The 144,179-nt window shown below is 41.6% G+C and overlaps 1 protein-coding gene and 1 long non-coding RNA gene across 2 annotated transcripts; one reads left to right on the top strand and one right to left on the bottom strand.

Moving 5' to 3' along the window:
* Window positions 1-43,739: 43,739 nt before the first annotated feature.
* LOC142071504 (uncharacterized) lies at window positions 43,740-110,443 on the bottom strand. The gene is made up of 4 exons (XR_012667553.1): window positions 110,383-110,443; window positions 54,377-54,446; window positions 51,493-51,627; window positions 43,740-51,378 (listed from the first exon to the last, which is right to left on the bottom strand). It is a non-coding gene; the product is annotated as an uncharacterized LOC142071504 (long non-coding RNA).
* LRATD1 (LRAT domain containing 1) lies at window positions 109,422-111,532 on the top strand. The gene is made up of 2 exons (XM_048845560.2): window positions 109,422-109,602; window positions 110,316-111,532. Exon 2 carries the CDS (start codon window positions 110,353-110,355, stop codon window positions 111,205-111,207), a length of 855 nt encoding a protein of 284 aa, XP_048701517.1. The 5' UTR covers window positions 109,422-109,602; window positions 110,316-110,352; the 3' UTR covers window positions 111,208-111,532.
* Window positions 111,533-144,179: the final 32,647 nt, after the last annotated feature.

The raw sequence follows: 144,179 nt of genomic DNA, 5'->3' as shown, positions 1-144,179 counted from the left end.
GCTAATGCGGTCTTGGGATGCATCAGGTGAGGTATTTCCAGTAGAGATAAGTAGATTTTTGTACTGTTGTACAAAGCACTGGTGAGACCTCTCCTGAATACTGTGTACAGTTCTGGTCTCCCATGTTTAAGAAGGATGAATTCAAACTGGAACAGGGACAGAGAAGGGCTACTAGGATGATCCAAGGAATGGAAAACCTGTCTTACAAAAGGAGATTCAAGGAGCTTGGCTTGTTTAGGCTAACCAAAAGAAGGTTGAGGGGAGATATGATTGCTCTCTATAAATATATCAGAGGGATAAATACCGGAGAGGGAGAGGAATTATTTAAGCTCAGTACCAATGGGGACACAAGAACAAATGAATATAAACTGGCCATCAGGAAGTTTAGACTTGAAATTAGACGACGGTTTTTAACCATCAGAGGAGTGAATTTCTGGAATAGCCTTCCAAGGGAAGCAGGGGGGGCAAAAGGCCTAAACTTGATACGTTTATGGAGGAGATGGTATGATGGGATAGCATGATTTTGGCAATTAATTGATCTTTAAATATTCATGGTAAATAGGCCCAATGGCCTGTGATGGGATGTTAGATGGGGTGGATCTGAGTTACTAAAGAGAAGTATTTCCTGCGTATCTGGCTCGTGAATCTTGCCCATATGCTCAGGGTTCAGCTGATCACCATATTTGGGGTCAGGAAGGAATTTTCCTCCAGGGCAGATTGGAAGATGCCCTGGGGTGTTTTCGCCTTCCTCTGTAGCATTGGGCACGGGTCACTTGCTGGAGGATTCTCTGTTCCTTGAAGTCTTTAAACCATGATTTGAGGACTTCAATAAGCTCAGGCATAGGTGAGAGATTTATTGCAGGAGTCGGTGGGTGAGATTCTGTGGCCTGCATTGTGCAGGCGGTCAGACTAGATGATCATAATGGTCCCTTCTGACCTTAATATCTATGTAACTTGCTCCTCTTCACTGCCTGGGCATTAACAGGGGAATCACTGAGAGCACAGGAAAGCCTGTATCCTTGATATAAGTTCTGGTGACTCCTGTCCAGCCGGCAGCAACACAGAGCTTCAATTGCTCCTGCTCAGATCCGGCAGACCTGGGCTGAAGCATGCTCAGTGCAAATGGAATCTTTGAGAGATGTATCCACAAAACACTAGCGAGTCTCTACTGACTATGTGTGAACTGTAATTTTTTTCCCCAAAGGCTTATAACTTGGCCAAATTTGAGCCAATTTTTACCAGGACAGCAAAAGTCACAGCCTGACACAAAGGCCATTTCGATGCCAAACTTCAAGTACCTGCTAACAGGGAGTTAGAGCTTCTCAAAGAAAGGTAGACAATGTATTTTCCTCTAACCTCAAGCTTTGAAACAGCTGAGCTGTTTTGGCTGAAGTCTTCCGGAAAAAAATAGCCTAAAGCAGAAACCAAATATGACATTTCCAGCCCAGTTAAAGTTTGGAAAAATGATAACCCATGAAAAACAGAGTCTTATAACAGAAAGTGTCGAGCAACCCTAATACTGTAATAGTTGGTACTACCAGCTCTGCCTAAAATACCCACAGTTAGAGCAACCACTGTGGGATAGAATACAGAAGCTGTTTAGCAGACCACAGAAACACAGCAAAGGAAGTTTAGGAAAGGAAGTAAAGGAAATATGCAATTGACGCCCTAGGGCTAGATTTGGGAGTAGAGCTGAGTAAATATTAGTGAAAAATAATCTATTGAATATTTAATTCAAACAAGTTATAAAATTAGTTGACTAAATTATTCAACTGATTTTATTCAACCAGCTCTATCAGAAAGGCAGAATTTACATTACTGTCCTACACTCGATTCTTGCCACAACACTAGGGATAACAACCCTATTTTTAGGAAAGAAAAAATATCAAGAAATCTTTCTTTGACCAAAAACATTCAGGGCCTTGAGTTTCTCTCATTCAAAACCAACCAAACAAACCCCACCCACACCAGTACATTACCCCCTAATACCAAGCTCGAGCAATTGTTCAGTTGACCTAAATATGCTAATTGGTGAATCACTACCACTTCCTGATGTAACCCAAGAGAGAACTCCCAGACAAGTACAAAGCTAGCCTGTCATGGGGCAACTGGCCCTTTTAAGAGGAGTCAGGGCCCAGTCTGCCTGTGACTCCTTCTGAAGACCCACCTGGGAGTAACTGATTGCTGGTATGTGAGCGCCGGGACCTAATCAAAAGGTTACCTGCGCTCAGTTAGGGTAAGTTCCTAAGGGCATCTCTACAGCTGGCAGGCCTATAGTAAGGCCTGGCACAATTCAAGGTCTCTTGTAAACAACAGCAGGAAACCCAGCCTGTCAGGAACTATGTGCTGTCCTGGAGAACAGCTGCAGTTGGCAGATCTCTGTGGGCCTCTGGCTCTAGGGAAGGATTCTCTCCAAGAAGCAGCAAGAGGACTCATTCAAGGGAAGGGACCTGTGTCAAGAGAACCCTGCTGTCAAAGATCTTGGACTCAGGAGGGAGCAGATTAACTAAGACTGACTTGATCTCCTAGCCAAGATGCTGGAGTGAAGGTTTGCTTGTATTCTCATCGGCATTTCATTAATACCTTAGACCTCTCAGAAGGAATGTTGTTCTCTGTGTAAAGCCTGGTTGAACATATTGAGAGCATACTAGGTGAAACTGAGGCAGGGAGCTAATGCAATGCCACTCCCAGCTGTGCTGTCTAGAGATCTTGCTCCATAACATGAGCCAAATCTGAAGCTGTGCTAACAATATATGGCCAGTAGAGTGAGTGCAGCCTTTGGGCTGTCAATCAAGGTGTCTGCTGTGTGACATTCCCCAGGGTACATTCAGACTGTTGAACAGCCATGTCCTCTTAGTTCTCTAGCCTGAGGTGCCTTTTTTACACTGCTTCACTGTGAGAACAACCATGTCTGGTCTGCTCACACACAGCCTCCACATGTAAATTACTCCCAGAGTGCTCCAGCCAGCCACCCTTGAATTATACTGCAGAGTAACACCAGCAAATTCCCAGTCCCAAGATTTTCCCCCCAGAAATGTGTGTCTTGTACTGCCCAGCCCTCTCCTGGACAACACAAGCTCATATAAAGTCCGTCATTTTATTATTAGAAAATTACATGCACAAATCCTGTGGTCTCAAATGGAGTTTCCCAAACCCTTCAGACCAAACACACTGGTTTACATAAAACAATAAAGCAAGTTTATTAACAACAGAAAGATAGATTTTAAGTGATTACAAATAATGAGGCATAAAAGTCGGAACTGGCTACAAAGCAATAAAAGGTAAAACACATCTAATACCTAACTTAACAAGTGAATTCAAAGCTAAGAGTCTCTCTCACCACTTTCTGTAGCAGTCTTACTGGCTGAATCTTTCAGTCAGGATATCTCCTCAGTCTAATGATGCTTCCTTTGTCCTTCAAGTGTTGATGCCATGAGTAGAGATGATTTGGGGCATCTGTTTCCCAGTCTTTATATGTTTCCCTCTCCTTTAAGAATACTCTCCAGCAGAGGTTCAGGAGACAGAAGGTCTGGGATGGATCTCCAGCTGTTTCTTGCCAAAATGTAGATTTCTTGCTCACACCCTTTTTCTTGACAAAGAATGGCCACTTAACTAGGTGATAGTTCATTTGATTTTGTTGATCCCTGCCTGAAGCATCAGTTTGCCTTTGTCTTTGAGGAATTGGTTTGTGCCTGCTTTCCTAACCTGGGGACATGTCTCAGTGATCTTATACAATAGAATCTTATAACTTGATATACAGTGTTGCCACATGTATTTTACCAGAACAACAATGATCAGCCAACTGAGTTTTCAAATGCTACCTCACAAGGCACACTTTGCATAAAATGTATCACAGTCTTGTAAAAAGGGTGAGCACAGGGATACAGACTGTTGCAGGCTATGCATGCGCAGAAGGAACACTGGGCCTAAGGAACATGGGTCTGTCTTGTTTATGGTCGTGAGTCATGTGAAAGGCACCTGCTTACCCAAAAACAGTTCTTGATTGGTAATTCAGATTACCAGCTGCTCAAGTTCTGTGTTGATTGGTTATTTTCTATACGTAACAGTTGTTACCAGTTCTTTGGAGCGAAACACCAGGTAGAAAAGTCGAGGAGTTGCTGCAGAGAAAAAGAGCAAGAATAGGTTCCAGGTAGGAAGGCCTGAAAGCCAATGCTCAGAAGAGAGCAGGGAGTGTTTAAAGGAGCCCAGGATGGGCTGAGGGGAATGACTGAGCAGAGCCTGGGAAGGGCTGAAAAGTTATGTCCAACCTGGAAGCTTGAAGACAGACAGACCTCAGGGATGAGGGGTTGTGCTCAGTATGAGCCAGACCAGAAGAGACTTTGAGTTTATTTTACTAAGCCAGACTCACAAAAGATGCATTGTTATTGGAGAAAGCCTGTGTGGAGTTATTGTAGAGCCTAAGTGAAGGGAGAAACTGAGGTGGGGTACCTCAAAGCCACAGTTGGCCAGAAGGGGGCACTACAGAGCAGGCATTCCCTTCTTTGGGGTCAAATCCTGATGTTCATACTCTGCCTTGTTACCCAGGGTTATCTGAACCGAAAGCTATGGTAACTAGACTCTATTTCCCAAGCAGTGTCAGGAAATAAATCAGTGGGAGACAGAACACCTCTGTCTGATAAACAAGAGTGCTTCCACCCCAAAATCCTTGTTTTTATTAAGTACAAAGCCCACATAAAAAATGCAGTAGTTTAGAACAACCCAAAATGTAGTTACCCAAGATCTAATGTGGTGTCAAGTGCCTGCAGCAGGTTTCCAGTGACCCAGCCTTTCTCCTTGCTGCTGGGAAGTTTTATGTCAATGACTCCTTTCTTGTAGAAAATCCAAACCTCTCCAAAGTATACCTAACTAAACTCTTTATAAGTTTTCTTTGTGCCAAGCACATAGCTCAAAATAGCCCCTAACAGGCCAACAATCTCCCTAGGAACAGCAAACAATAATTCATTATTTTACTTATCACCAAAGCAATTTTAGCAAAGAAACTTAAGCACAGGAGCCCAGATCAAGGTCAGCTACACACACACACACACACACAAAACCTACCTCACTTTCTCATGAATCTGTCCTTTCTGCCTGCCTAAACCAAGGCCAGATTTTTGCTGACTTTTTTTTGTTTCCAGCTTATGGTGGCTAAGTGCACAAGATGGCGGCAGGTTATGTCAAATTCAGTTCTCTCATAACACCTTTACTCAACCCTCACTCCAAAAATAAATAAACAAACTCCAGAGAGTGGTTTGCCTGATTAAGGACTTCAGTATTTGGTCTATATAGATCACCTTAGGCTATCTTCTCAGACTGTCCTCAGTATTAAAGCTAGGCTAACTGACTGGTCATTTCCTGGGTCATTCTTTTATTATAAGTGATATTAATTTATACAATATCCAAAAAATTGATCTTTACAATAGACATAAAAACATGGTTTAAGTTTCTTAAAGACAAGTACTACATTTATTTTCCTCGACTCTTCTTTGTGGGTTTCTGTATGTATATAGTTATGTTTGTGTGGTGCTTCCAAAAGAACTCCATTTTAAGGGCACATCTAGACAGAAATTATGTGATAAATAAAACCCTTATTTTGAACAAACATACTTGGGAAAATCCAAGTCATTCACGCATTGTTCCTAAACAGAAAAAAGGGTAAAATCATCAAATAGATTCACACAGCTGTAGTAATGACACAACAACTTGAAATTACCTTTACTCTTTATATTAGACCTCAACTTGGCAGATAGAGACATTGATCTCTGAACAAAGAACTAGTAGTTGCTTAGGTGTAAGTGATTATGACTTGATTACATTTGATATGTGCCAGCTGAATAGAGTTGTACATATCTGATGCTTTCAAAGAGACAAATTCACAAAGTTGAGGACAATTATGAGCTGAATTAGCTGGGAGAATGAATTTGATAATTGGGGACTGCTTAATAACATTTTACTAACTGCCCAAAATGCCACAAGCCCACAGTTAAGAAAGAAGGCTATGCTAACTTTAAAAAAGACAACAACAAAACCTGGCGTAGAGAGGACGTGAAAGCAGCTATTTTAATACAATAAAGTAAATAAAGAATCCACAATACATAATAAATGGGAGAGGGAAACTTGATGACAATTAATATAAATTAGAGGCGAGGAAGTACAGAATACTGATAAGGGAAGCAAAGGGATAAAAGGAGAAATATATATGTCTAGCAGGGTTAAACAAAATAAAAATGAACTTTTTTTTCTATATCAATAAAAGGGAATCCTAACAGTGTATTGGTCCACTAGTATATGGTCATGCAATAACAATGCAGAAAAGGCAAAAGTATTCAATAAATATTTCTGTTCTGTATTTGGTAGAAAAAATTGATGATGTATTCATATGCTTGTACCAAAGGTCAGATAGTAAAAGGACAAAAGAAATGGACCCAGTTGTCCCTTCGGCCCTTGATATCTATGAATAATTCCTCCTTATACCTATGTAATTAAGTTAGTGACCATAATGTAACTAAATCAGCAACCTTAAATTTAATTAAATAGTGATCATAATGTAATTAAATTTAACAAGAAGGAAATACCACAGAAACGCACCAAAGTAGCATTTAACTTCAAAAAGAGGAACTACAAAAAATGACGAAGCTAGTTAAATGGAAATTAAAAGGAAGAGTCATAAAAATGAAATGTCTACAAGCAACATGGAAACTATTTAAAAATGCCATAATAGAGGCTCAAACTAAATGTACATTCCAAGTGAAAAACAAAAACAAAAAACAGTAATAGGACTAAAAAAATGTCACCATGGCTAAACAGCAGAGTAAAAGAGGCAGTCAGCTGCCAGAAGGCAGCCTTTAAAAATTGGAAGTAAAATCCTGCTGAGGAAAATAGAAAGGAGTGTAAACTCTGCCAAGTCAAGTGTAAAAGTATAACTAGGCAGGCCAAAAAAAGAATCGAAAGAGCAACTAGTAAAAACTAGTAGCGAATATTTTCAAGTACATGAGAAGCAGGAAGCCTACAAAACAATCTATGGGGCCACTGGAGTATCAAGGTGCTAAAGGAGCATTTAAGAAAGACAAGGTCATTGCAGAGAAGCTAAATAAATTCTTTGCATGTGTAAGCAGGGGAATAGTCCCGTATTGTGGGGAACTTTCCTGGCTTCTGCACTACACCGGTGAAGTGGGCTAGCAAAACGATCTGAGTCCTCGCTCCCACTTCCTTTACCTAGTGGCCTCCCTGCCCTTGAAAACTCCCCTTCCACTCTCCTGTCTGGCAGAGTCCTCGTAACCCCAGCAAGGCTGGGCCCAGGATTTCTGGGGGGCTTGACCCCCAACCCTGCTGTGGTCACCTAGGACAGGGGCTAGGGTGTCCCCACTCCGGGGTACTCTCTCTGCACTGGGCACTTCTCTGACCCACTGACCATTACATACAAGTTAAAGCAAATGCAAGTTATTTAATCAACAATTAATTTTAAAAAGAATAAGGAAAAATGGGAAAGGTTAAAGGAAACACATCAACCCACTTTGTGGCAGGGAACATCACAAACAGTGTCTCTGGAATATCAGGGCAGTTCACCGTCTGTTCCTTGTAAGTCCCAGGCCTTCTTCTCAGGCCCTGGCTGTGCTGCAGGGATGCTGTGGGTTGGATACTTGCTCTGGTAGTGGCCACACGCTCTCAGGCTCTAAGTGGTAGGACCTTTCTTCCCAGTCACCCCCGCCTTGTCGGGGTTATGATCCAAGCCTGGCCTGCAGAGCCTCTTGGCTGAGGCGTCTCCCTGTGCTGGGCCCGCTGTCCAGAGCCCCCTTGCTCTCCCCAGCTGCTCACCGCACCCAGCTCCGGACTGCTCCAGCCCCAGCTCCACCACTCTGTCTCAGCGCTGCTGCTGCTCTGCCTCCAGTCCCTGGGCTGCTTTTCTGGCCCCTCTGGCTCTGGTTGCTGCAGCTCTGCTCCCAGGGCAAGTCTGCTCTCTCTGGGCTGTGCCTCTGGCTTTGGGGCTGCAGCTCTGCTCCCAGACCAGGGTCTGCTCTCTCTGGGGATCTGGCATAGCTCTGCTCCCCAGCTCAGCTTGCGCCCCTGCTTTCTCCTTAGCTCTGCCCCACTCCGTCTGACCCAGGCAATTCCAGCTCACACGAAGGATGGGACCTCCCTGACCTTCTGACTCCCTGATTACCTGCCTGCCCTGTCATTCAGGCTGACCTGGAGCATTGACCTCTCCCCATTGTTCCTGGGGACTATCAGTCTCAGGGTCCTGATTTCCCATAGACCCTTCCCCTTTGAGTACTGAGAGCTAGCCAACCAAAACACCCCCACTGAATGTTAGTAAGGGGGCAACAGTCCCCTTACACATGGGTCTTCACTGAAGACAATATGAGGGAGATTCCCACCCTTGAGCAATTCTTTTTAGGTGACAAATCTGAGGTGTCAGTAGAGGAGGCTTTGGAACAAACTGAAAATTAAAGAGTAATAAGTCACCAGGATCAGACGGTTTTCACCTGAGAGTTCTGAAGGAACTCAAATACAAAATTGCACAACTACTAACTGTGGTATGTAACCAATCACTTAAATCAGTCTCCGTATCAAATGATTTCTTTTTAAATAAAAAAGGTTCCAAAAGCAGTTCTGGCAATTGCAGGCTTGTAAGGCCAACTTCAGTACAAGGCAAATTCGTTGAAACTATAGTAAAGAACAGAATTATCAGACACATAGATGAACACAATAGGTTGGGGAAAAATCAGTGCTGCTTTCCTAAAGGGAAACCATGGCTCACCAATCTATTAGAATTCTTTGAGGGTGTCAGTAAGCATGTGGGTGATCCAGTTGATTTCGTTTCAGAATAGCAGCCGTGTTTGTCTGTATTGGGAAAAAGAAAAGGAGGACTTGTGGCAAAAATCTGTATGAGTTTTTCATGAAGTTTCTCTAAGGTGCCACAAGTCCTCCTTTTCTTTTTGCGAATACAGACTAACACGGCTGCTACTCTGAAACCTGTCATTATGCAAGGCACTGAATTTATCCCTATGGAGTGGAAATCTATCAACTTCATGAAAAAGCTCATACAGATTTTAAATTTGTTAGTCTCTAAGGTGCCACAAGTACTCCTTTTCTTTTTAGTTGATTTAGTGTATTTCAACTTTCAGAAAGCCTTTAACAAGAAAGACTCATTCACCAAAGCCTCTTAAGCAAAGTTAGCAATCATGGGATAAGTAGGAAGGTCCTCTCATGGATCACTAATGGTTTAAAAGACAGGAGACAAAGGGTAGGAATAAATGGTCCGTTTTCACAATGGAAAGAAGTAAATTGCAGGGTCCTTTAAGGTTCTGTATTGGGACCTGTATTGTTCAACACATTCATAAATTATCTGGATAAGGGGGGTATGAAGAGTGAGATGGCAACATTTGCAGATGCTCCAAAATTACTCAAGGTAGTTAACTCCAAAGCTGACTGCAAAGAGTTACAAAGGGATCTCACAAAAGTGGGTGACTGGACCACAACATGGCAGATGAAATTCAACATTGATAGATGCACCATTGATCTGACCCAGTATGGCCATTCTTATGTTTTTTGTCTTCTTTCTTCCTCTTCAGAGGTTTAAGATCACTGGTCAAGTATTTGTGCACTGTCTTGTTATTTGTTTTGACGCTCCTCATTTAACTGTGAAATAATAATCCTTTTGGCACCTTAGAGACTATCCAATTTATTTGAGCATAAGCTTTCGTGAGCTACAGCTACACGAAAGCTTATGCTCAAATAAATTGGTTAGTCTCTAAGGTGCCACAAGTCCTCCTTTTCTTTTTGCGAATACAGACTAACACGGCTGTTACTCTGAAAAATAATCCTTTTATATCTTTCCTCTCAGTATTTATGATGAAATTGCATGTATTGATTTTTTAAACCTTATTTGCTGTTTTTGACACAGCCAATGTAAGCAATGTGCTACTAAAAAGAAACCTTATCTTCTTTAATGCTCATGTTTTGTTTCATTTAGTTTATTTGCCCCCCTAATTTTGTTACTATAAGTTTTCATTGCTTACCTAATGGCCTATTTTGTTCTCTTTTCCCTCTTCTATTTTCTGTATATGATTCAGTGTTGTGTTTCTGTTCTTTATCTAACCTTCCATTTATTCCCATAAGTCTCAGGTCATCACTTCCCACTATACACTCTTAGTGATTTTTTTTTTCTTTCTTCCACACAGCACAGGGGTTGCATGTCCCATTTCCCAAATCTTTTCCCCTCCATTTATGTGGCATAAATGCACTGCCAAGCAGACAGAGGGTCAAGATTAGCCCCTAATTTGTGCTGTTAAAATATAAATTATAGCAGAGCTAAATAGTCACAAGGGAGGAAATATGTGCTGCATTGAGGTTTCATTGCTTTTTTACATTTAAATTTGATATCCTGATCTTGAACTCCTACTTTGGTATATTTAGTTCTATTCATTTATGATAAATTGCTACAAGATTCCCATTAATTTGTATCCCATGGTTATTTCCTTCCAACTGGTCAATAGTAAATCCAAATGTGTCTCTGCACGGTCTCCTTCTCCACTCATTGAAACAGGAAATTATAATCAATACTTTAAAAAATGGGAAACATTTGCAATAAAGCACAGTTTATCAAAACAGAAAGCTGAGTAAAATCTCCCGAGAATAGCATCGGATACTATCACTAGTCAGCATTAATATGTTTTACCAATACTTTGTTGTTTTCTTCCTGCTGATCCAGAACCCTGGCTATGATTTCCTCGCTATTGCTCCTTTCTTTTAATCTAATCCATAGTTTCAATATTACTATTACCATCATTATATACCTGAATCTAAATCACTGTACTTTTTCAGTGTAGAGTATAACCTACTCCTTCCTAAGCTTCTCTCTCATATGTAAAATATATATTTCCCTGTATTGATATTCTTATCATGAGACTTATCTCACTATGTTTCTGTAATGTCTATGAAATCATATTTTCTTTTTATAGCCACATTTCAAGCTATTTTTCTTTATAACCATGCTCCTACTAGCATTTGCATATGGACACTTATAGATTTCTTTAGAAGCCAGTGTTTTATGAAATGTGCTTTCCACCTGCAGCCTTCATTGTAAAATGTGCACCTAGTAAATGAAGCTGTTTACAGACCACAGCTAGTATCTACATGAGAGGATGGTTCTGTAATCTGTGGAACAAGTCTGGAAAATGAGCCTCCCTAGAAGCATAGGTTCAACTGCTTACATGGTAGACTCATCCCTTCATCTCTGAGACAGATGCAGCCTCCTGTTACCAGGGAGCCTTCCTACAGTAATGGATCCTATAACTATCCTTCGCTGTTTCCAGCCAATCTACTCCATGCTCCATAGAGAGCTCCCTCACAAATGAGCTTGTGTAGTCCCCTTGCATCCATCCCTGTCCCTTGCACAATGGGGCTCCTGGGTTCTGCTGCTTGGAAGGACCTTGGAACTGGGTTTGCCCCCTGAAATTAATTGTAACACAGAAATGTGAGAATTCACATGGGAAATATGATTCTAAGAGTTAAGCTCATTCAATTATGGAACAAATATAACCTGTGGCCCACACATCTGACTGAAACTAGCCAATGCAGTTCAAATTTCAGATATTGAATATCAATAATGCACTGTTCCAAGCTGTGAACAATCTGCACACCAAGATTGGTACCAGATATTACTCAGGTGAGAATAATGTGTTGGGAATAAAGAATAAGTGCAAAAAATTGCAAAGTACTGTATGCTTTAAAAAGAGGAAAAATGTGAGTTACTCACTTTAAATAACTCAGCTTAGGTCTATTATTTTAGATATCTTGATGTGCATCCTGTTTTTGACATAACAATAGTACCCTGTGTTAAATAACCTGGAAGTATGGATTAGTGATATACAGAAGTGTTCTCATCTTGTTCTAGGTCCCTATGCTCCACCAATCTGCTGCTGTCAAGCCTCCTGTTCCTCCTTGCTCTTGAGGAAGGTTTACCTGTCCACCTCCAAAATAGCTCTTGATACAAGGAGGGTTTCCAAGATCACTTCTTCCAACTTTGGCATCTAAGTTGCAGGGTATAGATAAAAATGTATCGCGCTCCAGACAATTTGAAAAAAGCTGTCCTTTAATTGTCAATGTAAATGTTAATAGCTAAACCTCTCTGGATCTAATAGGTTTGTGTGTCACTGGCAGTGCCCATTGGCTTTCCCTTTAAACTAATTGCAGTTAATCTTAGTTATGAAGGAAACATAAGGCTGTAGAGGTTTGTACAAGTTGTTCGAATCTCCAAGAGCTCAAAATAGACATTTAGTTCTTTGATGGGCTAATTTAGGCAAAATGTTACAGGTTGAAGCAACCAAAGAATTCTTGTTTAGATAACATAATTAATAGATGAATTAGAATGAACTCTGAGAATTGCTAACCAATTAAATGAAACCACTCTGAGATCATGCTCTTAAAACGAATATGGTCCAATATTAAACCAGATTCCAGACTATTAAAATGACATAAAGACATAGCAGAGGGAGAGCTCAAACATCAGCTTTACTCCCCAACCCCACTCCCACCCAAATAAAGAATGTTGTATTTTTGGATCTTGGAGCATACATTTTACCTGCGTCCTTGGTTTTACATCATCAGCTAAAGCTATCCAATTATAGGTGCCGTAGCTGCAGTTAGGATATTTCAGCTAGAAATTCTGGGGAAGGGATATATTTTGATCTGTGTGCTTTTCAGTAAGAACTAACAACTAGCTGGAGAGTATGCATAAATATCCACTCTTGTAAATTGCTTTGTTACAACTTGGTTTATCTGTGACATTTATTTCTACCAGAGATCTAAGAAGTGTTCTTTGACCTGTCTTTGGGTCAAACTGTCACAATACCACATCTTTTTTTTTTTCCAATGAGATCATTTTTATAGTCAAAAGAAACATCATGAAAGCAAATAGGGTTATATTTACTATACTGTACATGGAAATATGTCCTTTCTATGGCGTTCAAACAGTGATGCCAGTGCTGCAAACAGATGACTCAAAGTGGGAATACTCATGCATACATGACTGCAAGATCAGGGCCCATATATGTAACTTTTAATTTAAGTAAGATTTTATAGTGGATAAAAGATATATACATATGCAGAATCAAATCTGCACTCGATTCTGTGGATGGTCATGAAGGGCGCAATCCAGCTCACAATGGCTTTTAATTAGTGTCAGCTTGATTCTAATCTCTTATTCAAAACTTGTGTACAACTCCTTAAATGCACAGAGTGTTTTGTTTGGGCAATGACTGGGAGTGAGTCTACACTTGCAACGCTAAAGCCATGGCAGTACTTTAACGTGGCTTATGTGGTCTCAGCAGAGAGCTCTCCCAGTGCTCTTAAAAAAAACCCACACCACACCACACGATCCATTGTCTACAGCCACGCTCTACCATACAACCGCATTTGCTCCAACCCCTCAAACAGAGACAAACACCTACAAGATCTCTATCAAGCGTTCTTACAACTACAATACCCACCTACTGAAGTGAAGAAACAGATTGACAGAGCCAGAAGAGTACCCAGAAGTCAGCTACTACAGGACAGGCCCAACAAAGAAAATAACAGAACGCCACTAGCCATCACCTTCAGCCCCCAACTAAAATCCCTCCAACACATCATCAAGGATCTACAACCTATCCTGAAGGACAACCCATCGCTCTCCCAGATCTTGGGAGACAGGCCAGTCCTTGCCTACAGACAGCCCCCCAACCTGAAGCAAATATTCACCAGCAACCACACAACAGAACCACTAACTCAGGAACCTATCCTTGCAACAAAGCCCATTGCCAATTGTGCCCACATATCTATTCAGGGGACACCATCATAGGGCCTAATCACATCAGCCACACTATCAGAGGCTCGTTCACCTGCACATCCACCAATGTGATATATGCCATCATGTGCCAGCAATACCCCTCTGCCATGTGCATTGGTCAAACTGGACAGTCTCCAGGTAAAAGAATAAATGGACACAAATCAGACGTCAAGAATTATAACATTAAAAAACCAGTCGGAGAACACTTCAATCTCTTTGGTCACTCGATTACAGACCTAAAAGTTGCAATTCTTCAACAACAAAAACTTCAAAAACAGACTCCAATGAGAGACTGATGAATTGGAATTAATTTGCAAACTGGATACAATTAACTTAGGCTTCAATAGAGACTGGGAGTGGATGGGTCATTGCACAAAGGAAAACTATTTCCCCATGTTTATTCCCCACCCCCCACTGTTCCTCACACGTTCTTGTCAACTGCTGGAAATGGCCCACCTTGATTATCACTACAAAAGGTCCCCCCCACTCCGCTCTCCTGCTGGTAATATCTCACCTTAAGTGATCACTCTCGTTACAGTGTGTATGGTAACACCCATTGTTTCATGTTCTTTATGAATCTATATACATCTTCCCACTGTATTTTCCACGGTATGCATCCGATGAAGTGAGCTGTAGCTCACGAAAGCTCATGCTCAAATAAATGTTAGTCTCTAAGGTGCCACAAATACTCCTTTTCTTTTTGCGAATACAGACTAACACGGCTGCTACTCTGAAACCTGTTATTTATAATTATTGGTCTAATAGTTAAATCTCCAGAATTCCCATTTCCATGACACCTTGTGGTGTAAGTTTGGACAAGTCACTCATGCCAAAACTTGCAGATGCGAGTGCCTTGAATATGAACATCCCATCTTTATGTAGGCAACTGAAGAGAGCATCACCTCTTTAAATCATACCACTTATGTAGGCACTGAAACAGGCATTTTGGTGGCTGCATTTAGGGGCACTGTCAAGGTTCTTTCCCCACTCTGAAGTCTAGGGTACAGATGTGGGGACCTGCATGAAAACCTCCTAAGCTTACTTTTACCAGCTTAGGTTAAAACTTCCCCAAGGTACAAACTATTTTCCCTTTGCCCTTGGACTTCCATTGCCACCACCAAACATTTATCTGGGTTCATTTTTATTAGGAAAGCATCGTTTGGAAAGTCTTTCCCCCCAAAATCCTCCCAACCCTTGCACCCCACTTCCTGGGGAAGCTTTGGTAAAAATCCTCACCAATTTGCATAGGTGACCACAGACCCAAACCCTTGGATCTTAGAACAATGAAAAAAGCATTCAGTTCTTGAAAAGAAACATTTTAATAGAAGAAACAGTAAAAAGAATCACCACTGTAAAATCAGGATGGTATATACCTTACAGGGTAATCAGATTCAAAACATAGAGAATCCCTCTAGGCAAAACCTTAAGTTACAAAAAAGACACACAGACAGGAATATTCATTCTATTCAACACAGCTATTTTCTCAGCCATTTAAAGAAATCATAATCTAACGCATATCTGGCCAGATTACTTACTAAATTCTAAGACTCCATTCCTGTTCTGTCCCAGGCAAAAGCATCACACGGACAGACACAGACCCTTTGTTTCTCTCCCTCCTCCCAGCTTTTGAAAGTATCTTGTCTCCTCATTGGTCATTTTGGTCAGGTGCCAGTGAGGTTACCTTCAGCTTCTTAACCCTTTACAGATGAGAGGATTTTTCCTCTGGCCAGGAGGGATTTTAAAGGTGATTACCCATCCCTTTATATTTTTGACACACACCCCAAATCACAGCTAGGGTGAAACGCTGGCTGGGATTTCTTCCTGGATCTCTAGGAAAAACAGAGTTAATAAGACACATGCACCTCTAAATATACTACCAAGTACATAAAGACTAACAATATTTTCCACATCTCAAGGACTATTGTAACCAGTTGATTCTGGGAAACTTTCATGGGAGAGTGCATCAGCCACTCTGTTAGAAGCTCCTGAGATGTGTTGGATGTCGAAATCAAAATCTTGGAGAGCTAAACTCCACTGAATAAGTTTTTTGTTGTTTCCTGTGGCAGTATGAAGCCACCGTAGCGCAGCATGGTCGGTTTGCAGGTGGAAACGCTGTCCCCAAACATATGGGCATAACTTTTCCAGAGCATAGACAATGGCGTAACATTCTTTTTCACTGACGGACCAATTGCTTTCCCTCTCAGACAGTTTTTTGCTGAGAAACACTACAGGGTGGAATTCTTGATCCGGTCCTTCCTGCATTAAAACTGCTCCCACACCACGCTCGAATGCATCTGTGATTACTAGGAATGGTTTGTCAAAGTCTGGTGCCCTTAGTACAGGTTCGCTTTAATGAGCGTCGCTTTAAGCTGGTTAAAGGCCTTCTGACACTCTTCGGTCCTGTCATAAATATAAAGGGAAGGGTAAACCCCTTTGAAATCCCTCCTGGCCAGGGGAAAGCTCCTCTCACCTGTAAAGGGTTAAGAAGCTAAAGGTAACCTCGCTGGCACCTGACCAAAATGACCAATGAGGAGACAAGATACTTTCAAAAGCTGGGAGGAGGGAGACAAACAAAGGGTCTGTGTCTGTCTGGGTGCTGCTCTTGCCAGGGACAGAACAGGAATGGAGTCTTAGAACTTTTAGTAAGTAATCTAGCTAGGTATGTGTTAGATTATGATTTCTTTAAATGGCTGAGAAAAGAATTGTGCTGAATAGAATAACTATTTCTGTCTGTGTATCTTTTTTGTAACTTAAGGTTTTGCCTAGAGGGGTTCTCTATGTTTTTGAATCTAATTACCCTGTAAGATATCTACCATCCTGATTTTACAGGGGGGATTTCTTTATTTCTATTTACTTCTATTTTTTATTAAAAGTCTTCTTGTAAAAACTGAATGCTTTTTCATTGTTCTCAGATCCAAGGGTTTGGGTCTGTGGTCACCTATGCAAATTGGTGAGGCTTTTTATCCAACATTTCCCAGGAAAGGGGGGGTGCAAGTGTTGGGAGGATTGTTCATTGTTCTTAAGATCCAAGGGTCTGGGTCTGTAGTCACCTAGGCAAATTGGTGAGGCTTTTTACCAAACCTTGTCCAGGAAGTGGGGTGCAAGGTTTTGGGAAGTATTTTGGGGGGAAAGACGCGTCCAAACAGCTCTTCCCCAGTAACCAGTATTAGTTTGGTGGTGGTAGCGGCCATTCCAAGGATAACGGGTGTAATATTTTGTACCTTGGGGAAGTTTTGACCTAAGCTGGTAAAGATAAGCTTAGGAGGTTTTTCATGCAGGTCCCCACATCTGTACCCTAGAGTTCAGAGTGGGGGAGGAACCTTGACAGGTCCACTGAACGGCATTTGGCTGTTTCTTTTTGGTTAGGTCTGTCAGTGGGGCGGCAATATGGCTGTATTGCGGTACAAATCGCCTGTAATAACTGGACAAGTCTAAGAAGGATTGAACCTGTTTCTTTGACCTTGGGACAGGCCACTTTTGGATAGCATCCAATTTGGCCTGTAGGGGTTGATAGTTCCTTGACCGACCTGGTGTCCAAGGTAAGTCACTCTGTTTAGGTCTATTTCACACTTCTGAGCCTTAATAGTTAGTCCTGCCTCCCTTATGCGCTCAAAGACTTTTTGAAGATGTTCCAGGTGTTCTGCCCAGGAATCCAAAAATATGGCCGCTCTCCACTGGGGCACTATGTTGGGGTTCAGGCTCCGGCTGAACCTCTTGTGTAGGGTTATGGGCTGCTGCTGGTTCAGGTTCGGTGAGGCCCTCTGGTGTTGGGGTTGCAAGTACTGGATTCAGTGCTGGAAATGGGTCTGGTGCTGGTTGTTCCGCTGGTTCCGGTTTTGGGACTGGCTCTGTCTGGGTCTCTGGGACTGGATCCACTACTGCTGTTGCAGACATTGGCCTGGGGTCCAGGTCCGTCACCTCTGACTGGGTCCTGGTAGAAGTTTCTGAAACAGCGCTAGGCATGACGGTTGGTTTAGTCTGGCTGAGGGTGACCATTCCCACCCTCTTGGCTGACTTCACACAATTGGCCAAGTCTTCCCCCAACAGTATGGGGATGGGATAATCATCATAGACTGCAAAAGTCCACATTCCTGACCAGCCCTTGTACTGGACAGGCAACTTGGCTGTAGGCAAATTGAAAGAGTTGGACTTGAAGGATTCAAGGATCTCTTGTCACTTGGATCTCTGGGTTGATTAAATTGGGGTCCACTAAGGAAGCATGGATAGCCGACACCTGTGCTCCGGTGTCCCTCCACGCTGTGACCTTCTTCCCACCCACACTCACAGTTTCCCTCCACTCCAAGGATATCTGGGAGGTATCTGGGCCTAAGGATCTTTGGTGTGATTCCAGTGCAATGAGCTGTAATCTGTTGGGGTTCTTGGGGCAGTTGGCCTTTACATGCCCCAGCTCATTACATTTAAAACATTGTCCAGCTGACAGGTCACTGGGGCGAGGTGGGTTGCTGGAGAATGGTGTGGTGGGATGATAAGGTGTCTGGAGGGTTCTTTGGGGGCTAAGGGAGGCTTGGATGGCCCCCGGTAATAGGGTGTGGTCTGGGGTTGTCCCTTCTGGTCTCCACTCCAACTGCAACCAGTTTTCTTCTTCTCTGCCACCTCCACCCATCTGGCTCCAGTCTCTCCTGCCTCAATTACAGTTTTGGGCTTCCCATCTAGGATGTATCTTTCTATTTCCTCAGAAACACCCTCTAAGAATTGTTCCATTTGCATTAGGAAGGGCAAATCTACTGGAGATTCAACACTTGCTCCTGATATCCAGGCATCCCAATGTTTCACAATGTGGTAGGCATATCAGGTAAATGACACGTCTGGTTTCCACCTTAGGGCTCTGAACCTCCGACGAGAATGCTCGGGTGTTATCCCCATTCTGACTCTCGCCTTGGTTTTAAACAGTTCATACTTGTTCATGTGGTCCTTAGGCATTTCAGCCGCCACCTCAGCTAAGGGTCCACTGAGCTGTGGCCTCAGCTCTACCATGTATTGGTCTGTAGAGATGCCGTACCCGAGGCAGGCCCTTTCGAAGTTTTCTAAGAAGGCCTCAGTATCATCGCCTGCCTTGAGGTGGGGAACTTTTTGGGATGGGGAGTGGTACCTGGAGAAGGATTGCTAGGGTTTGTTGGTATATTCTGCTGAGCCTTTACCTTCTCCATCTTCAGTTCATGCTTCATTTCTTTGTCCCTTGCCTCCATTACATCCTTCTCCATCCGCATGAGTTCTATCTGTCTTTCATATTCCTTTTGTTTTTCCTTAGCCTCAAATCTGGCTAATTCCAGCTTTTGTTGAACTGTGGAGTCTGTCATCCTAATCTCTCTGTTTTTAACTAACTGAATCTAACTTTAAACCCGAGAGTTAGACAGAAAACCATAACAAAAAAAAAAAAGACTTGGCTTGTAAAATTTTGCTGTGCTGAATAGGATACCTATATTCTCTGATAGTGATTGTCAGCCTACAGAAAAATCCAAAAACCCCCACAAAACTTAACACCTTTTGTCTCCAGGCAATTTGGCAGAAATCTCCTCAAGTTACTCTTAGGTAAAAAAAAACCTTTCAGGTCTGTGAAGACTGGTGAATTTCCCTGTAGGAGGTTAACTACTCTGCCTTAGGTAGAGAAAACCTGTCTCTACTCAGGCCCCAAAGCAAAGCAAAAAAGCTTCCAACTATTTCCAGTTGGAGACCTGCTTTCCAGCAGTCCAAAGGAAAACATTTCCTTTTCAAATCTGTGCTCCTTGTTCAAAAAAAAAATCAAAATCCTAAAAAACCCCAAAACTAACACTTTTGTCTTCAGGCAAATAGGTAGAAATCCCTCTAGTTGCTCTTAGGGAAAAAAAACAACTTCAGGTCTGTGAAGACTTGTGAATTCCCCTGCAGGAGGTTAACTACTCTGCCTCCAGGCAAAGAAAACCTGCAATTCACAAAAGGTAATTCCCTTTTGTCTCTGCTCTGGCCCCAAAGCAAAGAAAAAACTAGCTGCTTTCAGTTGGACCTGCTTTCCAGCAGCCCCAAAGGAAAAAAAATATTTCCTTTTTAAAATCTGTGTTTGTGGTTCAAAAAAATCTCAAATTGATCTCAAAATGATTTCAGGTTAATCCCACCACTCTGCCACCATGTCAAGGTTGCTTCCCCACTCTGAAGTCTAGGGTACAGATGTAGGGACCTGCATGAAAACCTCCTAAGCTTACTTTTACCAGCTTAGGTTAAAACTTCCCCAAGGTACAAACTATTTTCCCTTTGCCCTTGGACTTCCATTGCCACCACCAAACACTTATCTGAGTTCATTTTTATTAGGAAAGCATCGTTTGGAAACGTCTTTCCCCCCAAAATCTTCCCAACCCTTGCACCCCACTTCCTGGGGAAGGTTTGGTAAAAATCCTCACCAATTTGCATAGGTGACCACAGACCCAAACCCTTGGATCTTAGAACAATGAAAAAAGCATTCAGCTCTTGAAAAGAAACATTTTAATAGAAGAAACAGTAAAAAGAATCACCACTGTAAAATCAGGATGGTAAATACCTTACAGGGTAATTAGATTCAAAACATAGAGAATCCCTCTAGGCAAAACCTTAAGTTACAAAAAAGACACACAGACAGGAATATTCATTCTATTCAGCACAGCTATTTTCTCAGCCATTTAAAGAAATCATAATCTAACGCATATCTGGCCAGATTACTTACTAAATTCTAAGACTCCATTCCTGTTCTGTCCCAGGCAAAAGCATCACACAGACAGACACAGACCCTTTGTTTCTCTCCCTCCTCCCAGCTTTTGAAAGTATCTTGTCTCCTCATTGGTCATTTTGGTCAGGTGCCAGTGAGGTTACCTTTAGCTTCTTAACCCTTTACAGATGAGAGGATTTTTCCTCTGGCCAGGAGGGATTTTAAAGGTGATGACCCTTCCCTTTATATTTATGACAGGCCCACATATGAAAATGGAGGTCAGTGGAAGTTGCAGATGTTCGGCCCCTCTGAAAAGTAGTGCGTTAACCTCTTTGTGCCTTCCTCTGCTCATGTGTGAAATGGGATATTGTAATACTCCAACCTGTCCTTTTGAGGGTTAGGAGGTATTGGGTAATCAGTACCGTGGAGTTAATCCTGCCCCACTATACCCATGCAGGGTTTGGGATTTAAGATGAAGGAAGCCAAACAGTGGGGGGCTGGCTAGAGAGGAGCACAGAAGACTGATGAGCCAGAGGAGAGCACAAAGCAGGCACAAAGGCCTATGGTAGACTCTAAGTAGGAAGGCCTGGGAGTGGCTGCTCAGGAAAGACCAGGGAGCAACCCAAAGGAACCCAGGAAGCGCTGAGGGGAGAGACAGAAAGAACCCCAGGGAGAGCAAAAGCTGAGCTCAGTGAGTGAGCAGAACAGTACTTGAATTAGAAAAGAGAAGATAGACCTATTGGGAAGGAGGGGAAGGGCCCAGTTTCAGACTGGGACAAAGACTTTGTGTTTTGTTTCTATTGGACTTGGATATCCCAGAAATGGTTGACTTAGCCAGAGGGTCAAGTCATTGCACCCAAGTCATTGCACAGAACACTGAAGTCTGGAAGAGGATAAAGCAGAGGGGCTGCAACTCTCGGTATCACCACCAGGAGGCACTCTGGGATGCTGGTTCTATGATGGTTCATACCTAATAATAGCCTTCAAACCTGAAAGTCTAAATTAGTTCATTTCTGTAAAAAGAAAAGGAGGACTTGTGGCACCTTAGAGACTAACAAATTTATTTGAGCATAAGCTTTCGTGAGCTACAGCTCACTTCATCGGATGCATTCAGTGGAAAATACAGTGGGGAGATTTATATACATAGAGAACATGAAACAATGGGTATTACCATACACACTGTAACCAGAGTGATATTTTTTACCTTCAGTCCTTTTGGTATGATGTCCATCTGTTTGCATTTGGAAAGGAAGATGATGTCTGTCTGTATCTGTATGAGTTTTTTCATGAAGTTGATAGATTTCCACTTCATAGGGCTAAATTCAGTGCCTTGCATAATGACAGGTTTCAGAGTAGCAGCCGTGTTAGTCTGTATTCGCAAAAAGAAAAGGAGTATTTGTGACACCTTAGAGACTAACAAATTTATTTGAGCATAAGCTTTTGTGAGCTATAGCTCACTTCATCGGATGCATTCAGTGGAAAATACAGTGTGGGGATTTATATACATAGAGAACATGAAACAATGTGTATTTTCCACTGAATGCATCCAATGAAGTGAGCTATAGCTCACTATATGCTCAAATAAATTTGTTAGTCTCTAAGGTGCCACAAGTACTCCTTTTCATTTTTGTAGAGTCTCCTGAGATTCAAAGATAAAGAGGTCTCTGTGAAATGCTTTGAGATCCCTTCATAGAAATGCAAAATATTTTTAAATGCTAGATGTTATTTATAATATATTGGGACTACATAACAAAAACCAAGTTGTGAGTTCTTTTTGTTCTCAGTGTGATAAAGACAATACTGATCTCAGATATCTCAGTGTATGTCCACAATTAGTAGAGTTACTACATATTTAAACTGGTGCAAATGAAAGCAAAACTGGCCTTTTTCCAAATGTGTCCTGTTGCTTTACTCCTGTAAAATTGAAGTGCCCAGGCATATCCATCCTGAACTGTATCCCTGAGGATGGAGATTAACCAGAAAGGTTGTGCTCCATGTACTAGGTATATATGGTATTTGTATTGCATGGAAAGCCATAAATAAAACACATTCGATTGTCTGAAGGCAAAGACTAATAAAACATGTCCAATTTTATTATTTAATCCTACTTCTTGATTTCTACCTGCCTGTGTTTTTGTGAGTAACGGTGTGTGAGAGAGACTCAATCTCTGATGGATTGCACAATAATAATTGTAATCACATTTAAGACAGCAGGTTTCACAATTTATCTTCTTCTGTTTGTGATAACATCCTCTGGTTTTTACTGGCCATTCAATGGTCTTACTGTCCCACTGCCAATACCCACTTGGCCATTTCTAGAAAAAAGTTGGCATTTGCCCATTTCGGGGGGGAGGGGAAAATCCCTTAAAATTTAACATATCTCTGTAAATAACTTCATGGAGTACAAAAAAGGCAGTTCCTAGAAAGCCACATTTGTCAGTCTTCTTTTCACTGATTGTTCTGGATTTTGGAACTGCAAAGAGCAATAATTTAAAATGGAAGTAGGGATGAATACTCAGCCTCTGCATTTATGTAACATGTTGGTGCTTTTCTGCAAAGAAACTCAGAATGGTAAAAATGATACGTAGTCCTAAATCAGGGATGGTCAAAGTCCAGCCTTCAGGCCAAACGTGGGAGATAGATTTGCTGAGGAACTCACAGTGTAGACTGGTAACCACGTCAGAAGGGAGAGAGACGTGTAATAACTGAGGAACCAGGAGCCTAGAGAGGGTGCCTTTGCTGGATTGCAGAGGAGGAACATAGGTGTTGTTTCTCTGGCCTGTGACACATAGTACCTCTTAAGCTTATGCCAAAGACATGACTCATGGGACCCTAACAAGTTGCCACTGTTGCCTTTCATTAGGTTGAACTGTTGCCCTTCATTAGTTTGAGCCCTGGGTTGATTAAAGTTCAAGAAGGAATGACAAGCTAATCTTATCTTTTTGGTTACAAGTAAAGGAACTCTGCTGCCCCTTAGCCATATTCATGCACATCAAAAAACAAATACTTTGCAAGTTGAATGATGATTGCAAAATTAGCATATTAAGAACAAAGCAATATGATTTTCCTTATGGAATGAGAGTTTAAATATGGAAACACAAGATTATATTTGACAAGGATCATTATAAGCATACAGTTTAAGAATGTACTTGTGGGGCGGGAGACAGTTCAGTTATTTAAGAAATAAAAGGATATTGTGACAGGGAAAACGCATAGCAAAGCAATGGAACTGAAGAAATCAGTTTATTAACGAAGAAATTTTCAAGTGAGATTATTCAGATACTGCTGTACCCTTATATCTTAGAACCAGTTCACTCTTTAGCTAGGTGTTCACATGGGTATTAGAAAACGTCCACACATCCAAAAAGCTTTTATCCTTTCTCTGCTAGTATTTTGCAGTTATTGACATTCGAAAGGGCAGACAAGGCCGGATGAAAACTGTCACTTTCTTCTCCTGCCTCCACATCTCCTTAGTCTTAAAATGGATTTCAAATACTCAGCAGGCTTAGAATCCCTCAAGTCAAAAAGTTCAGAAAAGGAAGATATTGGTGTTTCATTTCAAGCGCCAAAGGGGGAAAAAAGTGGTGTGCATCTTCAGCATGACGCATGGGGATTTAGGCGTGTACGGTATTGCCCATTAACATGGATTGAAGTTGCACACACAAATCCCCAATCTATAGTCTCTTGCATGTCTGATAGAACAGTTGAACACAGAGAATGTGAATAGCTTTATTTTTCCATTAAAAAATCACTTGTGTTTTGAAAAAGATTCTTCTGTTACTGTTGTGGAGGACAGAATTTATAATCTACCATGAGATATAAAACCAAGATTACTAAAAATCTCATCTCATTTTTGCTAGAGTAGGGATCTTAACCCCTGTGTCCTGGCCAGATTGTAACTACCTGTCATAAATATAAAGGTAAGGGAAATACCTTTAAATCCCTCCTGGCCAGAGGAAAAACCCTTTCACCTGTAAAGAGTTAAGAAGCTAAAATAACCTCGCTGGCACCTGACCAAAATGACCAATGAGGAGACAAGATACTTTCCAAGCTGGAGGGGGGGGGGGGAAGAAAGGGTCCTCTCTGTCTGTGTGATGCTTTTGCTGGGACCAGAGCAGGACTGCAGGTCAGAACTTCTGTAAAGAGTTAGTAAGCAATCTAGTTAGATATGAGTTAGATTCTGTAATTCCTGGGGTTGTCCTTATTTCCCTTATTATAGATGGGCACTATATTTGCCCTTCTCTAGTTCTCTGTTGCCTGTCAGAAGGGCAAGTACATAGATTCCTGTTCAGAATAACTCATGAAGAATTGCTCTTTCAAAATGCCTACCATGTCCCATTGTTCACAATGAGGTTGAAGCCAAGTTCCTATCAGTGAAGATGGGGGTCTTCAATACAGTCAGGAGATGGAAAAGTGTACTCAGTCTTACTGAGAACAATGAAACATAGATGCCCCTCTCAAAATGGCCAACTAAATAAGATCATCCAGTCCCATTAAGAAAATGGGAGTTGGCAGCCATTTTAAAAGAGGGCAGTTCTTCGTGAAGTTCTCTGTAATATAACATCCTTCTTCAACATCTGCTGAAATAGAAACTTTCACTCATGAAGAATAACAGGAAAAGTGACCATTAATCCTCTAAATAAATAAATTAATTAAATTAAATAAATATCTTAAAATGAAGTGTATGCATGTTTCAATAAGTTCTTAGCTATCTCGGAAGCTAGTCAGCTTGTACGCTGAGACCACTACCTGTCATGCTGACCAATATTGTCTTATTGTTACCTTGTACTCCCCCTCTGTCTGTATCCATTTGTTATCTCTTGTAATGTATTTACATTATAAGCTCTTTGGGAAGGGACATTCATTTTTTTTTTCTGTTTGAAAAGCACAAAACACAATAGGAATCCAGGCCATGAATAGTTTTCTTAGATAAAATGATAATCCAAATAATGAATAATAATAATTAATAATAATTAGTATAACTGCAGACACACAAAGGTGCTAAATTTCTTAAAGGATTCATTGTAACATTCATTTTAACTCCAAAACTAATTTAGTAGATTTATTTGTACATTCTCAGGAAATTTATTCTATACTCGGAAAGTGCTATAACTTTTGGGAAGATTCTCTTCATTTTTCATTCATAAGAATAAGGATGAATCCCTGGATTAAGCATGGAACTGAACTCAACTTTAACTATGGAACCACAACTGTCACCTCCAACTGATGATTTCAAAAAAATATAAGGGATAAGGAACGTTTAGCCAGATGATATAGGTGTGGCAAATGTGGCATGCAGAGATTTGTTGGGGTGTCTGAAATAGAGGTGGCAACAGAATTCAGGTCTCCTCATTCCCATTTCTGTACCTAACCCACTATAGTTGAAGTATTTCATAGAATCACAGAATATCAGGGTTGGAAGGGACCTCAGGACATCATCTAGTCCAACCCCCTGCTCAAAGCAGGACCAATCCCCAGCTAAATCATCCCAGCCAGGGCTTTGTCAAGCCTGACCTTAAAAATATCTAAGGAAGGAGATTCCACCACCTCCCTAGGTAACGTATTCCAGTGTTTCACCACCCTCCTAGTGAAAAAGTTTTTCCTAATATTCAACCTAAACCTCCCCCACTGCAACTTGAGACCATTACTCCTTGTTCTGTCATCAGCTACCACTGAGAACAGTCCAGAGCCATCCTCTTTGGAACCCCCTTTCAGGTAGTTGAAAGCAGCTAACAAATCCCCCCTCATTCTTCTCTTCCGCAGACAAAACAATCCCAGTTCCCTCAGCCTCTCCTCATAAGTCATGTGTTCCAGTCCCCTAATCATTTTTGTTGCCCTCCGCTGGACTCTTTCCAATTTTTCCACATCCTTCTTGTAGTGTGGGGCCCAAAACTGGACACAGTACCCCAGATGAGACCCCACCAATGTGTAATAGAGGGGAACGATCATGTCTCTCGATCTGCTGGCAATGCCCCTACGTATACATCCCAAAATGCCATTGGCCTTCTTGGCAACAAGGGCACACTGTTGATTCATATCCAGCTTCTCGTCCACTGTAAACCCTAGGTCCTTTTCTGCAGAACTGCTGCCAAGCCTTTCAGTCCCTAGTCTGTAGCGGTGCATGGGATTCTTCTGTCCTAAGTGCAGGACTCTGCACTTGTCCTTGTTGAACCTCATCAGATTTCTTTTGGCCCAATCCTTCAATTTGTCTAGGTCCCTCTGTATCCTATCCCTCCCTCCAGCGTATCTACCTCTCCTCCCAGTTTAGTGTCATCTGCAAACTTGCTGAGGGTGCAATCCACACCATCCTCCAGATCATTTATGAAGATATTGAACAAAACCGGCCTGAGGACCGACCCTTGGGGCACTCCACTTGATACCGGCTGCCAACTAGACATGGAGCCATTGATCATTACCCATTGAACCCGACAATCTAGCCAACTTTCTATCTACCTTATAGGCCATTCACCCAGCCCATATTTCTTTAACTTGCTGGCAAGAATACTGTGGGAGACAATGTCAAAAGCTTTGCTAAAGTCAAGGAACAACATGTCCACCACTTTCCCCTCATCCACAGAGCCAGTTATTTCATCATAGAAGGCAATTAGATTAGTCAGGCATGACTTGTCCTTGGTGAATCCATGCTGCCTGTTCCTCATCACTTTCCTCTCGTTTAAGTGCTTCAGAATTGATTCCTTGAGGACCTGATTTTTCCATGATTTTTCCAGGGACTGAGGTGAGGCTGACTGGCCTGTAGTTCCCAGGATCCTCCTCCTTCCTTTTTTTAAAGATGGGCACTACATTAGCCTTTTTCCAGTCATCCGGGACTTCCCCGGATCGCCATGAGTTTTCAAAGATAATGGCCAATGGCTCTGCAATCACATCCGCCAACTTCTTTAGCACTCTTGGATGCAGCGCATCCGGCCCCATGGACTTGTGCTTGTCCAGCTTTTCTAAATAGTCCTGAACCACTTCTTTCTCCACAGAGGGCTGGTTACCTCCTCCCCATGCTGTGCTGCCCAGTGCAGCAGTCTGGGAGCTGACCTTGTTCGTGAAGACAGAGGCAGAAAAAGCACTGAGTACATTAGCTTTTTCCACATCCTCTGTCACTAGGTTGCCTCCCTCATTCAGTAAGGGGCCCACACTTTCCTTGACTTTCTTCTTGTTGCTAACATACCTGAAGAAACGCTTCTTGTTACTTTTAACATCTATTGCTAGCTGCAACTTCAGGTGTGATTTGGCCTTCCTGATTTCACTCCTGCATCCCCAAGCAATATTTTTATACTCATCCCTGGTCATTTGTCCATCCTTCCACTTCTTGTAAGCTTCTTTTTTGTGTTCAAGATCAGCAAGGATTTCACTGTGAAGCCAAGCTGGTCGCCTGCCATATTTACTATTCTTTCTACACATCGGGATGGTTTGTCCCTGTAACCTCAATAAGGATTCTTTAAAATACAGCCAGCTCTCCTGGACTCCTTTCTGCCTCATGTTATTCTCCCAGGGGATCCTGCCCATCAGTTCCCGGAGGGAGTCAAAGTCAGCTTTTCTGAAGTCCAGGGTCCGTATTCTGCTGCTCTCCTTTCTTCCCTGTGTCAGGATCCTGAACTCGACCATCTCATGGTCACTGCCTCCCAGGTTCCCATCCACTTTAGCTTCCCCTACTAATTCTTCCAAGTTTGTGAGCAGCAGGTCAAGAAAACTCTGCTCCTAGTTGGTTCCTCCAGCACTTGCACCAGGAAATTGTCCCCTACCCTTTCCAAAAACTTCCTGGATTGTCTGTGCACCGCTCTATTACTCTCCCAGCAGATATCAGAGTGATTGAAGTCTCCCATGAGAACCAGGGCCTGCGATCTAGTAACTTCTGTGAGTTGCCGGAAGAAAGCCTCGTCCACCTCATCCCCCTGGTCCGATGGTCTATAGCAGATTCCCACCACAACATCACCCTTGTTGCTCACACTTCTAAACTTAATCCAGAGACGTTCAGGTTTTTCTGCAGTTTCATACTTGAGCACTGAGCAGTCATACTGCTCCCTTACATACAATGCAACTCCCCCACTTTTTCTGCCCTGCCCGTCCTTCCTGAACAGTTTCTATCCCTCCATGACAGTACTCCAGTCATGTGAGTTATCCCACCAAGTCTCTGTTATTCCAATCACATCATAATTCCTTGACTGTGCCAGGACTTCCAGTTCTCCCTGCTTGTTTCCCACGCTTCTTACATTTGTGTATAGGCACTTGAGATAACTCACTGATCGTCCCTCTTTCTCAGTATGAGGCAGGAGCCTTGCCCTCTCGCGCACTCCTGCTCGTGCTTCCTCCCGGTATCCCACTTTCCCACTTACCTCAAGGCTTTGGTCTCCTTCCCCCGGTGAACCTAGTTTAAAGCCCTCCTCACTAGGTTAGCCAGCCTTCTTGCGAAGATGCTCTTCACTCTCTTCGTTAGGTGGAGCCTGTCTCTGCCTAGCACTCCTCCTTCTTGGAACAACATCCCATAGTCAAAGAATCCAAAGCCTTCTCTCTGACACCACCTGCGTATTTGGAAGAGTTCAGCCTCAGAAACAAACTCTACCCTCTGCTCTTTCCCCCGCCCCCTCAAAAACTAATTATTTTAGCTTTTTGAGCTATGTGCTAAGTTAAATGTGTTTTAATTATTATCTGACTCCCCCCCCCCCCAGCACAGAAGAAAGCCTTATTTCCTTGTTACAGACAAATTGAAATGGCAGTGCTAAAGGGCAAGATTAAAAGTATCACCTGCCATAGCAAGCGGAGCTACTGGAAAGCTTTTTGTGTGGCTGTGTGGTTTCTCTTTTGCTGATTTAAATAGGGACTCCCAAACTCACCTGCTTCTATTTTACCCTCCCATGATGTGCCCAATTCCTGTAACAATCTGCAGAATGGAAATCTGGAAATTCTCCATATAGTAGTACCTTTGAGGCTTTGTTATGTGCACAGAAGCTGTTAAAAAAAGATCCCCAGTAGTCAGGACAGTTAGAGTGCATTCATAGTCGGCTGCTGACTTGTGTCCTGTGTTATTTTAGGAACGTCACTGTTGCAAATATAAAACTCGTGTGTATGTACAAGTCAGGCTTGTGTGTATGAATATGGAGGTGTGAGCACTTTTTCATACAAACTCTTTGCTTCAGTTGATCAATCTTGAAAATTAGTATGAAGAAGGCTTATAACATTTAGTACATGTTTCTAAGGAACTTAAAGACTCACAGGTTAAAAATAATATTTGTAGTTCAAAATATTCGGCTAGAGCATGCTCAGAAGATCCATATGAAGAAGACCTCCTGTGCTGCGTGGTAGGGAATGGTCAGTAAATTCCACAGAACCATCCCCTTTTTCTAGAACACCAGAGAGAGTTCTCCAGAAATTCTGCTAAACACTGGTAAAGCTCTTTGTATTTTCTGACCTAGGCACCTGACATAGGTCATGGTTACAAAAGGTATATGTGTCATATGGCTGGGGGTCATAGCCACTGACTCCACTGGCCACTGTTACAAGTGAAAAAGAGCGAGCAAGCTGGAGCCAGGGTGCAGGCCAGAGGAAGCAGTGGATGCTGCTGTACCTCAGGACTACTCAGAAACTATGCTGATGAGTGCAGTAGTGTCACCATCTACAGAATCTGCGTATCACCAGACGTTACATTACAGGAAGGATCTATTAGGCAGGACCACATCTTTTGTGGAGAAAACGTCCCTCCCTCACACACATACATGGAGTGATTGGGGAGAGGGAATCCCTTTGAAGAGATTTTCACAGCGTTATTATCCCGGAGGGCCCTTGTTGTATCTCTGTAGTAAGAGGGTGTTTAGGCCATTAATTTGTGTCTTCTATAATGAAAAATGTAACCTACTTTAAATTTAATTGTTCTCCTGTGGTGGTCTTTCCAAGCAGTATTTGGCACACATTTGGGCCTCAAAAACTATTGAACCAGCCCAAGAAAACTGCTCATTTAAGCAACATATTTTCTATTACAAGTAAGTAATGCTTAAAATTGGACAGGAAGAAACAGAAAAGGCCTTAAATCTTTTTTCTTACTTTTTTTTTAAAAAATCATCTGTGCAGTAACATGAAAATGTAGCAACCACTGGGGAAAAACAAACATTTAATCATCAACGATTGCTAGTGGGAGCTGACATTTTGTATCTCTTACAATATTATTTTTGTAAAGATATCATGGTCTTCGGCCAAAATACACAAATCTGCTTTGCCCTTTGTTGAGGCTAATCAGATGCACTGAGATTAGGAGGAACAGGGATAAATGATAGCCTGCAATGGATCATGGCAACGACACGGGTACTGCCTCTATTTCAAATGTAACTGTGATATGAGGAAGAGAGATATAAAAGCTTTGCAAATGAAAACAGAGAGTTAGAGTCCTAAAAGGCTATAGAGACATGCTAGGCTTTGCAAAGGAAATAGGAAATAACAATATATGGGTAAGTAGATACAAAATAATGGCCGATGGTATCGATTAGGGCTGTCGATTAAACACAGTTAACTCTGGTGATTAAATAAAAAAATTAATCGTGATTAATCGCACTGTTAAACAATAGAATTCCAATTGAAATTTATTAAATATTTTTGATGTTTTTTCTACATTTTCAAATATATTGATTTCTATTACAACACAAAATGCAAAGTGTACTGTGCTTACTTTATATTATTTTTATTACAAATATTTGCACTGTAAAAATGATAAACAAAAGAAATAGTATTTTGCAATTCATCTCATACAAGTACCATAGTGCAATTTCTTTATCATGAAAGTGTAACTTACTAATGTAGATTTTTTTTGTTACATAACTGCACTCAAAACCAAAACAATGTAAAACTTTAGATCCTAAAGTCCACTCAGTCCTACTTATGTTCAGCCAATCACTAAGACAAACAAGTTTGTTTACATTTACGGGAGATACTACTGCCTGCTTCTTATTTACAATGTCACTGGAAAGTGAGAAAAGGTGTTCGCATGGCACTCTTGTAGCTGGTGTTGTAAGGTATTTACATGCCAGATATGCTAAACATTCATATGCCCCATCATGCTTCAGCCACCATTCCAGACAACATGCTTCCATGCTGATCATACTCATTAAAAATATAATGTTTTAATTAAATGTGTGACTGAACTCCTTGGGGGACAATTGTATGTCTCCTGCTCTGTTTTACTTGCATTCTGCCATATATTTCATGTTATAGCAGTCTCAGATGATGACCCAGCACATATTGTTTGTTTTAAGAACACTTTCACTGCAGATCTGACAAAATGCAAAGAAGGTACTGATGTGAGATTTCTAAAAATAGCTACAGCTCTTGACCCAAGGTTTAAGAATCTGAAGTTCCTTCCCAAATCTGAGAGGAATGAAGTGTAGAGCATGCTTTCAGAAGTCTTAAAGTGCAACACTCTGATGTGAAAACTACAGAACCAGAACCACTAAAAAAGAAAATTAACCTTCTGCTGGTGGCGTCTGACTCAGATGATGAAAATGGTCCACTCTGTTTTGGATCATTATTGAGCAGAATCCATCATCAGCTTGGACACATGCTCTGGAATTTTGGTTGAAGCATAAAGGGACATATGAATCTTTAGTGCATCTGGTGCATAAATATCTTGCAATGCCAGCTACAACAGTGCCATGCAAACACCTGTTCTCACTTTCAGGTGACATTGTAAACAAGAAGTGGACAGCATTAACTCCTGAAAATTGTAACCAAACCTCTTTGTCTAAGCAATTGGCTGAAGTAGGACTGAGTGGACTTGTAGGCTCTGAAGTTTGACATTGTTTATTTTTGAATGCAGTTATATTTTTGTACATAATTCTACATTTGTAAGTTCAATTTTCATGATAAAGAGATTGCACTACAGTACTTGTATTAGGTGAATTGAAAAATACTATTTATTTTGTTTTTACAGTGAAATATTTGTAATAAAAATAAATATAAAGTGAGCACTGTACATTTATATTCTGTGTTGTAATTGGAATCTATATATTTGAAAATTTAGAAAACATCCAACCATATTTAAATAAATGGTATTCTATTATTGTTTAACAGCAAGATTAATCACGATTAATTTTTTCAATCATGCAATTAATCAAGATTTATTTTTTTTAATCACTTGATAGTCCTGGTATCAATGTTAAAGTTAAATAATATCAATGTTTTGGGATACTTTTAAACTTCAGCTTTTATGCAGTTGTGCTTTGTGCTATATTTAAAGAAATGCTGAAAATAATTACAGAGAATTTTTGTTCGCTTAGGACTACTTGTATGAATAATTTATCATAATGAGTAAGGGGTTCCCAATCTGGCCCTATGTGTTTGTATCACATCCAGCACAAAAGGGTCTGTCTCAGTTGGGGCCCTTCGGTGCTACCATATTACAGATAATATATAATTCTATTAAATAATTACCTAAAAGTCCAGTCACTCTCTGTACTGTTATTGTATTCCAAAGGGAAGATTTCCAGGCATTTTATGAATCAGAGAAGTTAAAAATAGTCATACAATGCAGTACTTTCCCCTCCTCCCTTCTGTCTTTAAACACAATAACTCCTGGGTCAGAAATGTTTAACCTTGAGCATGTTACTCTCACAATATTGAGCTGTTTTTCTGCGCTCCATTAATGTGCTATAAAGTGAAGTAATGATTTAAAAGAAGAAAAGAAAAGAAACTACTTTTTGAAAAGCATCCTTCAAAGTGGCTTCTCTCCCACTGCATTCAGAAAACCTACTTTTCCAGGAGATTCTGAACAACACTGGCTGATGTCATTTGTTTTGGAGTTACTATGACCAAATGATATCCTTGACTAGAAAAATTACACCTCTTTGCTTCCCTCATCTCCTGATACTGTATAAGTAAATGAATATGTACATTTGTATCCTTCTATTTCTTCACCCATAACCCACCTTTTTGTATTTATTTATTTGTGCTGTGATTTATCTGAAACCTCCCAGTGTGCTCTTCACACACCAAATACAAATCCAATACTGACAGGCCAGCACAGTTTAAAATATTCACGCTTCAGTTTACGTGAGCAGCAGTGCAACAATCAGCCAGGCAATCATTCAATTCATTGGCCTCTTCTTAATTTATTGATAAATTGCAAGAGGAGGCAAACCAGGATGCTCTCCAACCAAATGCTAAATTCCAGGTGCAGGAGATCAACCCTTTACGCCCAAACCCACAACAGAAAACCTCAGTTTAAACAAAATAAAAATGAGACAAGTATTAAGAGAACCTGCAACAGCCAGGAGGGCATATTTTGAATATCTGGTACCATGGCATGGAACTATGTCTGAACCTAGGGGAGTCTGGATTCATCTTGTTTCTTAACAGGTCACAAGAACACCCCAGCAAGCTCATTTAATTAAATCCTGTTTAAGAGGCTGGTGAAAAAATAACTACGAATTGATCTTGACAGGGAGATTATGGTCAATTTCACTCCCAAGAAAATCTTTGCTGGCAGAAAGAATGCTTTTGAAAGTATAATTTCTCTTTCACAGCAGCTATTATTCCAGGGCCATGAAAGCAATAAGGTACAGTGTGATCTTGAAAAGACTAGCACATTTGAAGATCCTAGCTTGGTACATTTTCCTGAGCATCATTTTTAAAGGAAAACTCATAAATTCTGATCTGCCTAATTCTGCTCTCGGTTTCCATATGCACATGGAGGGCCTTCTTCAGACCAGAGGTGGCAAAAAGGGAATGTCAGAGCTGTTAAGGGAGGGAGATGTGGAGACAGGAAAGAGGAACTTTTCCAAGAGGCAAACTTGACCTTTGACATTGGATAACATCAGGACACAGTGTTAATCTAATCTGAGGAATATTTCCAACCTTCAGGCAACATTTTATTGCTGTAGAATCCTGAACCCATCAATATTTGTAAACCACTGTGGTAAAAATGGTAAAGTTATGGGGGAAGTGTCTCATCTGATGTAAATTTTTATAGCTCCATTGGAGGCTGAGGATCTGCCCCCATGAAGAGAGAGATATGAAACCAGTATGTTATTGAAATAAATATCTAAAATGGGACACATGATTATAATGCAGAGGTGGCCACTTTAGATACCTCTAATTCATTGTGTTCGTATCTCAACTTCTAAAGACACAGGGTACAATCCTGGCCCCATTTAAGTGAATGGCAAAAATTCCATTGACTTCAATATAGGCAGGATTTTACCCCTGTATATAGGTGAGGAAAAAATAGGTGAGAAATACTGATGGGCAGTTAGCTACCGACACTCAGGCTTTGTGAACTTCTTTTATATTGCAGAACATGTGGACAACACATTTGCTCCTCACCAGCAGACAAATCAAGTACAACCTCAGGTCCAGAATCAGCCACCAATACTCAGCTTCCAAGAGGCTTCGTCAGTGGAATGAGCAAGGTGCTACTCAAGGTAACCAAATCCGACTCTGAACGTGGTTGTGACCTAAACTAGCTGCTGGAAGGCGGGGGGGGGGGGTGATTTTTGATTAGCAGCCCAAACAGGAGTGAAATTGGGGATTGGTCCTGCTTTGAGCAGGGGGTTGGACTAGATGACCTCCTAAGGTCCCTTCCAACCCTGCTATTCTATGATTCTATGAAATGGGATGGGTTGTGTCTACCCTTACAATCTTTGAAATGCAAAACAAAACAAAACAAACAAAAAAAAAGGCAGTCACCCCCATCACAAGGCAAGCCCACTGCCACTCCAGTCCCCAATCACAAAGCGACTCTGCAACCCACCCCCTTCAACAGCCACTTATAGTATCTAGAGAGATAACACCTATAGTTAAGAAGAAAAGAAGGACTTGTGGCAGCTTAGAGACTAACAAATTTATTTGAGCATAAGCTTTCGTGAGCTACAGCTCACTTCATCGGATGCTGTAGCTCACGAAAGCTTATGCTCAAATACCTTTGTTAGTCTCTAAGGTGCCACAAGTTCTTTTCTTTTTTGCGGATACAGACTAACACGCTAATACTCTGAAACCTATAGGTAAGATTGATTACGTCACTTTCTTATTTAAACTGCAGAAGTGGGAACACTGCAGCATCCATATCTGGACACAGAAACTTTTGACATTACATATACCAGTGTATTGTGATAATAATGTAAATCTTTAGACCACGTAAAAAAAGGCAGATTAAATTATTTTTCTGGCAATTGGAAATCCAGGCTGGTCAAATACCGGCCATGTGGTATCCCCGTTGGATCATATTAAAGAAGTTCTGTATTAAAATCACAAATGAGTTTGATTCCCCATAGTTTAAATTCCAGGGTATTACTAATTAAGAGGTCTCTTGGTTTTTGGTACTGTTTCTCTCCCTCTATGTGTGAAACTTGCAAGCTGCTAATTGCGTTAGTACATTCTAAGACAGAGTCTGTTCTCAAAGCAATTCACAGAGAGAGAGACTCAAAGCAATACTCTGTAACAACAGAAACAACACCGAGAGACTCCCCGCCCTTTTGTTGTATTAACAATTGTGATTAAAATAGAGATAGAGGACGTATGTGGATGGATGCTTGGTGTGGATAATAACTGAATGATCAGGGAGGTGCCAGCCTAAGAACCCAGTGTCCATCGGCTGAAGAAGGCGTCAAGTGGAAATAACCAGAGGACCCCTGGAGGGCAGACTGGAATCCACCCAACAGCCTCAAGGATGGGAGAACCAAAGAACAAGATAACATCTGGCAGCACGGAGCTGTCAGGAATGTGCCATCTGCTGATTGATTCAGCAACAGCATGATGAAGCAATTCCCACAGACTGGCATAGGAAGAAATTCCTATAAAAATGGACTTTAGAAAATGAGAACTTGGGGGGTCTGATTCTGCAAACCAACTTCCAGGAGCATCAGATGAGCATCTGAGAAGGCCCTGCTCCCTCCTTATGTCCAGGCCACCTGGCCAGTGGCTTGGCATGAGCAACTCTAAGGCTGGTAACTATGATAAAAACCTTGCAGAACCTGTGTCTGTGTGTTTGTATGAATGAATGTGTGAATAAATATGAGATTGAATGGAATGTTATAGCTATAACTAACTGCTTACTATGATTCTTTCTGTAGTCACAATAAATGTGGTATTTTGCCTTATTCCTCTTTAATAAGATCCTGCTGGTTTTTATTTTATTGGTATAACATTTCTAGTTGTTTTATGGAAGACAGATCTTTTCTCTGAAGAGGTTGGTGTGCTGCAGAGCCAAGAGGATCTTTGCCTTTCAGGGGCTTGGGCAAGGAAGGCTACACCCATTTTGTGCTGTATCAGACCGTACACAGTGTGTTGTAAAACTGGAGTCTGAATGGACAAGCTTTGTAAAAGGAATCCTCCCACAGAATCAATCTTGTTAAAACACTGTATTTTTTAATTTAGCAATTTGTATGGCTGTTTCATTATTATCTTATGTGAATGACTATATCTCAACTTTACACTCTCCTCTGTTGTTTTTACTCCTTCGTTGGCAATAATGGTGCTTTGTTTTTTCCCTTACAGAATTAGCAGTGTGTTCCAGAAATACATTAACAAAAGAGGAGCTCTTTCAAAGCTCTCTGAGATACAGCTTGCAATTGAAGGTGGAGCTGCTGCTAGTGATGATCAGGAAGTAATGTGGGTTTAAATCCTTTGGACACTTTAAAAGCCAAAGTGTAATCCTTTTTTAAAACAAAAGAAACAGAAGTTTTAGTTGTTTCTTTTTATGTTCTCTTGACATCATCATTATTATTCCTATCCCTTTAAAGAAGAAAAAATAATATTTATCAGATGGGTGACTTCTTCTTTATGTTATTGTCATGACTTCTGAGTCTTCAGGAAGACGTGGGGTGAAAACCTGGCCTCTTTAATTTCAATGAATTTCATTGTTCACATCAGCCAGGATTTCACCCTTTGCCGTTCAAAAATACGTTATTCCTAAAGGTGGGTCTGAGCCCCAAACTTTGGAACTGGATCCAAACTTTTTCAAAATACATTGGTGTTTTGATCCAGGTTTCTGGTTAGGGGCAATCTCTGGTTATTTCCTTGTTATATGAGGGAAATGGCTGACGACAGACATAGCAGTCTTTATTTTCATGACAGGCATGTATAATTTTGAACTGAGATACTGGATGGTGAGTGCAGGAAATCCCCTTTCTTCCCTTGTACTTGCAGTTATAGTCAGCACATGCTTCCTTGCTCTCTGAAAGGTGGCTACATATCAGTTCCAGTGGGGCCGCTCTTATCTGCAATTACTTCGATGGAGCATCCTGTTTGTTCACCACTCCTTCCACATACTAATACCAGAGTGTCCCCCAAGTTAAATGTCATGCAACGTATTTGGCCCTAAATGATTTGTGTTGAGTTTACCAGTCACGGTTATTCCTAACTGTGCTTGATGTCAACCATAACCACCCTAAGATGGTACTGATACATTTCCTTGGGCTATGTCTGAAAAAGGGAACCATTTCTCAGCTAAGGGAGCTCTACAGGATAGCCACTGTAATTCCGTACATTTCAGAGGAGGTACATGCTATACCAACCAGGTGAGACAATGTGATATTGATTCCCAAAGTTATTCTTTCTGGCATCAACTAATATTACCAAGCTAAGATACTCTGTATGGTTTTTAACCCTTTCCAATGTAAGGTTTCATCCAACTCAAATATAAATTATAGAAACAAATCTATTTCTATATTATGCCTTTGCCATTTTGTCAGGTTATTATATGATTATTAATAATTTATGGATTGAGCTATCATCCAAAATATGTCAGGCACTTTTGAAACAAAGAGGAAGAAACTTTCCCTATCTTGAAGGGCCATATTTATTTCTGCTGAAGTCAATGACATTTAAGTTACGCCAGGGATGTATCTGGACCATTTGTATAATGACTATTACTTTTGTATCTCTTGCTGGGATTTCTAAAGTAGAAAATCTACTTGGCTGCTATGTATGTATTCTTCCATAGGGCAGGGTGGGGGGAAATTATCCTTGTATCTTAATTGGCTAAAATCCCTGGCAGACAGTGGAAGAGGTTAACTCTGATTTGGAGGTTGTGGTAGCTCAGTTATCAGGGGAAGTTAAGAGACTAAATATCTTTGGATCTGGGCCTTAGTGTAGGTTGAAAAGATGCAAAAATATGTGCAGGTACTTTTTTTTTTTTAATGAGACAAAGCAGATGTAAGGTTGTTTCAAGAGTCAAGCCAAGGATTCCCACTTTACAGCCCCTACCATCAGGAAGGAGGAAATTGTTCTGCATTCTGGCAATCCACAGCTGCAGTAATGGCTCCTGGGGGTACATACCAGAGCAGCCCTCAGGCTGCTTGCAGTTGCGCTGAGGGCTGACTGAGGACTCAGCACAGACTAGGACTGGAGACATAAAAGTGGATTCTGCCCACCTACCCCCAACAATTAGGTCTTGTGCCAAGCAGAACTCAGGCAGACGTATATTATACAGACACACAGTAAATGTCTAAGCATTTTTTTGGCATTTATTTGGCTATCACACTGGCAAATATCATTTAAAGGAGTTGAGTTTTAAATGAGTGGATTAAGTAATCCAATAATTGAAAAATAATTAAAATTTTCAGTGACTTGGAATATTCTTAGAGTGTAATTATAACTTTATTTATGAGAATGGATGAAATATGACCAAAGCCAAACCTACTGGAGATTATATTATGCTAAAATGGACTGGATTGTTATGTTCTTTTTTGTATAACTATCTGACAAAAATATGGTGAAATGTTGTGCACAGAAAAATAGATCCTGCCAGACATCTTTAAAAAAAAAAAAGACACCCTTTGATCATTTTATGGTAGTATCAATTTTATGCACTTTTTCTCATACAAATTGCTCTTTCTCAGTGCCTCATAATCTTTCTTGTTCTGTGTTGCAATATGCATAGCTTAACATGAGGCTGAGACATGAAGGATGTTGTGAAAAGCTGGATCCTATAGAATTTTTGCAAAAGTGTAACTCCCCTTTGCAGAGATGATGAATGAAAATGAACAGTGTGAGGCTTACATACCCAGCCTGTTCAGGAAATATTTCTAAAGCACTAACAGTGCTTTGAAGCAACATGGTGTTATTTCTGTAGTTATTGCTGTAGATGTTGTTATCCTGTGATTCATAGCAATTAAACCATCCAGTATCTTGTGTTAGTGGCCCATACCATGCAAGAAGGTGGAGGATATCCCATAGTGGATAATTACCTCTTCATCAGGGAACTTTCCTCCAAACCTGTGTCAATCAGATGTTGGCTTATGCTCTGAAGCTATGAGGCTTTATATGTCTTACTTTAAAAAAGTCTGACTGATGTAACTTTATATTTTCATTATTCATATATGTGTATAGAAGTATGCTAACTACACAGGATCAAATTTCATCATGAATGTGAGATATCATGTTGACCAGACCTGAAAGTTAGGGCCAAATTTTGCCTTTGGATGCTTTGGCACAGCTGATTTTATTTTCCCTGGAAGTCATACAGACATATATGAGAAGAATATCACCTTTGGTCTTTTCTTTTGGGGCATATCTAATCACCCTGAATCATATCAAGCTGTCAGTTAAAACATGGAATCCCCCATTGATTTAGATGGAAAGCGATAAGTAACTGATGGCCTTAGCATCATGGAAATAGACGAATGAGCTGAAGTGGAAAAATAGGAAAATATTGTTCATCATCTTTGTCTTCACCTCTTTGTTTCCTCTTTAGCAGAAGAACAAACTAGAATAAATCTGATGTCAAGAATTCACAAGAGGTTGGAGACACAGAGTGAAATCCTAATCCCATTGAAGTAAATAGGAATTTTGCCATAGACTTCAATGGGGCTAAAGTTTCATCTACAGTTTATAATAAAAACCAGGAAGTTTGAGATGGCCAAGGAATTGTTATAATATTTAAATAAAGCCACATGGAAAATGTTGAGTTACTAAGGGCACATTTTTGATACTTGTGTTTTTGTTGAATAGTACCTTACCTCATGAGTAGACTACTCATGAGATAATGTGCTATATAACCTGGGTGAGGATGTCAGAATTAGGCCCTGTACTTGGTAACAATAGGCAATCAAACATTTTAAAGTGAGTCTGATAAACAGATGAGTTTGTTGTACTGAAAAGGAATGCAGCCACACAGTGTTCCACTCCTCAGAATTAAGCCCAAATCTCTACTCATTACAGGCTAAATATGTATTAAGAGAATTATGGACTACAGTAATTAATGCAATATTTTTCATGATAAATCATATAAACTTTGTAACACTTTGCTCAGTGGTGTAGAAAAAGTGTTGTCATTTGTTAAGAACATACATCAGAGACAAAAACTACATTAAAAAATAAGATTGTTGTTTAGACCCATGACAACATGGACATTCAAAATTTAAGACCAAACTTCAAGCCTCCATGCACAATGCGGGGGGCATATTAAAGAATGAGGCTGGTCCCCCGGTATGCCTAGATTGTGAATTTCAGTTACATCACAGGTTTAATCTGCAACTTTAATATCCTTACAGTTGAGTTATATATTTATTTGAATTTTGTTTCTGATTAGGCTAGGATTTAACTATTTTCTGTGAAGTCTATCCTGTGATTATTGAATACAGATTATCCTGGTTTTGGATTGAAGAGGCTAGACTACAAAGGAATTAGGTTATATTAACATTCATTAAAAGAATTATTCTCTCCAGAAGTGCAACACAAACTCATAATTGAATGGAAAAGAGACAAAACAGAAACTTGAGTAGGATCTGTGGTAGAATTACAATAGTATGTCACTCATTAGCTATATGTTTTCTTTGCAACAAATTCTATTAAAATGGTTTTCATAAACAGGAAACATTAGTATGTGCATTCAAGTCTGTGTTTGTCTTTCCCTACCAACTTTCATAGCTAGCATAGGTCACCCTTACACTTAGTAATACCCTACTCTGCAAAGAAGTCCCATTAATTCAACATGAGTCAGGTAGTAGAATCTGGCCTATAATTATCAGTGTCATACATCTGGGTCCTGATCCAACTCGTTCAAGGCAATGGGAGTCTGTCTATTGACTTCAGTAGGGTTTGGATTGGACCCCAAAGTTTTGTCATGGAGTGAATTCATATTCCATCTCATTTATGAATCATGTGGGAAGGTATTGGAACTGAAGACATTGACTTGTGGGGCCTTTTGGTTTGTGAGCTTTTAGATTCACATTTTCAATGTTCAATGAAACCATAAGGGTTAGAAATTTTCTTTATTTAACAAAATCTCAGATTCTCCTATAATCACATGACTCCAGGAGCTGTCTTTTTAAAGAAAACACCAAATTTTGTAAGACTCATGCGTAGACAAAATACATTGCATGCACAGGTACTGTTGACCTAATTTCAGAGGGTGGGGACAGGGAAAGAGGGACATCTATATCCCAGCCTCAGTCTGGCAGTAGGGGGACAGCACAGTGATTCTATCCCCTTCTACCACCTCAATGGGAGGGAGATGACGTGAATGAGAGGCTGCTGCTGCTAGTCCAGCACTACTCAGTGCTGTCTTATCCAGTGATCGGCTGTTGAGCTGATCAAAGAGAACCATTGTGTGTCTCCTGCCAGGAGCATCAATGTCCATCTTTCTGCTAGGCAGGGTGGGGGTTTCTATCTGGTGCCAGCATAGTTCCTTATTGGACTGCCCTTTCCTCCAACTGGCTCTGAGTGAAGAGCAGGAGAGTCCAGCCGGTGAAGAGAGGGCTGAGTTCTAGCCCCTACACAACACAAGCTCTACCTTCTTCCCACAAGAAGTTCTAGTGTAGGAGGCAGTTTTGGGCTCACAAGGGGCAACATGGGCTCATGGGAAAGAACTGGGGGGAGGGACACAGGCTTAGGACAGAGGCATCTGGGGAAGACTTGAACAGGGTACAGCGGTGGTTTAGTGGAAGAGGGGGATGGAGTTGGTGGAGATGTGCTTGAGGGAGGAGAGCTGGAGGGAACACAAGGGGAAAATGGGGGAAACTGAGGAAAAACGGAGGGTGAGTGATTTTGGGGAAAAGGAAGAGGTTTGGGTGAGTTGGAGGAGAGTCTGAGGGGTGTTTAAGCAGAGCCACTGGTGAAGATGAGGAGTCTGAGGTTGTGGGCGGGAGGCTGAAAGAGAGGAGTTTGGGGTGAGAGGGAGGAGAAGATGAAGTCTTGAAGGAAGGAGGTTTGGGTGGGGTTTGCTGGGAGCTGAAGGGGAGGGGAAGATTTCAGAGGGGAGGCTGATGGGTCAGGATAAGTGTGAGGATGTTTGAAGAAGAAGAGAGGGAGGAGCGTTCAGGAAGGAGGGGCATTCGAGAACAGGAGAAAGATTCAGGAAATTTGGAGGGATGATGAATGAAAAGAGGCTTGGGAAAGAAGAAAATGTGAGGGCTTTGGGGAGAAGTAAGTGAAATGTGTATTTGGGGGTCTAATGAACAGTAAGGCAGTTTGAGCAGAGAAGAGGGATGGGAGAAAGGAGAATGAGGTGGTTTGGGGGAAGGGAGGAGAGACAGACAGGTGGCCTAAGAGATACAGAACACTAGCCAAAGACTGCTGCTGGAAAAGCCCAGATGAGTATAAGATGGGATCTGGCCAAAGATGGTTAGAGATTCCAAAGAACAGCCAACACCAAAGTAAATGCTGGGATCCTTCTGTGTGTGGGCCTTGTAGCAAAAAGGTGGAAGAGCTTTGTATCTTCCTGCCTACAAATTTTGGGGCAAAATTACTCTATTGACAGGTGAACTTATGTGATGTGTCTTAAGCAAGTTTTGGAGCCACACATCCACTTATTTAGATATTTAGAATGAGGCTGGCCAGAATTTGGCTTCAACCAATGCAGCTGTCTCTGTGTATGTATTTGTGCTATCTGGCTAATCTGGTCCTTGTTTATGCTGTGATTGAATTACTTGACTGTTTCTGTTAGTATTATTTTTGTGGAGATTATCCTGTGTGTGTCTTCATTTACACTAGTGGCTTCAAAAGATCTACTTCAAATGCCCCTGAGTTTAATCTAGTATTTCTAATAATTCATGATTTATGAGAAATCACCTTTTGACTAGAAATGCTTACTTGTCAGGATCCTTCAAGTAAATGGTGGATTTTCAAATCATTCTATTATCAGTGTTATTCCATATGGAGGAATGGACTAGCCCAATAAACTACATGATCTCTGCACACATATGAGAGAGAGAGAGAGAGGGAGAGAGTCCACTCTGGCAGAAGTGACATAAAAAGAACTCCTTTTTCCATTTGTCTGTTTCTCTTCTTTTAATATTTAATTGGGGTGGGGGCAGGGGTTACAGCTACACATACTTACAGGCAAATATAGTAAATAAGAAAAAAAATATCCATGAAAAGCTTTAGAATAAAAACAGATGCTTATGAAACCAGATAAATTCTAAACACTCTGCTGGAATAATTGCATTGAATCTGGAGATGCAGGAGCCCAATCTATTGGCCCCTGACAAATTCTGGGCCTGGGCCAGATTCTGCATCCATTGAAGGCAAAAGCAAAACTTCCATTGATTTCCTTGGGAGCTGGGCCTGGCCTTACATTTTCAAGGAAAGCTGAAATAGGTACAGTCACACAAAAGTTGTTTTACATGTTGTGCTCTCACACATTCTCATAAACTTTCAAATGCAAGATGAGTAGCTGTGTGCATAGCTGGGCACTTAAATATGCAAATACCAGTTTTGTATATAAAGGTGAATCCTTGTTGCTGCAGTTCTTACATCTGAATCTGAAAAGTTGGTGCTAATTCTTTATGGTGGAGTAATCACTGAACGTATTCTGTAAAGACTTGTTCATAGGGATGAGTAAGCTGTTAAAAACAGAGAGTTTTATAGGTATCCCAAAATAGACAATATTTTCTAGAGGGGCTTTCTGTGTAAGGGTGTAACTCAATCTTTATACCCATTCAGCATGTGGCCAACCTGAATCTACTTTTTTGCCAACTATGGTGATTTTTATTTGATGTGTCCTTTGGGCACCGGAGCTATTTCACTGAGAGCTGAGTTCAGGTGACCAGACTTATTTTGCATGTCCATCAAATTTTAACAACTTTTAGTCACTACCAGTCTGAGGTGAGGGTGGAGGGGATTTCAGATTGGTGCCCTACTAGTAGAAGTGAATGTATACGATGTGCATAAGGGACTGGACATTCTGAAAGTTCACACTCATGGAATTTCCATCTAGTTCTTCCACTGGGGTAGGAAGATAGAGATTGTCCAGTGTAAAAGGCTGCCTTGAACCCACAGACTCCCGTGATCTGCCTGAAGCAATGGCATCTGTACATGGGGCCCTTTGCTTCTATACTGCTTCCTATAGAAAGTACAGACCCTTCCCCCGGCCAACCACAACTAACCTTGGTTTCCACAGTGTAGAAGAAGAAGAAGCAGACATTACTGAAGTCTGCTGTCACCTACACTCCTAGGTATTTGGGAGGCAATGTGTTGCCTCTCAGACTCCCATTCCCCTTTTGTGCCCCCCTCTCCCAAATATGAGTGGACAAAGGTTCCCATCTTCTCTTAGGTAGATAATATATACATGTAATAGTTACAAATGTAAATACGGAGGACATGAGTTTTCAAAAGAGAATTCCAATGGCAGCTGGTTACCAAAAAAAAAGGTGCGTATCAAGTCACAGTGACAAGCAATATCACAGATGATATTTCTGTATAAAGATATCATATTGGATTACCTTTCCAGTGCTAGTCATGGGTGATCAGACATGCAGTTCCTATTAGCATAAATAGAAGTTGCATGTCTAAGTCATCACAAATGGTGTTGAAATTTCATTCTGCAATATAAAGCAATAGCCCCATGAATTGCAGCAGGATCCAAAATTTCACAATCAAAGATGCAGATACAGAGCACATTCACACTATGTCAAGAACCCTAGATTTTCTGCTCCAAGGGGATACAGACAATCACTATTTGCCAGGAGAATGTGTAACATTTTCAAAAATAGCCATAGCAAAATTTTCCTCTCACATGAACATCACTTACAATTCTCCCTACAAGGTCAGCAGATTGCTTTCATTAAAACAACACAAATCGACAGTAATCTCTCCCTTTCTCTGAATTTGGATCTAGGACTAGGCACTTTTAATAGTGGTTTCCAAAGGGATACTAGTTGTAAATTATCTCACTTTCTCAGATAATTATCTGCTTCTGGAGTACTGTGTCCAGTTTTGGGCCCCACGCTACAGGAAGGATGTGGACAAATTGGAAAGCATCCAGCGGAGGGCAACAAAAATGATTATGGGACTGGAACACATGATTTATGAGTAGAGGCTGAGGGAACTGGGATTGTTTAGTCTGCAGAAGAGAAGAATGAGGGGGGATTTGATAGATGCTTTCAGCTACCTGAAAGGGGGTTCCAAAGAGGATGGATCTAGACTGTTCTCAGTGGTAGCAGATGACAGAACAAGGAGTAAAAAGAAAAGGAGTACTTGTGGCACCTTAGAGACTAACCAATTAAGTACTCCTTTTCTTTTTGCAAATACAGACTAACACGGCTGTTACTCTAGAACAAGGAGTAATGGTCTCAAGTTGCAGTGGGGAGGTTTAGGTTGGATATTAGGAAAAGCTTTTCACTAGGGGGGTGGTGAAGCACTGGAATGCGTTACCTAGGGAGGTGGTAGAATCTCCTTCCTTTGAGGTTTTTAATGCCAGGCTTGAAAAAGCCCTGGCTGGGATGATTTAGTTGGAGATTGGTCCTGTTTTGAGCAGGGGGTTGGACTAGATGACCTCCTGAGGACCCTTCCAACTCTGATATTCTATGATTCTAAAACGAAGCAGTTTACTTTAAAATCCAGCTGCAAAGTTCTGCCTGGTTGGATGTTACATCTTATAGTGCTATTCCAAAACTATATGTGTGTTTCTCTATTCATCTAGATTCTTCTGCTGAACCCACCACTGAGATATCTGAGGGCCTAACAGACTTATAAAGTGCAGTATACATAAAGATGTCTTTATCTCTATATTAAGAACCAATAATAGCTCTTTTTAAAGTTGGAAGTTTTATTTCTGTTACATTAAGTCTTTTAAATTCTCTAGACCAGATGCTTACTTGGTGGAAATGGGCTTAGATCTTTGAAATAAATAGAACTGTGTGAATTTATATTGGGAATCCTCCCTCTAGCTTAAATCTCTAAACAGTACTTTCAGGTTTTCTTGCTAGTTCATATCAATTTTAGGAGTTCATATTTTGGTCTTGAAAATTGATGAAGGAAAGTATAGTATAAAAAGGCCAGTCCTGCTGTCCCTGACTCAGGTGAATAAATGCTGACTTGTGCAAGGAAAGAGTATGTGTCTGGGAGGGTTTTCGGAGTTAGGCATACAGGTTTTTTTTTTCTTTTTTCTCTTTTTTCTCTCTTTACTGTAGTACTAAGCCAGAGTCGGAGTCTGAAGCATTGCAGATTGGTGTTTTTGTAGCAGCTCCTGTTGATCAGATATTTTCTCTAAGTTTAAAAGGAGCAGAGTCTCATAGTAAACAAAAGATAACTATTGGTTGCACTGATCTATCAGGCTCTGTATTAATAATCGAAGCAGGAATATTTCTAATGGCATGCATGGTGTTCTTTTAAATCAGCAAGCTGAAGGGACCACATCTCTGGATGTAGTTGTATTTATTCTACAGCACATCAGCAAAAGTGTACAAAGGCATCTGATTTTATTATTGTAAAATGCAGAAATGACATATTTCCCAGCTACTTTTGTGAATATTTTTTTTCATTTTTACAGTAATCTGGGATTTTTCCTCTCTACAACATTTTGAGTTATGTCTACTCAGAAACCAAGAATTAAGGTAGTGATCAGCAGTCTATTATCATCTACAGTGCTTGTTAAGATTATGTTCTATAATAATTGCTTCAATAATTATATAGAAGAGTGGATTCACTACTGATTCACTAGTACCACTTCCTGCACTGTCTGAATTTTCCTGAGAAATGTTCTAGTCAGGTATTGATGTGGTCCAGTCTTGCGTTGCTTATGATATCTGATAGAGCTATATGAGAAGAATAAAGATCAGTCTTACGTACTACCCTGGTGTCATCTTCCAGCCCCAATCTCCTCCCTATGCACTTACCTGATAGGAAAGAAGGCATTGAGCAGTCTGGAAACAAGGTGATAATATTCCTTTTCACCTCTGCTTCTGGTAAAATTCCTATTCCACAGGCCTAACCAATAACCCATTTGTTAGCCATGCCTTGTCTAACTTTGTTCAACTAAATCATAATTTCCAAAACACCACTTGCAAATCCAGGCTTAAGATCCTTTTATACAGACATAAATAGCCATTCTATGGATGGCAAAATCACTGCACCTCTGTTCCAGTCATATCATGTCGAACAATAAAGCCTTAAACTCCCTGTATAACTCAAAAAATTGCCAATTTCACACTTGATTTTCCACCTGCTCCACTCTGTAGCCTTCATGCTTCTTGCCTGTCTCCATACTTTGCAAAATTAGTTTAGATCAAATTATTAATAACCCCATTTTTAAAAGGGTCTTGATATAAACCGTACCTTTCTTAAGCATGACTGTAATACTCATGAATTTTGCCTTCTTCTTGATCAGCAGCTCTTAAACTTTTCTATACTGTGACCCCCATGTCATTGCAGAAAAAACAGAACTCTTCTTCCCCCCTTCCTACTTAGCCATAAAGAAAGGAAGGTTTGATATGATAATGCCCCTCAAGATCTTGACCTCCAAATCCATTTCCTTCTAAATTGAAGTTGGCAGAGCTGAATTATATGTTATTTAGCTTTCACATATAACCCCCCCCCCATTCCCTCTGCTCCACCAAAGATGCCAGAAAAGGAAGTTACAGAAGAAAGCTTGAGCTGAATGAAAAAGGGAATGTTCTGTAATCATCAGTGAAGATGACATAATCAGTTGAGGAGTGCTTCTTGAAGTCAATATCGTGACCTGGATTTCTTGCATTAGTTCCAATTCAGAAATTATACACAATTTTGCAAAATGCTTTGCTTAAAGACATGGATGAAACTTGGACAGGGGAAAAAGTAAGATATAAGATAACATTTGAATAGTGCCTATGCATTTTAATAAAGCTGTAGTTCTATTCCTTTATTATTTATCTGTTTTAGTTAACAGGACAATGGTGAGAATCTTGTATTAGGAGGAAAATTTAAAATGTTTTTTTTTTGTTACACCTTTTCATTACTTTTTATTTTATTGTTAAAGTTTTAAGCACTGGCAACACAAAAAAGGATCAATAGATTTTAAGGCTAGAAGGAATCATAGTTATAGTCTAGGTTTCAGAATAGTAGCCATGTTAGTCTGTATCCGCAAAAAGAACAGGAGTAGTTGTGGACCATAGAGACTACCAAATTTATTCGTGCATAAGCTTTCGTGGGCTACAGCCCACTTAATCGGATGCATAGGATGGAATACATTATTTATATATATATATAAAAGTTGGAAGTTACCATACAAACTGTGAAAGGCTAATTAGTTAAGAAGAGCTATTATTAGCAGGAGAAAAAAAACTTGTGATAATCAAGATGGCCCATTTAGACAGTTGACAAGATGTGAGGAATACTTAACTTAAGGAAATAGATTCAATATATGTAATGACCCAGCCACTCCCAGTCCCTATTAAAACCCAAGTTAATGGTATCTAATTTGCATATTAATTCAAGCTCAGCAGTTTCTCATTGGAGTCTGTTTCTGAAGCTTTTCTATTGCAAAATTGCCACCCTTAAATCTTTTACTGAGTGGCCAGAGAGGTTGAAGTGTTCTCCGACCGGTTTTTGAATGTTATGATTCCTGATGTCAGATTTGTGTCCATTTATTCTTTTGCGTAGAGACTGTCTGGTTCGGCCAATGTACATGGCAGAGGGGCATTGCTGGCACATGATGGCATATATCACATTGGTAGATGTGCAGGTGAACGAGCCCCTGATGGCGTGGCTAATGTGATTAGGTCCTATGATGGTGTCACTTGAATAAATGTGTGGACAGAGTTGGCATCAGGCTTTGTTGCAAGGATAGGTTCCTGGGTTAGTGTTTTGTTGTGTGGTGTGTGGTTGCTGGAAAGTATTTTCTTCAGGTTGGGTGGCTGTCTGTAAGCGAGGACTGGTCTGTCTCCCAACCTCCGGCATAACCGAGAGCATATAATTTCATCCAGTAACTACTGGATTGAACCCAATAACCTCTGTTGAACTAGACCATTTCATTTAGAAAGACAGCCAGTTTTGATTTAAAGATTTCCACCACATGTCTAGGTAAATTATTTCCATGGCAAATTACCCTCACTTAATGTGTACTTTATTTGCAGGTTGAATTTGTCTAGCTTCACTTCTCAGGCTTTGATGAGATAAAAAATGTTAATGGTTTAGAAGAGACGAGAGGGGGGATTTTATAGCAGCCTTCAACTACCTGAAGGGGGGTTCCAAGGAGGATGGAGCTAGGCTGTTCTCAGTGATGGCAGATGACAGAAGAAGGAGCAATGGTCTCAAGTTGCAGTGGGGAGAGGTCTAGGTTGGATATTAGGAAAAACTATTTCACTAAGAGGGTGGTGAAGCACTGAAATGGGTTACCTAGGGAGGTGGTGGAATCTGCAGCCTTAGAGGTTTTTAAGGCCTGGCTTGACAAAGCCCTGGCTGGAATGATGTAGTTGGGGGTTGGTCTTGCTTTGAGCAGGGGATTGGACTAGATGACCTCCTGAGGTCCCTTCCAACCCTAATCTTCTATGATTCTATACTTCTGGGCCATGCAGTGGGCTGTGACTAAATAGCACAGTCAATCCTTGATATCCACGGTTCATAGGAAACCCACTAACAACAATGGATTTGCAGTCAGTGAGTGACTAGACCCAATCCCACAGGTAAAATATGTGCCACCTTTGTAATGTCATATATTTACATATTTTGTGAATGAATGGTTTTGTTTGACTGTGTTTCTTTGGTGCTCCAGCTTTAAAGGACCGATAGAATACATATTTTTAAAGTATATATCACCTGAAGCATTTTGCTGCCAAATTTTCAAAAGTGTGGGCCTTATTTTGGGATGCCTGCTTTAAGACATCTTAGGCACTTGGACTTTGAAGCCGCTTTTGAACTTTTGACCGTTAACATTTCCTTCCATTGACTTGTGCACACCAGAACTTTGCCTGTTACTTCCTTTTTCCCTACCCCATATTGGTGCTAGAGGATGTTTTAAAAATCAAGAATGAAACTGCATCATTTCTTATATTTAAGCATAGGGGTGTCCACAAGAGGGACAAGCAGGAGCACGCCCCTCCCCCGCAATAATTGACAGGGCACAGAGCTCCTCTAGATCTGGGGCCACGGTTGGGAGAGCAAGCTCCTCCGGGCCCAGGGGGAGAGTGTGCTTCTGCAGCCCTGGGCCATGAGGGGAAAGCGAGCTACTCTGGCCCTGGGCCGTGGGAGGAGTGGACAGCTTCTCTGGCCCCAGGGCTGTGGAAAGAACATAGAATGTGCCCCTCCAAAGCAGTCAAATTTTTATTCATGTGCATGCTCCTGCTTAAACATGAAATCTTCACCTGGTTTAATGGTGGAATAGCTGACAGAGTTCAGACACTGGATTTTTCTTATTTGCACTGCCTCTGACAATGTGACCTATGGCAAGTCACTTAACTTTCCTGAGCCTCAGTTTGCACATCTGTTAGTTTATCATTATTATTGTATTATTTACCCTGTGCCCCGAAATATGGTAGGCACTTCCCAGCACAGAGATATGATCCTTGTTCACCAAAAAGCTTAGTGTAAGCACACAAACTATGCAGGAAAGAGAGAGAGAGACAGTCACATAGTTTAAGGTGGTGGTAGGCACATATTGCCTTAGTTATGTGATTTTTTAAAAAATATTAATCATGCTACTTCTCCATCTTCCCACGAATCACGGTGCCTCAGTCTGCCTGCTTCACCATTGCAACCCCTGTTAATTCAAAAGAAAAAAGCAGCCAATCAGAGTATACACATTTCACTTGCAGTGTTCAAATAATCATAATGTTTAGCAATAAAATAATACTATAGTAAATTATATATTCACATTTTCAAGATGAATGCACTATACAGACATTTTCTATTTCTGTCTCACAGCACACCAATGAGGAAGGCCATTTTACAGACAGGGCACCAGATCCTCCACTTTAGGCGAGCTTGTCAGTTTATGCCAGCTGATGATCTGACAGGGAAATTAAGGCACAAAAGACATTAAGTGATTTGACCATGATCACACAGCAAGTCAGTGTCATAACCAACATCATCTATCACTTGCTCTGACCATTAGAAAATATTGTATCTATTGAGAAATTGTGACAATACCTACCTTTCCTCAGAGTTTGAATTTGAGACTTCATTAATTAATAAAAGGCCCAATTTGCAAAGACAGGGTCACAAAATCCTTTGGATCTTCATGTGAAATGTGCTATATAAATGCAAAGTACATTACCGTAAATGTTGGGTGAAATTCTGGATCCGTTGACTTCAATAGGGCCAGAATTTCACCTAAATACCTACAATACTGCATGCCTAAACCTTAAATATAAAATCATAAATGCAAGCTGGCTGTGTGCTTCACCGACTGATCTGTGAAAAAGCATTTCATCAATCATCATCATCATCATAATGTTGCAATATTTTGAGGACTTAAAAAATTCACAAAACAAATTGATGAATTATGGTCACAATTTTCCAAACATACTTTCACCTTTCTCCCCTTTCATGCTGTATAGACACTGATAACTCTATTATGCTGTTTCTTGTTTAACCTCCGTGTGCCTCAGTTGGGGATATTAGTTTGTACTTGCCTATATAAGCGTTTTCTCTGAGGGCTGAGTTTCCTTGAAAATATCCATTTTGAAAATGTGGCTGTAGTATCACAATCTATTACCACTCCGTTGTGATGGCTGCATATTTACCATGTTGGTAAGGCAGCAGATGTTATCTTCAATATTTGCTCCCAACTGGACTTACATTTGGCTTTTTTAATTTTGTTTTGTTTTGTTAAATTCCCCAGGCTATTTTTTAAAAATAGCTTAAAACTGAACATTTCAGGGGAGTTGCATTTATCACAATTATATTCACAATGGCCCAGATTAGGATACATTGTTCATGTTGAATAGCATTTTACGCCATGAAAAAAAACGCATTCATTCAATGGAAGTACTCATTATATAAGATTTCATTCAGTATGAGGAAGGGTTTCACAGTCTGGTACAGTTCTAGCATTCCTCTCATCGCCAGTCAATTCCCTGCCATTCTTATTTGGGAATAAACTAGTGGCTATGCAAAACTGATGATCTGGGGTTACAGAGATTAAAAACTACTTGAAAAATGGGTCAAGGGAGAAGGATTGCCATTATCTAATAATGCCTAGCAAATCTCTCTTATTTCCAAAAGGTTTTTACCTCAGAGTAGGAGCCTTATCTATAAACGATATCAGATTAATAAATAGTGGGAAGAGGATATGTGAGTTGCTTCACTATAAGTGAGGCAGGGGAAGGAGTTTGAAAAAAAATATGTGAGGAAAAGTACAGATGCAAGTTGAAGTGTAAAAAGGGACAGGCAGGCAAAAGAGAAAAAAGGAGAATATGATGCTGAAAGCAGAAAAGGGTGATTAATAATGTGCAGCTAGGAAAAGGGAATATAAAGCATTGAACTGTTCACTGTTCTCACCTTTGTATTCTAATCTTTGCAGCTTCAGTACCTAGAATTACAGTATATTTCCATGCTGCATTCTGTGTTCTTTATTCTTTCATAACCCACTCAATGTCTGCCTATACTATTATCCTTCTTGAGATCTTGGCCTCTTATTGTGTGATCCAGATTTGTCTCCTCTCATTTAGGCTCTGTCTATGGTTGGAGCTGGGGCTGTGATTCCCAGTTTGAGCAGATACACTCATAATAGTCTCTTCCAGCTAGAGCCAAAAGTAGTTGTGTAGATGCAGTAGCATAGGCAGTGGCATGGGCTTGCCACCCTGAGTATGTACCCACGGTGCCTGGGAAGGTTTGTACTCAGCATGGCTAGCCTATATGGCTGCTCACCACCATCTGTGCAACGCTACTATTTTTCATGAGCTAGCTCAACGAGAGCTAACATGAGTATGTCTATTCAAGTGGGGAATCACACACTCCTCTCCAAGCGTAGACATCCCCTCAATGTGATTCTCTATCTTCCTTTTCCTCTTTGCCCATAGATCATGTATATCAGTATATATTGCTATGTATATGAACATATATACAGTTATTATTAATAAAACTCCACAAATACCCACCCTTACCACACTTAGAATAGGAAATAGCTATACTATCTCAGACACCACTGCTGTAAATGTTGATTTATTAATGGTGATCATAAATGATATAGATATAGGTGTAGATTAGAGTGAGGGCTTTTTTCCTTTCATGTAACTTAAACATATTGAAATCTGGCATGTGTTGTTTTAATTTTCTTCATCCCTCTGTTATTTTGTTGTGGTTGTCAAAATACAATATCCCAAATACATTTCTCGTGTACCTCCATTTACTTTAGTGGAATCACACTAGGGATGGGTTTGGCACACTGTACTTAATTCTAATCTGATTAGTACATACATAGAAACAAAAGGGAAAAAATAGAACATGTATCTGTGGAGTTAGCAGCAGCCTCTGCTCAAAACTATAGTGGAGTACTCTAAAAATAGGTGAAATCTGGGTCCTATGGAAGTCAGTGGGAGTTTTTCCATTGACTTCAGTGGGGCCAGGATTTCACCTACTCTGCCCAAATGGTCACTAGAGAAGTCATTAATTCAGCGGGCCTAAGCATCAGAGTAAATCTTAATGGATCAGGCCCAGTGTAATGGCAGATATATATGTAATACCTGTGCTAGAAGAATTTTTTTTTAAAGAGTGCTCTTTGACTATAAGCAAGAGATATTTTTAGTCCCACTTACCTGTTATTGGCATACTCTGCCACCAACCTGTCAGTCAGCTTTCAACAGTGCCAGATATGCCTTTTACTTTCTGGAATAAACAACACATAAGAGCCTCCTCAGATACCTAATTAATCAGCAACTGGCTGCATAAATGTGATTTTTACATATATTTCAGCTAGTTCAGTGATCCAAAGAAACACAATCAGATATCATTGTTACTATCTGTTGGGAGCTTTGGGCCAAATTCTATGCTGATTTACATTATCTAATACCCAACTGAATTCAATGGAGTTGAATTACAGGGGTAAGACAATGCAGAATTTACTATTTCACAAAATCACACATGAGAGGACAAAACTGAATGGGAACCGTACTTGGACTCTACACTGCAGAATTTTAAGGGATGCTTTTCAGAGAACTGTAATGCACATCACACGCTGCAGTTATTGACCTAGGTATGCCACGTACTAGGTGGCATGTCTCAGTCAAATCTGCCAAGTCAAACAGATCAGTCAATACAGCATGTAAGCAGTGGTGCACTTATAAAAGGAGTAGCTCTGTACGTTATTATTCCAGTTATTTACTCCTTTTGAACAAAGGCAGCATTCAGACATTAAAAAGGTTAGAAGGCGTACTAATTCTTACACACACAAAAACTAATTAAAGGAACATTATTAATGTTGCAAAGTCAAGCACTCAAAAGTTACCAAATGCTACCATTAAGGTTGCCTGTGCAACTCTAATTTGGCCCCCTTGTGCGCATGCATTATGATGCAGTCTTTAAATACATGATCACATACTGTTTTTTCCACAGGACTCCCACCTCATTCAGTATACAGAATGGATGATGCTTACTTGATCAACAGCTATTCAATATTTTGTTTTCTCATTGTTGTTCAATGCGTGGTTCAATGCCTTATTTACTGCACACAATTCAAAAGCATGCTCTGAAGACAGATTTATTAATTCCCTATTGGTCACTTCTGTGGCACTCATCACTATAGTAACTGAGTGTTTCACAAATATTAGGGTTTTTATTTTCACAACACCCCCCTGAGATCAGTGGGTGGTATTATTGTCATTTTACGGTTGGAAAACTGAGGCACAGAGAGATTAAGGTCAAAAGTATCCACTTATTTGGGGTACCCAATTTGCAACACCTAGGATGTAATTTTTCAGAGTACATAGCATTATATAGCACTTCACATATTCGAAGCACAGTTCCCATTTACTTCATTTGCAGTTATGAGGGCTCAGCACTTCTCCATATGAGACTCCAACGTCTCAAGTCCAGCACTCAGAAATGAGGAACACACATTTAGTGACCGCCTGGGAAGAGGCAGTGGCAAACATCTGGGAGCAGCAGGGAGGGGCTGCTGGGGGTCAGGGAGGGGCATGCCGGGGGGAGTGACTCAAGCTGTTAGGGGGGAACCTCTAAATTGTGCTGCCTGCCCCAACTCTCAGCAGGCACCAGTTGTCTCTGGCAGAAGCTCCTAGCCCCACCAGCCCACCGCAGGGCAGAAGCCCCAAGGTCCTGCACACACAGTCTGGTAGGCAAAAAAGGGAGAGAGGCCATGGGGGCTCTGTGAGCCACACTTTAACTGTAAAATAGCCACATGTGGCTCGCGAGCCACAGTTTGGCCACCCTGCTATAGTACATATCAAGGCACACCAGCAATAATCATGGATACTGAGGATACAAACTATGGGTGTTGTGTATCCAGTTCAAAAAACAAAACCTTTGTTACTGTAGTTAAGGTTGAGCTAAATAGTAAGTGTATTTAAGTACTGTACTTTTTAAAATGCCCTTGGATAGGAATCAAAAACTCGATCTTTTTAATGTGGTAAATAGTGCATAGTCTCCCATTTGAAAGAGACAAAAAAGAATGGTTCTGTCTGTCCCCTGGAATGTGCATGATAGAATTATAGAAGTCAGAAATGAAAAAGACATTACATTTACTGTGCTTTATTTTGAGTCTCTTGTTTGTCTCAGAGTCTTATGACACATGAGCACAGAGTTCTCAGTCTTGCATTTCAGTTTTAGAATCTTATGTGAAGAAGTTGGCAAATGTGCAATGCAAATTCCTGAATTTTAAACACCACATGGACCAGGAGCTTAGCTGAGGTGGTGGCTCCTTCATTGTTTGAAATTCATCAGGTAGCTGTTCCAGAGCAGTTTTAGAAGGTAGGATCACAGGGATTATCTAACTCTGGAGAGCATTAATAAAACAGATGATTTTTCAGCACTTAATAGCACTGCAAGCTTCAGAGTTAGAGATCATTAAGGAGAAATAGTTCAAATATATGTGTTAATTGTTGCAACAAATGAAAATACCACCAAATAAACAGCTTTTCAAGCCTGAGAAAACTAGTGAATTATGCCAGAAGGGCTAGAAATTCTTTTATGGCGAAAAAAAAGAACTTCACTAGATAGCTGCATTGCTTTTGTTTTCAAGTAGAACATTTTAACAATGGCTGAATTCTGCCTTTTGAAAAATTCAGTTTGTTATGCTTTCCTGGCAATTTTTAGGAGGTGCTCTTCTGGTTTGGCCCTACCTTTTGTGGGATACAGTGCAAAGTATGAGCAGATGATCCATAGACAGACTGCTTTAGCTTGTGTACTATCTGGGAGTTGAGGGATTTGACAGATAGGAAGGACGAGGACACTTGTTAATACTGTTGCTGAGGGGTCAGATTTGGTTTAATCAGTTAGGAGGCAGGTTGGGGATTTATCATTGGAGGGGGTTCATCAGCTGGGATAGGGACTGGAACATATGTCACAGAGTCACAAAAGTTGCATTCAGCCCCTGGGGAGAGAGGGACAGGATGCTTGCAATATTAGTTGCAGGAAGATTCTGTTAGTTTGATGAATAGAGTTGAGATATTTGTCACAAAAGAGAGGCCCAGATTCACAAAGGTATTTAGGGGCCTAAGGGCACCCAATGTAAGCTTGTGCTTGAGTCCAGGCTCAAGGCTAATCCATCTTGCATCTACACTGCAACTGCGCTAACCCAGGGCTCAGACCCAGGGTTCCAAGACCCTGCAGGGCTGGAGGGTCTAAACCCAAGTCAAGCTGGAACCTAAGGTCTGAGCACTATTGCTTTGCTGTGTAGCCACAGCCCTGCTTGACTCAGGTCTGGGAGTCATCTGGAACAATCCCACCAATTCCATTGGACAACTTCCTTAGTCTCTCTGTCCCAACAACCTGCAATCTACACTATTGAAAATGGAAGCACCCCCCCCAACCCCACCTTGGCAAATGACAGCAGCTCAGGTCAGCACTAACCCGTTCTGTTCTGTTCACCAATCTGCAAGCACAGTATCTCAGAAGCCTCCTGGTTTTGCAATGGATTTTGAACCGATCAAGCCTTTTGCAAAGTGAGCTGCTTCCGGGTAATGTGCAGGGTGGGCAGTAAAGTTTTCCCACAGTGAACTATGTTACTATGGCTACATATCAGAGTGGGGGCAGCATTAGGGATTCTGGGACGTGGTTACTTTGATTCGGGTCTGCGGACTGTAGTGTGGACGCCAGAGCCCTACGTTGGAGTACAAGTCAGAAAATTCTTAACCTGGAGTTAAAATACAATGTAGATGTTCAATCCCACGTTTCCCTAACAATGTGTCAGCTGACTCAAGTCCCACTAATCCTGGTCTTACACTGAAGTCTAGACATACCCTTAGTGTGAGTTTAGATGCCTAAATCCCAGTGTTGGCTCCACTGCAATTCAGAGAGCTCTCATCAAACCCTGTAGTCACCCAGGCTGACTTGCTACCTAAATTTTAAGTGTCAAAATTCCTTAGGTTTCAGTCTGTGGGCATGCGCACTGCTGCCTCATTCTAGGTGTCCAGATGCCTATCTCCTGCCTAAGCCCCAGAGTGATTCACAGACCAGGGAAGATTGGCATTCATCTGCTCCACTTGTGTGTGGACCTGATCCAGTGGGCATGCTCAGAGGCTGCCTAGTGGGATCGGGCCCCATTCAAAATCTTGCTGGAGGGAGCAGTTGTGTTGCCATCTCCTTACTTATACCTGTTAGCCCAGTAGGTAGAACACTCATGTGGGATATGGGAGACCTGGGTTCTATTTTCCCCCTCAGGCAGAGGGGAAGAATGGATTTGAACAGGAATCTCCCACCTCTCAGGAGAGTGCTTTATAAAGTGAGCAAGGTGATATTCTGTGGGGCAGAAAGGGTGGTTCCCTCATTCTCTCCTGTTGTTCCAGTTTGGCTAATTAAAGAGTGATTAAAGCAGGAGGACTGGATCCTAGGTTTCCCAGTGCTGAGGTGGGAGCCCTAATACCCAGGCTACAGAGTCATTTTCTCTCAATTTCTGTCTCTGGCTCAATGACTCTTTAAGTAGTCTAAGCTGTTTCACAGTGTATAGCTTCTTAGAGTTATTGGGTCAGACACAGAGAGACAACAAATGAGAGTAATTCCAGTGCCTGGTGGTTAGGGTCCTCACCTGGGACATGGGAGATCCAGGATCCTGCTAGTTCATAGATTCACAGATATTAAGGTCAGAAGGGACAATTATGATCATCTAGTCTGACCTCCTGCACAATGCAGGCCACAGAATCTCACCCACCCACTCCTGTGATAAACCTCTCACCTATGTCTGAGCTATTGAAGTCCTCAAATCATGGTTTAAAGACTTCAAGGTGCAGAGAATCCTCCAGCAAGTGACCCGTGCCCCATGCTACAGATGAAGCCAAAAAAACCCGAGGGCCTCTTCCAATCTGCCCTGGAGGCATTTCCTTCCCGACCCCAAATATGGCGATCAGCTGAACCCTGAGCATATGGGCAAGATTCACTAGCCAGATACCCAGGAAATAATTCTCTTTAGTAACTCAGATCCACCCCATCTAACATCCCATCGCAGGCCATTGGGCCTATTTACCATGAATATTTAAAGATCAATTAATTGCCAAAATCATGCTATCCCATCATACCATCTCCTCCTAATGTTAATATTAAAAGTATCAAGTTTAGGTCTTTTGCCCGCCCCTCCCCCCCCCCACCCCGCTTCCCTTGGAAGGCTATTCCAGAAATTCACTCCTCTAATGGTTAGAAACTGTAATCTAATTTCAAGTCTAAACTTCCTGATGGCCAGTTTATATTCATTTGTTCTTGTGTCCCCATTGGTACTGAGCTTAAATAATTCCTCTCCCTCTCCGGTATTTATCCCTGTGATATATTTATAGAGAGCAATCGTATCTCCCCTCAACCTTCTTTTGGTTAGCCTAAACAAGCCAAGCTCCTTGAGTCTCCTTTTATAAGACAGGTTTTCCATTCCTTGGATCATCCAAGTAGCCCTTCTCTGTCCCTGTTCCAGTTTGAATTCATCCTTCTTAAACATGGGAGACCAGAACTGCACACAGTATTCCAGGTGAGGTCTCACCAGTGCCTTGTATAATGGTACTAACACCTCCTTATCTCTACTGGAAATACCTCACCTAATGCATCCCAAGACCGCATTGGCTTTTTTCACGGCCATATCACATTGGTGGCTCACAGTCATCCTGTGATCAACAAATACTCCAAGGTCCTTCTCCTCCTCCGTTACTTCTAATTGATGTGTCCCCAGCTTAGAACTAAAATTCATGTTATTAATTCCTAAATGCATGACCTTACACTTCTCACTATTAAATTTCATCCTATTACTATACTCCAGTTTACAAGGTCATCCAGATCCTCCTGTGTGATATCCTGGTCCTTCTCTAAATTGGCAATACCTCCCAACTTTGTATCATCTGCAAACTTTATTAGCACACTCCCAATTTTTGTGCCAAGGTCAGTAATAAAAAGATTAAATAAGATTGGTCCCAAAACCGATCCCTGAGGAACTGCGCTGGTAACCTCCTTCCAACATGACAGTTCACATTTCAGTATGACCCGCTGTAGTCTCCCTTTTAACCAATTCCTTATCCACCTTTCAATTTTCATGTTGATCCCCATCTTTTCCAATTTAACTAATAATTCCCCATGTGGCACGATATCAAACACCTTACTGAAATCTAGGTAAACAGATCCACTGCATTTACTTTGTCTAAATAATCTGTTACCTTCTCAAAGAAGGAGATCAGGTTGGTTTGGCAAGATCTGCCTTTTGTAAAACCATGTTGTATTTTGTCCTATTTACCATTGACCTCAATGTCCTTAAATACTTTCTCCTTCCAAATTTTTTCCAAGACCTTGCATACTACAGATGTCAAACTAACAGGCCCGTAGTTACCTGGATCACGTTTTTTCCCCCTTCTTAAAAATAGGAACTGTGTTTGCAATTCTCCACTCATACTGTACAACCTCTGAGTTTACAGATTTATTAAAAATTCTTGCTAATGGGCTTGCAATTTCATGTGCCAATTCCTTTAATATTCTTGGATGAAGATCATCCGGGCCACTCAATTTAGTCCCATTAAGCTGTTCGAGTTTTGCTGCTATGTCAGATATGGTAATGTCTACCTCCATATCCTCATTCCCATTTGCCATGCTACCATTATCCCCAACATCCTCATTAGCCTTATTAAAGACTGAGGCAACGTATTTGTTTAGATATTGGGCCTTGCCTAGATTATCTTTAACCTCCACTCCATCCTCAGTGTTAAGCGGTCCCACTTCTTCTTTCTTTGTTTTCTTCTTATTTATATGGCTATAGAACCTTTTACTATTGGTTTTAATTCCCTTTGCAAGGTCCAACTCTGCTTGACTTTTAGCCTGTCTCACTTATCCCTACATGTTCTGACCTCAATAAGGTAGCTTTCCTTGCTGATCCCTCCCATCTTCCACTCCCTGTAGGCTTTCTGCTTTTTCTTAATCACCTCTCTGAGATGCTTGCTCATCCAGCTTGGTCTACAACTCCTGCCTATGAGTTTTTTCCTTTTTCTTGGGATGCAGGCTTCTGATAGCTTCTGCAGCTTTGACTTAAAGTAATCCCAGGCCTCCTCTGCCTTTAGATCCATAAATTCTTCAGTCCAATCCACTTCCCTAAAACTAATTTCCTTAATTTTTGAAAGTCAGCCCTTTTGAAATCAAAAACCCTAGACACAGATTTACTTGTGTTCATCCTTTCATTCACTTTCAACTGAATTAGCTCATGATCACTTGAACCAAGATTGTCCCCTACAACCATGTCTTCTATGTGGTCCTCACTACTCACCAAAACCAAATCTAAAATGGCATCCCCTCTAGTCCGTTCAGCAACTACTTGGTGAAGGAATCCATCAGCTACCACATCCAGGAAAATCTGAGCCCTATTATTATTACTAGCACTCGTTCTCCAGTCTATATCTGGGAAGTTAAAGTCTCCCATGATCACGCAGTTTCCATTAGTATTTACTTCATTAAAAACATTAAAGAGGTCTCTATCCATATCCAAATTAGATCCCGGCAGTCTATACTATACCCCAAGCACTATCACAGGGGAGGCTCTAGTAGTTTTCTTCCCCAATGTGTTTTTTGCCCAGACGGACTCTGTCTTATCCATTCCATCGCTTCTTATTTCTTTACATTCTACCTCATCATTGATATAAAATGCTACTCCACCAGCTTTACCTTTATTTTGGTCTTTCCTTAACAGCACAATACCCTTCATTAGCTGTAGTCCAGTCATGACTACTATTCCACCATGTTGTTGATATCCCTATAATATCTGGTTTCACTTTCTGCACCAGTAGCTCTAGTTTCTCCATTTTGTTACCTAGGCTCCTCGCATTGGTGTACAAACACCTTAATTTTTGCTGTTTGGCCTTGCTCACATTCTTTACCAGATTAGGCATGGTCATTCTACAGCCAGTATGACCTATTAGACTGGTATCCACACTGCCTTTCCTCCTTATGTCCATTCTCCTACCCACAGCTGTATCCTTTCTTACTTCGTTTTCTTCCCTCTCAGTGTTAAAATCTGGCGTGGAGATTACCTGGACATCTCCGCCAAATTCCTAGTTTAAAGCTCTCTTAATCAGTTGAGCCAGCCTCAATCCTAGAAGTCTATTTCCTTCCCTACTCAGATGAAGTCCACCCCTAGAGAAGTGTCTTCTGTCCATGAATGCCTCCCAGTGGCCATACATCCCAAAGCCCTCCTTATAGCACCACTGCCTGAGCCATCTGTTGATAGTCATAATCTTGTCACACCTTTGTTTCCCTTCTCTAGGAACAGGCAGAATCCCACTGAAGATCACCTGAGCCTCAATTTCCTTAAGCGTCTTCCCCAGCCTGGCATAGCCTCCCTTGATACGTTCCAGCGAGAATCTACTGGTATCATTTGTTCCCACATGAAGGATAATCAATGGATTCTTTCCCGCTCCCTTTAGGATCCTTTTCAACCTCAGGTCTACATCCCGTATCTTAGCACCTGGAAGACAGCACACCCTTTTATTCTCCGGATCAGCTCTGGTTACAGGTCTGTCTATTCTTCTCAGTAAGGAGTCCCCGATCACATAGACCTGCCTTTCCTGGTGACAGTGCTATTCTCCAGTCTATCCCCATTCCCTCTGGCTGCAAGTTCTTTCCATTCCTATTCTCCCTTGTAATCCTCTTCAACCCATCCTGTATCCTCCTGGGGCTCATAGTTGGTGTAGTCTCCATTGACTCTTCTCCTTTTCCTATCGGACTAGCTGCTCTTCTCTTCTTCCTTGCCCTTCCATCTTCAGTGACCACCTGCTGAGCCCCTTCTTCATTTTCCAACTCTGCAAACCTGTTCCTGAGCTCTATTTCTCCTTCACTAGCCCATCTTTTCCTCTGCCTGGTTCTCTTAGTCACATGCTTCCACTGTCCACTTTCCTCACCCAGCAGTCTCCCCTCAGAATTCTTCAGTCCTGCTTCCATCTGCAAGTCTGAGCTTTTCCCTTCAGCTGCCTCATGTCTTTGCTCCATAATCTGCTTGAACCCCTTCCTAAACTCTATCAGACTTTCCACCTGCATCTCCAAACCTCGGATCTTTTCCTCCATCAGCTCTATCAGACAGCATCTCATGCAGACAAAACTCTTACCAGGTACCCCCTCTAGGATCATGTACATACTGCAGCTTCCACATCCAGTCATCTTCATTGTGTCTTCCACTACATGGGTCGCTCCCACTGCTGCCTCTGTATCTGTCATCGCCTTCCCACCTAAATCCTATTAATCTGGGAAATACAAACCACACCCAAAACACCACCACCCACAGCAAAAACAAACCCCAAACAAGACAAACTCCCCTTTCAAACTCCCATTGAAACTCCCCTGTTTATAGCTCTGTTTGCTGGCTCCTGTCCCGCTGCAGCTGTCTGTTAGCCAACTGGAACAGCTTTCCCAGGAGAGACAGAGGGATTCCCCTCCCTAACAGAACATCCCAAACTCCGTGGTTACAGCCCTCTTCTGGGAGGCAGGAGACCCTCTGTTCAAACCCACTCTCCTCCTCTGGCAGAGGAGGGAATTGAACCTAGGTTTCCGACCTCTCAGGTAATTGCACTAACTACTGGACTAAAAGTTATAAGGTGGGCTGCTCCTCCTCTTCCTCTGGCTGTTTTGTGTGGAGTTAATTGCCTGCCTAACTCATTCTCAGGGGAAGCAGCTTAGGCACCTAATCTGCCTGATTCCAGGAAAGCGATTCCCCTTCGTGGATTGCTAACAGAGATAGGCACGTCTCTGCAGCCCATATTTAAGAGCTGTCTCTGTGAGAGGGGTGCACACAGCCCTCTTGTCAGCATTTCCAATTAGCTAGCTGAGGCAGCTCCTGCCTAGCAACCTGGTTTCTGTGAATCACAGTCTAAGGTGCCTGTCTCTCACCATCCTTGTATAGGGAGCCTAAGTGCCTCACTCAGGCTTTGCAAATTCCCAGAGTTGTTCCTGTAATTTCTAGGTGCTTAAAAGTTAGGCATTTCAACACTCAGTATCACAATGCCTCAGTACCCCTGGGAATATTGCTGACTTCAGGTTCATGTGGGGTCCCCCTTTCAGTCTAAACAGCTGCTGGCTTGCCCCAATGGTCCTCTGGGATGTCCCTAATGAGAAGTTGCTATATGCAGCTAGCCTCTTCCCTCTGCCCATTCTCTGGGGCAGGGGTGTCCAAATTGAGCCTGAGACGGAGCCAGAATTTACCAATGTACATTGCCAAATAGCCACAGTAATATGTCAGCATCCCTCCAAACAGCTCTCCGCCCCCACTACTCCCAGTGCCTCCCACCCCCCCAGCAGCCCCGCAGATCAATGCCTCCTCTTCCCTCCCCGCACCTCCCGATCAGCCTTTTCATGGCATGCAGGAGGCTCTTGGGGGGGATAGGAGGGCACAGCAGGCTCAGGGGAGAGGGAGGGGCCTGTGGCAGAGCCAGGGGGTGAGCAGTGAGCACCCCCCGGCACATTGGAAAGTTGGCACCTGTAGCTCCAGCCCCAGAGTCGGTGCCTGTACAAAGAGCCCCATATTAACTTCTGAAGAGCCGCATGTGGCTCCAGAACCACAGGTTGGCCACCCCGCTCTGGGGGATGATCTCTGAGAGCTCAAGGATCTTCTGGAACCCTGGCCACCACCCGCTGCCTGTGCTTTACATTACTGTCATGAAAATAGCACACTGGGGAGCATCCAGTGTTGAGGATGTGTTCATTTAAATCTGATATGTCCGTGAGCTTACATTTTGTATACTGTAACACTAAAACAACAAACTCCCCAGAAAATCTCATTGGCACAACAAACACTGAATTAAGCAAGGTGCATCACATGCTTCATTACCCTGATGACAGACACACTTAAAAAGAGAAGTGCTAAGAGAGGCGATAGAAGGTTAGCTCAATAGCAAGAAGAAAGGAAGCCTAGAGAAGTCTAGGCTGGGCTTTTCATAAGCACTTCAGAGCATAGATCTGAATTAAATTCAAGGGGACTTGTGCTCCTAAGGGTATGTCTACACTACGAAATTAGGTCGAATTTATAGAAGTCGTTTTTTTAGAAATCGGTTTTATATATTCGAGTGTGTGTGTCCCCACAGAAAATGCTCTAAGTGCATTAACTCGGTGGAGTGCTTCCACAGTACCGAGGCAAGCGTTGACTTCTGGAGTATTGCACTGTGGGTAGCTATCCCACAGTTCCCGCAGTCTCTGCTGCCTGTTGGAATTCTGGGTTGAGATCCCAATGCCTGATGGGGCTAAAACATTGTCACGGGTGGTTCTGGGTACATACCATCAGGCTACCGTTCCTTCCCTCCCTCCATGAAAGCAGCAGCAGACAATCGTTTTGCACCTTTTTTCTTGAGTTACCTGTGCAGACACCATACCACGGCAAGCATGGAGCCCGCTCAGTTCACTTTGGCAATTAGGAGCACATTAAACACCACACGCTTTATCCAGCAGTATATGCAGCACCAGAACCTGGCAGAGCGATACCGGGCGAGGAGGCGACGTCAGCGCGGTCACGTGAGTGATCAGGACATGGACACAGATTTCTCTGAAAGCATGGGCCCTGCCAATGCATGCATCATGGTGCTAATAGGGCAGGTTCATGCTGTGGAACGCCGATTCTGGGCTCGGGAAACAAGCACAGACTGGTGGGACCGCATAGTGTTGCAGGTCTGGGACGATTCCCAGTGGCTGAGAAACTTTCGCCTGCGTAAGGGCACTTTCATGGAACTTTGTGACTTGCTTTCCCCTGCCCTGAAGCGCATGTATAGCAAGATGAGAGCAGCCCTCACAGTTGAGAAGTGAGTGGCGATAGCCCTGTGGAAGCTTGCAACGCCAGACAGCTAACGGTCAGTCGGGAATCAATTTGGAGTGGGCAAATCTACTGTGGGGGCTGCTGTGATGCAAGTAGCCCACGCAATCAAAGATCTGCTGATATCAAGGGTAGTGACCCTGGGAAATGTGCAGGTCATAGTGGATGGCTTTGCTGCAATGGGATTCCCTAACTGTGGTGGGGCCATAGACGGAACCCATACCCCTATCTTGGCACCGGAGCACCAAGCTGGCAAGTACATAAACCACAAGGGGTACTTTTCAGTAGTGCTGCAAGCTCTGGTGGATCACAAGGGACGTTTCACCAACATCAACATGGGATGGCCGGGAATGGTACATGACGCTCGCATCTTCAGGAACTCTGGTCTGTTTCAAAAGCTGCAGGAAGAGACTTTATTCCCAGACCAGAAAATAACTGTTGGGGATGTTGAAATGCCTATAATTATCCTTGGGGACCCAGCCTACCCTTAATGCCCTGGCTCATGAAGCCATACATAGGCAGCCTGGACAGTAGTCAGGAGCTTTCAACTACAGGCTGAGCAAGTGCAGAATGGTGGTAGAATGTGCATTTGGACGTTTAAAGGTGCGCCGGCGCAGTTAACTGACTCACTTAGACCTCAGCGAAACCAATATTCCCACTGTTATTACTGCTTGCTGTGCGCTCCACAATATCTGTGAGAGTAAGGGGGAGACGTTTATGGCGGGGTGGGAGTTTGAGGCAAATCGCCTGGCTGCTGGTTATGCGCAGCCAGACACCAGGGCAGCTAGAAGAGCACAGGAGGGCGCGGTACGCATCAGAGAAGCTTTGAAAACCAGTTTCATGACTGGCCAGGCTACGGTGTGAAAGTTCTGTTTGTTTCTCCTTGATGAAACCCCCCGCCCCTTGGTTCACTCTACTTCCCTGTAAGCTAACCACCCTCCCCTCCTCCCTTCGATCACCGTTTGCAGAGGCAATAAAGTCATTGTTGCTTCACATTCATGCATTCTTTATTCATTCATCACACAAATAGGGGGATGACTACCAAGGTAGCCCAGGAGGGGTGGTGGAGGAGGGAAGGAAAATGCCACACAGCACTTTAAAAGTTTACAACTTTAAAATTTATTGAATGCCAGCCTTCTGTTTTTTGGGCAATCCTCTGTGGTGGAGTGGCTGGTTGGCCGGTGGCCCCCCCACCGCGTTCGTGGGCATCTGGGTGAGGAGGCTATGGAACTTGGGGAGGAGGGCGGTTGGTTACACAGGGGCTGTAGTGGCGATCTGTGCTACAGCTGCCTTTGCTGCAGCTCAACCATACACTGGAGCATACTGGTTTGGTCCTCCAGCAGCCTCAGCATTGAATCCTGCCTCCTCTCATCACACTGCCACCACATTTGAGCTTCAGCCCTGTCTTCAGCCCGCCACTTACTCTCTTCAGCCCGCCACCTCTCCTCCCGGTCATTTTGTGCTTTCCTGCACTCTGACATTATTTGCCTCCACGCATTCGTCTGTGCTCTGTCAGTGTGGGAGGACAGCATGAGCTCAGAGAACATTTCATCACGAGTGCATTTTTTTTTTCTTTCTAATCTGCACTAGCCTCTGGGAAGGAGAAGATCCTGTGATCATTGAAACACATGCAGCTGGTGGAGAAAAAAAAAAGCGACAGCAGTATTTAAAAAGACACATTTTATAAAACAGTGGCTACTCTCTTTCAGGGTAAACCTTGCTGTTAACATTACATATATAGCATATGTGCTTTCATTACAAGGTCGCATTTTGCCTCCCCCCACCTCGTGGCTACCCGCTCAACCTTCCCCCCTCCCTGTGGCTAACAGCGGGGAACATTTCAGCCACAGGCAAACAGCCCAGCAGGAACAGGCACCTCTGAGTGTCCCCTGAAGAAAAGCACCCTATTTCAACCAGACGACCATGAATGGTATCTCACTCTCCTGAGGATAACACAGAGAGATAAAGAACAGATGTTGTTTGAACGCCAGCAAACATACACTGCAATGCTTTGTTTTACAATGATTCCCGAGTACGTGCTACTAGCCTGGAGTGGTAAAGTGTCCTACCATGGAGGACGCAAAAAGGCTGCCCTCCCCAGAAACCTTTTGCAAAGGCTTTGGGAGTACATCCAGGAGAGCCGCGAATGCCAGGGCAAATTAATCCTTTCACATGCTTGCTTTTAAACCATGAATAGTATTTTAAAAGGTACACTCACCGGAGGTCCCTTCTCCATCTGCCGGGTCCAGGAAGCAGCCTTGGGTGAGTTCGGGGGGTAGTGGCTCCAGGTCCAGGGTGAGAAACAGTTCCTGGATATCGGGAAAACTGGTTTCTCCCCTTGCTTTCTGTGAGCTATCTACAACCTCATCATCATTATCTTCTTCGTCCCCAAAACCTGCTTCCGTGTTGCCTCCATCTCCATTGAAGGAGTCAAACAACACGGCTGGGGTAGTGGTGGCTGAACCCCCTAAAATGGCATGCAGCTCATCATAGAAGCGGCATGTTTGGGGCTCTGACCCGGAGCAGCAGTTCGCCTCTCTGGTTTTCTGGTAGGCTTGCCTCAGCTCCTTAAGTTTCACGCGGCACTGCTTCGGGTCCCTGTTATGGCCTCTGTCCTTCATGCCCTGGGAGATTTTGACAAAGGTTTTGGCATTTCGAAAACTGGAATGGAGTTCTAATAGCACGGATTCCTCTCTCCATACAGCAATCAGATCCCGTACCTCCCGTTCAGTCCATGCTGGAGCTCTTTTGCGATTCTGGGACTCCATCATGGTCACCTCTGCTGATGAGCTCTGCATGGTCACCTGCAGCTTGCCACGCTGGCCAACAGGAAATGAGATTCAAAAGTTCGCGGTTCTTTTGGAGCACTCTGGGATAGCTCCCGGAGGCCAATACCGTCGAATTGTGTCCACAGTACCCCAAATTCAACCCGGCAAGGCCGATTTAAGCACTAATCCACTTGTCAGGGATGGAGTAAGGAAAACGATTTTAAGAGCCCTTTAAGTCGAAAAAAAGGCCTTCATCGTGTGGACGGGTGCAGGTTTACATCGATTTAACGCTGCTAAATTCGACCTAAAGTCCTAGTGTAGACCAGGGCTAAGTCACCTTTGTGCTTTGGAAAATCACTCCCAGCGTATGTGTTTGCAGTCAAGTAAAAACTGTTATTGCAGTGAAGGGGAAAATCAGTTTGTTTAATTGGTATCGAGATGCCTCCTATTCCTCTATGGCTTTTTTTATGCTGAAAAGAAGCCAATCATAAATTTTATAGAACCAAAACATTGTAAGTTAACATTCACTGATACACTCCAGTGCCTTTGTATAGCTAAGATGCCAGTGAGTTATGGCCTTAGTATTTGTAGCTTACAAAAACAAGAAGTGATCACAGGTTAAAAGAACACTTACACTACATTTCAATAGCTACAAGTTTATATTTTGAAACAAATGAAGTAATGTTCAATTATTTTTACTTTTCTTTCATTTTGAGTTTAGAGAGTGCTGGTTTAGAGTCCTAGACATGAAGGAAAAAGCTACAGAACCCTGAGGGCGGGGTGTGGGGGAGAGGAATGTCAGTACTTCATGTCAATCTCCTCCTATGTATTTCCTTTAAAATTGATAAAATGAATAAATGTTCTTCATTGCTTTGCTGAGTGCAACAAAAAGAATTTATTATTTTAATTCTAGAAAAGCAGTTTAGCAAAACTAAAATGCTGCTTTGATACATTTCCTAGAAAGATTAGTTCTTTAAGTTTTTGTCTCTCTCTCCCACCACTGGTGTGCATGTGTCTTACGCATAGGAACTCAGGCCCAGGGAATTTTAGATGCCTCTCACTGAAGTCAATGAGAATTAGGCACCTGACTTCCTTTGAGCATCTGGGCCTCAGATTCTTTTGACCAGCAGCATTTAATGGCGTCTTGGCTATGCCCTGTATATCCTTGTGCCCCTCCACCTGATGATAGAATTGAATAGAGTGGTCCTGACTGCCTCTGAGTTCCTTCTTACTGCACATGGTAGCAAAATGGAATTGGGCAGTGTCCGCCTGCTGCTCCATAATGCCCTTTAATTGAATCCGCTTGTAAATATTCAGTGAATTTAGCTTAGTGACAAATTTCTGCCCTCTTAGCAGCCCCTTATTTGTTTTCATTCTTTAAACATCTTTCCTTTCTTCTGGCTATTTCCCGGCACTTAATGGCTGAATCTAAATCCTCTGTCTTCAAGCCATGCCCATCATGTGACAGATTTAATCCTTTCACCGATGGAGACAATCAATGTCTTTTCTGGATGGGAGAGAGCAATGTTCCAGACTGGTGCTTTGTTTGCTTGTCCTCCTCCACTGGAACTTTCTCCTCCAGAGACATTCAGCTAAAGCTCTACTTACTGGAGCAATCTGTGAGAGCACTGTGTGATTCCAAAAGACAATTCCCCAGCTCCAAAAGAAGACTCTCTTCCCAGTGATCCCATACCATCAGAACATCTTACGCAGGGACTCTGCCCTAAAGGCTGCTGTTACTGGTACCAATAAAAGATCAGCAACCCTCTCCGTCAGTCATCCTTGGTCCTCCAAATTGAGATCACCATTGACAGCTCATCACAGAAGCCTGATACCACCTCCACCACATCAAGGCCGGGCAGTTCTGAGTTCCTCCTGGCACCAATTCTCTTTCCTGAGATGAGATAGATCAAAGACTTTTAAAACAGCCATGTGCCTCCTGACTCTTCTGTATTATGAGCCCAGAGACCTGATCATCCTGGATTGGCACCAAAGCCTGATACAGCAAAGCCTCCTCATTAGTACTGACACCCTCTGTACTGGATCTACTGGAGTTGGAGTCCTTAATGGTCCTGGCAGCCCTGTTACTGCCCCCAACACTGATCTTTTCAGTATCTGCTGAAATGTGGAAAAAACATGAAATTGTCAAATGAAAAACCATACATTAGAAAACTTTTCTCCATCTGTTTCTGGTATAACATGCAGAAAAACTATTGGTATGAGAGGACTGTATATGGGGCCAAATCTAAGCAATGATTATCAACCATTAAGTCAATAGAGGTTTGTTGATCAATGCCAAGATAACCCAGCCGAAGGAAAGGAACGGGTAGTTGTTTTCTATGCTAATTTGTTGTAAACGTTGTTGGATTAATTTTAGGATATCAGATACTTTTCCAGTTTTGAATATTAAGATTAAGGGCCAGATTTTCAGTGAAAATCCCATGTTGTTACCTAGGTACCTGACAGTATATACTGGTTTATTGTGCAAATATACTGCTGGTTTAGCACACACATGAGCATACACATACATAGTTGAGACCCACCAATAATTTGGACCTCAATATTTGCATACAAAGATGGAAGTATTTTATAACTAAATGGGCCACCTTAGATAAACTCCTAGTTCCTAAATGTAAGAAAGGGTGCATATTGTTATACCAAGGAAGAAAATGAGTCACTTAAAAAGCCTGAGGGCTAAGTTTTACACAAAAGCACAAAAGCTCCCATTGAAACCAGCCGGAGTTCCACATGAATGCACTGCATGTTTTGGGCTATTTACTGCTCTTTCCCCATTGAACAACTCTTGTTGACATCAACAGAAGGTTTCTTGCACACTGAGGATAGCATTTGGCCCGTAAGTCAAATATATTCACATAAGTAAATAAGATATTTGCAGGGCAGAATTGGGCTCCTGGATTGAAGTTAATGGACCTGATTCTCCACTCCATTATACCAGTTTTACACAGGAATAACTCAACTGACTTTTAATGAAGTTACACCAGAGCATGCAGAAGCAGAATGAATGAGGCCCAAAATATGCATATGTTTCTGAATATTTTGCATTATATTTATCGATATTTTTAATACTTCATGGTGGGATCCTTTCCAACATTGGGGTGGGGGTACCAACATTACACTGATTGTATAGTTCTTGCCCCTGCATATTCTCTCTCATCACCAAAGGGATGCTTGGATGATATTCCATACAGAAGTCCAGGAGCTTTCTCGCATTCCACTGCTGGAAAGCTGAAGTCTTCCTGTGTGCAGAGCTATTCAGAATGGAGATACTCTCTCTTCCTTTGTTTCTTTACTCACTCAGAGGTATCAGGTGTAGCATGAAGGTGGTGTTTCATGTAGCTGTGAAACTTCCCCTTACTTTCCCAGTGATATCTTTACATCAACAACATATTTCCATGTGACAATGAGGCTTGATTATTGCACTTCACTCCTAGGAGGTGCGTAAACAAGGCTCTTCCTTCACTTGCACTGGTGTCAGATGCAGAATCACAATTGCCTGTTGGTCTGAGTAACTGTGTCCATAGTATGTGCACCTTGTGTGTTTTACGCTGGCTTCTTCCAGAATGGCAGTTTGACTTTACATGGACACTGCTGGTTATTTGAAACTGTTAGCAATGGGTATATGAGAGACCTGGTTCCTTTAGCATTGTCCCGACAGGTTCCTATGATCAAGAACCACCCTGGAGATTTCTTTGTCAATCTGTAGATCATTCCTCTGCTGTGATGGGCCCTATGGTAGTGTGCAACTCACCCTTCCTCTACTTTCCTTTCAGTCCACCTGTGATGGGTGGTGCTCACTGGCAGTGTCACACAGTGGTTAGGGCACTAGATCTCTACTTGTCCTGAATCCAATGTCTTTCACTAGCCACGGTCACGTCCCGTTGTGATCTGCCTTTTGGTAGATGTCGACTCAAACCTCTAGTCAGGTCACCAATTAGCCGTATCCCACATTGGAGTCCCAAGGAAGATATTTGGTCTCAAGCCCTCCCAATGTAGGTGGGAGAGGACCTTCAGTCCATTTAGCAATCTCTGAAAGTGGTCATTCCTAGCAATGGATTTTTCAAAGTCTTTACCCTCTCCAGGTTTTTTCAGGGGGGAGTCTGGAAGAGGGGGGTTTTGTGCCCTCCACAACAAGGTAGTTGGCAGGGGAGTCTGGGCCCTCCATGCCATTGGAATCCAGCCCTGGGCCCTGTAAGAAGCAACAATGTTCAGCACCCAAGGGTACCTTAAGGCTGCCTTCTTGGGTCACTCACTACCCTTGGGACTCCTTCCTACCACTCACTACCCCACCAAAGTCCTACAGTTTGACACAGTAGCAAAGAAAAAGAGTGACTGAAACTTCAGCCCCACTGGGCTCAGCAGGCAGGTTTTTTCTCCCAGGGAAAGGATTCTGTGAAGTCCTCTTCAGGAGCTCTCAGGAAGTCCACTTCAGAGAGCTCTTACTGCCCTATCTGTGCCCTTCTGAGTTGACTGGCTCACTTTTTAAGCTCCATCTCCAGTGTGATCATGCTCTGCAAGTGGGCATTGGTGGGGCTGCCTGAATCTAGAGTTGCTCCTTAACTCCTTCAGGTCTGGTGTGGTGTTTATACACACCTTCCCACTTTTATACAACACCTAAGAATGTATTCCAAGGAAATAAAGTACAACCACTTTTAACCACATTCCCCTAAAACTTGTTTTCTTTGGTTGGATCTCCCCTCTTTGGACCTTTTGCTAGCCTTTTGTTGTTGTTGTTTTCACAGCCCTAATCAAGATCTCCCTTCTGAATACTCACCAGGCGGCTACGTTTGGGTCCCAACACACTGGACCCTTGTGCTTTAAGGTTCCTTAGTCTGAGCAGAGTCCATGCAATGTCCTTGGCCCTCGGTTTCTAGGCACACTGTTGGGATGCAGATCCTCTGTCAAGTATACCTTTGTGAGAACTGAGACCCCCACAGTCCAATGGCCAAGGCCCTGAACCTAATGCTGGCTCCCCCAGGTCCCCCAGTAGCTTTAGCACACCCTTTCCCAGAGCTCCATCCTTGTGTGCACTCTGATTTGCATCTTACTTCTTCAGGGACACACGATAGTTGAAGAACACAGCACACAGACTTTGCAAAAAGTTCCAAAACCAAATACTTTGTACTTTAGACAGCCCAAGATCTAGACAAACTAATAAACATGTACATGCCATTTCCTGCCTGAGTTTCATCACCACTCCGGAGTGTTCTTCAGGATTTGGGCCATTGTCCATTCAAGATCCCTGTTCCCCTCTCCTGTACCTCTAAACTCATGGCTTCTCCTCTGGAACATGAAATCTATGTTTGACCTCTGCAATTAGTACCCTTCTCGTCTTTCTAAAATGACCAATGAGAGACTCTTCCTTTTTAGAACTTCTAGTCCCCTTTGTCAGACTTGTCAGATGATGAAAGCTACCCCGCCTCAGGTGATCTGTTGCTTACTTACCAGTCCTCCTGAGCAGAACAAATTTTCTTGGTTTTGCCATCTTCTTTAGCATATCTACTGTATTACCCAGATAGATCCATTAAAGTGCCAATGCATCTTGATAGTTCATTCACCCAACCCAGACAGGGCTACATGGCGATCAGTGTATGTGCAATAGTACATGATTGCCTGTTTCCTATGCCAAGTGAGTATGTCTGGAAAGATACTAACCCCTCAAGGTCAGGTAACCAGCAACAGAAGATTACACAGCTAACCTGAGACACAAATAATATTTCATAAAAATAATGCAAAAATATCCTATATTATCCACACTTATGTATTCTTTTTGTTAGTAGACCATGGCCTCTTGGTGGAGGTGAATAGAATGTCTGTGTGTGTATGTGTAGGTGCAATGTAATTAAACTAATTATTTAATCATATTTTATTAAAATATTTTTGAACAGATCCAATGGAACTACACTCATTTACACCACCTGAACACCTGTTACTTGTCTGTTGACTTTGCATCCTTTTTAATTCTCATGAATTTACTATTATGAAGGGAATTCTGTAGGCATCTCTTCTGAATAAATTATTTCAAAATGCTTATTAATTTATGAATAATTTCATTCCTCATAGATTGTTGTGAAGATATTTTTGTGAAGGTGATATTCCTCTTACTGTGACATGTTGACTACTGTATATAGTACATCTATTGTAAAGAAGTAAGCTTATTGGCTGGCTCTAAGTAGTCCATTTAGATTAGCCCCTGGCAGTCTATATATATTATCAGAGACCATCATAAGGTTTTTGACTATGCAATAATAATCTTGTATTTTTTATTGATTATACACATGTTGGTTATGGGGATGAACAAGCTTTAAACCATGAATCACAAATCATATTCTCATGGCAGGCAGTCTTCATTTTTCCTTGAATATGAACTTTATCAGAGTGACAGAAGTTTGCATGTGGATTATTAGTATCCCATGTATTCTATGCTTTTTTTTCAAGAATAAATTCTTCGCCTGCTTGGTTGCAAGCATTTCTTGTTTTATAAAGAGGGGCTTTTAATTGTAATTCATCCCATCACGTTTACAAACTAGTAAAACAAGTAGCAATAATAGAGAGGGTCAGTATAATAGACAATCGGGATATGTCTACACAGCAATTAAACACCCACGGATGTCCTGGTTCAGCTGATTCAGGCTCATAGGGCTCAGGCTGCAGTAATGAAAAATTGCTGTGTAGATATTTGGGCTCAGATTGGAGCCTGAGCTCTGGGACCCAGCAAGGGGGGGAAGAGTCTCAGAGCCCAGGCTCCAGCCTAAGCCTAAACACCTACACTGCAATTTTTAGCCCCATAAACCCAAGTCAGTTGACTGGCCAGCCGTGGCCATGCTGCAGGTCTTTTATTTCAGTGTAAACATACCTTAAGAAAGTAATAAGTAATAATCTCAATTAATATGTAAAGAAAGTAGATGTGATCTTGTTAGCAATGAGTTCACACTCCAGTAAAGCACAGTAAGTTACATGGGATTGTTGCAGGGCTAGTACACCCCATCACCCTGGGGGTGAGGCAAGGGTGTGCTAGCACCTCAGTGAAGCCAAGAGGGTTACACCCAGCCTCAGGGTTGCATGACCCAATGACCAGAGTCAATAGGACTCCCCTTAGCTGCAGGGAAGTGTGTCCCAAAGGCTGGTGTCAATAGGACTCCCCTTGTCTGTGGGGAAGCCTGGCCCAGTGGCCAGGGTCAATAGGACTCCCCTTGGTGGCCAAGAAGTGGGGCCCAATGGCCAGAGTCCAAAAGAGGGGGCTGCCAGGTAGGGGGACCCAGGCCCTCCCTGCTCCACCAGGTCCCAGCCCAGGGCCCTGGTAGTGGCAATGGGGTTTGCCACTTAGTCGGCAGGGAATCTGCCCACAATACACCAACTACTTCAGGGCCACTGGCTAGTCCCTCCCTGGGCTGCTTCCTACCGTGACTCCTGTAGATGAGCTGGGGTGTCCTTGGGATCTAGGGCATCTATGGATGTCTGGGTGCCTGCCAGGGCCTCAGCGCCTCCCACTCCCTTGGTCTGGGCTACTGGCTGCTCCTCGGCTGAAGCTGGCAAGGTGCATCCTCCCTCCTCAGAGGTCAGCCCAGACTGAACTAGGCTGCTCCCTTTGATACTGCAACAGCAGTTGGAGCATGTCCAGCAGGGTTGAGGGGGCATGTTTTATGCTGCCAGGAGTATTGCCTTAACCCTTTTCACTCCAGTGTGGGGCCAGTACACCCCCTCACAGAGAACAATTCTTTTCTTTTGTATCAACCCTGAGTAGCAAGGCTCTGTGCAAGAGGTTTTGCATGGGTTGATGGGGTGAGGAAAGTCAACACAAGAACTTAAGTGTGCCAGAGAATGGGAACAGTGATACTCTGAGGGTACAGTAGCTCCAATCACCCCTATATCCATGTTAAAGGGGGTGACTGTGGATAGTGGATATGTGTTGCATTGGTTCCATCTCTGCTTCTCTTCCAAACCACCTATGACCCACTCTTCACTGAACTTTGCTGTGCAGAGAGGGGCAGGGAGAATATATGGACTTTGTGCCCAAAGCATACCTCCTGCTCGGGCTCCCCAAATCCTGCAAGCACTTGCACAATAGAACTTTTTCATTGCACTGGTGTCTGTGCTCCTTCACAGCCACAAATTAGAGGACATAATGTCATCGATTCATAGACTTTAAGGCCAGAAGGGACCACTAGATCATCTAGTCTCACCTTCTGCATAACAAAGGCCATAAGCCATCACCCAGTAACTTCTGCATCAAGCTCTTAACTTCTGTTTGAGATACAAATATTTTTTTAGAAAGATATCCAATCTTGATTTAAAACATCAAAGGATGGAGCGTCCACCATGGGTATTTTGTTCCAATCATTAATTACCTTCACTACTCTCACTATTAAAAATGTGCACCTTATTTCTAATCTGTTTGTTTAGCTTCAGTTTGCAACTATTGGATCTCATTAAACTTTTTCCTGCTAGATTAAAGAGCCATCTCCTATCAGAAATCTCATTCCCGTGCAGGTACTTGCAGACCATGATCAAATCACCTCTTAACCTCCTCTTGGATAAACTAAATACATTGAGATTCACGTACCATAGGTCATGTTTTCCTGGAATCATTCTCTCTTCTGAACCCTTTCCAATTTTTCATTATCCTTTCTGAAGTGTGGATACCAGAACTGAGCAACATATTCCAGGACTGATCTTACTGATGTAATAAACAAAAGTAATACAGCCTCTCTATTTATGCATCCAAGGATCCTCTTAGCTACATCATCACACTGGGAAATCACACTCAGTTTGTTGTCTACCATGATCCCTAAATCCTTTTCAGCATCACTGCATTCCAGGATACTGTTTCCCAACTTGTACCTGTGACCTACATTCTTTGTCCCTAGATGTATGACCTTGCAACTGGCTATATTAAAAAGGATGTTGTCCAATTGAAACCACTTTCCCAAGTGATTAGCGATTGTTGGAAAATTTTCAGAGAACATTTTTCCATTGGAAATGGCGATTCATTGAAATCTAAATGCTCTGCAGGGACAAAATTCTGATGGAAACCAGGCAAAATTTTCAGTGGAGTCCTGCTTGCCTGGCCAGTTTCTGTGAGCAACATGCCTGTTTTGTTTTTTTTCCCCAGCTCACCAGTCTGGCTCCTCAGCATCTGAGAGTCTGGGAGCCTCATCTTCCAGCCTCGCAACTCCTTTGCAGCTGTGGCTCCCAGAGCTTTCAGTCCTTAGCACCGTGCCTGGCAGTGAGCGTGGGAGCCAGGATTGCTCACAATCTCCACCTCTCCAGTAGCCAGTATGGTGGGAGGCCCAAATATCCATGCTGCCATCCCATTGTCGCTCTAGGGGATTCCCTCTCTCTGATCTCTTATCACCCCCCCGGGGTTTCCTTCCAACCCCACCCTCTCCCATTGTCAGCCCAGGAGTTTCCCTCCACAATCTCCCAACCCCTCACAGTCATTAACCTGAGGGATTTCTGCCGTCCCTTCCAGGAGCAGTACTGAAGGACAGGGAGACCTAGGATGGGTGGCAGCAGCAATGGTATATTCCTGAATCGAAATAGTCTTTTACATGAAATTCCAAGTTTCAAGGTTTTGTTCGAATTTGGAATGAAACAAAATTTCAAGCACTCAAAATTTCCCGTGGGACAAATATGCTGTTTTCTGGCCAGCAACAACCAGGTGATACAGGTTGGTCTGTATAATTGTCCTGTGCCAATCATTATTTACAACTCCACTAATTTTGCTATCCTCTCCAAATTTTATGATTTTATCTCTTCACTCAGATTACTGGTATAAAGATATTGAGTAACATTGGGCCAAAAACAGGAACCTTACTGGAAACACCTTCTTAGCATGATAATTCCTCATTTATAATTACTTTTCCAAATGTATTCATTAGCCAGTTTTTAACCATTTAATAAGGGCTACATTGATTTTGTATTGTGCTAATTTTGTGTCCGAATGTCATATGAGACTATGTCAAATACTTTATAGAAGTTTAAGCATATTACACAGTTACAATATTTATTTTTAAATTTTGTATGCTACCATCCTTTAATTCTTTACTAATTGCATCCCATATGAGCCTTTCCATGATTTTGCCTGGGATCCGTCAGACTAACGAGCCTATAGTTGCCCGAGTCATCCTGTTTACTCTTTTTAAATATTGTCACAATGTTAGATTTTTTCCCCAGTCTTCTACAACTTCCCCAGTGTCCCAACATTTGTTAAGAATCAACAACAGTGGTTCAAAGAGTTTCTTAACCAATTTGTTTACCACTCTTGAGTGTAAGTTATCCAGTCTGGACAATTTAAAAAAATCCTTAACTTTGAGAGTTGTTGATTAACAGCTTCCCTAGTTACTGGTGCAATAGAAAGTATTTCCTTATCACTGTAATATATGAATACTTCATGTTGCTTTACCCCGCAGGATATTTTGATTTCAGACAACAACATTTTCCTTTTTCCTATCAGTAATATTATAAAATATACTGTTAAAAAGGATTTCTCAGATCTTGTATCCTATTTTAAAATTTCACAGAGAAAGCAAACAAAAAATGACATCACTATACATTGTATTAATTCACTGACTCACTCCCAAACACCACATTTGAATTTTATGCTGATAAACTTTCCTAAATATGCCAGAACACTAAGAAATTAATGCTTAATAAAAATGTGCCCATTTAGACTTTTGTTTTCTCACATTAAATTAAATGAAAGTGATATAAAATAAAAGATTTTGTTGTGCTGATGATGTTTTAAAAGCCACGCAAATGTTACTGACAGAAAATTTAATCTACAGTGGGCTGGAGAAATAGAATCACTTTCACCTGTAGGTCTCTGGTTCATATTTAATATAGCATGGGAGTGACCCAAAGTCATTATAATCTGGCAGATGTTTTTTGGTTTATAGGAAATAAGTTTGTGTACAAAGTCCAGTTACTACTGGGTATGTAGCCACATCCCAACTGCAATCCTTGTAAACTCATCAGATGGGCAGAGAATTGAATAAGCCTGGAGACTGAACTACTCCGTCATTCTACTAAAAATGGTTGTACACATCAGAGATGATATACATTGATTGAGGCAGTTTATAGGAAACTTTCAGAGATGCCGTACTTTCTGAAGACTAAACAGAGGACATCTGTCAGTCTGGCACCTTTCACAGACAGTAAAAATTATTCTTAAAAACAAAGGTCAAACTCTAGAGATATGTAAATGAAAGGCTTTAGAGGGGAAAACTAACATTAAGGGTCTTTATATTTGTTATATCCTCATTTTGCAAATGTGTGGGAGCTACTTTAAAATTAAGTGCCCAGTCCTAAAAAAGCTAACAGTCACCAGCTGCTATTTCAATTATGATGCTACTCCATACACACCCAATAGCAAGAAATAAACAAGATGAGCAAAATTGATAGTCCTGGCTTCTTTAGAGACTTTTCCCATGTTTCTGTGTTCAACATTGAGTGCAACTGATCTAGGTGTGTCACAGATGTCCTAGGAGATTTATTCATTGTTCCTTTATGTAAAACTCTAACATAGATTGTTTAATTGAGATAAACTTTTACTTGACATTATAAAAGAAGTAGGCACATGAGGACAGTTTTCATAATCTGTTTCTAATAGAGTGTTATGAATTTAGGATGATAATTTAATTTCTCTATAAACTAAAGGGCCAGTGTCTGGCAAAGATTCCTATTCTTGATGTTATAGTTACTTGTCATATTGATTTAAAAGCATTCCACATTATTACAGATTAATTTACTGTCTATTTATACAGCTAGGAAAACACTTGTTGAAAATCAGCACTAACATTTATATTATGAATTTTGTAAGCCCTTGCTTCTAATACAAAATATGGCATTGTCCATATTTGTGTGGAGGTATCATCCCTAGATCACCTTGCAGTATGGTTGTCACCCATCCCGTTTTGGTCTCATTCACAAATTTTATCAGGATTGAATATACATAAGTATAAAAAGAAAGACATGAAGCAGCTGCATATGTTGCTTTTGTTTTTAATGTAGTTGATCAAATATTAGCAGGAAACACTACTGCTTGAAGCCTTGCAGATGCTTCACCATTGCAACAGAAGCAGCTCCTAGAATTGCGGATGGACCATAGTTTGAAAACTATTCCTTTACTGTATATGATGAAAATAAACATGTCGCCTCCTCATCAACTACATGGCAATCAATAGAACATGGAAAAAATGAAAAATTGCTGTGCTCAGCAACAATGATTTTGCTGAATCTTAGATTTATTTTTGAAATAAATTTTAAAAAATGTTTGCTCGTTTACTTTTTAAAATAATTGAACATAAGAATGGCCATACTATGTCAGACTAATGGTCCATTTAGCCCCATATCCTGTCTTCTGACAGTGGCCAGTGCCAGATGCTTCAGAGGGAATGAACAGAACAGATTAATTCATCAAGTAATCCATCCCCTGTCATTAAGTCCCAGCTTCTGGTAATCAGAGGCTTAGGGACATACAAAGCATGGAGTTGCGTCCCTGACCATCTTGGCTAATAGCCATTGATGGACCTATCCACCAGGAGCTTATCTAATTTTTTTTTTTGAACCAGTTATACTTTTGGCCTTCACAACATCTCCTGGCAATGAATTCCACAGGTTGACTGTACATTGTGTGAAGATGTACTTCTTTATTTTTGTTTTAAACTGGCTACCTATTAATTTCATTGAATGGCCCCTGATTCTTGTGGTATGTAACAGGGTAAATAATAGGTTTCAGAGTAACAGCCGTGTTAGTCTGTATTCGCAAAAAGAAAAGGAGTACTTGTGGCACCTTAGAGACTAACCAATTTATTTGAGCATAAGCTTTCGTGAGCTACAGCTCACTTCAATAATACTTCTTTGTTCACTTTCTCCATGACATTCTTGATTTTACAGATCTATTTATAACTATTATTTCAATATCCTGATAATTCTGATGGAGAAATTCTAAAAAAATTGCATTCAAAACTATTTCTCTTGTTGGAGGTTTCAAGATTGTTAATAATCTGCTATATTCTACTATAGATCTCACTCTTGTTACATATTGTACATGGAATCTCAGAAATATATTACATGCAGTTAAAAAGTTGAAAGCAATTTTCATTTGTATGATTTTCTTGCTATTCTCCAACATAGCATGGGCTTCATCCCTCTCCCTCCCCATACTTTTATATCCTCTACTAACTTTTTAAAAAAAACAGACCTTGTTGCAGCAATTCCTGTATAAACGACACATTTTCTAACCAGACGACCCTTTCCGATAGGCTAGAACCACATTTTATAAGAGCTATTAATCAATTGAGTCTGTTGTGATTAGATAATTAATATAAGGAAAAGCACCTGATGAAAAGGATGGATTTTAAATTTTTAATGATGCATCATGAGTTAGCTAGTAGAATTTTAATGAGGATCTCAGCTTCCTGCTGTCCATATTTCCTGATGAAAAAGTTAACAATCCAAAGGTTTTCAATGGTTCTGAGGAACATACAAATGTAAGATTTCTTTGCGTTAATATGAGGCTTAATGGAATATTTTCATGGGGTGTCAAATATGAAAATACATTAGTCCTTTCAATGGATATGGATTTATTAAAAAATTGCATGCATACAATGGTTGGAAAAATGAGATTTTTTTTTCATCTGATGCAGAAATTTTACAATACTGCAAAGTTCCTTCACCTGAGAGGTTATTCACGCTTGTGTCCATTTTAATGTTGATGATTTCAATGGATTTACACTGGTGTAAATCTGGAAGAAGGCCGTGATGAATCAGCCATGTTAAAATCTACATTCAGTTGCCAAAACTCTGCAGTTTCAGGAATTATAAACCGTAATCTCTTTCTATTCCTTTCTATTTTTTACCTTTCCTAAACCATTTCTCTCTCTAGCAATAGTAAGATTTTCCTATATTTAAATATAAATCTTGCATGCTATAAAATACATCATACTGCAGTTTCTCACCACAACTTCCTTATGTTTAACTTGCATAGACCAGTTGCAGCTGTCCCTTAGTGTAACAATAAAAGGCACTGTTTTCTAAAATAACACTGGAGAACCCAGCAGTAGGTTGTGACATTACTGTATAATGCGGTAGCCTTTTTTTTCCTAGTAAAAGCCATACATCCACATTCTGGCTTGTACTACAGGAAAACATGACAATGGCACAGGCTGGCTAACTGTGGAAGTTGGAGGAAGACATTGGCTGTTCTGATCAAGGGTATGCCTACACTGCAATGGGAAGTGTGATTGCAATATGTGCAAACTTACCAGAGCTACCTTTAACATACCTAGCGCGAATACTATTAGCAGTGAAATCACTGCAGCACTGGCTTTAGCGCAGGCTGTACAAGTCCACCCTGGAACCTGGGTACTTACTTGAGTGGCTATGCCATGCTGAAATCTGTGCTACCTCCATGGGTCTCCCATGATGTACGTGATAGAGGGGCATTACAGAGCATGAGATATTTGTCTGTTTACACATGTATCTTGCTGACATAGCAATAGCTTCTCTGAATATCACATTCTTAATCTTAAACCAAGATTTACAGCCCAGCACTGGACCAAGTTATTGAATCTTGTGAATTAGTGAGGAAGCAAACGCACTCAATAACACCCCCCTATCCTCCAAGGCTATTGCTTCAGTAATGTTTTTTTGTTTACTTAGACTGTAAATTGTAGTTTAGATTTAGTTAGGTATGATATATTGTACTTCATGAATATTAGTAAAGTTATTATGTAATTTTGCAAAAACAACTAAACTATATGAAGTCTGAATATTAACCCTGGGGTTTTGACATTGGTTATAATTTGTCTATGTGATGAAAATAATCATACAATATTATTGTCCTTCTCTTCCTGCGTAGACAGTAAAACATATTCCAATTCAATATGAGACATTAGACTTAATCACTGCTGTCTGACTGGAGCATTTTAACAAAGCCAGTGCTGTCATCTATGGGGGAAAAAGTACACAGAAAAATGGCCCTGGAGCTCACTCTTTCCTTAAAACGGCTCTGAGGAGCAAGTGTGTTGGGGAAGAAGGGGGAGGTTGGTAATGAGCAAGAACCAACTTCTCCTTTCTGTTCTCCACAAAAGACTTTTTCTGACAGGAGGAAGGGCCCCAAACCTGCCCAAATAGGTAACAATGGAGGAAACTGGGGTGGTTGGAAATATCCAAAATATAAAAAAAATAAATAGCTATTATCTCTAGGATCACTAGCAGTCAAGAATTCCTTGAATTGCCTGTACTGCCCTCAGCCTTTGTCTTCTGCACACTAAGATCGTGCATGTGCCCAGAACTATTATTTTTCTTTTTATATAATATTTTCCTGTTGTCCTGATTCTACTCATCTATCTATTGGGAAATGATCTCATGGGAAGGACTCAAGACAAACTACCTCATCTATTGGTATTGTCCTTTGGGAGCACCACCAGGGCATCAGCCAGAATGCCCTCTTGCGGTTGTGGGAAGCTGGGTATGTTGGAGTAGCCTTTGGGCTGTTTTAATTTATGCCAAGGACAAGACTGTTCCCTGGCCATCTCCAGAATCTGCGGGCCACAAAGACGGCTCACAGCCAACTTTACCCGACCTCTCCTGAGCAGCAGTGCTGTGTGAAGATCAGATGCAGGTAAGAATCTTCTCCCTAGTTCTCAATTAACTCCAAATGATACATGGCTGGGTGTGCTAGAGGAAGACTGAAAGATACAATTCTCCGAAATAATGGTATACAGAACATGAAGATTCAAATGGTTCCATAAATGGTTGCTTCTGAACTGAGTTTCTGTAGAGAGGGGTGTGACTTCTCCAGTAATCCAGAGTTGTCTCTGAATACATTGGCCTTTCTCTTAGTCAGCAGCTAACACTTGTTGGGGCTTGCACTGCCAAAACAGCTCCAGATTTGTGCTCCTTCAAATCTTTCTTCTGAATGTGTTTGCTCAGAATTGTTTAGACTTGAATAATTTCTGAAAAACATACTGTTTTGGTTCAATAGCCTTCTTCATACCACATATGCAAGTGCACCCAAACCAAGTAGCACACAGCTCAACTTTGGGGAGCTATCAAACAATTAAAAGAGTTTTTGCAGCTTTACTTAACAATTTATTATAATAAAACAAATGACAGAAAAAATCTTTGAGAGTGAAAATTCACCTTAAAATCCCAACCTAACATGCTAATTAGTGAATTTCCTACACCGTTCTCTTGGTACTCATTTTAAAAGGTAGTTACCATAGCAGCTGCTTTCTCATTAATGCTATTGTACATCTAATACACAAACACTATCAGTCCCCCTTAAGAAATCTATGATTTAGTAAAGAGGCTTGTTTCAAGATTCCTCTGGAAGGGTAAAAATGATTTTTTCCCCCGAAAACCTCTTTTATGTTTTTAAAAATTATTTAAAACAAAGAAAAACTGGGAGAAAATTATTATGTTTTGGGAGAGTTGAAAATGTCTTTGGGAGCTGTAAGTGCAGGGAAAATCTAGAATGGTTTTAATTTGTATTGCTGTTTAGTTAGTTAATTCAACTGTGAATACAGCAAAAATGCAGCTGTTAGGCAGTTTGAGCCTGATCCAAAATCCACTGACATCAGTGGAAAGACAGTCATTGACTTAAACTGGCTTTGGACTGGGTCCGTAGTTTCCTTTACAGTGGATGATCGACATAGTCCCCTAAATCTTAGCTATATGTCTTGATATTCTTTCTGAATGAAGAGAGTACTGCATGTCTCAACAGGGAGCTTGGCAAAGTAACATATAGTCAGCTCTTGCTTAACATATAGTAAGTAGTCCTTTCTAAACCATACCCTCATCCATCATCAATCTGCCAATAGCAGTATTGTGTAATTAAGACGGGGAAAATACAAGATCCTAAGGCATACCCAAACAAGAGATGAAAACACAACACAGAAACATGCTTCTCAGAATAAATAATTTCACGGGGAAAAAATTAGAAAATACAATGGAAGTGAACTGAAACACACACACACACACAGAGAAAAAAAACAGTTGAAATTCTTTGGTGAGAACAACACTACTATAAAGAATTTAAAATAAAAAGGCAATCCTTATTTGACCGCCAGCAGGTGTAAGTATGCAGTACAAATCACAGGAAGGGCTACTATCAAGGATCAGGGCCCGCAGCAGACCCAGTCTCCTGGCAACCAACAACCACAGCAGGCCTGCATCAGGCTACCTGATTGGTTAAGGAGGGAAGCTGGCTGGCTTTTAGCCCCGCTGCAGCAGCAGCTCTCTTGCTGCTCAATGCATTCATGACTCCAGGTGTGGTCCTTCCTGTGCCTGCCCCAGCCCTGCTCCTAGTTCTGTTCCTGCCTTGTCTCCCAGTCTTGTGTCTGCTCAGTCCTTGCTACCCCAGCTTCCTCCTGGTTCTGACTTCCTCACCCTGACCTTGCTTCTTGACTCTGCTTCTGACCCTTGGTGTGCCTACCAATGGTTCCTGATCCTGGCTCTAATTCCTGGTGTGGCTACTGGTTTCTGACTCTGGTTGTGACCCTTGGATTGGATCTGCTTCCAGGCTCCTGCTCTGACCACTAGGCCTGATTACCCATGGCCTACTGTCTAACAGCCACCCACTGTTTAGCTATCTCTGCAATATCTAGTGAAAATAAAGTTATGGGTCCAGAATCTGAGTTTCATCCAAGGAACACTCAGCAGGGAGGGAGAAGGTACAAAGGTGGTCTGAGACTACCCACTCCTGGGCTGGCTGGTCCAGTCCATGACTCACATAGTTCAGTTGAAGGGTTGCTCTGGCTGCTTATGGCCCCAAGCTGCTGTTAATGCACCTGGCAACAGGAAGGATGTGGATGCCCTTGTTATGTGCCTTACACTGATGGGCGGGAAGGGAGGTGGTGTAGGAGCATAGGATGATCCTTCAGTGGCCAACTATACTGGGTTTAGGGCCACTCAGTGCCCTGTAGAGAGTGGACTCAGCAGAGAGGAGAATCTGGCCTTGTTTTTAAGTCAGACAGTTAGGATCTTGTTCTAAAGATATATCCTGTGAAAATATACCTTTATTTTTATACGAATGGCTTTCTAGTGATGAAAGTGGGTGAAGTATTTGGTATAGTAGATGACTGTGTCCCAAATGCTGGCCCATGTGCCTTCTGTGACATTAAACCCTCAGAAGATGGACATCATTCCATAGATGTTTCTATGGATTCTGAACAGAAAACACACATGCATGCACACCAGCTGCCCAAACTCTCCCTGTGGGCAAAGTCTATGATTCTGACCAACCTCATTAAGATATATGTAGGGTAGTTAGCTTCCTTGAAAGCTGCATCAGTGAACATAGCCTCCTCTAATGCCACCAAAAAGAGACCTCATGACCTGTAGGATTACTTACCTTACTGTCCATTTCTCCCTTATATGGCTTGGCTTATATAATATTGTTCACATCAATGCTGAAATGTAGGGGGTTCAACAGCCATACCTCCTGTGCTTGAAGAAGGTGATGTAGGAGCCACACTGTTGGTTCTAGACCACTATAGGGTCCCTCAAATGGGAATGGCTGTTTTGCACCGATGGTGCACACAGTGGCCACAATGTGGTGTAGGATCTGAGCTGTGTAACTTCAACAGATTTACTCCTGACTTACACTGGTGTTCAGCAGTAGAGACTCAGGGCCTTTAAATATACATATTTACAAGTAAATACATTACAGTTTGAAGAACCTAGCTCAGGCAAGAGGGTGGGAAGTGTGAAACAGGCTTGTTTCTCTGGTGTGGTAGTAGAAATGGCTCCCTGCTGTGAATCCACTCCTTGATCCCCCACTCATGTGGAAAAGTCCTGAAAAATCTCCATACAATCCAATATATTTCTCTACAAAATGAAAAGATTTTTGAAAACCCTCAAAGCCCAAATCCTCACAGCAGTGGTAAAAAAAAGTTCAGCCTTAAAGGCAACAAATACAATTTTTCTGGCAATTTGTCCAAAGTAAAAACAAAATTATTTCTGAGTTATGCCCTTGAATACCAAGTGTTAGGCCAGAGAGTAATCTCACAAACATGTTATAACCCTCTAAAAGGAAGATTTAAAAAGGAGAAGTTGACATGCACTAGCTGGCACTGTTATAAATTCTGAAACATATTTAAAAAACAATTTGGAAATGGCTTCATTATTGCACGTTTTCCCCTTTTATTTCTTTGAGTTGTGTTATTGACAGACATATTAGCATTTCTTTTGTTCATATTGGAGCGCTGAATTATCTTTAATTGCCATGTACATTCTGCATGCACAAAAGAAATAATAAACTACTCCTGTCAACTTTTGCATAGATATAGCTTACACCTGAGATATCAGAGGCTGAGGAAAGGAGGGAATTATTATAAGGGAATTAATCTAAATGGACCCAGGAGCTGTTTCAACTGTTTCATGAAATGCAAGTTAATGAAATATACAAATTTTTCCATGGGCTTTTCAACAATTTTTTTTCAACCCTATTTCTTGTTTCAGATGTGTAAGGGGAAAATCAGATTTAAGGTTGCAATTCTTTAGTTAAAAATGTGTATTTTACAATGTGATGCTTTCTCTGGGACAGAAATGCCTCTTTCAGGCCAATTAAGAAAAAAAACATCCAATACATCTTTTTATTTTGTTACAAATAAATATTTGTTCAAAAATTAAGAAATTAAACCCCCAAAACAAGTCATAAAATTACTCTTTATAACCTTATTAATAGTAGAGTCTACATCACAGATGACTAGGATATAAGTGCTTCCCAAATAAAATAGGATTAGCATCTCCTCAGTTATTTATTTCACATTTTAATATATATTCACATCTTTTTGTTATTCTAACTCAACAGAGTTTTGCTAATATCGGGGAATTGGGGGGAATTGATTAACTTTGACAAATGTGTCTCCATAGATTAAAACAAATATAAATCCCTTGTTCACATAATTTCCTTCTTTTTAACAGAAGTCCTATCCCAATTACTAATATGTACTAATAAATGTTAATAGTTACCTATCAATGACATGTTAGATACTTTCTCACAAGAAAAACACACTAAAATTTAATCATAAAAAAATGATTCAAACTTATTCTGGTTCTATTGACCTGAATTGGGCTACACTGGAGATGAATTTGGTCTAACATACCTCCTGATAAGTCCTTCTTAAATAAAAAACACAGCCCTTTGAAAATCAAGCTACAGAGGATTCCAGATGCTGCAGAGGCAAAAATGCAAGCAGTCACTCTTCTGCATCTGCATATACCAGGCTCCAACAGTCTTGTGCCCTACAGTCCAGGAAGACAGTACAGCAGATCATTTTTAATTTAACAAAATAAAATTAACTTCCAGCAATAACTCTTACATTATCTATGTTATTCTGAACACCATCCAACCCTAATAACCTTAACTAGCACCTTACAATCTGCTCTCAGTTAGGCCTGTGCAGTGCTGAGTAGTGTCGCAATTTGGTCCCTGCTTCCTCCTTGTACCAGGGTGGAATTAAACTGTGGCAGCCTGTTTTTTCTGGTGCAGTTTACTTGCCCCTGTGTGTTGGCTCTTCTGTGTTGGCTAATATATTGGGAGGGACTCCAGCCGCCTACTACCCAGCTCCCTACTCAGAAAGATGAATGAAACCAGTGAGGCTGCTCTCTAACTTGCAATGGATGTGGCCAATGCAGAGGAGTAAAGGGGTGCTTTCTGAGACTGGCTCACTACTGAGCCCAGTGTAAGTCTCAGTAGTCCCCACAGGTGGGGGGGGGGGGTTTGAGAGAGAGAGAAAAGCATTTTAAAACAAATATATACAAAATTGGTGAGAGGTGGCTCATCGTATTTCCTCTCCTCAACTTCAGGTCTTTCCTTGCCTCTCATCTGTGATTTGACAGGCATTTAAAGTGCCAGTTCTTGAATATGAACTTTCTCACACTTGACATAGGTTTCATGTTTTTCACTGAAGCCCTGTATTAGTGAATTTTGCCTTTTGGGGAATTTTGTCACTGATTTCCACAGGAGCGGAATTGGAGCCCAGATTGGGTTCACTGGCTGTGAACTGGGATATACCCATTAAATTGAAATTGAAAAGCAGGTTGTACGAAAACTTAAAAATCAGAACAGGAAGATGGCATCAAATAGGAACATGGATAAGTGTGGAAGCCAATGAATATACTAAGATCTAACTGTTAATATAATCCACTCCCCTTGTACAAGTTTTTTTTAAGTTCCCTTTTTTTATTATTGTTGCTGGAATGTGAGCTTCCTGTATCTCTAGACCTCATTGACTTTTGATCTTTTTTTAATTCTCATCAACATATTTTCTCCCTTGCCAGTATCTCTTAATTTCTCCCAATCTTATTTTTAACTCAGCAGTTGAATTATTCGACTCTGTGAAACATTTTGTGATACAGTACATATGAAATATACTACACAGACTAAATAACAGAATACCAAATCCATAGACACTCAAAACTTCATAGCAATATCAAGGATAGAATTCAGATGCTGCTGTTCCAAAAGCACAGGCCTCTATCACTGAGCTACAGGAGAATCATTTTTAATCGTTAGCAATATAGGGCCTCTGACATACACCATTTTCTCTCTGTTGAGGCAGTGCTACACATTTGCCAAATCATTGCCATATTGTTTATAAGACTATCAATTACTGTGATTGATGTGAGCTTGGACACACTGATAATTTACAGTTCCACCACTTCTTTGCTGTAGATTTTCAAAATGAAGATGGTTTATTGCAGAACCAAGCAGGTTTTACTTTACCAAAGATTTATAAGCAGCCTTCAGGCTTAAGTCAATGACAGCCATTTGGTGAGGTCCTGTACTGTATATCCGTCACCACAGAATGACAAATGCTCCTGACCTTTGAAGGTTAGGTATATTTGGTTTTCAGATATCCACTCATGTCGCATGGCTAAAGACAACCACTTCCCCACACCTATCGCATCCCCTACCCAACACAAACCACTCACAGAGAACTATTTTCTGCTAGTGCCTTTCATTGAGCCACGCTATTCTATTTCTCTTCTATTTAGATTCTCAAATCATACCCAGCACTGTATCACTGTGATTATGATGATGATTGATGATTTATTACTGTTAATTCTTACTGCAGACTAGTTTGAGGGGTCTTCTTTTATAGGTGTTTTAATCTAAAATGTGGCAGAAGTAAATGTAAGCAGATGGCATTCCCACATTGCTACAGAAAGAGAGAGAGAGGGAGAGAGAAAATTTGGTCCAGATTTACCAATTTTACTTTGATTGTTAACACAACAAAATATAACCTTCAGCCTAAATTTGCTCCTGAGATTAGCTGTCTCTAGAGTTTTCCACTGCAGAACCTTCCTATTCCTTAATTCTCTCTGCCTCAAAGAGAAGCTTAACCTCTCCTACACTTCTGCCAATGGGAGTCAGCTGACTAACTCTGCATCTCTGTGCTGGGTCCCAATACCTCCTATCAGGATGTGTTTGCAAAAGAGCTTTGCAACTCTATGCAAAGTAGTAGAACCTGACACCATACTACGGTGTCCACTCAGAGTATTACTGCTCAGAACTGTGTGGGAGGGAGGAATTAAATGAAGGTTCTTTTACAAATCTAAACTAAAAAGTAAGCCAACCAGACAATAAAATAGGTGGAGTTTGGGCAAAATATTGCAGAGGGATTCAGAAAGGAGGAGAATACTGAGTGGGAGAGGAAGTGCTATAATCATTTACAGAACATGTATATTATTTTTTGGCTCTGCTAGCACAAACTAATTCCAGAACCTGAGAGCAGCTCCAGTGTAGCCTGAAATACCAGTTGTACAATCATGGATTATCACAGGCTCTGCTGTGTATATTGTGCACAGAGCTTACCATGAAACTCTGCTGTGCTACTGTATATTCTGCTGACATGCTGTGACGCTGTATGTTGTGCTCTAGCTATTATAGTGGTGTCAATGTGATTATTAGTTTGAACTTTCCAAAATGCTCTTGGAGCTTCATGTATTTTATGCATCTTTCAATATATATTCCCTTATTCTTAGAAAAGCAGAGTTGTTTAGAGGAATATTTATGGTTGATTTTCTATTATGTTTGTAGGTGGAGGATTTTTCTAGCAATATTTGTCTATTACAAGTACAGCACAAAATTATTCAGAACAACAAAGCCTACTGGCTTCACCTACCTCTTTTACATATAGTGCTTATTACAGTCAGGTGATAATAGCACTGACTATTACTAGGCACCATGCAGACATACAAGGCTAGATTCTCAGGTAGAGTAAATTGTCACAACTTCATTGAAATCAGTGGAGCTACAACAATTTACACCAGTTAAGAATATGGCTCACATTGTGCACATTCACAACTCTCACCTGCTGCACTCCTGATCTGCAACAGCTGCTGTTGTTCCACTCCCTTGTTCTCCCATGAGTCATGCCGAATTCTGATGTGGGTAATATTTCATCAGAGGCTAGAAGGACAGCATGTCTAAATGAAACCTCCATGGGAACCATTCTGGGTTTGGTTTTAGTAATTCAAAATAGGAGTGGCTCCTAAGGCAATGAGCCTGATTCTGCACTGCCTCACAAAGTGAGTCCCAATTTTGTGTGAAACACTATCAAGTCAGAATGGTGGCATTTTGCACTCATTTAGCACAGATGTGAATGCCTACCAAGGTTCAAAGCAGTAGAGAATCAGTCCAGAAGGAATCACCTGAATTGTCACTGATATACAGAGATTGGTCCTGGGGATTGGTCCTGCTTTGAGCAGAGGGTTGGACTAGATGACCTCCTGAGGTCCCTTCCAACCCTGATATTCTATGATTCTCTGATAGATCACAATCTGGCCTTAACTGCTTAATATCATCATAATCAAACATCATAATCAAAAACATCATAATCAAACATCATAATCAAAAAGGCTGACAAAGGAGGTGCTGTTGTCATCATGAATAGGTCGGAATATGAACAAGAGGCTGCTCGGCAGCTCTCCAACACGAGTTTCTACAAGCCATTACCCTATGATCCCACTGAGAGTTACCAAAAGCAACTACAGCATTTGCTCAAGAAACTTCCTGAAAAAGCACAAGATCAAATCCGCACAGACACACCCCTGGAACCCCGACCTGGGATATTCTATCTACTACCCAAGATCCATAAACCTGGAAATCCTGGGCGCCCCATCATCTCAGGCATTGGCACCCTGACAGCAGGATTGTCTGGCTATGTAGACTCCCTCCTCAGGCCCTACGCTACCAGCACTCCCAGCTACCTTCGAGACACCACTGACTTCCTGAGGAAACTTCAATCCATCGGTGATCTTCCTGATAACACCATCCTGGCTACTATGGATGTAGAAGCCCTCTACACCAACATTCCACACAAAGATGGACTACAAGCCGTCAAGAACACTATCCCCGATAATGTCACGGCTAACCTGGTGGCTGAACTTTGTGACTTTGTCCTTACCCATAACTATTTCACATTTGGGGACAATGTATACCTTCAGATCAGCGGCACTGCTATGGGTACCCGCATGGCCCCACAGTATGCCAACATTTTTATGGCTGATTTAGAACAACGCTTCCTCAGCTCTCGTCCCCTAAAGCCCCTACTCTACTTGCGCTATATTGATGACATCTTCATCATCTGGACCCATGGAAAAGAAGCCCTTGAGGAATTCCACCATGATTTCAACAATTTCCATCCCACCACCAACCTCAGCCTGGTCCAGTCCACACAAGAGATCCACTTCCTGGACACTACAGTGCTAATAAACAATGGCCACATAAACACCACCCTATATCGGAAACCTACTGACCGCTATTCCTACCTGCATGCCTCCAGCTTTCACCCTGACCACACCACACGATCCATCGTCTACAGCCAAGCTCTGCGATACAACCGCATTTGCTCCAACCCCTCAGACAGAGACAAACACCTACAAGATCTCTGTCAAGCTTTCTTACAACTACAATACCCACCTGCAGAAGTAAAGAAACAGATTGATAGAGCCAGAAGAGTTCCCAGAAGTTACCTACTACAGGACAGGCCTAACAAAGAAAATAACAGAACGCCACTAGCGGTCACCTTCAGCCCCCAACTAAAACCCCTCCAACGCATTATTAAGGATCTACAACCTATCCTGAAGGATGACCCAACACTCTCACAAGTCTTGGGAGACAGGCCAGTCCTTGCCTACAGACAGCCCCGCAACCTGAAGCAAATACTCACCAACAACCACATACCACACAACAGAACCACTAACCCAGGAACTTATCCTTGCAACAAAGCCCGTTGCCAATTGTGCCCACATATCTATTCAGGGGACACCATCACAGGGCCTAATAACATCAGCCACACTATCAGAGGCTCGTTCACCTGCACATCCACCAATTTGATATATGCCATCATGTGCCAGCAATGCCCCTCTGCCATGTACATTGGTCAAACTGGACAGTCTCTACGTAAAAGAATAAATGGACACAAATCAGATGTCAAGAATTATAACATTCATAAACCAGTCGGAGAACACTTCAATCTCTCTGGTCACGCAATCACAGACATGAAGGTCGCTATCTTAAAACAAAAAAACTTCAAATCCAGACTCCAGCGAGAAACTGCTGAATTGGAATTCATTTGCAAATTGGATACTATTAATTTAGGCTTAAATAGAGACTGGGAGTGGCTAAGTCATTATGCAAGGTAGCCTGTTTCCTCTTGTTTTTTCCTACCCCCCCTCCCCCCAGATGTTCTGGTTTAACTTGGATTTAAACTTGGAGAGTGGTCAGTTTAGATGAGCTATTACCAGCAGGAGAGTGAGTTTGTGTGTGTATGGGGGTGGGGGGGATGTGAGAAAACCTGGATCTATGCAGGAAATAGCCCAACTTGATTATGTAAAGAGTTGTCACTTTGGATGGGCTAGCACCAGCAGGAGAGTGAATTTGTGGGGGGGGGGGGTGGAGGGTGAGAAAACCTGGATTTGTGCTGGAAATGGCCCACCTGTTGATCACTTTAGATAAGCTATTACCAGCAGGACAGTGGGGTGGGAGGAGGTATTGTTTCATATTCTCTGTGTGTATATAAAGTCTGCTGCAGTTTCCACGGTAAACATCTGATGAAGTGAGCTGTAGCTCACGAAAGCTCATGCTCAAATAAATTGGTTAGTCTCTAAGGTGCCACAAGTACTCCTTTTCTTTTTGCGAATACAGACTAAAACGGCTGTTCCTCTGAAACCTATTTTATAACTGTGACTATTGGTCAGCACTGCTGAGTACCAGTCTTAGTCTGGGTCTGTTTGCATGAAGTACAGTATTTAAAGACCATGATTATGTCTGATCTCCTACTCCTTTCTCCAGGTGACTATATCTAAGGTCTGGCCTACAATAGAAAATTAGGTTGGCAAAAATCCACACCTCTGAGGGGCATAGTTAAACTGATCTAAGTCCCTGTATAGACAGCACTGAGTCAACAGAAGAATTTTTCTATCAACCTAATTACCACTTCTTGGGGAGGTGGATTACCTACACCAACTGGACAACCTGTCCCATTGAGTCTACACTGAAGCGCTTCAGCGGTGCAGTGGAAGCTGGGTCACTGTGGTGTTTCAAGTGTGGACAAGTCTAATACCCAAAGCCTGCCCCCAATGAGAGAATTCTTTTACTCTGTGAACCAGTCTTTTAGCTCTTCTCTAGGCCTCTGCTAATATCAGAATAAATGTTTCAAAGCAGGCAACAAATACTGCCTATCTGGCAGGGGCTTTTAAAAGGGGCCCAATGGTGAAAGCCCTGTGTACAGAATTCCCACTGTCTTCAATGAGAGTTCCATACATAGATGACTTGAGAAGCAGGCTCCAAATTACACACCGGCACTGTGTGGACTGTACAGCACCAAAGAAATCAGAACTTTAGTACAGTACTAACTTCCCTTTCCTTCATCTTCTCCCATGGAATACCCTTCCTTGTGTACTTTGTTATTTGTGAGGCCTCCCAGATGCATGACTTTGGGACGGATTATTCCCTCACTTACTTTGGTGTAAATCAGGAATATCACTACACTGTTTAAAACTAGTACAAGTGAGAGCAAAATCAGAGCCTTTACCTCTGAGTCTGATTCCATTAGTCTAGGATTTATACATTCTTCTGGATCTTATAATTTTGGTATTTTCCACAAATGTTGACTTCATGCCACTTAATCTGTTTTCCAGATACTAAACCACATTTGTATCATAGTTTTACTGCTATAAATCCAGAGTACCTCTCTGGGCCTGATTCTTATTTACACTAAGGCTCCTTTGCACTTTACATTGCCCAAGTGTGAGTTATTATCAGGCCTTGTGGATTCAATGGAATTACTCTGGATTTATAAGTAATAACTGAAATTAGAACCTGGTCCATAAGTCCCTACAGTGACCCCAAGTGTCCCCTGCATGAAAATAATCACCAGCATTTTCTCCTCTTTATTTAATTAGTGTTATTCAAATCAAGATAAGAATCATAAATAGTCCTATATTTTCAGTAGCACTAGTCATTTTTACACTTTATTTCCCCCATGAAGTTGTGAGAAAATTTCCCCTTCTGGATGTGATGAGTGTATTGAAAAGTTCGTCTGATACTGTAGCCCTCTTCTCCACCACCACTTGGAGGGACACCGGCAAATTGCAGGTAGCAAGTTATTGAGTAAATATAGTCCCATGCAGTTTTCATTGGGTTATGGCTTTTAAGTGTAACATGTAGTACATCTTTTAGTTTAGAGACACATTTAATTTCCATGTGTTCCATATCACTCAGCCCAAACCCTAGTCTTTAGATTAATACAAAGCCTTTAAAGGATAAATTATACATAAAGAATAAATGATAATCATACAAAATGTCAGTTATTTTAATATGGAATATCTATTTCAGATGTTCCCATGCTGTGGTCTGCAGACCATTTGCTGGGGGTCTGTGGAGAGCTAGCTGGACACAGTGCTTACTGTCCTTCTGGTTACCAGCTGAGAGGAAAAGAATAAATATGGAGTTGAGATGAAATGAACAGAGCTACCTGAAAATGGAAATCCCTTCCTATGGAAAATGTTGTGATATTTGTTTTTTTCCATTCTGAAAAGTCAAAAATGCACAGTTTTTCATGGGAAAGGATTTCCAGAAAAAATCCATTTGGAGAGAAAATTATTCCAGTGGAAAGTTCCAGACCAGCTATAGAAGTGAAGAACAAAAGTAGGCAGTAGGTAACATTTCAAAAGGGCCTGTGTGGCTTAACAGCCAGAGGGCTTGTCTACACAATGCACAATGCTTGTCTACACTAGAGGGGTATAAATTCTAGTGCGCACTAGTGTGTTGCACACTAAATGGCTGATGTGGATCATGCTGGCATGCACTAAAAGTTCCCTAGTGCACATTAATGTAGTCCTGTTTCACACAGTTCTATATTAATGCTCGCTAGAGAACTTTTAGTGTATACCAACAGGGTCTACATGGGCCAGTTAGTGCACAACACACTAGTGCACACTAGAATTTACAACCCACTAATGCAGACTAATGTGCTATGTAGACAGGTTTCTTTGAAAGTCACTTTTGAAAATGGCATTGAGGCTCCTAAATCATTCAAGCACTTTTACAAATTTTATCTTGTGGTTAATTTTTTTATAAAGAAAAAAACAGTTAAGACAACTAAAAAATGCACGATTTGAATTCAATAGAACGATACCAATTTATAACAGCTGAGGATCTGACTCATACATACTCTTCTAACATTAATTTTTCCATGTAAGCAGTCACTGTCATTGACCACAGGGCTCTTATGAGATTTGATGGACAGGGTGATATCTATGAGACAATACATTGTGTGATTTTCTACAGGAAATAGTTTGACAGCTCTAGTCTATTGCATTTAAGTAGAAATATTGTGCTCATACTTTTCACTGCACCATGTTATTCTTTTTCTTGCTGGCTTATTTGTAGTGCAGCTGTATCTCCATAAGAACAGGGAAGTGAAATCATCCAAAGAAGACTGTATACATTTCACTGCAAAAGGAAAACAGTTTGTAATCACCCCGCCCCCAAAAAGACATTTCTTCTTCAATTCATTTATAATCTCTTGTTCCGCCTCCTCTCTCTCAGACATGGACATCACTAACACTAGCATTCACATTTCAAACTATATTTTCTAATTCGTCCCATTAATTATCATCAATTAAACATTTAATTGCCTCTTCTACAATTCATCATCATGTTAGAATTGTGTTCTACTTAATCTATCTCAAACCTCTGTAGAAAATCCAGATACTGTACTTCACATTTCTGTTTAGAACATGAGAATATTTTCCAGGACACTGTGCTGCATGATGAGAATTTCAGGTTGTAAGGTACATATCCAAAGATCCCATTTAAAGGCTCCTAGTGATTGTTTATGTCTCTCAGTCTTACTACAATGTTAGTAAAATCTTAGGGGGGAAATTACAATGCATGCAGATTAAAAAATAATCCACAGTGTTTGTTTATTCATATATTAAATTAAAAAAAAACAATCCTGCATAATACTACTTCTGTTCCAACTAGGACTCTGTCATACTGTATTGGAAAAGGGAAGGCAGTGTTACAGGAATTAATAATGCATCTAATATGAATCTCTCTGTAAAATTAAAGATGAAGAAACTACATTAAAATAGCATTAAACCTGAGACATCAAAACACAAAAGCATGGAAATTCTGAATTAAGGCTGCAATTTCACTTTTTTTACAGCCCCTTTGTGCCAAGGTGTTGGATTCACAGATCCAAGCCATTTTTCAAACCAAATGTGGGTCCTGACTCAGCAAAGTACTTAAACATGTGGGATTTAAGTATACTGTCCTGAAATAGGTATGCTTTCCTGAATGAGGGCCATACTAATACAGTTCAAGTGGTGCCCCAAATATCCTTCCATATACTGGTATCTTATTTATTATATATATATTATATATATTTCAAAGCAGTGTAGGCAATTATAGTCTCATATATCTCATTAAATAATCTAAATGTATGAAATGTAAATACATTGGTACAATATATCTAAATTAGGGTTGTCAAGCAATTAAAAAAAATTGTGATTAATTGCACTGTTAAACAACAATAGAATACCATTTATTTTAAATAGTTTTGGATGTTTACTACATTTTCAAATATATTAATTTCAATTACAACACAAAATACAGAGTGTACAGTGCTCACTTTATATTTATTTTTATTAAAATATTTGCACTGTAAAAAACAACAAAATATTTTTCAATTCATCTCACACGAGTACTGTAGTGCAATCTCTTTACCATGAAAGTTGAACTTACACATATAGAATTATGTACAAAAAATTGCATTCAAAATAAAATAATGTAAAACTTTAGAGCCTACTAGTCCACTCAGTACTATTTCTTGGTCAGCCAATCGCTCAGAGAAACAAGGTTGGTTACAATTTGCAGGAGATAATGCTGCCTGCTTCTTGTTTACAATGTCACCTGAAAGTGAGAACAGGCATTTGCATGGCACTGTTGTAGCTGGCATTGCAAGATATTTACATGCCAGATGACTAAAGATTCATGTGCCCCTTCATGCTTCTACTACCATTCCAGAGGACATGCATCCATGCTGATGATGGGTTCTGCTTGATAACAATCCAAAGCAGTGTGGTCTGATGCATGTTCATTTTCATCATCTGAGCCAGATGCCACCAGCAGAAGGTTGATTTTCTTTTTTGGTGGTTTGGGTTCTGTAGTTTCCGCATCAGGGTGTTGCTCTTGTAAGACTTCTAAAAGCATGCTCCACACCTTGTCCCTCTCAGATTTTGGACGGCACTTCAGATTCTTAAACCTTGGGTTGAGTGCTGTAGATATTTTTAGAAATCTCACATGGGTACCTTCTTTGTGTTTTATCAAATCTGCCGTGAAAATGTTCTTAAATCAAACATGTGCTGGGTCATCATCCAAGACTGCTATAACATGAAATATATGCAGAATGTGGGTAAAATAGAGCCAGAGACATACAGTTCTCCCCACAGGAGTTCAGTCACAAATTTAATTAATGCATTATTTTTAATCAGCTTGTTTGTCTTAGTGATTGGCAGAATAAGAAGTAGAACTGAGTGGACTGTAGGCTCTAAAGTTTCAGAGTGTTTTGTTTCTGAGTGCAGTTTATGTAATCAAAAAAAAAATCTGCATTTGTAAATTACACTTTCACGATAAGACTTTACACTTACACTTTCACTAGACCCACTAAATTGATCCCCAGTGCATTGATTGCCGGATGGTCGTGTAGACATAGCCTTAGACTACAGTGAACAATGGGACTGAGTTAAGGAGCAAGGATAACCTTAAAAACAGTGCCCTTGTGTCTTGGTTCTCCCAGCTGTAGTTATATGTGAAAGAAAATATACAAAATATATCTTTGGATGAAAAATAGATCTGAACTTGTGGCAAATTGGGAATAAAAGTGGGGTGGATGTGAGTGAGGTGAGGACAGCTGGACATAATTAAAAAATATAATAGTTTTCTAGAATTTGGAAATACTTTTAATGGAGAAGCTTACTGAAACAACCCTTCTCCAAAAGCATAGCATAGTAGATGGTTCCCATTTTTCAAATATACAGAAAAAAAGATCAATTTTCAAGTCTCGATTGTTCCAAAGAGGCCACTTTAGTGAATACAATAATTGATTAATGTGGCTATGATAAACCTGGGCAAATACTGCACAACATTTTCCACAAATATGTGTTCAGACTTTTAAATGAATTTGCACCAACTCTATTCCCCCTTTTTGTGTTCACTTTTCACAAGTGAGTTTTATTGGCAGGAATATTCACCAAAACAGTGAATTATAAGAAAGTATTGGAAACTAATTCACAGAGAGTGAAATTCACCTCTGTGCAGAGGGCCAGGCCAGAGCCAAAATTGCTGCCTACATCTCACTTAAAATGCTCCCCTCCCCTCCTCCTTTTTTATGATTTAGGCCTTAATCCTGCAATTTATTGCACTATGATGGAACCCCACTGATATCAATGAAGATCTGTGCCAGTGTAACAGTCCGTCTACGTACAACAGATTTCAGCATTGGGATCATAAGCAGCCATCAAGGGCTGTTATCTTTTATAGATTCATAAATTATAAACCTAGAAAGAGCCTGTAGATCATCCAGGATGATCTTCTTAATATTACAGGCTATTAAATTTCACCCAGTTACACCTGTATTGAGCCCAACTTGTTTGGCTAAGCATATCTTGGCATTCAGTCTTTATCTGAAGCCATCAATATATTGAGAATCTGCCTTTTCCATGATAGTTCGTTCCAATTACCTTTACTGCTAAAAAGTGTGTGCTTTATTTCTACTTTTAATTTGTCTAGCTTTAACTTTCAGCCATCTCATGTTGGCCCACTGTACTGGAGTTAATTTCACTGTGAAAATGGATTTTGAATTCATAATAATAAAAACTCTCACCATAACCTTGAGTCTGCATTCACCTAGTCAGAGAACTCATAGCAAATGAACTGTGTCCAACCTAGCCAGCTCAGATTTAAGTACTTGCCACAAATTGCTCATGAACTAGAGCTACTGACCAAGAATTGTTTCCAGAAATTGTTCAGCAAAATAATTTTGCATAATGAATCCCTTGGAGAAAACAATGTTCTCTTCACAGGCAATTTGTGAACAGAAACACAGCCAAAATGAGTCAAATAAATGATTCATTATGAATTATTTGCCCAGTTAAGGCTGAGATGAGCATATGTGACTTGTGTCCCTCTCAGTTTAATCTACCATGCTTAGTTGTTTGTAAGATGTGTCTTCTCTATTAGCCTTGTTTGATTCCTGTATTTCTCCTCTCCCAGCCATGCATTATGTTGTTTTAATGTTTTATTTAGATTTTTTTACAATGCCAAGTCCTCTTCTGTTGCTTCTGTTGTCTCTGTATCTTTGGTTTTGGAAAAGCACTTCCTGTTAATGTGTCTGAGCAACATTTGCCTGCAATCACCAACCCTGCACATATTTTTACACCAGAATAGCAGCTTCCCTTAAACTTTGAGCCTAAATACAGCCATTAGCCATACCACAAAATGCAAACCTATCATTTTCACAATGTCCTGAACACTGGATTTCCTCCAAGCCTGGTGCTAATGCCTCCCAAATAATCTGTCACCACATAGCAGTCCCCCCACTCACATAGGATGAAATGCATCCCTCTGCTCAGAGCTTGCAGAAGGTCTTTGTGCCACTGAAGTCCCATTTAAGCCTTGGAAATGGGGCTTAGACCTTAGATGCCTAGACCTTGTGTAGGCTCTCTGCACAGAGGTGAATTTTATGCATATATAGTCCAATTTTATCACCTCCAGGGCACAATGAGCTCCACTGTGTAGTGTCATCTCATATAGTGCCATTTTGAAAATGTGAGCTTAATTTTTTTTGAAATGTTAATGTAACTTTCAGTAGTCTAATTTCACTTCTGTATGACAGTGACTCCATACCTCTGCATTTGTTTCATTTCACTTTGATTGTGTAACATGTTCTCTGTAGACGTGTATTAACATCACTTCATTCCCTTCTACCACTGTAACATCGTCTCTCTAGACCTGCACTGACATTGTTGAACCATTTTCTTTATGTCATAAATTGCCTCTTCAGACCTACACAGATGTTCCGTTTCAAGACAGGGGTAGCTATGGGCCCATCCTCTGCAATCTTCCCTGTGTAACTTAGCCAATGCACCTCAAACCTAACTAACAACACATTATTATTATTATTATTTATTTATTACTTGGTATTACAGTAGTCCCTAAAGATCCCAAGACTGGACAAGACTAACAAGACTGGTCTCTGTTGTGGCAGACAAGAGAATTACACTAAATGAACAAGACTGATAAAAGGCAGGAGAGGAAGTATTTTCATCCCCATTTTACAGATGTGTAACTAAAGTACCAAGAGATTTAACTACTTGCCCAGAATTACATAGCAAGTCTGTCTGGTAGAGCTCAGAACTGAACACACATTTTCAGAGTCCCCACTTCACAGGACCATCTTTTCAGCCTGAGATTTTTCTGAACAAAAAGAGGTCACTTAATATGCATTTCTGCTCTGAAAAATGTTTATGTAAAAATGGCACTTTCTTACTTAATCTAGCTTTTCCTTATGTGTATTCAGGGTCACTCAGCATCTTCTGAACTTAGTGATAAAAATAAATTTTGTACTGCTTTTCGCTTATTATTACTGCAGAAACCACACAGTGAAGTGGGAATGAGTTGAACCCTACTCTTCTTGCATCATCAATAAAATAGTTTCCTAAATTTCAATAAGTTATATCTGTGCAACCCCATTGAAAATAATGGGGTTGCACAGATGTAACTGAAAGCATACTTTTGAAGTTAATTGGGTTGAACAGGTGTAACTGGGAGTCTGATTTGCTCTGCAAACCCTTTATTATAGCTGATGATGCACAAGAAGGAAAGAAACCTACTTGTCTCTCAGATCCCAGGTTAAATTTGTAGGATGACACTAAAAAAAAATCCATATTTTTGCTGTAAAGTTTCATATGGAAATATTTGTGAATTGATACATTTGGAACCCTCAATGTCATTTTTGCAGAGTATAATTGTACTTTAACGAAACCTGTATGCATATACAATAGTTTCATTCAACACTTAGACATCTTGGTGACTTGAAACAGTTCCAGTAATATAAATGTATCTGCTATTTTCTAAGTACTGAAGGCCATATTCTTGCTTTGGATGCATATTATAGATCACACTATCTTCAAAGGAGATTGTGTGCATGTTACTGTTAACAGGCTTTTCTATAATAGGGGCTTCATCCTTCAGGCGTAGCATTTAAATCAATGGGTGGTTTTAATGAGTTAGGCCTACAGGATTGGACTCTATATTTGAAAAAGCAAAACAGAAACTACTTCAAAAGGTATTTACATATAACAAGGAATGAGTCCTCTATTGCATCCAGCTCTGTAAATTCACTGAAAGGTTCTGCAAACATTATAAACTATGAGTGTGCATCCTGAGCTGTTTATGAATAGCAACTGTCACAGAGATTGTTATTCAATCAAGGAGCATGTATTTTATTTATAATATTTAGAAAGTCATTTTTGCAGGGTAAATGTAGAAAAATAATCAAAGATCCACAAACAAAAGACTTTTAAAAAATTAACTGGCCTTTTGGCCTAGGAAGAAGCGTTACTGATCATTTTATTTAAACATCTAATTTTCATAAGGGTCCTTGAGGGCAGCAGAAAATTCATATACATTACAAATCAGGGGTATTATAGCACATCATAATTACACAACAAAGATTTAATAAAGGATCACATTACACAAGTAAAGGAGGACAGGGCCAGGAAAAATGCATGCAGGCAAATTCCAAGCTGCCAGCAGCTGTTTCAGTAAAAATTGTGTTCTCTCCATTCTGAAATGGGAAATCCATGAAAACTTGATGACTTACACTGGAGAAGTCATATTGCCAAGTATGCCTCAGGGGCTATGGGATGGGAAAAGGGAACAGTAAGCTAACAATATATTTAAAGCTGTCTATGTGACCTTAGATACTCATACATTATGGCTTCTGGCCTATGTAATTTACCGAGACACATTTTGTAGAGGGAAGCCATTACTTTAGTGATTACATTTCAAATGTGTAGATATTACCTTAATTCTGTCCAGTTTGGAAAACTAATAAATTCCTGATTAGGATAGTGTTGCTTGAAGTTGTGCCAGGATCTTCATGCTAGTCACTAGGAGAGGGACTTCCACTGATGGTCCCCAAAGAGTTGGTTGGTTGGTCACATGATGCTGGCTTTTTTCTCCTGGTGTCCAGTTGCTACACTGTATTGAAAGACAAGTGCATATGTAACCCACACACCTCCTGGGTGTGGTGTTCTGTCTCCTTTAGTGGCACCGAGACCACTTACTGATTAATGAGTCTGCTATAGCTTTAGCTAAGAGGCATGTGGCTTTTAACTCATGCAGTAGAGACTCATGCTTTTAGCTCCAGAGATTCCACGTTCAATCCCGTCCACTGACGACTGGGGTCTGTTGGAGTTACAAGTAGGGGCTCGTCCGGGATATCAACTAGGAAGTCTCTGAAGCTCAGGACATGCTTCCTCAGCTATAGGAAGTGTGTAACCCACACACCTCCTGGGTGTGGTGTTCTGTCCCCTCCACTGGCACTGAGACCACTTAGAGATTGAGGCTGCTAGAGCATTAGCTAAGAGGCAATGTAGCTTTTAGAGCATGCATTTAGCTCCAGAGGTTCAGGTTCGATCCCGCCCACTGACGACCAGGGTCTGTAGGTGTTACACATATACACAAACTACTCCCCAAAATATTACTTTTCCATGGAAGCAATTGCCTTAGTTGCCACAGGAAAGTTGTATGATTGTAAATGCCAGAGGAATGGTCTGTGAGACAGTGTCTATATTAAGATGTGCTCCCCGTTGTGAAAAACTTTGAAAATCTCTGAATTGGGAGAACCTTTTCAAATCCCTGAGCTTTGCAGATTACTGAGTAAATGATTGATTAAGAAAATCAAGGATAATGCATCACAACATCTATTTTGTTCACTAATTTCCTCAATAGCAGTTTATATTTATTTATGATAACCAGCTCTTTTGTGGTCTATGTGAGTTTCGCTACTGGTTCCAAGGAAACCAGGAATACAGTTCATTGGATGCCAATAAATGTAATGCAGTCAATGCTATTGTTGGAAAAAAAGACACAGAGAGAGTAATTTTTAAGTAACGAGTCTCAGGTTTTGTTATTAAAAATCCAATCCTCTTTCTTCTTAAGATAAAACAAAAATACATCTATAAGAGAAGATTCTTAACCAGAAAAGCCAGGCACAGCATACATCACTGCCAAGCTGGTCACAGCAATTGTTACCAGGTTAGAGTTCTTCTAGCTGACTCAACTTGGTGCTTATTAGACAGAAGGCGAAGAAAGACAGAAAAAAGTAGGAAGACTAAGATGAACCAAAGAGAAGGGATAATAATGAAAACCTTATGTTCGCACCAGGATTTGTTCAGGGTGCAGCCGTGGAGATGGTAACATCATCTGGTTCCCTTCCTTTGTCTGGTCTGAGGGAAACATTATTTGCTATTAGAAAAAAGAAGGTTCACTGTTTGTGATGGTAAAGTCCTCTGTCCCAACATGTGGTGGTTTTGCTACCATGATGGCAACACTGTGATGCTGGTCAATGTGAGTATGCTGCTGCAATCTCACGCCTTCTCTAAGCTTGCTGCCAAGCTCTGAGTTCACTGTTGTGCTGAAGAAGTCACCAAGTGCTTCCAGAAAAGTAATGTCTGAAACAGGCAGCAAATTTGCTCATCAAAACTGACCAATCAACATAAGCATCCAGAGGTCCAAGGCTGTGGTCCAAACTTTTTTCCATCTTAAGAACATTTTGGTCTGCTTCTGTAACAATTCTGTAACTTCACCAGGAGCTTTGAAACTCCTAATCAACAACTCCTTTGTTCATGCAGTCTGTTTACATACTCCCTAGGACTGTTCTGTACTTGCCTTTCACAATTTTTACAGTATGTTTACTGGTGAAAATAAGATGACCTTTCACGCACTTTGCCCAATTTAAGATTTTAACCATCAGGTTCTTGGGGGTTAGAGAAAAGATGGGGTTAAAAGAACTGTGCGAGAGATGAGAATGGAGGAGTTAGCAAAGTTGTGGCAGAGTCTGGTGGTCAGCAGACATGGAATATTAATGGAAAGTGGACGGTGGGGGTGAGTGGAGTGGGGTTGAGGGGAGTTGATCCAAATGGAACTGTGGGAGCGTGATGGAGTGAAGCAGATAGATTGGACAGACCTGTGAGAGCATAGGAAGCAGAAGCAGAGTTATAATGGGGGACACAGAGGGGAACAGAGTTGTATCAAGGAACCTGCCATCTAGACAACAGCACAGCTCCTTCCTTCTGCACTAAGTAGCCTATAGCAGTGATGCATTCTCCACTGACTGTTTCTGGCAAAGATGAACTAACTTGTTGTTTATTTGAAATTGTCTAAAAATGACCCTCTGCCATTCTCATCATCTTGATGATTGGCAACTGTGGGAAGTGTGAACTGTGGGAATGGGTCCAAAAAAGTGCTGATATTAAAAAGAAAAAATAGTGTTTAGAAAACAGAAACTGTTCATAAAAGTACTGAAAGATTTACCCTAGAAAATATGAGGGGGACCTGATCTCCAAAATGGTCCGGCTTTGGAAATGGAGGATGTTAACAAACAGTAATGTAAGTTCTAGGCATTTAAACCCTGCTTTATGTGCAAATTCCAAAATAACCTTAACTATGAAGATACAATGATGCCTCAGTCTTATGGTATACCTTCATCACCCCTATATTTTAAAACTCGATTACTATGTAATAGCTAACAAGTTTTAAGAAATTCATTTACACTGTTTCCATATATTAAGAGATTCTGATCTATCATGTTTAGCGCCATAAAAACTTTCAAATTTATCATAGTAGAATGAAATTTTAAAAAATCTTTTGTTCTTTTGAATCCACCATCCAGTCGCCAGCACCTTTGTTGACGTAAGTCAGGATAGGTTCATTGATCTGACAATCTAGCCCTTGAGTCCCCAAACTTCGGACACCCTGTAACCATGACTAGCTCAGTATAGTTACTACAATGAAAAATAGGCTGTGTGTGACAGAGGCACACCTGTCAACTGGGTGATCAATGTCAATGTGAGCTTGCCCTTTATTTTCTCTCCCGTGTGTTTGTTTTTCTTTGTATAAGTAGATGCAATGGTTAATGACAGGTTTCAGAGTAGCAGCCATGTTAGTCCGTATTCGCAAAAAGAAAAGGAGAACTTGTGGCACCTTAGAGACTAACCAATTTATTTGAGCATAAGCCTAAACTGAAATTTGTTAGTCTCTAAGGTGACACAAATACTCCTTTTCTTTTTGCAATAGTTAATGAATATAAGGAATAAGTCCAACATTTTTTACTATCTTTTCATAATTGTGTTTAATTAGCCCTTCATAAGTGACACATCTTGGAAATGCTACTGCAGAAAGATAGCCAAGTAAACATTTGATCAGTGGGATGGCAGTAGTGTGGGGTCTTCCAAATAGTATGCAAGGCTCTAATTTAACTAAGAAGCTCCACATTTGTCTGAGATGCTGTTATGTGTGCACCTTGAACCATTCTGAAGCTGAAATAAAGTCTGATCATTGTTCCTATATGGTGAAAATGAACTGATGATATTGTTCAAAGTTAAGAAGAAAAGATCAAAATGAAGCAAGCATCAGATAAGATGCCAGCAACACAAGTATATGTTGCCAGCAATATGGGTATACCTCCCTGCTGATAATGAAAGGGAGAGTGGCTGAGTTTATTAATGACCAAAAACAATTACAATGCAAGGAACATAGTACCTTTACTTTCATGTAAATAAAATTTGTACTTTCATGTGGTTTTCACATGGGCCAAAATATTATGTATTAAAATTTGCTGATATATATATCTGACATAATTAGGTTAAATTCTCACTCCTCATTAAAGAGGAAAGGAAATGTGCTTTTGTGGTTAATGCACAGGGCTGGCAACTCTAGGTTATTATTTATAATCTAACACGGACTCATGGTGAGATTTTGGACGGTTACTTCATCACCTAATAACCAAATTTCCTCCTTTGTAAAACGTGAATTGTAATAATAATACTTATCTACCTCACAGTGGTGATTCACAGGTGTGGTTGGTTTTTGTTTGTTTGTTTTTTAAAGGCCAGAACGGATTATTAGTCCAGATCCTCAAAGGTATGTAGTCACCTAACTCCCAATGAAATCAATGGAAATTTGGTACTTAAATACCATTGAGAATCCGAGTCCAATGATCATGTAGCCTGACTTCCTGCATAACACCACTGATAGAGACCCTGTAATTCCTGCATTGAATACCCCCTCCCAAAATCTGGTTCAGCCACATCATCTCTTTTAAAAAGACTGACTTAAAGCCTCCAAACAAAGGAGAATCCATCAAATCTCTTGGTGTTATGAAGCCTGGTGAATGTCTGAGCTCCTCCAGCAGACCTGCTAAGTATTTACCGTGGAAATAACTTCCTAGTTATATAATATAGCTTTCCACTGAAGTAATACCATGCACCTTATTTCAATAACCTTTTCTCTCCCTTATTACTTTCCTGCCCCATAACCTGGATCTAGTAGCTGCTGCTTGAGGGTCTCCCAAGAAAGCAAGGTATTGTGCTATTCGGCCTGAAAATGAAGAATAAACCTGGAGCGTGGTACCAGTCTATCACGGCATTATGCAGATTCCTGACTTGAATATTGCCTGGCTGTTCTGGCCACAGTATGCGAGCTGGGGGCCGGAAGGGTTCTGCACAGCCAAGCTCTCAGGGAGAGAGAGTGGTACGGGCTCTGGGTCCTCCGCCTCCCAGTGCTCCTGCCGCCGAGGTCGGTGCTCTGCCCTTTAGCAGCTTGGCCAAGCAGGCGAGGGGCCTGGCGGAGCAGCAGCGAGCAGAAGCAACGTTTGGAATCCCACCCTGGGCCGGTGATTGACATCCCGGAGGCTCGCTCCTCTCGCCAACCGCAGAGCAAAGCAGCCAATGAGCTCCGCGCGGGGCGGGTGCTGGGCTCGGGAGCCGCCGCTACTTAGACTCGCCGGTGCTGGGGGCAGCCCAGAGCGGAGCGGGGCTGTCCAGGGGAAGGTAGAGCGCGTCCAAGGAGCCGGAGCTCGGGGAGCGGCAGGGGCACCGGGGATGATGCTGCTCACCTGCTCTGCGGCTCCCATGGGGACAAGAAGACTTTAAGGGAGTTGGGCGCTTGGCTGGAGCGGGGCGATCACGGGTACGGAGGGCGCGGGGGGTCGCTGTCAGGGGGCAGGAGCGGGGCCGCTGCTGCGGGCGGGAGATGGAAGGGGGCAGGCGGGGGGGTCACGGCTCGGCTCCCGGGAACCAGACGCTGCCCTGCCGTGCCTGCCCGTGCAGCCCCGCCGAGCTGGGCGGCCGGGAGCCGGGGCAGAGCGTGCTCTGCTGGGGCCACCGGTGCGAGGCGGGACGCTCCCAGCTCCGGCCACCCGGCGTCCTTCTCCCCCTGGCCCGGAGACGCTGCGGTGAACTTTCTCCCCTTTGCCCCCTCCCTCACCCCGGAGCCCAGGAGCCGGCGGGGACCCTGGAAGCGGGACAGGGTGCGGATGCCGCCCGGGACGCCGTTCGCCAGAGGCGGCAGCGGTCCCCACGTCTCCCGGGAAAGCTGTGCCCGCCAAACGCGGCTGCACCGCTGTGGCATGGTGCGGGTGCCCCCGGTACGGCTCCGTTCCCCGAACCACGCGTGTAACGATTGCTCCGGGCACGGGCAGGGCGCAGCCCCAAAGGGGCACAGTTGGAGGGGAGGGAGGGTTCTCCTAACGCGGGGAGCGGGGACGCGGTCCGGGAGGGGAAATCACTGAAACTCTGTGCCTGGATTTTTTTGTTCTTCCTCCTCTCCCTATCCCCCGTCTTCCGCCCCCCCCTCCCCAACTTACCTCTCCCCGTCCTGCTTCTCTCCTCCCTCCCCCCCAGACCCGGCGATTCCTGCCCTCGCCTTGCCTTGTCATTGATGGGAAATCAACTGGATCGCATCACCCACCTGAATTACAGCGAGCTGCCGACCGGAGACCCCTCGGGGATCGAGAAGGACGAGCTGCGGGTCGGGGTGGCTTACTTCTTCTCGGATGAGGAGGAGGACCTGGACGAGCGAGGCCAGCCGGACAAGTACAGCGTGAAGGGCTCCAGCAGCCCTGGGCAGGAGACCCCCACTCACCACCACCAGCTGGTGCTGAACGAGACCCAGTTCTCCGCCTTCCGCGGCCAGGAATGCATCTTCTCCAAAGTCAGCAGCGGCCCCCAGGCTGGGGACCTGCGCGTCTTCTCGGTCTCTGCCCTGCCTGCCCTCTGCAAGCCGGGAGACCTGCTGGAGCTGCTCTACCTGGGGCCATCCGACCACCCACCCCCACCCCCGCACTGGGCAGTCTATGTGGGCAGCGGGCAGATCATCCACCTGCACCAGGGCCAGATCCGCCAGGACAGCTTGTACGAGGCGGGCGCTGGCAACGTGGGCCGGGTGGTGAATAGCTGGTACCGCTACCGCCCCCTGGTGGCAGAGCTGGTGGTGCAGAACGCCTGCGGGCACCTGGGTTTAAAAAGCGACGAGATCTGCTGGACTAACTCGGAGAGCTTCGCCGCCTGGTGCCGGTTCGGGAAAAGGGAGTTCAAAGCCGGGGGGGAGCTGCAGGCTGCTGCCGGCACCCAGCACCACCAGCAGTACTATCTCAAGATCCACCTGGCTGAGAACAAGGTGCACACGGTGCGATTCCACAGCCTGGAGGATCTAATAAGGGAGAAGCGCAGGATCGATGCCAGTGGCAAACTGAGAGTGATCAAAGACCTGGCTATAGTGGATGGCAAAGAGTAACAAACAGCGGAGAGAGGAGGTGCTCCCTTCTTTCCCCGGCTTGGCGAGAGCTGTCTGCCACAGACAGACCGGGGGCTGCGCTCTCTGGTGGGACGCAATTCAAACCGGAATCCATGGGGCAACGTTCCAGAAAACCAGCATTCTTCTTACACCCATAACCAGTATTTGGTTTGGCTTTTAATAACATTTAATGAACGAAGAAAGAGAGGGGAAGAAAAGAGGGGTATGTGTGGAGGAGATTTACAAAGTATGTGGACAAAGTCTCTCCTGTCAATCGATGTTGGCCATTCTAGCAACATGCTAATAAAATTTCAAATTGAAATTCTTTTAAATTTATTTTCATGGCTTTAATCCATGATACCTTTTAAGCATTTGGGGCCATAGACGCGGATTTAGCTAAAGAGTTTTTCGCTAACATTTGCCTTTCAAACAAACAAACTGTCTCAAATCTTCTGCTAGTTCTGTGGGGTGGGAGGTGGTTCTGTTTGTTTTATTTCTAAATACATCTCCTAGCCAGAGCCCTAATTTTAGTCCAGTAAACTATAGCAAGGTATTAATCAGGTGTAAGTCTTTTTACCTTTTTCTGGCAGAAACTGATCACAACTTTAAAAATCTGTTCTCTTCTTTTTTTTCCCTTCCTATATGTTCTCTTTCTGCTAGATGTTCCCACAATACTTTAGTGTTCTACTCTTTTTGAAAATATTAAGAGTTAGTGAGCAGCTGCTTTCTTGAGAACAAAGCCATTCTGAAACATTAAATAAAGGAGGGGGAGTATTCTGGTGAGCAATTTACATACATGCTTTTCCAGAAAGCAATCCTGCAAGGTCTCCTGCTCTAGGTTTGCCTTGCATCCCACAGAGCTACTGCACCAGTACTCTGAGGATACTTGCCACCTCTTTATACGCTGCAAAGAAGCCAAAATAAAATTGAGTTTGGCATGCTGAGTGTTCCAAACTATAGCAATGTGACCAAGTTTACCTTGCATTTCTAAATCCAATAAAAGAAAATAGGCTTAGTCTAAATTTAGAAATCCAAAGTTTCATAAAGAGATGCCTTTTATGTCATGTGATCAATGCATTTTTTTATTTCAGATCCCATTCCAAGTTCATTCATTGATTGATTAATTCTCAGCCTTGAAATAAAAAGATCATAACATTATATATATATATATATATATATATATATATATATATATATATATATATATATATATATACTATATTAGCTATCATTCTTAAGTATACTGGGACATTCCTAAATCTATCTATTATCCTTTTTTTATTATTATGATGAGCAGCATACAATTTGTAATGACCAAGTTATTTTTGCTTGTATCGATACTGGAAAGAAAATGCATTTGGTTTTTGTTTTCCCCTCTCTATCAAGTAACAGATGGCAGAATTATTGTATATACACTCCACCCTCTCTGATATACTGTATCTTGGCTCCCTTCTATATTAAACAACATCATAAGCAACCTTGTTGCAACAGTACTTCATTTTAACAAACAAAGCATTTGCCTTCCATGACTGATGTTATGAGGATGGAGTGTACTTTACTAGAAGACAGATGTCAACATTTGTTTCACATAAGACATCTGTTTAAAAAAAAAAGAAAGAAAAAGGGGAACTTGACAATCTTATAACGGAAGGTCATGTAACTGGTTTTATATTTGCTGATATGCTTGACAAAGTTATTTGGCAATAAAATGAGAAGGTGTGTGTTTTTTTTTTTTCCCTTCAAAGCACTGATCGTTACTACAACACTGTGTGAACAACTTACTTTAGTAGGAGGAATTTTTAAAAGTGAATTTCTACCCATGTCAAACAGCTGATAGAATGGCTTCAAATTCCAATAACACACCTTTTAACAAATGTGTAATATTTTACATGTATTTTGATCATATTTGTTGGCTGATAACTGTGGCCTTATCAATAAAGAACAGCAGAAGCCTTTACATTATTGTATAGCATCCTAGGTGGACTTGAAATGGAGTATATTTCCCTAACATTGAACAGCTACTATAGTAGGTACTCTTTTTTTTTATCCCATTGGTGAGTTTAGTTTCTCTCTCTACAGCTGTGAAGTTAATGGTAAGGCAAGAGTGAGATATATAGTACCAAGCTTTATGCTCACAATAATAAGTGAAGTTTTGTTGAACAGGTGATAAGATTAGGGATGGCATTATCATTATTTAATATCTATACTGCATTAGTGCCCAAAAGTGCCATATGATACTTGGTGCAGTGCAAAAACACAGGAAGACATAGTCCCTGCACCCAATACAATTAAAATCTAAAAAGACAAAATAATAAAGGGTATGGGGAAAGAATGCTGGGTACAGGTTTAGTTAGTTACATTTCTTTTTCTTTTTTATTATGGCGCAAGGGTAGCGTGAGGGGGGAATGATAGGAGGGAGGAAATACATGGGGAGCAGGTAAGTGGGATAAGTAGGAAGATGAGTTTGTATGTTCTCCATATTTGACTTTTTGACTTCTGGAGCTAGATCCTCGTTTCCCTAAACTGCCCTGCTATGAATAATACAGGAGCAGAAGCAGAATCCTTATATAAGCAGCATGGTACATCCCCACTAATGGGAACTGCATAGTTTATTATGTTAATTCAGTGGATTTTTAAGAGACATTTGCTTTGAACTTGTCAGTGTTATTTCTCCACAGCCCATCATTTTGGCCGTACATTAATCTTAACTTTGTATGCTATTATGGAGGAAACACTGGGCTGGGCTAGGCTTTGTAGATGTTAATGCCAGTACTCAGATCTCACTCATTATTGTAGAACATTCTTATTGAAATAGTTTAATACTTCTCCATTCATAATTTTCTCTGACTGCTGGTCCATATTGTTATTTATGTTGCACAAACTATGTGCTTTATAGACAGGTAGGAGAATAAAATCCCTACCCCAAAGAACTTACCTGGATATGCATGTGGAGATTTATTAAACACTTGTAGTAGTAGGCATCCTTAAGTCTAGAGAGACCATGAATATGTGCCCCTGAGAGGTAAAGAATTTACTGAGCTGGTTTAACGGCAGCCGTGGCTGTGGGTAAAGAGACACACTGGAGAGTGACAATCTCTGCTGTGTGTGTCACATTTAAAGGTGATGTTTCAACCCTGTGGGCTCTGCCTTATGCGAGCTCTTTTCTCCTCTGCTAAACTCGGTGGCTTCCTCTCGTAACTCCGGAGACCTTAGTTAAGCTCTTGTTTCCAAAGGCTGTGGCCTTGAGTGTGATCTTCACAGTTATCCACATCCATGTCCGTTTCTTCAAGGTCTTGCTTGCACACATCCCTGAACCACAATTTTGGGCGTTGTTTGGGTCTTTTTCCAGATGCCAGCTCACCATAGAGGAAGTCCTTTGGGATGCACCTGTTATTCATTTGGCACACATGCCCAGGCCAGCGGAGGCATCTCTGTTTGAGGAGTGTTTGCATGCTGAGTATGCTGGCCCATTTGAGCACCTCATTGTTGGTGACTCTGTCCCTCCAGGAGATTCCAAAGATTCGACGAAGACAACACACACGTTGAACCTCTTTTCCTGATGAGAGTATAAGGTCCATGCCTCACTTCCACACAAAAGTGTGCTGATAAGATATGCACGATAGACACACAACTTTGTGTGTTCTGTCAGTTCATTGTTTTGTCATACCCTCTTGTTCAGTCTAGCTATTGTTGTAGCAGCTTTTCTGATGTGGATGTTGAGTTCCTTTTCAAGTGAGAGGTTGAATGTGATAGTGGACCCCAGGTATGTGAACTCATTCACCACTTAAAGTTTATAGTTGTACTTGTAGTAAGTCAATTGTATTCCAAAATATAGAGCTTTAATCCTGAAACAGGAACTGTGTAGATGGAGTCTTACTCTGGGGTGGGTTCCATTGCAAGATTGAGACCTAAATGATAATCTGTGAATACAGTAATTGGGTACCCTATTGCTGCTGTTAGTTAAATTATGATCAGTATTTCCAAGATAAACCCAGATCTTATTTTAATTTTTGTTATTATGAAGGGTTTTTACATTGTCTGTAAAAACATGTCTTAGTTTGAAATTTGACATACAAAATAGTCCATACTAGAATGGATCTTTTGACAAAATTTAATTTGATTTTTTTTAAAAGTTTCAGTATAAGGAAAGTAATGAATGATGGGATTAGACACTTCTTTGAGCTGTTGTAAATCAAAAATAGGAGTTGTGTATATTGGGCATGAAGTAGGGATGGAGACAATGAGACAAATTCTGCTCTGATTAAAACTACTGTAAATCCATAGAAACATCCTGTGTTAATGGATTTTTCTCCAGATTTACACTGAAATAGCTGCCAGCAGAATTTCATCCCGACTGTAAATTTTAAAAGTGGCTATTGAACATGTGCATTTTCCCCTTTGCAGTAGAATTTTACTACAGCTAAATAATACAGACCTACATGTTAAGATGTATGTTCTGAACGTACCGTAATGGTGACATATGGTTGTGTGCATGTTAATAGTATTGGAACTATGTTATTCTTGGGAAATAAACTATAATTGGCCCAATGGCATTTTACATTTAAAGCAGCCAATAGTATGTACTTAATTTTGTATTAACAGCAAGACTACTGTGTGCTAATCTATCTTGTGAACTCTTAAATACTTTCTTGACACTCTTATTCTTTTCCTTTTTTGGGGGCCTTAATCTGCAAGCACTTATGCACATGCTTAACATTATTCATATGAGTATGGGATGACTCATGAGTAAAGATACTTCAGTGTTTGCAAGATCAGGCCCTTAAACCCTACTTAAAAGCACAAAATTCCCTTAATTTAATATTTAATTTGATTTTTCAAAACAGGGATCCAATCCCACTCTTTCCGGGCAAACTCTCACTGGGAGTTTTGTGCGAGCGATATCTTCAAGATTGACCTAAATAGCACCTACTTAACTGTACATACAGCAATTGTCCATGCAAAATTGGCTTTCCGTTGTACAGAATGGGTAATTGTTTATGTAAATGATGCAGGCTTTCTGTGTATGTGTGTGCGTGCGCACACATGTGTGAGAGGTACAGTTTATGGGCCTGATTTTCAGCTGGAGCTGAGTAGCCATATCCATGGACATGGATGGAAGGTTTTTATTCTAGAAATCAGGCTCTATCTGAGCAGGTTTGGACAATAATGTATTTGAGTCTCAGACTCATCAAACAAGAAATTCAGAGCTTAGTCTAAAATTCCTTTCTTTCTCTCTGTTATATCCACACAGCCCCTCTAATATAATAAAATCACTCAAACTTTGGAGACTCCTTATGCTACCACAGCAAAAACAGGGTGAATAAAAAATGTGGTGTATCATCTGCCTTAACTAATACCTATAGTAAGTTTAAACATTATTTGAACACAGAGTGGCACTGATGATAATCCATGTGAAAAAGTCACGTCCAAAGTTTAGTTATAGACTAATTGGCAAAGAACAAACAACAACTGGAAGACCTAAGTATCTCAGTCTTCCTTGCTGATCCACAGACAGCAGAGGTGGCAGCCTGATTTGGATCTCTTGCACACAGGTGTGGATCAGGAGTAATTCCATTGAAATGAATACTTATATGGATGTAAAACCAGTATAAATAACATAAAGAATCTGGGCCTACATTTATAGGCAGCATAGAATCATAGGGTTAGAAGGGACCTCAAGGATTATCTAGTCTAACCCCCTGCCAAGATGCAGGATTTGTTGTATCTAAACAATCCAAGACAGATGGCTCTCCAGCCTCCTTTTGAAAACCTCCACTGAAGGAGTTTCCACAATCTTGGCAGTCAGTTCTGTTGTCCTACTCTACTTACTGTTAGGAATTTTTTCCTGAGATTTAATCTAAATCTGTTATGCGGTAATTTGAACCCATTGCCTCTTGTCCTGCCCTCTGTGGCAAGAGAGAACAACATTTCTCCATCTTTTTTGTGGATGTCTTTCAAGTGTTTGAAGACTGCTATCCTGTCCCCCAGTAATCTCCTATTTCCCAAACTAAACATACCCAGTTTCTTCAGCCTTTGCTCATATGGCTTGCATTCCATCCCTTTGATCGTCTTTGTCACTTGCCTCTGGATCTTTTCCATTTTCTCTACATCCTTTCTATACCTTGGTGACCAAAATTGTACTACAGGTGAGGCCTAACCAGCACCAAGTAGAACAGTACTATCACTTCCCATGACTTGCATAGTATGCCTCTGTTAATGCCACCTAAAATTTGCATTTCCTTTTTTTGCAACTCGCATCGCATTGCTGACTCATGTTCAGGTTGTGATCCACCACAGCTCCCAGATCCCTCTTAGCAGTGCTGCTGCTAAGCCAGTTATCCCCCATTCTGTATTTGTGCATTTGTTTTTTTCTTCCATAAGTGTAGCACCTTACATTTGTCTCTGCTGAATTTCATTTTGTTGTCTATAGCCCAATTTTCCAATTCATCAAGATCCCTGTGAATTTTAGCTCTATCTTGCAAAGTGTTGGTAACCCCCCCGCTTTGTGTCATCTGCAAATTTCATGAGGCATGACAGAATCGGAGGTATGGGTAGGGAACTAGCAACATGAAAGCTAACAGGAGTAAATATTAAGGGCCAAATTGTGATATGCTTACTCACCCTCAGCAGTACTTTGTACCCACCAACTTCAAAGGGAATACTCCTGGTGTATTATTCAGCATGAGTAAGACTATCACAATCTGGCTTTAAAAGGGAAGTATTCTTACTCCTATGTGCCCTTTGAATAAGAGGAAAGATCATGGAAAGCAATACAAATGAGAGATTGTTTAAAAGAAATATAAGAATTGACTGTAAGTATTTATACACACATTTAATTCTTAGAACTAATATATATATATGATCATGATTATTTTATTAGTGTCACTATAAATTGCACTGTCATTTCAATGTGTTCCTTATGTGTGCCACAGACAGGTGCCTGAGGTTCACAACCAACTGGATTTAATACTATTCAAACATTTGTGCTTTAGGGTATGCTGCATTCTTCTGATACCTTTGAATTAAATATGTGGTCTTTGACATATTAGTGCTTAGTGGAGAAAAAAATCAAGGAACACTACACTTTGCAACAATGAAGTACTATTTTAGAATGAAATATGTTGCTGCCAACTTGTGTGTTTATAAATAAGAGAATGTTCCAGAGAAATACCCATCCATCCTTCTTTTCATTATATTTAAAAGGACACTGTCAAGGGAATTTCATCATTTAAATATTTTTTCTTGCTGTTTGTAATCCCTTGGAAGCTTAATGCTGAAATTAGCTGTGCTCCATTGTGTAAAGATATTAATCTCTTGTTGTATAGTTCAGGGGTGGCCAACCTGAGCCTGAGAAGGAGCCAGAATTTACCAATATACATTGCCAAAGAGCCACAGTAATATGTCAGCAGCTCCACCAATCAGCGCCTCTCTCTACCTCCCGCACCTTCCGATCAGCTGTTTCGTGGCATGCAGGAGGCTCTTGGGAGGAGCAAGGGCATGGCAGGCTCAGGGGAGGGGATAAGAAAGGGTGGAGTTGGGGCAGGGCCTGTGGCAGAGTCAGGGGTTGAGCAGTGTGCATTCCCCCGGCACAATGGAAAGTTCACACCTGTAGCTCCAGCCCCAGAGTTGGTGCCTATACAAGGAGCCACATATTAACTTCTGAAGGGCAGCATGTGGCTCTGGAGCCACAGGTTGGTCACCCCTGATATAGTTGTTCCTAAGTGAGGGGCAGAGGGCCTTGATTTATTATTTTAAAGCATCAGTATGTTTGTTTTCAAAAGCAAAAAGGGTAAGAGTTTCCAAAGCTCTCAGTATTGGACTAACTTGTCTCCCACTGAAGTCAATAGTGAACACCCACAGATTGCAATGGAACTAGAGTTAAGTAAATGCTGACTGCTTTCAGAAATCCCACTCAATGTGCATAGGGTGAAACTTAACCTCACCCACTTCCCACAAAGGCCAAGTAATCTTTTGTGTGGTAGATTAATGGGGAGATAGACCACAAAGCCCATGGCAGAGTAGATGCCACAACCCAATCCCACATGAAGATTTTGCATCACTTGAACCTCATAGTTATGGATTTTCTACTCCATTCACAAGCCATCTTCATACATATCAAACTATCTGGACCTGGTGCAAGACCCTCCCCCGTCCCGGCCCATGGCATTCACAGAGTGCAGAGGCTGCCCAGTATGGGTATTTAGATGGTAGTCACTGAACAACCCCACCAGTGGAATTAACTGGTGCTAAGGGGACAGTGCAGAGTTCATAGAATCATAGAAGGTTAGGGTTGGAAGGGACCTCAGGAGGTCATCTAGTCCAACCCCCTGCTTGAAGCAGGACCAATCCCCAATTTTTGCCCCAGATCCCTAAATGGCCCCCTCAAGGATTGAACTCACAACCCTGGGTTTAGCAGGCCAATGCTCAAACCACTGAGCTATCCCTCCCCTTCAGTCTCACTCTTGAGAACTATATCATTTTTACAGTCAATGAAAGAAAAATATTGGACCTACCAATCCTGTCAATGTTCCTTGAACTAACCCATTTTTCTGAAATGAAAATATGCTGCTATTTAAGATTAATACATCAAATAAGTGATTGCCACAATAGTGCTGGCACTTAAAAATCATCCTCCTCTGAGCATTAGCAACAGTTATTTCTAATCCGCTGTGCACTGTATATTTAGGTATATCCAAAATTTCAAATGAATACAGAAGCTTTATATGTTCCTGATAGTATTGCTTGCTACCAACAGTCACTAAAATGGCCCATTTGCTATGTGACAAATCCCTGCTTCACCTTTGAATTCAAACATTGTTTTATGGTGTATTTGCCTACATAACAAGCTTTTTGGATTAGTCCTACCAAGCCAGCACTGATTTCATATCATTGCTTTTCCAAAAAGCTGCAGTTAAGAGTCATTAGCATTGAAAACTTCATTTTAATTGACCCATTGACTCATTTTAATTATGGCACTGAGTGTCAAGTGCTAGGACCCTGTGCAAAGATGCACTTAAATTGCTGACTCATGCTGGCAGCCATCTCACCTGGGTTGTCTTAGTACCAAACAAGGATATAAAAGGGTTTGGCTCTCTAGTTCTCTCTCCAAGTCTGAGGAAACTAGGGAAAAGAAGGGATAAAGGTATAGAGATGCCCTTCAATGAAAAACCCTAGAAACAGTCAAGCTGAGAAGGTATTTTAGGCTGAGATTTATATTCATGCTTTATATAAAGATAGGAATTAGGAAGAGGGTAAGTTTGGATCAGATACAATGTGTGGGTACTGTGTTAGGAACAGTTGTGCAAAATTTTTCAGTGAATAGTAAATCCACCAATAAATGTGTTTTGGGGACACAGAATATTTCATGATTTTGTGTCAAATTCAGCAACTGGTTTTGGTTAAAGTTAAACTCAGAACTTGGTTAAAGTTAAACTCAGAACTGTCAAAATTAACTGTTTTTGACAATTTTTTTTTTCAAAAATGTTATTTTGAATCTGAAATGACATTCTAAACACTTTGTTCAACAAGAATGTTTTTTTTTATTTTGGTTTGGTGAGGGGGAAAAAATAAAAAATTCAGTTTTGATTTGAAATTAACCAAGTTTTCTTTCAGATTTTTCAATTCAGGCACCAAACTGCCTGCTTACAGAAATATTATATCATTTATATTTCTGTGTAACAGAGAAGCATTCATACATGTATGTATTGCATAGAGAGGATAATGTTAGGGTTTCCATTTCATAGAATGCTAACAACTTTTATTAGTCCATCGTAAGAACTGATGCCAAAAGCTCTCTAGGAATTTAAATAGGAAATTATTTAAAATGTCCTAAAATTCCCTAGACGTTCCATTCTCTCATGAGACATTCAAAGTGTTATTGATTTGTTCAGGCATACTTCCTAATGTATTCAGTCAGAGAATGACGTTATTTAGATGTCCAATCACAAAATGTCTAACAAATAATTATATTGGTCAGTTTGTGGTTAATCTGTATCTTGTTTGTACAAATAATTCAATGGACAGTTAGTTACAAATAACTCGTGAAACTTCAAATAATGCATGAACAGTAAAAATGATTAAGTGTGTGGAATAAATTGTCCATTAAACAGTTTGCCTAATTCTAATCACACACAGAGGAAAAACCTGTGCCCTCCAGTAAGTTTACAGAACTCATTTAATTATTTTAAGGATTTCTTTGGAACTCATTGGCAGAACATCTTACAATAAATTAAAAACAAATATTAATTAAAAAACACCCATATGGATAGCCTAATGCATTCTAACTGCCTTTTATTTGTCTCACAAAGGACCAACATACTGACATATTAGTTAATTGAATGGTTGATTGAACAAGTAAGCCTTACACTATGCTTTGCTTAGATTCTGGTGATCTGCCAGAGGAATAGAGCCTTCCATTGAGATCTCTGCTGCAGGCTTTGGAAAGTTTTAATACCATCTCTGATATTAGGAATGATCCAACTGATCTTAACTCCCACAAAGCTGGGTTTCAGACAGGTTCAAGGCTTTAAAGATTGTTATCAATGCCTCTAATTGCTGTTGGAAGTAAACAGGCAGCCAGTACACAGAATTCATGTTTCATGCTTTTATGGATTGGCCCAATCTAAGAAGGGAGCAGATGAAGATCACATGGGAATTTTCAATTAATACAGAATTCAAGCTGAGCCTAAGGAGAGTACCTCCAGCTAGATGAAAAAGGGATGGGTAACTACTAAGGACCATATCTGGGTGGAAAGATCATATATCATGGTGTGTGTGTGTGTGGGGGGGGAATTAAAGCATGAGGAACCATTGCTCCTATCTGTGGATTCCTGGAGTAGTGATGGATCTAAGTGGATATCAACACACTGAATTATACTGGGAAAAGCCTGATGTACCCACTGCCCTGTATGCTTCTGTAGATGCTTCTTCCTGCCCACCTGTCATAAATATAAAGGGAAGGGTAAACCCCTTTGAAATCCCTCCTGGCCAGGGGAAAGCTCCTCTCACCTGTAAAGGGTTAAGAAGCTAAAGGTAACCTCGCTGGCACCTGACCAAAATGACCAATGAGGAGACAAGATACTTTCAAAAGCTGGGAGGAGGGAGAGGAACAAAGGGTCTGGGTCTGTCTGTGTGCTGCTCTTGCCAGAGACAGAACAGGACTGGAGTCTTAGAACTTTTAGTAAGTAATCTAGCTAGGTATGTGTTAAATTATGATTTCTTTAAATGGCTGAGAAAAGAATTGTGCTGAATAGAATAACTATTTCTGTCTGTATATCTTTTTTGTAACTTAAGGTTTTGCCTAGAGGGGTTCTCTATGTTTTGAATCTAATTACCCTGTAAGATATCTACCATCCTGATTTTACAGGGGGGATTTCTTTATTTCTATTTACTTCTATTTTTTATTAAAAGTCTTCTTGTAAAAACTGAATGCTTTTTCATTGTTCTCAGATCCAAGGGTTTGGGTCTGTGGTCACCTATGCAAATTGGTGAGGCTTTTTATCCAACATTTCCCAGGAAAGGGGGGGTGCAAGTGTTGGGAGGATTGTTCATTGTTCTTAAGATCCAAGGGTCTGGGTCTGTAGTCACCTAGGCAAATTGGTGAGGCTTTTTACCAAACCTTGTCCAGGAAGTGGGGTGCAAGGTTTTGGGAAGTATTTTGGGGGGAAGGACGCGTCCAAACAGCTCTTCCCCAGTAACCAGTATTAGTTTGATGGTGGTAGCGGCCATTCCAAGGATAACGGGTGTAATATTTTGTACCTTGGGGAAGTTTTGACCTAAGCTGGTAAAGATAAGCTTAGGAGGTTTTTCATGCAGGTCCCCACATCTGTACCCTAGAGTTCAGAGTGGGGGAGGAACCTTGACACCACCAGCATTCCATTAATCTTGCCTTCACTGAGCCTCTGATGGTTCTCTTTCATCCAAATCTTGGTGTTTGGTCACATACCAGGAAGCAGCAAGACTGTAGAATGTGAGAAGTAGATATGAGTGTGATCCATTTTTCAACTGAGTTAATTGTTATTCTAATAATAAGAATGTAAATCATTGCCATTGAGTTTTCCTCAAATAAAGAAATGAATTGTAAGGAATGACAGCTTCACCAGAGATGTCGGAGGAATTACAAAACCGAAAGCATGTCTACACTACAAAAAATGACCCACAGCCGTGAGTCTCAGAGGCCAAGTCAACTGACCTCAGCTCATGCTACACAGCAAAATTTGCGGATAAATTAGAGAGAGTTCAGCGGAGGGCAGCAAAAATTATTAGAGGGCTGAGGCATGTGACTTATGAGGAGAAGTTGAGGGCTTATTTAGTCTGCAGAAGAGAAGAGTGAGGGGGGATTTTATAGCAGCCTTCAATTACCTGAATGGGGGTTCCAAAGAGGATGGAGCTCGGCTGTTTTCAGTGGTGGCAGGTGACAGAATGAGGAGTAATGGTCTCAAGTTGCAGTGTGGGAGGTCTAGATTGGATATTAGGAAAAACTATTTCATTAGGAGGGTGGGGAAGCACTGGAATGGGTTACCTAGGGAAGTGGTGGAATCTCCATCCTTAGAGGTTTTTACGGTCAGGCTTGACAAAGCCCTGGCTCGGATGATTTAGTTGGTGTTGGTCCTGCTTTGAGCAGAGGGTTGGACTAGATAACCTCCTGGGGTCTCTTCCAACTCTAATCTTCTATGATTCTATGAAAAAGAGCAATGTAGACATTTGGTTTTGGAATGAAGCCCAGGCTCTGAAATCTGGTAGGGTTGAGTCTCAGAACCTTAACTCCAGCCTGAGTCTGATCATCTACACTGCAATTTTTTAGTCCCATAGCGCAAGCCCAATGAGCCTGAGTCAGTTGACTAGGCTCTGAGACTAACTGCTGCAGGTCTTTTTTTTTTCTTCTTCAGTATAGACATACCCAGAGACTCTAAAGACTGAGGGGACAGATTCCAAGCTGGTGTAGCTCCTTTGACTTCAGTGTCAGTTTACTCTAGCTCAGGATCTGGCTTTAAGAAATGTTATATGTGCCCCACCATGTAGGGAAGTAAAGGCAGTTATGCACTAAAATGTCTATGGGCATGACTACAATGCGGAAAAAAACCAGCCCTGTGGCACCAAGTCTCAAAGCCCATGTCAGATGACTTGCTGAGTTTCAGAGCTAGGTTCCAGCTGAAGCAGAGACATCTACACTGGTATTTTTAACCCCATAGGGTGAGCTCAGGTTGATCTGGGCACTGAGGCCCACTGCCTCAGGTTTTGGGGAAATGGGGGGGGTGTTTTTGCTTTGGGTTCTTGTGCAGTGTAGAGGTACTATATATCTGGCAGTATCTGAGACTTTCTGCAGCATTATGTCTGTGACGTTGCACTCAAACATATTTTTTATAAAAAATATGTTTAAGTGTGGATATGATGTAACTGGAATACGCTTTATGCAAAAGGTCTCTTGTAAGGTATCATCTACTTATAAAGCTTATAATCTACTGAATGTGGTCATCCTATTTGTATGAATGTATCATTCTTGTATCTGAAACTGGGAATATGAAATAGAACTCTGAGGTCCTACTGTAATTATGCAAAGTGTGGGCCATTAATTGTGGTTTGGAAGCTTGATGGCTCCCATTGACTAGGAAAATTGGTAGTAAATGGCTCTGTTTACTTTTAAGACTTCCTGTGTGCCAGTGAGTGGGTAATAAAGTCTCACAGGATATGTGATCATGTCTCCTGAACTGGAATCCATCTTTAACTTTGTGCTTTTCCAGTTAGAAGGAGGGGTGGAAACCCAGAGAGAGACAAAGGATTCCCACCTTGTGCCAAAGCTATTAAAAGGTGTGGAACAGAACAAAGGGGGCCAGTCATGGAGAAATCCCCTAGTTACCACCTGAGATAGAACTAACAAGGATTGTACCAGGGGAAAGGATTGAGCGCAGACTAGGAAGGAGTCTTGTCTGTGAAAGAAGCTTATTGGAACATCTCTGTGGGTCACATTTACCTGTATTCAGTTTCTTAACTGTATTAGGCTGACTTGCGTGTTTTGTTTTATTTTGCTTGGTAACTTACTTTGTTCTGTCTTTTATTACTTGAAACCACTTAGTTCAGGGCAACTGCACCTATATTTCCCTTCATGATCCAGCAAAGGCACCTGGCTCCTCAGACGTCACCTCCCATAGGCGGGAACTCTCCCTTCCTCCTGGCCGTGGTTTCCAGGCTGCCCAGTTCACTGGCTACAGTTTGCTGGATCACAAAGAAGGCCCTGAGTCAATTTACCGTGAGACTATATATCCAAAAGTCATTTCTTTGTCTGTTGGTCTCCAGAGAATCCAGTTTGAACTAATATATGCGAGTGTCTCCAGGTGATGGTATTCCTCTGGACATGTTACAACCTGAATGAATTTGCCTAATCACCCACCACTGTTCTGAGTTCCTGGAGGAGATGTGGTCATCCTCCCCCATAGAATTACATACTTTCCCTGGCCCACAATATTACATCAAATGATAGCATCTCCCAAAGATACTGCAGGAAACTGCCATATCTGTCACAATACCCAAAGTTGGCTTTAATCTAACTAGCTTGGGTAGCAGTGAAGCCATAGGAGAATGGGTTTCTGCACGGCTAGCTGCCTCAGGATACTGGGCAGGCCTGTGCAGTCCATGCTCAAGCCTGCACTGCCCCAGTATCATTACTAACAGTACTTGACCGAGCTAAATTAAAGCTAGCTAAGGAATGTCAGCATGTGCTACAGTCACACCACCTGATTACAGTGTAGCATACCTTTAGTAATCTATCTCCCCTTTTCAAAAGTGACTGAGACACTTAGAAGCCTAAGTACTATGGACTTTCAGTGAGACTTGTGTTCCCATCCTAAGTGCCTAGGCTGCTTCTGAAAATGGGACTTGGGGCCAGATTTGTAAAGGTATTTGTCACTAAAGATGCAGATAAGAACCTCCTGAGATTTTTTTAAAGCCTTGTCACTTAGGTTCCTATCTGCGTCTTTAGGTGCAAAATACCTTTAAAATCTGGCCCTTAAGCTCTTACATCACTTAGATTCTTAGAGTTTAAGGCCAAAAGAACCATTAGATGATCCTCCTGTGTAGCACAGGCCATTACATTTTATCCCTGTATTTAGCCCAATAACTTTGACTAATGCATAACTTGTGCTTGGCTAAGGCATATCTTCCAGAGAGGCAGACAGTCTTGATGTGAAGACCTTCACAGATGGAGAATCCACCACTTCCCTTGCTAGTTTGTTCCCCATTCATTCATCCAATTTCCCTCACCGTTAAAAATTTGTGCCCAATGTCAAATTTGAATTTGTATGTCTTCATCTTCCAGCCATTGTTTTTTGTTATGCCCTTCTTCTCTAGATTGAAGAGCCCTTTAGTATCCTGCATTTTCTCCCTGGGAAGATACTAAGGGCATGTCTTCACTTACAGTACTACAGCAGCACAGCTGGGGCCGCTGCAGCGCTTTAGTGAAGATACTACTATACAAATGGGAGAGCTTCTCCTGTTGGATCAGTTAATCCACTTCCCCGAGATGCGATTGCTACATTGATAGGAGAATCTGTCCCGTTGACACAGCTACATGGGTGGCTAGGTTGGCATAACTGCATCACTCAAAGGAATGAATTTTTCACACCACTGAGTGACATAGTTACACTGATATAGGTCTGTAGTGTAGACCTGGCTCCATACACTGTAATAAAGTCCCCTTTCAATCTTCTTTTTCATAAGATAAACAGAATGAGCTCTCTAAGGTTCCCACTGGAAGACATTTTGCCCAGCCCTCAAATAATTTTTGTGGCTCTCTTCTGAACCCTCTCCATTTTTTGAACATTCTTTTTAAAAGGTGTACACCAGAACTGGCCACAGTATTTCAGTAGGTGCTTTTGAATTTTTTCCCCATAATCTGTACCTCTCTTGCAAATATAGGATTGCTCCCTATAATACAGAGTCTAGTACTTTTTCTCACCTTGTTGTAAAAGTTCTGAATGAAGGCACGTTATAGATTCCAAGGCCAGAAGCAACCACTGTGATCATGTAGGCTGATCACCTGTATAACATAGGCAATAGCACTTCCCCCAAAATAATTCCAAGAGTATATCTTTTAGAAAAACATCCCATCTTGATTTAAAATTGTTAGTGATGGAGAAGCCACCTCAACCCTTGATAAATTGTTTCAATGGTTAATTACCCCCACTGTCAAAAATGTACACCTTATATCTAGTCTGAATTTGTCTAATGGCCAGTACTAAACATCCTTGGAATAGAGGAGAAGGGGGTGTCAGGACAGGACTCAAAGGCCTTGAGCCAAAGCTCACTTAACTCAATGGAAAAAGACTTTCATCAGCTTCCGTGGGTTTTGCATCAGGGCTGAATTTCCTTATGCAAGTCATACAATCATAGACTTTATGGTCAGAAGGGACCATTATGATTGTCTAGTCTGACCTCCTGCACAACACAGGCCACAGAATCTCATCCACCCCCTCCTGTAACAAACCCCTGACCAATGTCTGAGCTATTGAAGTCCTCAAATCATGGTTTAAAGACTTCAAGGTGCAGAGAATCCTCCAGCAAGTGACCCGTGCCCCATGTTGCAAAGGATGGTGAAAACCTCCCAGGGCCTCTGCCAATCTGCCCTGGAGGAAAATTCCTTCCTGACCCCAAATATGGTGATCAGCTAAACCCTGAGCATGTGGGCAAGACTCACCAGCCAGACACCCAGGAAAGAATTCTCTGTAGTAACTCAGATCCCACCCTATCTAACATCCCATATCAAGCCATTGGGCATATTTACTGCTAATAGTCAAAGATCAATTAATTGCCAAACTTAGGCGACCCCATCACACCATCCCCTCCATAAACATATCAAGCTTAGTTTTGAATCCAGATATGTCTTTTGTCTCCACTGCTCACCTTGTAAGGCTATGCCAGAACTTCACTCCTCTGATGGTTAGAAACCTTCGTCTAATTTCAAGTCTAAACTTCCTGATGGCCAGTTTATATCCATTTGTTCTTGTGTCCACATTGGTACTGAGCTTAAATAATTCCTCTCCTTCCCTGGTATTTATCCCTCTGATATATTTATAGACAGCAATCATATCTCCCCTCAACCTTCTTTTGGTTAGGCTAAACAAGCTAAGCTCTTTGAGTCTCCTTTGATAAGACAGGTTTTCCGTTCCTCGGATCGTCCTAGTAGCCCTTCTCTGTACCTGTTCCAGTTTGAATTCATCCTTCTTAAACATGGGAGACTAGAACTGCACACAATATTCCAGATGAGGTCTCATCAGTGCCTTGTATAACGGTCCTAACACCTCCTTATCTCTACTGGAAATACCTCACCTGATGCATCCCAAGACCGCATTAGCTTTTTTCACGGCGATATGACATTGGCGGCTCATAGTCATCCTGTGGTCAACTAATACTTCAAGATACTCTCTGTTACTTCGAAGTGATGCGTCCCTAAATGCATGACCTTGCACTTTTCACTATTAACTTTCATCCAATTACTATTACTCCAGTTTACAAGGTCATACAGATCTTCCTGTATGATATCCCGGTCCCCCTCTGTATTGGCAATACTTCACAGCTTTGTGTCATCCGCAAACTTTATTAGCACATTCCCACTTTTTATTACTGCCAAGGTCAGTAATAAAAAGATTAAATAAGATTAGTCCCAAAACCGATCCCTGAGGAACTCCACTAGTAACCTCCTTCCAGCCTGAGAGTTCACCTTTCATTATGACCCGTTGTAGTCTCCCCTTTAACCAGTTCCTTATCCACCTTTCAATTTTCATATTGATCCCCATCTTTTCCAATTTAGCTAATCATTCCCCATGTGGTATCGTATCAAATGCCTTACTGAAATCGAGGTACATTAGATCCACTGTGTTTCCTTTGTCTAAAAAATCTGTTACCTTCTCAAAGGTATGCATCCGATGAAGTAAACTGTAGCTCACAAAAGCTTATGCTCAAATAAATTGGTTAGTCTCTAAGGTGCCACAAGTACTCCTTTTCTTTTTGCGAATGCAGACTAACATGGCTGTTACTCTGAAACTTCTCAAAGAAGGAGATCAGATTGGTTTGGCACGATCTACCTTTTGTAAAACCATGTTGTATTTTGTCCCAGTTACCACTGACCTCAATGTCCTTCACTACTTTCTCCTTCAAATTTTTTTCCAAGACCTTGCATACTACAGATGTCAAACTAACAGGCCCGAAGTTACCTGGATCACTTTTTTTCCCCTTTCTTAAAAATAGGAACTATGTCAGCAATTCTCCAGTCATAAACCCCTGAGTTTATAGATTGATTAAAAATTCTTGCTAATGGGCTTGCAATTTCATGTGCCAGTTCCTTTAATATTCTTGGATGAAGATTATCCGGGCCCCCCGATTTAGTCCCATTAAGGTGAAGTTCGGGTTTGGCTTCTACCTCGGATGTGGTAATATCTACCTCCATATCCTCATTCCCATTTGTCATCCTACCATTCTCCCTAAGCTCCTCATTAAAGACTGAGGCAATGTATTTGTTTAGATATTGGGCCATGCCTAAATTATCCTTAACTTCCACTCCGCCCTCAGTGTTAAGCGGTCCCACTTCTTCTTTCTTTGTTTTCTTCTTATTTATATGGCTATAGAATCTTTTACTATTGGTTTTAATTCCCTTTGCAAGGTCCAACTCTGACTTTTGGCCTTTCTCACTTTATCCCTACATGTTCTGACCTCAATAAGGTAGCTTTTCTTGCTGATCCCTCCCATCTTCCACTCCCTGTATGCTTTCTGCTTTTTCTTAATCACCTCTCTAAGATGCTTGCTCATCCAGCTACGTCTACAACTCCTGCCTATGAGTTTTTCCCCCTTTCTTGGGATGCAGGCTTCTGATAGTTTCTGCAACCGTGACTTGAAGTAATTCCAGGCCTCCTCCACCTTTAGATCCATAAGTTCTTCAGTCCAATCAACTTCCCTAACTAATTTCCTTAATTTTTGAAAGTTAGCCCTTTTGAAATCAAAAACGCTAGTCACAGATCTATTTTTGTTTATCCTTCCATTTAATTTGTACTGAAATAGCTCATGATCACTTGAATCAAGATTGTCCCCTACAACCATTTCTGCTATGAGGTCCTTACTACCCACCAAAACCAAATCTAAAATGGCATCCCCTCTTCTTGGTTCAGCAACTACTTGGTGAAGGAATCCATCAGCTATTGCATCCAGGAAAATCTGAGCCCTATTATTATGACTAGCACTTGTCCTCCAGTCTATATCTGGTAAGTTTAAGTCTCCCATGATCACGCAGTTTCCATTAGTATTTACTTCATTAAAAACATTAAAGAGTTCTCTATCCATATCCAAATCTGATCCCGGCGGTCTATAGCACACCCCAAGCACTATCCCAGCGAAGGCTCTATTAGCTTTCTTCCCCAGTATGATTTTTGCCCAGACAAACTCTGTCTTATCCATTCCATCACTTCTTATTTCTTTACAGTCTACCTCATCAGTGATATACAATGCTACTCCACCACCTTTGCCTTTATTTCTGTCTTTCCTAAACAGCACATACCCTTCAATACCTGTACTCCAGTTATGACTACTATTCCACCATGTTTCTGTTATCCCTGTAATATCTGGGTTTACTTCCTGGACCAATAGCTCTAGTTCCTCATTTTTGTTACCTAGGCTCCTCGCATTAGTGTACAATCATCTTAATTTTTGCTATTTGGCTTCACTCACATTCTTTACCCGATTAGGCACATACATTCTACTGCCAGTATCATCTATTAGACTGGTATCTACACTACCCTTCCTTCTTATATCCATTCTCCAACCCACAGTTGTATCCTTTCTTACTTCATTTTCTTCCCTCTCAATGTTAAAATCCGGCTTGGAGATTACCTGGATTATCTCCCAACCATCTCCCCCAGATTCCTAGTTTAAAACTTTCTTAATCAGTTGTGCCAGCCTCCATCCTAGAAGTCTATTTCCCTCCCTGCTCAGGTGAAATCCATACCAAGAGAACAGTCCTCTGTCCATGAATGCTTCCCAGTGGCCATACATCCCAAAGTCCTTCCTATAGCACCACTGCCTGAGCCATCTGTTGATCATCATAATCTTGTCACACCTTTGTTGCCCTTCTCTAGGAACATGCAGAATCCCACTGAAGATCACCTGAGCCTCGATTTCCTTAAGTGTCATCCCCAGCCTGGCATAGTCTCCCTTGATACATTCCCGTGAGAATCTAGCCGTATCATTTGTTCCCACTTGAAGGACAATCAGTGGATTCTTTCCCACTCCCATTAGGATCCTCTTCAGCCTCAGGTCCACATCCTGTATCTCCAATCCTCAGATCTTTTCTTCCATCAGCCCTATCAGGCGTCACTTCATGCAGACGAAAGTCTTTTCAGGTACCCCCTCCAGGATCATGTATATGCTGCAGCTTCCACATCCAGTCCTCTTCATTGTGTCTTCCACTGCTTGGGTCACTCCCACTGCTGCCTCTGTATCTTTCACAGCCTTCCCACTTAAGTCCCTGTTAGTCCAGGAAACACAAACCAAACCAAAACACCACCACGCACTGCAAAAACAAACCCCCAACAAGCACCAAAACACTGCAAGACCTTCACACACTCCGTTCAGTAGCCTGTCTGTTCCTCTGCCTGATTCTCCTAGTCTTCCTTGCAAACTCCCACTCAAACTCCCCTGTTTACAGCTCTGTTTGCTGTCTCCTGTGCTGCTGCAGCTGTCCTATGGATTTATATCTGTCAGTAGCCGCTGTGCTACATATTATAATATAATATAATTAATATAATTAATAATTAATTAATAATATAACCTCTCTGATGGTCATGGTGGAGAGGCTTGCATGAGCTAAAGATCCTTGGAGCTATATCATCCAGATCTTTTATACTCCTGGTAGGGTCCCCCTTGGCAAGCAGGTCTGAGGCAAGGCTCCTTACTAATCGTGGTCCAAATGTCAAAAGACCCCAATGGTGGATTGGGTGCATATCGAGGAACTTTAGTACTCTGCGGCTGTGAAGGCGGATGAGAGCTGCAGCAGAAGGGAGACCCCTGGTTATCTTGGATCTCCTCGCCACCAGGTCAGGGTTTTCCTCCTGTCAAGTTTTGTGTGGTTACCGCCTGCACACTGGTTTCGCCATGTTAAAAGATTTCACATGCAGTCCTCTGCCAAAGGGTTCAAACCCACACAAAATCCTGTGGCGATGGATGAGTGGCAAGCAATACAGAAGCAGTGATCTCTGGGAGTCTTTAGTCACAAATCTGCATGCAGGTGGCAGCTGTGTGACAGTCATCTTGTGCTTGGTTGAGACAGAAGAGCATTTCAGCAGCAGCAGCTGTGACTGAGCAGGCCTTTTCAGGATCCCCTCTGCTCACCCCAAATGGGGAGGAGGCTAAAAAATGTGACCCAAACACAGACTGTCTCTCACTCTTCGGACTGGATGGCCATATCCCATGAGATCACTCAACTCTGTGGCCAAAACAAGAGCTACAAGACAATAAATTTCTCCACCTGGAATGTCTGCACCCTTATGGACTCTCAGGACAGTGAATGCCCAGAAAGAAGAACTGCCATAATTGCCAGAGACTCAATATTGACATTGCAGCTCTTAGTGAGATCTGCCACTCTGATGAGGTCCAATTAAAAGATGATGGAGGTGGCTACTCTTTATTTTGGAAAGGTAAGCCACCTGAAGAGAGATGCAGTCACAGGATTGGCTTTGCCATAAAAAATAAGATCACCAATCAGCTTTTGGAGCTTCCCATGGGGATCAATGAGCGTCTCATAACTTGTCAGCTCAAGCTTAGCAATAACCAATATGCCACGATCATCAGCACATATGCCCCAACACTTGATGATGAGGAAGACAATAAGGAGCAGTTTCATGGAACTCTCGAGTCAGTTCTCACAACCACATCCTCCTTGGAGATTTCAATGCCAGAGTCGGACAGGATTCCTAACTCTGGAGAGCCACAATAGGGAAAGAAAGGGTGGGAAATGTAAACCCCAATAGTATTCTCCTCCTCAGCAAATGTGTGAACCATGACCTGCTCATCACAAATACCATCTTTAGGCAGAGTAACAAATTTAAGACCACCTGGAAACATCCTTGGTCCAAACACTGGCACCTCCTTTACTATGTTATAGTCAGAGCCTGAGACTATACTGACATCCGTATAACCCGAGATATGAGAGGTTCCGATCACTGTTGGACAGACCATTGATTAGTAAGATCAGTCATCAGCTCGCTCCATCAGTTCGCTCCACCACACCACAAACACCCAAAGACTAAGCGAAAGCAGTACAACGTCAAAGCACTTCAAGACAAGGCCAGCTATGAGTCGTTCCAGCAACATCTGTTGGAGAAATGCTTTAGCCTGCCTGACAACGTCATTGACATTCAAGAGCACTGGGATCAACTTAAAAACACCATTCACAATGCATATGCTGAAACCATAGGATATTCCACTCATTGGCACCAAGACTGGTTTGATGAAAACAACAAGGAAATCCTAGCATTAATTCAACACAAAAGAAATGCATTTTGTAACTGGCAAAATGATTCTTCTAACAAACAAAAACATGAGGCCTATCACCTGCTTAAACCCAAAGTCCAAAGGTGGTTACATGACATCAAAAACAAGTGGTGACAAGAAAGGGCCTGTGAGATCAAGGGTTTCATAGACCAGGATGACATGAGAAGCTTCTTTCAAGCAACAAAAACTATATATAGGTCAAGCTCCAAAGGCCCAACCCCCTTACGTTCTCAGGATGGCTCCACCCCCCTCAAGTACAATGCAACCATTAAACAACTCTGGAAGGAACACTTTGAGAGTCTACTAAACCGCGAATCCACGGCCTCTGAAGATGCCATCAAGTTTATTCCACAACACTCAGCAATGGAACACCTTTCTGATCCCCGATCTTTTGAGGAAGTCTGGCATGCCATCACTCAGACAAAAAATTACAAGGCGCCAGGCCCGCACAGCATCCCAGTTGAGGTTTTAAAAGCTGGTGGAACAATGCTCCAGCACCAACTTTGCTAACTCCTTGAGAAAATCTGAACCTGCAAAGAAATTCTACCTGACTTTAAGAATGCCAACATGGTTACAATATTCAAGAAAGGGGACAAATCCTTGTGTGGGAACTACAGAGGTATTGCTCTCCTCTCCATTGCAGGGAAGATTCTTTTCCGAATTCCACTAAACTGCCTCCTCCCCCTTGCCGAGGAACTCCTCCCTGAATCACAGTGTGGCTTCAAGCCATCCCAAGGCACAACCTACATGATCTTCATGGCACGACAGATTCAGGAAAAGTTCAGAGAGCAACACCAGGAACAGCAACAAGAACATGGCATTCATCAACCTAACCAAGGCCTTTGCCTCTATCAACCGTGATGCCCTATGGAAGGTGCTTTATAGATTTGGCTGTCCACAGAAATTCATTTCCATCATCAGACTACTCCATGATGGGATGACTGCTACCATTGGGTGCAACGACTCAGAGACCGAACCATTTACCATTTGCACTGGTGTCAAGCAGATCTGTGTCATTGCTCCAACACTCTTCTCCATTTACCTTGCCATGATTCTGATTCTCCTTTGTGACCGCCTTCCTGACAGAATCAGGACTGAGTATTGTGTGCATGGCCAACTCCTCAATCTTCGACATCTCCAAACAAAATCTAAGATCATGAGAATTGGCATCACTGACCTTCAGTATGCAGATGACTGTGTAATTCTTGCACACACAGAGGCAGATGTGCAAACACCCTAAATCTTTTTGCAGATGACTATCACAGCCTGGGTCTCTCTCTCAACATCGGGAAAACCAAGATACTCTACCAGCCCTCACCTACACAAACTACTCTTTTTACTCCACAAATCACCATCAACAGAGAACCCCTGGAAAATGTGGACTATTTTCTGTACCTTGGCAGCCACCTCTCCCAAACAGCCAGCGTTGACACAGAAATTGAATACAGGATCCACTGTGCCAGCACCATCTTTTGGAAGATTACTCAAATGAGTCTTCAATGAAAGGGATCTATGAACAGGAACCAAGATCTTGGTTTACAAGGCAGTTGTCATTCTCCACCCTTCTGTATGGGTGTGAGACCTGGGTAATCTACAGATGACATCTCAAACGGTTTGCGTGGTTCCAGCAGCGCTGCCTCAGGAGGATTATCAGGCTCATCTGGGAAGACCAACGCACTCACATCAGCGTTCTCTCTTCAACCAACATCAGCAGTATAGAAGCGCAGGTCATGAAATACCAGCTCCACTGGGCTGGTCACTGTGTATGTATGCCTGACACTTGCCTCCCAAAGCAAGTACTCTTCTCTCAGTTCAGTCAGGGAAGAAGGGCTCACAGAGGGCAGCAGAAGCATTTCAAAGATGTACTGAAAGTATGTCTTAAAAAGGGAGGCATCAACCCAACAAACTGGGAGGACTTGGCACGGAACAGAACACAGTGACGCCACTCCATACACCAAGCCACAGCTCACTTTGAGGAGAACAGACGTGCTCATGAGACAGAGAAGTGACAGAGGAGGAAAGAAAGGGCACAACACTCCAGCCGACAACTATGTCTCCTCCAAGATTACACCTGTCACTTCTGTGGGAAAATCAGCAGAGCAAGAATTGGGCTCCTCAGCCACTTAAAAACTCACTAATGAACCCCCTTTGAAAGACATCATCCTCGCATCGAGAAATAGCCAAAGAAGAGACATAACATAAAGAGACTTGACTAAAATGCAGAAGGCTGTGGTGCTGGTAGGGCAGATGCCAGCTCATGCCAAGTCCCTGGGTCTCACCAAATGCTGACAAATGCATAGCTGGAAACCAGTGTGGCTTACTTGTGGGTCAGTATAATTAAAATAGATATTAGTGTTTCGACTTTATGGAATGGTTGTATGATCATGCATGTATTAATCCTGCTTATAATATCTGCACCCCATGCTATAAGATAATACTTGAGTGTTTGCTCTATAACTGTAAAATGTGTGTTCTGAAAGTCTGTAACCAATCAAGCAGCGATAGGGGGGAAGGGAACCCTTCATCTAATGCAAACTGTTGGGTTCCTACAGAAGGTGTTTTCTTCTGCCCATAACAAAAGACTATTGAATCCAAATGGACCATTGTGGAACAAAGACTTTGTTGATTGCCACAACCCCCATGAAGAGGTTATGTGCAGAAGCGCTTGTCCCATCAGCTTGGACTCTAGGGAGTGTGATAAAAATCCCTGATCAGAAGCAATTGGGGTCTCTTTATGCTCTCTGGACTCTGAGGGATAAAGATTCCTAAAAACAAGCAAGAGTTCCCCATTCTGCTTGGTATGGGTCATCCCTAAAGGACATACAGAGCTGTTTATTATAGAACCTTATATTACCTTTTTAAATCTAAGACTGTAAATTTTGTGTGTGTTTCCTATTTTAACCTTGTATATAACTCTCATTTCTTTTCTTAGTTAATTACAGCTTTGGCTACAGGCATTGTCTTTGGTTTGAGATCTGAGTACAAATGATCTGGGGTAAATGACTGGTCCTTTGGGACTGGTAGTAACCTGAATATTGTTGTGATTTTTGGTGTAAAGTGACCCTCTATCACATAGTCCAGCTTGACTGGGTGACAAGATTGACTGGAATGCACAAGGGGACTGTCTGTGATTCCATGGGGAGACTGTTATAGTTAAGGTTAAGATTCTGTCACAGGTTTTGTAAAAGTCAAGGACAGGTTGTGGGAAATAAACAAAAATTTACAGAAGCCTGTGACCTGTCTGAGACTTTTACTAAAAATACCCTGGAGGTGGGGGAGACAAACAGAGTGCTGCCAGGGCTTGCAGCTGCTCCTGCAGCAGGGGCTGTGATAAATGAAAGCGGGGCAGGGTAGCTCCCTTTTATGGACACTCAGCCAGCCAGTTATCTATAAAATCCCTTTTAGTAGTTGTTCTCTACTTGCTTTACTTGTAAAGGGTTAAAAAGTCCATAAGTAAAAGGAAGGGAGTGGGCACCTGACCAAAAGAGCCAATGGGAAAGCTAGAACTTTTTAAAATTGGGAAAAAACTTACCTTTGTCTGTCTGTGTTGTCCTCCTGGAGAGGAGAGACAGGCATGGAGCAATGCTGTAAAAAGCTTTGAGCCAGGTATGAAAAATCATCAGATCATACCTAGAAACTACTCATTTGAAACCCCAGATATGTAAATAGATCAGGAAATGTCTAAGAAGACATGATTAAGTTTATATCTTTATAGCTTGTGGACTCCTCTGTGCTAACCCCAGATGCTTTTGTTTTGCTTGTAACCTTTAAACTGGACCAGCGCTAACCAGTGCTGCTCCAGCCCCAGGGAGGCTGACACAATACCAGCTGCTGCTCCAGCAGGCCGGGGACTGCTGCTCCCTTGGTCAACTGTTCGGTGGCCTCGGGCTGACTGCCAGACAGTTGTTCCAGGGGCCACCACCCCTCCAGCCCTGCCCCACAAGAAGTCCCAAAAGTCCCAGAAAGTCACAGATTCCATGAACTCTATGACCTCCATGACAGAATCGTGTCCTTAGTGCTTTCAGCTCTCGTCCCCTAACGCCCCTACTCTACTTGCGCTATATTGATGACATCTTCATCATCTGGACCCATGGAAAAGAAGCCCTTGAGGAATTCCACCATGATTTCAACAATTTCCATCCCACCATCAACCTCAGCCTGGTCCAGTCCACACAAGAGATCCACTTCCTGGACACTACAGTGCTAATAAACAATGGTCACATAAACACCACCCTTACCGGAAACCTACTGACCGCTATTCCTACCTACATGCCTCCAGCTTTCACCCTGACCACACCACACAATCCATTGTCTACAGCCAAGCTCTGCGATACAACCGCATTTGCTCCAACCCCTCAGACAGAGACAAACACCTACAAGATCTCTATCAAGCATTCTTACAACTACAATACCCACCTGCAGAAGTGAAGAAACAGATTGATAGAGCCAGAAGAGTTCCCAGAAGTCACCTACTACAGGACAGGCCTAACAAAGAAAATAACAGAACTCCACTAGCCGTCACCTTCAGCCCCCAACTAAAACCCCTCCAACGCATTATTAAGGATCTACAACCTCTCCTGAAGGATGACCCAACACTCTCACAAATCTTGGGAGACAGATCAGTCCTTGCCTACAGACAGCCCCCCAACCTGAAGCAAATACTCACCAGCAACCACATACCACACAACAGAACCACTAACCTAGGAACCTATCCTTGCAACAAAGCCCATTGCCAACTGTGCCCACATATCTATTCAGGGGACACCATCACAGGGCCTAATAACATCAGCCACACTATCAGAGGCTCGTTCACCTGCACATCTACCAATGTGATATATGCCATCATGTGCCAGCAATGCCCCTCTGCCATGTACATTGGCCAAACTGGACAGTCTCTACGTAAAAGAATAAATGGACACAAATCAGATGTCAAGAATTATAACATTCATAAACCAGTCGGAGAACACTTCAATCTCTCTGGTCACGCGATTACAGACATGAAAGTTGCGATATTACAACAGAAAAACTTCAAAACCAGACTCCAGCGAGAGACTGCTGAATTGGAATTCATTTGCAAATTGGATACAATTAACTTAGGCTTGAATAGAGACTGGGAGTGGCTAAGTCATTATGCAAGGTAACCTATTTCCCCTTGTTTTTTCCTACCCCCCCGCCCTGTTCCTCAGACGTTCTTGTTAAACCCTGGATTTGTGCTGGAAATGGCCCACCTTGATTATCACACACATTGTAAGGAGAGTGATCACTTTAGATAAGCTATTACCAGCAGGAGAGTGGGTTTGTTGGGGAGGGTGGGGAGAAAACCTGGATTTGTGCTGGAAATGGCCCACCTTGATTATCATACACATTGTAAGGAGAGTGATCACTTTAGATAAGCTATTACCAGCAGGAGAGTGGGGTGGGGGGAGAGAAAACCTTTTGTAGTGATAAACACCCATTTTTTCATGGTTTGTGTATATAAAAACATCATCTGTATTTTCCACAGTATGCATCCGATGAAGTGAGCTGTAGCTCATGAAAGCTTATGCTCAAATAAATTGGTTAGTCTCTAAGGTGCCACAAGTACTCCTTTTCTTTTTACACTTTTTACTGGGTGGGTGAAATCTAATAATAGAACATACATCCAGTTTGGAGTTTCTGCCCTGCTTTTTGACAGTCTGCCCTGAGGTTGCCACTTATGACCGTTAGCCACTCCAGACAGAGTGACAAAGGCTATTAAAGCATTCGTGTTTCATAAGTGTTTCTTTGATATCATGTATAAATTTGTATATTAGGAATCCCCAACTAGCTTTTAGGTGGGATCTCTTATTTCTGAACCTTACCTGTAGGTCCTAACCAACCAGTTTCATTCAGACATTGACAGGAAGCACTCATAGATCTTTTTTCTCCCTTCACTCTTACTGTGTTGGTTAAACCTCTGATTAATCAAACTTCACACATCACTCTACCAGATGCCATCAAATAATGACGTTTTCTATTTAGAAAGAAAAACGAATAAAGATGACCTGGATTAAAAAAATGTGAGCTGCACAAATCTAAAACGTTCCCCTGATGAATTTCACACTTGACTGAAAACTATCGACTGACAATTGCCGCCTGTGCAATTCCAAACCCCGTCTTTGGTTCCTGCTTAAGTAACTCTTTATGAAGCATAAAATAATAGATTAGCAGTGAAGCAGGGAATTAAACGAAAGTATCATTTCCAGTAACAGGGCAGGCACTGTTTTTTTTTTTCCCCCCTAAGGACTGACCTTTACTCCAGTAATGAGAAAGTGATTAATTTACAAAAACACTTACCTAGACCCATGCTGCAATATAAAATGCACAGCATCTATCCATGGAAAGATGTGGCAGTGAAAAGTGTTTTATTAATTTTAACTATTATTCCATTCATTTCATTGTAACTGTTATCATTTAGAAAGAACAAAATTTTGAATGGTATGCAGGAATTCAAAAGCATTTGGAATCCTTGTAGCCTGGGGGGGGGGGGGGGGGAGACACTCTTCTAATTGCAGGGACTGGATATTACTTTTTCTTTACCTGCTTGCCCCTGGGGGTCAGAGCATTTTAGCAGAGACCGAAAGTACAGGCAATAGATGGAATTTTCTACTACTCTCAGGTGAAAGATTAAACTTTTCTGAGGCTCAGTGCTATAAAAATCAAATAATTAGCCTGGAGCTTGCTTTCATTTTGAAACTCCTTTGTGTGCCTCCTGAGGATGTCATCAGAACACAAAGAGGACAGAGAGGTTTCAAAGCTTTTTATTTTCTCAGTTAGGGGACCTGCTCTAATCACGGTGCCACAAGCTAGAGCTGTTTTCTTTTGTTTTGTTTTTAATACTTATTTGATGAGGACTTCAAACTTGTCCCTGTTTGCTCTTGCTTTTGTGTGATATGGAAAACAATGAGCTGTATTACCCTGTTCATGGTACATGTTTGGTAGGATATCTTTATTCTTGTAGCCCAGTGGTAGGAGTAGGGTTTATAGACATCCTAAAGAGAGAACATGATTGCTGCTGGAACAGTTGTTCTCATGGTTTTCAAAAACCACACCAAGCACTACTTCTGTTCACCGGCCTGTTGATACAATTCTCGATGAATTGTCTAAGCCTTATCCACCTGGTGCCCAAATGTTGTCTTTTGATCTAAATACATGTACACTGTTCAAATGAACAGTATAATAGATACCAGTGGATACATTTCTCTCCATGGCATTGCAGTCAGACTGCAGTGGCAAAAAGCAAATAGATATTCCATTTGTTCTTTCTTTCAGCAGAAAACATCAGAGCAGAACACAGCAAAGCATTTTTATAAGCACTTGTCCACTTGCACTGATTGGAGGACTATATGGTATATCTTTGGCCTTAGAAGCCTCTCAAGCTCCAAAAGGCTGCATATCTTGGCTCTGCAGTAGGTCAGTTTATTCACAGAAAGATTGGTGCACTCTGGATGAGCTACATCAACACATATCTCTGTTGTGGCAAGTTTCAGAGTTGGTGATCAGCTCCTTTCTTCTGTCAGCAACTCCCTATTATTAGAATCCCCACTATCCTCCTATGCAGGAGAGCAGAGCAAGACCGATTAAAACTTTATGGTTGCAGAAACATCTTTCTGTTTTTGTAGTGGAGGTGTAGGAATAACAACTTCAAGATCAATCAATAGACCAAAATAAAACTAAGTGGAACTACTGGGGCTGAGGAAAATCAGTGGGAAACAGACTCACTAAGTGTTATTCTCTGCTACCGTTTCTAAATATGCCATATACAATAGAGCTGATTCACATGAAGTTGTCCATAATGTACTTTGCTCTTCACCTCTGCTAATTTAGGGAGCTTTGCTTATTGTTTCATTCTCTCTCTTGTTTTTGTCATTACTTATCTGTGGTAGTTCTTGGGAGGCATTACGCTCTGAAAATAGTTGGCTTGAGCCTATTCTTCTCTTTTCTGGTTAGGTGTTCCACAGTCTCCTAGTAATTTAGCCACAGACTGTAACAACAGGTATTTATTGGACAGAACAACAACAAGCTACAAAGAAAACAATTTGGCTTCCATTTTTGTTTCCAAAGATGAGAAGAGAGACATTTGGTGGCCAAACATCACAACTGTGAGTACAAGACTACACAGAGGAGGCCCTAAGACAAGAAGACCTTCTTGCCACCTCTCAAGAGCTTTGTCTCAGGCATTATTGCTTGGTGGATGTCAGATTGTTGAATTTGCTTGTCACAGACTTCTGAATTATTTTTGTCTGAGAAGGGAGGCACATGCCATCTTCAGCTGGGAAAAAAAAATATTCTTTGAGAGTTGGTCCCTATGGGTATTCACTGTGGGTGCGTATGTGCTCTTTGCATCCAAGATCACAAACTCTTCAAAGGAAGTGTCTGTTGGGCCGCAGCTGTGCCCTTCACCTCCTAGTGCTCCTAGTCCAGGGCATAAGGGATGGAACCGACTGGCCACCTCTCCCGTTCCTTTCTGCCACAAGTGGTCTGGGATGGAAACACAAGTCCGTAGCATTCTAGCATTCCTTCAAAGTTTAATTCTGTATATAAATTGTAAATTAGACAGTTGTCTTAATTAAATAGTTTGGGATTGGGGAATTTCCTCCCCTCTTGTTCCCACACAGTTCAGGCACCTAGTTTGCTCGGGAGTCCAGGCTTCAAACCCTGCCTGCCCTACAGACATGCACAAGAGCTGCTTGTACTTCCTTGGGAATCACACATTCCTTCACTGTGTGAAATCAGTTGTTCTTGTCCACCTTTTATCAGGCTGTTTCAGGATTTCACACTCTACAGGCACCTAATAGAGCTCCTTTTGAATTCAGGACCCTCCCACTCTTTGTTTCTTCAACTTTAGTCTTGGGGTAGTGCCCCTCTAGAACCGACACTTTGCATCTCAGAATTCTCCAGTAAACCCAATGACTTTATGCCCTGGAACGGGTGTGTGCAGAGCTCATGAGGGATATAGGCTTGCACATACAGTACCGGGAGCTTCCAACATTCCAAAACCACTCATAAAGGAGGCGGGACTGACCCCTGCGTTATGCAAGGATGGGACGGAGTGTTTGCCTTCTGCACGGGCAGTATCACAGTGCACCAAGCCCCCCATGTCCAAGCTTGCACTCTTCCAAAGAATCCAACCAGCTCTCCTCCCACGAGCTCTTTGCACACCCTTCTTGAGGACCTGGTGATTTACACTGTTAGAGGGCTTTCCTTCAACCCTCCCACTTCCCTGGTTCTTGTTAATGTTCCCAATAAACATTGCATTGTCTGTACTTCGGACTTCTGGTCTTTTGCTGCACGCAGACAGCAAGCAGCAAAAGACCAGAAGTCTGAAGTGCAGACAATGCGCTGTTTATTGGGATTAGTTTCCAAGCAAGCATATTCCAAAGCCCTTCACACCAGGCAGGCTTATCTCTGTAGGCTGATAGAATTTGTTCCCTAGTGTTCCCTTCCCAGCTCTGATGCTGCAGAGCATTGTCTGTGTCCCAGTTCTCATTTCCCATTCCCTATTCCCCATTCCCAATTCTCCAATGCCCACCTCCTCCTTCTCAGCAGGCCCAAATATACCTGCAAAGCATGCCCACAGCTCCACCCCTTACAACTTAGGGTCATGTTCCATTTTGGGTCTGGGGTCTTCATCCCACCCTTTTGTACCCCATGGAAGTGGTAAGGAGTGAGGTTGTGCTACTTGGTCTTTTAGTGTTTTATACCTCCCCCACCCCAAGCCCCTTTGCCCCTCCCGGCTGGTTGCTTAACTTTGCTTTGAGATAGGGATTGCTAAGTGAGTAACACTGGTGAGTAACATTTTAACTGCTCTTATCTGTTTCCATTGTACTAACAAATCCAGCTGACTAAGCAGAAGCAACATCACAGTGTCTTTTTCCCGTGTTTACACATTTTAGTATAAGAGTATCAAAAAGTCAGACCCAAAATTCTATCCCAGGCTAACAAACAGACCTATATACTAACACTCCACCCCTTTATTTTCTTTTCTTCTGGGACCCTCCTGCCCAGGTTTCCTGGGAAAAGCATAGGACATATGGCGGCCAAGTATCAAGATGGAATGTGTCAATGCTCCATCTGTCCCACTGCCACCTATGCGGCATGATACCCTGCACCTTCCCTCGTACGGACATACTGCATGTATATTCCAATGAGTGTGTCAGACTCTCCATAGTAATGGGCCCGAGAAGGTTGGGTCCAGGTTATCTGTTACACTGTGGTGGAGGGCCAATTACATTACTTATATGTGACAATTAGTAGTTATACCTTGTGAGTCTGTGCCCCACTTAACCACCATACTATACATTGCAAAATTAGCACACTTAACAATAGGCCAATAGCTACAATTATGCACAGTAATATTGTCAGCCCTGTCCATCATAATATAATCCAACATCCGGGCCACCACCAGAAACACTGCTTCTCCTCTG

The sequence above is a fragment of the Caretta caretta genome, chromosome 3 (assembly GCF_965140235.1).
Source record: "Caretta caretta isolate rCarCar2 chromosome 3, rCarCar1.hap1, whole genome shotgun sequence".
NCBI classification, from domain to species: domain Eukaryota; kingdom Metazoa; phylum Chordata; order Testudines; family Cheloniidae; genus Caretta; species Caretta caretta.
The sequence above is the reverse complement of the archived record's forward strand: the minus strand, read 5'-3'. Positions and strand labels throughout refer to the sequence as shown.

What these genes read in the sequence shown, in the direction of transcription:
- LRATD1 (XM_048845560.2), top strand. Translation starts at nt 110,353, where the DNA reads ATGGGAAATCAACTGGATCGCATCACCCACCTGAATTACAGCGAGCTG.